We start from the raw sequence: 144,179 nt of genomic DNA, 5'->3' as shown, positions 1-144,179 counted from the left end.
CCTGAATGATCCAGTGATTAAATAGGATCAGTTGAATATGGCATTTTACTTGTCATTTCTAATAAAGAAGTTGTAAGCTTCATCTGAGTTTTCAAAATTAAGAAAATTTTGAAGTGAAAACATATAATTGAATTTCTTTTTAAAAAATATTTCTGTTATGACATGCATATTTGAAAAGTTTTTCACAAAACAGCCACAGGGATCTCTTTAAATATCTGATTACTATGCTCCACACTTAAAACTTTCAATGGTTTTGCGCTGAACCTACAAGAAGATCTGAACTTCTCACCCCAGGGTAAAGGCCTTGCCTGTCCCATCCACATATAATTCACCAGTCTTATCTCACACCCTTTCTCCTCAGTCCTCACACTCAGCTGCATGAGCTTCTTTCTGCTAGACTTCCCTCTGCTGGGACCCTCTCCTGTGCTCTTCCCAAGCCTGCCATACTCTTCTCCATAGGCACTGCCATCTTGACCACACCTGTAACCACCTTCACACCTTTACCTGGGTTTCAGCATAAACGTTACCTCCTCACATTAATGCTTTGGTTTCCACAGGTTAGCAGTTCCATAGCATCTAACATTTTTCCTTCACAATTATTTCCATAATGTCTGTCATCCACGCTGAGCTGGACATTCTCTGAGAATGGGGATTGTGGCTAACCTTGGCACTAGTGTATCTTTAGCTCAAGCACCGTATGGTACCTAACAATGAGCGACATGATATTGTTGAATATGAAATATTAGAAATTACCAGGGTTCAAATGTAATACATTCATTTTTAATCTAGATCTAAATGGTGGACAAACACTAAATAATGTTTTCTACTGCCCAAAATTCCATGCCTGGAGCAATACTGGACTGGAAAGGGCTGAAGGCCTTCAGTTGTGAAGAAAACAAGCCAGAATAAAATTCTTCCTTTTCAAATATTTTATCCATTGTCCTCCTGCTGAGAACCCATAGAATTCACCATGGCTTTCTAGGTTTGTTTTTTTTTTTAAGGTTTATCATGAGTTTAGGCACCTTAAATATTTCAACATTTTAGGGATGAAAGAGAGAAGCAGGGAAGTAAGACACCTCAAAGAGAATGTTGAATCTGACTCACTTTTAACTGGAGACCTTTAGCTGAGGTCTGTTGGGGAACACTAGCCACTGGTCTCTCTGTTGGAGACAGCTTGACTCATAGCTCCTACAGAGAGGCAAGGAGCTGCCCACCAACGTGCGAACTCCTAGGGGTAGGAAGAGTCAGGGACTTTTGGTCTTTACATCCAAGTGCCTGCACAGCAAGCACACTGGAAATGTTTGGGGAACATTTTTACTATATTTACTGTATATCAGTTTTTTCCATATAAAAAGTATATACATACATATGTATATACTTTATGTAAGTAGTAAAGTATATATAGCATACATATATATTTATGTAAGTGTGCGTACCTTATATAACTAGTAGCTTTGAAATATAATTCACATACTATACAATTCATTCATTTAATGTATTCAATTCAAAGAATATTAACATATTAACAGAGTTGTGCGACTTTCACCACTATCAATTTTTTTTTTTTTTTTTTTGAGACAGAGTCTCACTCTTGCCCAGGCTGGAGTGCAGTGGCATGATCTCGGCTCACTGCAGCCTCAACCTCCTGGGCTCGAGTGATCCTCATAACTCAGCCCCCTAAGTGACTGGGGCTACAGGGGCATACCACCATACCTGGCTAATTTTTGTATTTTTTTGTAGAGATGGGGTTTTGCCATGTTGTCCAGGCTGGTTTCAAACTTCTGGGCTGAAGCCATCCACCTGTCTCAGCCTCCCGAAGCGCTGGGATTACAAACATGAGCCTTTGCGCCCAACCACAATCAATTTTAGAACATTTTCATCACCCTATAAAGAAATTCTGTACAGATTACTGGTCACTTCCCATTAACCTCCAATCCCCCAGCACTAGCCAATTACTAATTGACTTTCTGTCTCTATAGATTTGTCTATTATGGACATTTTGTATCAATGGAATAATATAATATGTGGGCTGGGGTTTTTTTGGTGACTGGCTTCTTTTTTTATCTAATATTTCAAGATTTATCCATGTGGTAGCATCTCTCAGTACTTTATTTTTTGTAGCAAAATAATGCTACATTATGTTTATCTATTCATCAGTTTACAGATGTTTGATTGTCCCACTCCTTAACTATTATGAATAATGTCGCTGTGAAATTCATGTACAACTTCTTGTGTGGATATATTCTTTAATGTCTTGGATATACACCTAGGAGTGGAAATGCTGAGTGATACAGTGATTCAATGCTTAATCATTCCCTCCAGCAGTGAATCAGGGTTCAAATTTTCTAGATCCTCACCACCACTTGTTATTTCCTATGTAACCATCCTAGACAATGTGAAGTGGTATATCATTGTGATTTTGGTTACTTTTTTCCTGATGGCTAATGATATTGAGCATCCTTTGATGTGCCCACTGAACATTTGTATATCTTCTTAGGAGAAATGTCTATTAAGATTCATTGCTTTTTTTTAAATAGGGTAATCTTTCTGCTACTGACATGTATATATTCTGGATACAAGTTCCTTGTCAGCTTTATCATTTGCAAGTATTTTCGCCCATTCTTTTCCCTTTCTTGATGGTATTCTTTGAAATGCAAACGTTTTTGGTTTTGGTTTTTGTTGAGACAGGGTCTCACTCTGTCATCCAGGCTGGAGTACAGTGGTGCAAGCATGGCTCACTACAGCCCCAACCTCCCAGGCTTAAGTGATCCTCCCACCACAGCCTCCCAGGTAGTTGGAACTATGGACACACATCACCATGCCTGGCTAATTTTTTATTTTTATTTTTGTAGAGATGAATTTTTTTCTCACTATGTTGCCCAAGTTGGTCTCGAACTCCTGGGGTCAAGTGATCCTCACACTGGGATTACAGGTGTGAGCTACCATGCCTGACCAAGTTTTTAAATTTGATGAAGTCCATTTTACCTACTTTTTCTTTTGTCACTTGTGCTTTTAGTAATATCATATCTAAGAATACTTTGCCTGACCCAAGGTCACAAAGTTTTACCCCTAGATTTTATTCTAAGAGTTTTATTGTTCCACCCTTACATTTACTTATTTGACCCATTTGAGTTGATTTTTGTGTATGGTGTAAGGAAGGGGTACAATTTTATTATTATATATGTGGATATTCAGTTTTTTCAGTGTCATTTCTTGAAAAGTTTGTTTTTATCATTGAGTTGTCTTGGCATTTTGTTGAAAATGAACTGTCCGTAAATGTGAGATTTATTTCTGGTCTCTCAATTCTCGTCTATTGGTCTATGTCTTTCCTTATGCCAGTACCAAAGTGTCTTGATTACTGTAGCTTTACAGCATGTTTTGAAATCAGGAATTATGAGTCCTTCTATTTTGTTCTCCTCTTTCAAGATTGTTTTGGCTATTTTGAGTCCCTTGCATTTGCGTGTGAATTTTAGGATCAGCTTGTCAATTGCTGCAAGAAGTTTCTCCAGGATTTTAAGAGGAGTTATATTTAATCTGTAGATCAGTTAGGGAATATTTCTATCTTAACAACATTAAGTCTTCTGGTCTATGAACATGAAATGCCTTTCTATTTATTTAGACCTTCTTTAATTGCTTTCTACAATGTTTTGTAGTTTTCAGGATGTAAGTTGTATACTTCTTTTATTAAGTTTATTTCTAAGTATTTTATTCCTTTTGATGCTGTTGTAAAGGGGATAAATGAATCTCCTAAGCAAATTAGCAAATATTTATATTATATAATATAATTTGGATGACAGTAGGAATATGGAGCTCTTTCTTTGGGTATTAGAAATTATATTGTATTATTTAGGCAGTAGTCTACCTTGCCTTCTCCAAAGCATATTCTTTGTTTTTTTGTAAGTATGTTTCTATTATTATTGTTATACACATCAAATGTCTCAGTGCTTGAATGATTATTGCTTTCCAATAAATAATTGCTATTTTAATATTATTATCATCATTAATATTAATTCAAAATCCTCACATCCAAACAGCTCCAAAATCTTTTTTTTTTTTTAACACACAGGCAGTGATCTGACCTGAAGTCTTTTAACTTTTATTTTAAGTTCAAGGACACATGCGCAGGTTTGTTACATAATTAACTTCTGTCATGGGGATTTGTTGTACGGATTGTTTCATCACCCAGGTATTAAACCTAGTACACATTAGTTATTTTTCCTGATCTTCTCCCTCCTCCTACCCTCCACTCTCCCCTAGACCCCAGTGTGTGTTGTTCCCCTCTATGTGTCCGTGTGTTCTCATCATTTAGCTCCCACTTATAAGTGAGAACATGTGGTATTTGGTTTTCTGCTCCTGTGTTAGTTTGCTAAAAAATGATGACCTCCAGTTCCATCCATGTCCATGCAAAGGACATGACCTCATTCTTTTTATGGCTTTGTGGTATTCCATGGTGTATATGTACCATGTTTTGTTTGTCCTTTCCATCATCGATGGGCATTTATGTTGATTCCATGTCTTTGCTATTGTGAATAGTGCTGCGATGAATATCTGCGTGCATGTGACTTTACAACAGAACAATTTATATTCCTCTGGGTACATACCCTGTAATGAGATTGCTGCATCAAATGGTATTTGTGTACTTAGGTCTTTTGGTAGCAAAATCTTATCTGAACTGACTGAGAAGTTATTCATGTCTTTATTTACTGTGTAAATAACCGTATGTTTTGCTCTCTAAATATTAATGTATTTATAGTGAGAAAAGATATTTGGTTCAACTTCCTGAACTAGGTTTGCCTATTTCTTGGTCTGAACTCCAAAGGATATTCTGAATAGAAATACAGTCAGGTGTCAAGTTAGACACTACAGATATTTAAATGCTAAAATAGGCAATAAGGGAAGGAGATTATACATACAGACACACACAACTGTATATAAGGAATATATTACACACACATATACATATGTATATCACACAAAACACATAAGTATCTTCCATTATTCATGAAAATAATATTTATAGAGTGTCTACTATATGCCAGGCACTATTGCCAACCCCGAGGGTATAGCAGTAAGCAAAACAGAGATGTCTGGCCAAGCAAGATGGCTCATGCCTATAATCCCAAAACTTTGGGAGGCCAAGATAGCAGGATCTCTTGAAGCCAGGAGTTCAAGACAAAACAGAGATGTTCCATTTTCATGGGACTACTATGTTAGATTACTTTGTATTGGCCACAGCAACTGACACAATGAGAAGCACACAGGATATGCTTAAACTTGATTATCATGGGAACAATATCTGCGTCAGTCAGGGCTTGGTCAGAGGGGCACAGTTCCCTGAGAGTTATGGAAGAAGGGGCTTCTGTGTGAAATTGACCTCTGAGAGTTGCAGGAGAACCTGGGGAAAGATCTAGGGAAAGAGTCACTAACCTATCCATCTGAAAAACCAAGATATCCAGCCACAGCAGAGGGGCTTAGGGGAGGGTGATAGGAGCCACTGCTTTCATGCTGCTGTTGCCTCTAAAGGTCTTCAGTCAGTCTCTAGGGTAGGCTGGGGCAGCTGTTGGCCAACAGTTGAGAAGACAAGCTGGATTGGAAACAGAGGAGAGCAGGACCCACTGACACTGGCTGGGCATTTCTGCGTCTGTCCATCACTGCTCTGACTGTGCCAACCATCAGAGATTAATGGCCACTCCACCTACCATCCAATCTCATGCATGTTCTTCAGTGACAAGATTTTCCCAGCATAACCGGGTCGACACAGTACAAAACACCACACCTGCCATCAAGACAACAATATGTTGTATGGACAGACCCTAGGGTGGTCCTCATAATTCCTGTCTCCTGATGTCAGCATCTTTGATTAATTCCTTCCACTTGAGAGCAGGTGGGATCTGTGGCTTTCTTCTAATCAAAAAATGCAGCAAAGGTAATGGAAGCCATTCCTGTGATTATGTTGCATTATATAAGACATTCTTAGCAGATTGGGCAAGCAAGACTCTCCTGCTGGCTTAAAGAAGCAAACAACCATGTTGTGAACTGCTAGAAAGAAGGTCATAGACAGCTCTGTGATCTGTGAAGGAGCAGCATACTGAGAAACACAAATCAATCACAGAAATCCCACATTCTCACTTCCAGCTTCTAAATATACTATTTCTTTTTCCATCCTAGTACAGAGTTTCATTAACATTTTGGGCCAGATAATTTTTTGTAGGGAACTTTCTTGTGCATTGTAGGAGATGTAGCATCATCCCTGGTGTCTTCCCTCTAAATGCTCACCACCCTCCCTCCATTGTGACAACCAAAGATGTCTCCAGACATTGCCAAATGTACACTAAGAGGTAAAAACGCTCTGGTTGAAAACCACTATTCTCATATATAAGAGCTACTGCAGCACTATGTTCTTTGTAGCCAAAGGGAAATCTTTAAAAAGAGAAAGATAAGCCTTGGGTACAGTTAATTTGCACACTAGAAAATTTATTTTCTGGCCGGGCACGGTGGCTCACACCTGTAATCCCAGCACTTTGGGAGGCCAACGCGGGTTGATTACGAGGTCAGGAGTTCAAGACCAGCCTGGCCACATTGGTGAAACCCTGTCTCTACTAAAAATACAAAAAAAAAATTAGCCGGGCACGGTGGTGGGTGCCTGTAGTCCCAGCTACTCGGGAGGCTGAGGCAGGAGAATTGCTCGAACCCAGGAGGCGGAGGTTGCAGTGAGCTGAGACCGCGCCACTGCACTCCAGCCTGGCAACAGAGCTAGACTCTGTCTCAAAAAAAAAAAAAAGAAAATCTATTTTCTAACTCTACATCCCCAATTTCAAAGCTGGTGTTTGCAGCCCTAGGTCCAATGGTTTTTTTCACTTTGCTCACCAGTTGATAATGAACAAAGTGCTCAGGTGAACACAGTATAGGTAGTACAAATTGTTTGAAACAAAAAAAAAAAACCTGTATTTTTAACAATACATGTGGAAGAATTTGACTTAACCATTGAATAACACTGTGTAGATGTAAGCCCTGTTCAAACAGCTCCCGTTCTGTGGGAGAATGCATGAAAAGACAGACCTTGGGAGCTTCTGTACAAACAACTAAGTGTACAGAGGGTCTTTCTGAAATATTTGCCTGGGATTTCAGAATATTTTCTCATCATATTTCAGCATACGCTGCTGTGTTGTATAACGTGTTGTGACCCAGGTGATATTTTGGGATACTAATGCTGATATGAAATCCTATAAGTAGCACCAATTAGGCACAGAATTATTTTGAAACAGATGCCCTACATATAGTTCTGCTAGCAAAACCAGTCTTTTGGTAACAGAGATATTTTAAAATAAAATCAGTCAGGGTAAGAATTAATGTGTGGATACATTCATTTTTGCAACCAGTCTTTATTAAGAAATGACTGCACATCAGGCTCTCTTGTTGTCAGAGACACACTAGGTAAAGGCAAAGATTTAATGGCTAGGGCTATGAACATGACAGGCTCATTGTCTAATGGGAGAGACAAAAGAGTAAATGGATAAACAGGTGAAGTAAGTACTATGATAGACCACACACAAGGCACTGTAGGAGCTGATAGAGAAAGCACCTAACTCGGCATGGAGACCAGTAGCGCTTCCCATAAAAAGTGAAGGATTTGTTTGTTATCAGTCAAGTGAAGAAGGCGGAGAAGTTGTGTGCCAAACAGAAAGACTAATAGAAACCTGATTCAGGTAAGAATGAAGAAGAGACCAGGTGTATCCAAGTAGGAAGGAAATGAGGCTGGGTGGGCTGGAGGGGCCAAGAGATAATGATAATGCCTTTTATGACATTCTCAAAATGTTTAAGTGCATCCTGAAGGTGACGAGAACCACTCTGGATTTCATGCAGGGCTGTAACATGACTGAATTTGCATTTCTGGAAGAGCTGACCTCTATATGGAGGATGGACTGGGCCCAGGCAAATCCTGAGGCAGGAAGGCTGTTAGGAGAGTGAGGCTCAAGTAGCGCAGAAGACATTCATCAAAGCAGGAATGGAGAGGAGAGGACCAAAAGTTTCAGCAAGCTCTCACCTCCTCAGTGCTGGTCTGTAGAAGCAACAAAGAGGAATGAGTTCCTTTTCAGAGACCTTTTTTTTTGGGAAAAGAACGGGGTGGGTAAGTGCTTCACTGGCAGGACTCTGTGCCCCATAAAAAGAACAATTTAGATACGGACAAGCCACTGACACAGACCTTCAGAGCCTTCCTCTCTTGAAAACAGAAGAAAGGCAGAAAGAATTAACCTACTTGAATTCTGGAGGAAGGAAATACAACTTCCTAAATGTCTTATATAATTACTTTTATTATAGAGAAAAATACATTTACTCCCCCTGTAAGAAAACATGTTGTTTGGAACACATATTAATTAAAAAGGAATTATCATATTGTACTTTACAAAGTCAATCTATCTACTATTGTCAAATAATGCCCTTAGTATCTCTAAGGAAAATCACCAATATAGCTATGCATGTAAACCACATGTCTTTTTTCTCTCTTAGGCCTAGTCTGTAGACATCACCCAGTGTAGCAAATAATAAGTAATCTATTTTATACATTTGTGCTGAAGAAAAACTGCTGGATTCAATTATATTTCAAGTGGCAGAGCAATAACCCATAAACACGGAAAGTAGCAAGATGTTCAAACTAGGTACTTAAACAGTTTTGGGGCATGTATTTATTGTGGATGTCAAGATGCTTTTCTGCTGTAATAAGAATTTTTAGGTGTATCATATTGCTGACTTGGCACCTGTTTGTAATTTTAAGCAAAGACTTATTCTTCACCCATTCCAGACCCAACAAATGGGCTAATTTTAAAATGATGGGAAGCAGAGATAGAATGTGATAAACTTACTTATATAAATATAGCCCTGAAAGATTCAAGAATTTACAGTTGATTTGTCCAGAAACCACTAGACCTATACTTACCGTTGCCTACATCATTTAAAATGGAATGCACTCTAGATCAAACCTGGACTGGCAGAACTGTTCCAATTGTTTCTATTTTCAAGTTATCTAGGCTGATCTAAAGTTTAAATACATTTTGAAGCTTAATTAAATGAAACACTTAAATTATACAAGCATTTAATACTTAGTTGGAAATTGAAAAACAGATACCATGAAATCCCTAGGTAAAAAGAAAAATCCAGCAACATCTGCTAGTTCCCTTTCTCTATCACATGGGATGGATGTGTTTATAAAGACTCAAATCTTTAAATAACCAAATGCCTCTGAAATGATTAAAAAAAAAAAAAAGAAAGAAAGAAAACCTTTTTGCTCAGTAGTGCTGGTCGAAGGAAAGGCCTGGAGATCCTTACAGAGCTGTTCCCCGGGGATGTTTTAGAAGGCATCAGGATGAGACAGCACCCACCACAGGTGTCTGATCATCACTTCTTGAAACTTAGAAACTCTGGAAAAAGGAGGAAAGAACCTAACTCCTGGTCAAGGCTGTGCCAGAAATCAGAGTGCTTACAATTTTGGTATGGATTTTACAGTGATCCACTTATGGAGGTTTTTCTACCTGACATTTAGCAGTACTTTTTTATAGTGGTGAAAAGGGAAAGTGATTTAATAAGTTACGGTGCAATTACGGGACAGTGCCATACACATACTCAATAACTATTGCTTTAATGAGTTAATGAACAATCAGCAAGAGCACCACTTCTTACAAAATAAAGCATGAGAAACAATTTGAAAACTGTAAGAAGCTTTGGCATCTATCTTGGCATCTTGTGGCACCACACACATCCAATTTTAGAGATGCATAAACCAAGACCCAGGGAGGTTAATTTGCCCAAGATCCTGCAGTTAGTAGTGAGAACTAGACATGCAACACAAAGGAGAGGAAATTATTCATTTATTTGCTCACTCCCTAGTGAATCAGCTGACTTATTTACATGTAATAGGACCTCCCTTTAAAAGCCTGTAATGTGAGTGAAATTAATCATCTGGCATGTTATTTATTTACTCATTTACTCACTCATTTATTCACTCATTCATTCAGATCATCCGTATCTAAATACCTTGCCTTTGCCAGGTATCAATTATATCATCATTTGGATCTTTTTCGCCTTCCAAATAAAATATACTAAACCAAATACATATGTTCATTTCTTGAGCAAGAATTAAAATTCCTATTTGAAATCATGTCATTAGCCTGTCTAGTACTATACTCTGCCTCCAACACAATTCTCTAGCTGGGATCTTGTGGGAAAGTTGAATCTCCCCATCCCAAAGCCCACGTAGCCTATTATGCAATGCTTTGCATCACCACGGGGTCCTCAACTGAATGACTACCTCAGGCTGTCAGTTAATGCTCTGCTTCATGAGATTTGACTACCCTTCTTATGGTAGTTTACATAACGGCAAATGTTCCCTGGTAACTGCAAAAGAATTCAGCTCTTTCAAAATAGCTCTGTCAACCCCATGAACAACTCGCTGAATTCCATGGTAAGCATAATATAGAATGCTTCTGTTTGCCTTTATGTTGTTTATGGCATGTGTCCTTTAACTTTATTACTTTTTAAAAGTAATAATCTACCTTAACTTTTTAACCTGTAAGTTTTCAGCCCAGTCACGTTTTGACCTTTCAAAAATCAGATGAGCTGAGCTTAGCACAGTATCATACATATTCTTGCTTAATTGAACAGTTTTTATTTTAAACATTACTAAATATTTTTTGTCATTGTAACATTCCATACTACATCCTTGTGTGCTTACTATAAGCAAAAAGGTATTCTATTTCATCCTGGGTCATATGCATTATACAGATTAGCTTGCTGTGTCAAATATAATTTAACACATTCTGAAAAGAAATCTAGATCGGTCAAAATTACAATCACTACACTTTCATCTTCTATTAACCAGGAGTTCTCAAACTTAAATGTATATGAGGATCACCTGAAGGATTTGTTAAACCACAGATTGGCAGGTGGAAGCAATCCAATATCCACTGATGGGTGAATGGATAAACAAAATGTGGTGAATATAGACAACAGAACATTCATCAGCCTTAAAAATGAAGGAAATTTGGCCGGGTGTGATGGTTCATGCCTGTAATCCCAGTACTTTGGGAGGCCAAGACGGGTGGATCACCTGAGGTCAGGAGTTCGAGACTAGCCTGACCAACATGGAGAAACCCCGTCTCTACTAAAAATACAAAATTATCTGGGCGTGGTGATGCATGCCTGTAATCTCAGCTACTCTGGAGGCTGAGGCAACAGAAAGTGGCAGTGAGCTGAGATTGCGCCATTGCACTCCAGCCTGGGCAACAAGAGCGAAACTCCACCTGAAAAAAAAAAAAAAGAAGAAATTCACCATATGCTAAATGGATAAACCTTGAGTACATTATATTAAGTGAAATAAGCCAACCACAAAAAAATAAATGTTGTATGATTCCACTTATATGAGGTACCTTGAGCAGTCAAATTCATAGAAACAAAAAATAGAATGGTGGCTGCCAGGCACTGGGGGAAGTACAGAATGGGAAATTACTGTTTAATAAGTACAGTTTCAGTTTTGTAGGATGAGAAGAATTCTAGAGACTGGTTGTGCAGCAATGTGAATGTACCTAACACTACAGAACTGTACACCTAAAAACAGTTAAGATTCTCACCATAAAAAAAAAAAAAATTAAAAGTGGCTGGGTGCCATGGCTCATGCCTGTAATCCCAACACTTTGGGAGGTTAAGGCAGGTGGATCGCTTGGGTCCAGGAGTTTGAGAGCAACCTGGGCAACATGGTGAAACCCCATCTCTACAAAAATAGACAAAAACTAGCCAGGTGTGGTGGTGCGTGCCTGTAGTCCCAGCTACTGGCGAGGCTGAGGTGTGAGAATCGCTTGAGCTTGGGAGGCAGAGATTGCAGTGAGCCGAGATTGCGCCACTGCACTCCAGCTTGGGTGACAGAGTGAGAACCCATCTCAAACTGAAAAACAAAAAAAGTATGTGAAGTGAATGTGAGGTGATACCTATGTTCATCAGCTTGATTTAGCCATTCCACAATGCACATACTATTTCAAAACAACATGTTGTACATGATAAATATTTATAATTTTTACTTGCCCATTAAAAATAAATTTTAAAGTGATTAAGATGGAAAATGTTATGTTCTGTGTATTTTACCACAATTACATGCACACACTGATTGCCAGGTCCCACACCCGGAGTTATTGACATAGTAGGTCTGCGGTAGGGCCTGAGAATTTGCATTCTGGGCCCATAGTCTGAGAACCACTGTGATACGGTTTGGCTGATACAATCTTGAATTGCAGCTCCCATAATTCTCATGTGTTGTGAGAGGGAGCCAGTGGGAGATAATTGAATCATGGGGGCGGTTCCCCCATACTGTTCTCGTGGTAGTGAATACATCTCATGAGATCTGATGTTTTTATAAGGGGTTTCCCCTTTTGCTTGGCTCTCATTCTGTCTTGCCTGCTGCCATGTAAGACATGCTTTTTGCCCTCCACCATGATTGTGAGGCCTCCCCAGCCATGTGGAACTGTGAGTCCATTAAACCTCTTTTTATTTATAAATTTTTCAATCTCGGGTATGTCTTTATTAGCAGTGTGAGAACAGACTAATACATGCTGCAGTGAACAAAGTTAGTGATGACTCCAGAATTTCTGTTCTAAAGGAGTTTATGAGTAACAACCTGGTTGGAAGAAAGACGAGGGGATTTGCCTTGCCAGTTAGCATAGCAAGCACAGTGTCTTCAGAATGCATGTTTATTTGCAGAAGCTTTCATGGGAGAACTGAAGAAATGATGACCAGCTGCATGCACCCGCAAGTTGCTTCTTGGTGACACAGCTGTACCTTGCTAATTGCTCAAGGCATCTCATAAATCTTAAGTATAATGGAGAAAATATAAGAACTTGACATTTTTGCACTTAACAGATATATTCTCCTTTCTTTTATTTCACAATTTTTCTTTTAAACTGGAAGAAGAGTAAGTAGGCATTGGAAAAAGAAGATAGGAAAATATGAAACATTAATCGAATGAAGAGCTAAGTATCGAATACCAACTATAAACAGAAGAGATATTTATTCTTTTGTGAAAATCAAGCACGAAGCAATGTGATAACCCTATCAAATTAAAATTCCTTATGCTCCCTGGTGAGTGGTAGAACAGCAGTCTCATCAATGCTGCTGAGAGTGCATATTACTACAAGCGCCCTGGAAGGATTTGACCATATATGTGAAATATCCATATCCTCTCACTTAGTAATTCCACTTATAGAGATCGATCTTAAAGAAATAAAGTGTAGAATATAAGAATATTTAGATGATATAATGTATACTAGCAAAACATGGAAACACCCTAAATGTTAAGGCGGACACCAGAGAGAGGCTAGATTAATTTCAGTGTATCCGGACAACAGAATTTGCAGCTATAAAAGACATCTGTTGTTTTAGAGTAGCCCACAACCTTTTGGCTCAGAAGGTGGACCTCAGCTTCCTTTATTCTGCTTGTTTCAATCGAGAGAACTCCCTATCATCTTCTCTGACACAGAGGAGGTGTTCACAGTTCAGTGAAAGTCAGAGTCCTTTTGTAGGGACAGATGTGGATGCTTGACAAGAGAAGACCTCTTGCCTTGTGAGACTGCAAGCTGGAAAGGCAATGAAAACCTGGCTAACACTGAGGAAAGCAGAGGCCATAGATGGGGAGAAAGAAAGATTCCCATCAATATTGTTTGAGTCCCTGGATCTCCTCACACCTGACTAGCGAGGCTGCCTTTGACTTCCCAGTTATATGAATTAATGAATGCCTCACTTTTTCCCTCTTAAACTCACAAGTAAAACATTCTTAGCTAATAGATTGTTATTAAAAACCACATTTTATATGAATGCATATGAATACACATTACGTTACTAACTCAATTTTTATATATACACATCTTAAAATGTGTATATGTAAAATTTAAGGACCATTAAAATGCTTTACGAGGTTGTAGTTTTATCAATAATCAAATATTTTTACTTTTAAAGATTATTTACTTAGGCCAGGTGCAGTGGCTCATGCCTGTAATCCCAGCACTCTGGGAGGCCGAGGCAGGTGGATCACGAGGTCAGGAGTTCGAGAACAGCCTGACCAACATGGTGAAACCCCGTCTCTACTAAAAATACAAAAATTAGCCAAGCATGGTGGTGTGCACCTGTAATCCCAGCTACTCAGGAGGCTGAGGCAGAAGAATCGCTTGAACCTAGGAGGTGGAGGTTGCAGTGAGCCAAGATCACACCACTGCACTCCAGTCTGGGCAAAAGAGCAAGACTTTGTCTCAAAAAAAAGATTATTTGCTTAAAAAATTTGCCAGTGTCTTAATTCCCTGGCTATTGAGTATTCTAAGAGAAAAGGTTTATTACATAAAATATAACCACATATCTTACCGGTCACTTGTAGAAGTAAAAAATGGTACAATGCCTATGGAGGGAAATCTGGCAACACCTAACAAAATTATGCATTTGTCTTTGACCCAGCAATGCCAGTTCTAAGAATCTCCCCCAAAGATACAGCAGCAAAAATATGAAAAGATGTGTGCACAAGCCTATTAATTGCAGCAAATTTATAATAGCAAATGTTTGGAAACAACCTAAATTTTCATTGATAGGGAACTGATAGAATAAACTCAGGCACATCTATACAATTGAATACTATGTAGCTGTAGGAAAAAATAAGATCTTACTACACTGTATTATACAGATATCTCTTGGATATACTAAGTGAAAAAAAATCAGTGTGCATAACCGAAACAGTATATGGAGAGAGTTACCTTTTGTCTAATAAAAGGGCAAAACTAAATAGTAGAGGAATAAATCAAAAACTAGTATACATGCTTAGTATAAAGGAAAAACAAAACGGAAGCATGGTGAGATACCTACCAGAATGGCTAAAATTAATCAGACATAAATTATCAAGTGTTGTCAAATATGAGGAACAAATGGAACTCTTATACACTGCTGGAAGAAGTGTGCATTGGAACATTCACTTTTGGAAACTCTTTGGCAGTATCTACTAAAGCCTGAACATACATATAACCCATGACCCAGCAATTCTACTCCTGGGAGTATACCTACCAGAAATGTATATGTGTATCAGAAGACATGTACAAGAAGGTATTAAGAAGCACTATTGGTTAAGCCAAAAATTAGAAACTTATTTCTCCATCAACAGCAAAAGTCATAAACAAATTATGATATACTGTGTGTTCAATATGATAGATTATCGTAACAGGAATAAAAAAGAACATTTCTACTACATACAACATGGATGGATGTCATAAATATATTGTCAAGTGAAAGAAACCAAGCACAAAAGAACGCATACTGTATTATTCCACTTACAGTTCAACACCTGGCAAAGCTAATTCATAGTGTTTTAGGAGAGCAGTTGTCTCTGGGAAGAATGGGGAGCAGCAAGCAGGAAGGGCACAAGAGCAGTTTCTAGGTTGCTAGTAATATTCTGTTTCTGCACCTTGCTGGTGGATACACAGGTATGCTCAGTCTATGAGAATTCATCAAACTCCATATTTATGATATGATTCCATCAACTGTATGTATATTAAACTTTTAAGATGTTTAAAAACATGTAAGTAATTACATCTGAAGAGAAGGAGGGGAAAGGTGGAGGGGATGGGCTGGGAAACAAGACTTCTTTGATTCTGTCTTGTTATATAGTTTTGGTTTTAGAATCATGTGCATGTTTTACATATGCAAAGAAATAAATTATGTAAAAAGAAGAAAAATTTATAGATGCATATATTAAGTGGAGGTAATTAGAACTATGTTTGACCAGGTGTTAAATTCCAAAACGGGTGTGTGTGTGTGTGTGTGTATTTTTGGGTTTAAGTAAGTTTGAAAATGATTGAGGCCAAGTCATATGAAATTTAGAATGATAATTCTGGATTTGGCCTAACAGCTTGAAAATAAATCATGGATACTAAAAGCTCAAGCCCTAGGGAAACAAAGAAGGAAGGTAGAAAAACAAACAGCTGGAAAAGAGCTCATTATTATCCAAAACAAACAGATGTACTGTAGTTAGGCACGTACTAACCTAATGGCCTTTTTGGAACTGACAAAAATGTGTTTGAGAAGCCGTAACATCAAGCCAGGCAGCTCTATGAGCTGAGCATTAAACTCAATGCCCAGACAGAGCCCGCCCCCACTTGTTTGGCTTTGGGCTGAGTCGGTTATTCAGTAAGTTTAATAATACTGACTGCTGCAGAATGTGCAAAATGGAGAGTGAAAAAGATAGTCAAATGGTTCACAATTTTTTTTAACCAGGAACTCTAGCTTCTTCTGCCAACTACTTGATGCCCAAAGATTTCCCAAATGGTCCTAACTAATAGAGAGTGGAGGATAATGGGAAGAAGGCTAGAATTTTCATCTTTGGGAGAGTCAAGGAATGTAATTATACAGGTGTATCAGATGAGCAATTGGAATCTAATCTGTAGAGAATTCTGACCCCCAATGGATCCTATACCACAAATGGGGTCAGAAGTTTGAACAGCCTTCTAGTTTGGGGGTTCAGTTCAAATCTAACTCTGTAAATTCAAGTTTTGTGACTTTGGTCATGCATCTTAATCTCCTTGGGCCTCAGCTTTCATCATCTGTAAAATGATAAGGAACACTGTTGAGTTGTTCTAGGATTAGATCAATCAAGGCACAGGAAGAACTTAGTACTGTCTTAGTGTTTAAGACAGGCTAACACTATCCCTTTACCAAACTGTGTCTTATTTTTATGCGGTTACTAACTAGAAAAAGGTGAATGGAATGGATGAACATTTATTTACCACCATTATTCACCCATTATTATGTGCTGGGTGTTTTATTAAGAATTTAAATACTATAAATATTTATTTCCTTTACTCTTTACAGAATCCTTATAAGGTAACAAGTGAAGAGGTGACGCTCAATGTCACACAGCAGATAAGTGGCAGAGCAAGGATTTGAGCCCAGAAAAAAATATTTTTCTTTGTCTGTAAGACAGCAATCATCAGGAGGAAAGAAGAACCATATCAGGATGGTAGCCTGTGACTGCCAAAAAAGCATTCATTGGCCATTCATAAATTAGCCCCTACATGTATATCAAGAACTAAGCAAAAGGACTATCTCCTTCTAAGAGTGGACAGAGACAGTTCTATTTGGAAGATGGAGGCGGCTGGAATGAACAAAGTGTGGGTAAGTTGGAATTGGGCCTGGAGAACAGAGTGCCTGACACAATAAGCATCTGTTGAATGAACGAAGATATTTAATATAGAAAAAAAAGGGTCCCCAGTCACTATCAGTCCCTGGGTTAAGCTGAGGTCAGAATGTAGTGGACCAGGACAAAAAGAGGACTTAGGCCAAAAGAACATAAACTCTACACCAAAGCCAGGAATCATAGAATGTAAAATTAAAATTGCCCTGAAAAATCCAGGAAAGATGAATGGCTGCTGTAGTTATAACCAACAGGTGGGCTTATGTTGATGTTCGGAGCTCAAGTTTAGCCAGGGGTCATAAGTAGAGAAGAATATATGTATAAGGCATGAACCAATGCAGTTCAGGCTGGTCAGTAAAATAAACAGAAAGGGGAGAAAATATAGACTAAGCAGGAAGGCATAACCAGCTTTCATCTGTGGATCACAGGACATTGATGTTTGTCCACTGTTCTGGTCTTAGATAATAGTAATAAGAGGAAGTACTGTTTCATGAAACTTCCAAAGTGTGTTCTGGATCACACTGTAGAATGTATTTTATTTATTTATTTATTTTACTATGGACTGTGGCCAAAATATTTGGAAACCTTCTGTTGTAGGGACTATGCTACCTACTAGAAAATTACATCCTTGTCATTGGTAGTTAGGCAAATTAGCTACAGTAGTTGATTAGAAAAGAATTATGATCCAGATATGCCTCAAGGGGCAGCATTACTTTGATAAACTCACCATGTTCCAAGGTCTATTTTCACAGCTCCATGGGTAGGGAAATTTGACTATGCAGCCCATGAAGAGATGATCAGTATTCCAGGACTGACTCATTTATTAATTTCCAAAGAGAAATATGGATGCACAAAGCCATTTTGATAATTTGCTCCCTGTGGGAAAAATCTGCCTGAGATATCATATAAGAATGTGGCTTGGTGCACATTGAATCAGAGTAACAGGAATTAGTTTAATATTGTAAGTAGTGGTGACATTTGGGTAGGAAGCCTCTCTGTGGTAATAGTAGTAACAGCTAACATTTGCTGAGCGCTTACTGCAGGTCAGGCGTTGTACTCATTTTATACCTCATTTCATCCTCACCCTATGAGATTTTTCACTGCAGAGATATACCTGCCAAGCAGGTGACATATTGATGTCAATTAGTCAGCCCACCCCTCTTCTGAACACATGCTAACAAACTCTCTTTGACTCTATTTTCCCTAACTCTGTTAATCCTGCTTGCTAATGCTGTATTCCCACCCTCGCCTAAGCATACTCCTAAAGGTACCCAAGGAGTGCCAGCAGGCACACCAGCCACAGAATAGCACGGAAAATATTCAGAGAATCGATCTTACTTGATGTTAAACAATATAAAATATTTTTATATGAAATAAATTGGATTCGTTAGAAAGTATAATGCAAAATTTTCCAGGTGCAGTAGCTCACGTCTGTAATCTCAGCACTTTGGGTGACTGAGGCAAGTGGATCATCTGATGTCAGGAGTTCAAGACCAGCCTAGCCAACATGGTGAAACCTCATCTCTACTAAAAATACAAAAATTGGCTGGGCGTGGTGCCACACACCTGTTATCTCAACTACTTGGGAGGCTGAGGCAGGAGAATTGCTTGAACCCAGGAGGCGGAGGTTGCAGTGAGTCACGCCATTACACTCCAGCCTGGGTAACTGAGTGAGACTCTGTCTCAAAAACACCAAAAAAGCACAATGCAAAATTTGAATGAATGTTTAAGGATAAGTCTAGAAGAAATTTTACACTCGAAATTAAAATCTTGAGCTCTCTCTTTTTTGGTATTTAGTGCAAATTTTTGAAAATCCTGATACTACACACACGGGCAACACAAAACAGCTGAATAGGCTTAAGTTTCCTAAATTATAATCACGTATTTGTCAATCTCACTACAACACTGCCCAGTTCTCTTTGATTGAATGTGGTGTTTTAAATTTCATGAGTCCTATATTGACAATTAGCTCTTAGGTTCTATCTATAACTAGTTTTATCCATTAATATTTTTTGAAAATTAGAATTTATTATCTTTCTCTGACAAAAAAAAAAGGAGTACAAACTTATTGTGGAAAGTTTAGAAAATCTAGAGAAACATAAATTTAAAAATTGAAAATGTCTTAAATTCATCAATTAGAAATAAGATTATTAACCTGCTATGTGCCTGTGCTACACTATTAACTAGATAGTCAAAATCCTTGCCTTAAAGATATTCTTCTTCTTTATTCTTGTAGATATGAGTATTAACATAGACATAGATATACAAATACACACACATACATTTTTGTAAGATTGGGGTACTACTAAACGTATTCTTTTATTGGGTGAATTTATTTAATACTGTGTTATAACCATTATTGTGTTTTATTTTATTATATTTTTACCTACGCCATAGTTGTTAAAAACTGCATGGTAATTTATTTTGGAGACATGATATATTGTCTAATAAACCTCCAGCTTATTGTTCGTTGTTTTCAATTTTTTATTCTTATCAACATACAGTGAGTTTTTATAGACAAATTTTTCTGCATATCTATAATGATTCCCTTTGGATGAACTCATTTCAGAGCAACATGATCCTCTTTTGGAGTCAAAGATTAAGGATATTTTCAAGGCTTTTGACCCATTGCTAAGTTGTATCCCAGAAAGATTTATATCAGCTTATATTTCCAAATGCAGCTTATGATGTGTATTTTCCCTTACCCTCAACATTAGGTATTTATTAAAAATTTTAAACCAATTTGTAGGTGAAAATTGGTTTCTTGTTTTAATACGCTTTTTTGATCTCTTATGAGGTCAAACATTTATTGGCCTCTGTAGTTCATCTTTTGTGAATTACCTTTTCTTTTCTGTCCCCTGGCCATATTTCTGTTGGGGTGGTTAGCTTTTTCTTTTCTATTTGTATGGGGTTTTTTTTCTTAAGTATATAATGACTTTTTGCCTGACACTTATGATAAAGCTATTTTTCCTAGCTTTTAACTTGCTTTCTCATTTACTTACTGAGGGTTTTTTTCTTTGAATTTTTGAATTTTATGTAGACACATTTATCAATCATTTTATAACTTCAGTTTCATAGCTTAGAAATTCCTCTACCACCTCTGCATCTATTATCTTTTTATTTCTTTCTAACTGAAGAATAACATCACCAAATGTGTTGGACACATTTTGAGTATCTTCCAAGTTTGGGAGAAGCCACATGATCCTTCAGCTTTTAGAAGAAGGAATTAAGCGGTCTTGGGTAGGTGATGTGCAGGACTAGAGACAGAGATAGAGAGATAAATGTTAGATAGTGCTTTGAGGCATGCATATTTACTGGCTTTTCTTCCTAGAAAGGCACAAGGCTCTAATCCAGTGGTTTTAGATAGGGCCCAAGAACTTGTATTTCTAACAAGTTCTAAATTGGGGCTTGAAGTTTCTCTAGGTGAAAACACTGGAATTAATGTAACAACCAATTTGAATTCATTTATTTCATCATTTTCTAATCTAATGACTTTCTCTAATTTGATATATTAAAATAAGCTTACATAGCCTGAGCAAATATTTTCTGATCTCTGACCCCACTCAATAGTGACCACTCAAGGCTCATCCAAGCAAGAAAAACCTTGCGTAGACACTCAGTTTCCAGCAGGGCTCCATGGTTCCCTGAACACCTGTGATGCTCCTGAGTTGTCAGTGGCCTTGTCTGTTTCTGACTGAGTACTGGAAGAGGGTAATCTTACTTTGCTGCCTTAGCAATCATTGTGTAGATAACCTCTGTGGTGAATGTTGATTCACAGTTTCCTCTGAGCTAGAAAGTGGTTCTTTGCTTTTGAAGTAGCAAACCAAATTTCCACTTCTGAGACCTGTATTTCTTTTTTAAAAAATAGAAGATGATGGCAAGTCCAACCTCAAAGCCAGTTAATACCTCCCTGCCTCTCATCCCCATCCTCCGTGTCTAAAAGGCAAGCCCCTCAGCCTTAATCTTCATTTCATGCTGTTCTGGGTGTCCTCCTCAAAGACTGCTTTGCTTTGTTTGCACTGTGCCTTCTGAAATCCCTTGTTCTACTTCGCATGAGTCCCCCTATATTTTCTCCTACTTTCCTCTCATCTGAGAGTCATTCCAGACCCCTTCATCATTCCTCACATCCAGACACCAAATCTGGGAGACTATGTCATCTCAGTGTCTCTCAAACTGGTCCAGGCTTTGGTTCATCATCATTATTGCCTTAATTCCAGCCCTCATAGTCTGTCCCCTGGAAAGCCAGTATGGTGCAGAAATAAATACACACATGATTTGGTATCACAGAGACCTATGTTTGGATCTCACATCCATTGCTTATTAACTGTCTGATACTGGGAACAATAACTTGACTTTTTTGAGGTGGCTTCCTGTTTAAAATGGAAGTCATATCTATTTCATGAGCATGCTGTGAGGGTTAATAAGATACCACGAGTAAAAGCATTTCACATACTGCCTCCATAGGGTGCATTTTCAACAAATATTGGTTTCCTTCCCCCACCCATTTGTTTGTTCTTTGGTTTCCATCAATGTTTCCTAACAGGTCCTCTCATCTCCAAACAAAAATCCACATGACCACCAGAGCAGCCTTTCCAAATCAGATATCTAATTTTTTGAAAAAGTAATTTGATCTTACCATTGCTCATAGGACAAAGCCACTCCACAAGGTGCTCCCTCTACTCACTGTCTTTCATCTGCATTTCATCTTCTATGCCTCCCTACTAGGTTCTTCCCAAACTGTACACATCAAGTTGTTTCATACCTTCCTGATTTCCCAGTTCTCACCACTATCTCAAATATCTTTCCCTTTTCCCAACCTTATCCAACAACTCCTTGCTACTCATTCCTTAAGTACCACCTTGGCTGGGCACAGTGGGTCACACCTGTAATCCCAGCACTTTGGGAGGCCAAGGCAGAAGGATTGCTTGAGGCCAGGAGTTCTAGACCAGCGTGAGCAACATGGTGACTCCCTGTCTCTACGAAAAATTTAAAAACTAGCGGGGTTTGGTGTGTGATGGTGCATGAACCTGGTTGGGGGCAGGTAGGTGTTGCGAGGAGATCACTTGAGTCCAGGAGTTTGAGGTTACAGTGAGCTATGATCATGCCACTGTACCTAGCCTGGGTGACAGAGCAAGGCCCTATCTGTTTGGGAAAAAAAAAAAAAAAGTCCCACCTTAAGCATCTCCAACTCTAAGAAATTTTCTCTGAATTATTTACATAACTCATCTTACCTCCTTTTTTGTTTCTATTATACTTTGTATAAAACATAAGTACATCCTTTAAAACACTGTAGTGTAACAATTATTTGTGTGTCCATTTATCTATCGGACTGCATTACTTGAAGATTAAGAGGACATGTTAAATAGCCTTAAATAGCCAATACCTAAAAAAGAGGAACATTTTAACTCTGACCCATCTAGACTGCATCACAGTTTATACAAAATTAAAATGAACTCACATTTCACAAGTAATATAACTCTTGCTATATTTTGAAAAAATTTTATAATTGTGCTTTGAAAATTATTTAGCTGCAAGCAACCGGTTTAATTCTAAGGGCTATGATTTCAAGGCAGTTATTAAGCAGACCCAAAATTATTGTTAAATATAATGAAATAGTAATTTAACAATAACATTTTTGTAGATATTTGACAAAATACTTCTTCTCTTAAAGTTGCCATTTTTCTAAAATTTGTTTTAGAATCAATAAAAAGGTTTTTCAAGTCTCGAATATTTTCATACCCTTGAAAAGCATGCCTGTAATCCCAGCACTTTGGGAGGCTGAGGTGGGTAGATCACCTGAGGTCGGGAGATCGAGACCAGCCTGACCAACATGGAGAAACCCCATCTCTACTAAAAATACAAAATTAGCCGGGCGTGGTGGCACATGCCTATAATCCCAGCTACTACGGAGGCTGAGGCAGGAGAATTGCTTGAACCTGGGAGGCAGAGGTTGCAGTGAGCCGAGATCGTGCCATTGCACTCCAGCCTGGGCAACAAGAGTGAAACTCTGTCTCAAAAAAAAAAAAAAAAGAAAAGCTCATGGACCATAGGACTGTTCTTATGGTGTACAATTGGCCACAACAGTCATTCTACTGATACATACTAGGTACTAAATAAATAAGTGTTTTCATGAATTAACAAATAGCTATGGCTCTTTTATATTTTTAATATTTTGTTACCATTTATTTTGCCTCTGCCAGGTGCCTTGTACTGTACTAATCAGTTTTTATATGTTTTAACTTAATGCTCACTATTATCTCCATCTTTACAGATGGAAAAACTGGATGCTCAGGAATATCAGGAAACTTGTTCACTCAGTTAATTGATGGCAGGGCCAAAATTCACCAGGCTGCCTGACTCTCAGGCCAGGTCTTAACCACATAAAATCTTTAGTAGGCCCATCAAACAATCTGACTTACAGCTTCCTCACTTATAAACTGGAAATAATTACATATTTCTCAAAATATGTATATTTTGAACAAGAAGTGAAAGGAGTCTAGCATAGTACATGGAACATAGTTGGTATTCAATAAATAATTGTAGTTTGTTAGGGGTTGAAAATAATTCCCCTGTGCAGGGACAGTGAGTGAGTTTGGCACTCCTATTATCTGCTCCCACAGCAGCCTGAACTTTCCCTATTACAGCACCAGTATGGAATCTAATACACTTGTTTGTTTCATTGTATTCCCATCTAGACCATGAGCTCTGTGAGGACAAGAATTATGTCTGTCTCTGTCATCTTTGTAACCTAGTTCCCAGCCCATTATCTCCCATAGGTATTAGATGCTTGAAATCAATATTAGTTGAATTGTTAATTTAGAAAGCACTTACCTAGTGGTATGATTCCTTTCCTTTCGAAGAAAGGAATCAAAGTCAAGTCTTACGCTCATAAGTAGCCCACACTTTAGTTGGGATGAAAAAGTCATAGGATGGTATTTCTAAAGCAACACATAGTCAAATCAGTTATACAATAACATCTCACAAAACCTTACCAGTTTTTCTCTCTGTAGAATCTCATTAAGAATACGATATGAAAAAAATTGCCGTAATTTTACTAATGTTCTTTAAGCATACTAAGATATGCTTAAGATGTAAGAAGAAAATGAAAAACATCAAACCCATAATGATATGTAAATGATATTGATCTAATCAGTCATGTTTGCTGTCATAAAGAAGTCCACATGATTACAAAATATTTCACATATTGTGTGAGCATTATTATAGTGTACATCATCATCATTAAACATTCATCTGTGTAAGGCACCCTGGTAAGTACCAAGAAAAAGACTTTAATTAAAACAAGTTAAATCCCTACACTTTAGGAATCAAATTTACTCAAATAATCCTCTCTGCTCAAAAAAAGAAGTTCCCTAATACTTTAAGTTTTACATTTAAAGAAGAATAATTTGAGCAGCTGGATCCTATCCTATTGACACTTTCATTAACCTTCATAAATCATCGAGTGTAAAAAGATGAATCCTAAAGAACACTGATTCAACCAAGCTTACATTTGTCATTTATTAATTTAAACTGGATTTAGTTACTTATGTTTATACTAACTTTTAGATATTCTTTGTATACGAAGACTCTGAACACTTTGCCATGACTCAACTTTGTTTCTAAACTTATTTCATTTTCAATTTTAATTATAGTATATTTTTTCCAAAAAAAATCATCTAGTCACAGTTTTTAGTCTTTTAATTATAGTTTCTATCTTGGTATAATGGTGTATTTTCTCTTTTAGATTTAAATCTTTAGTTCATCTGGAATTTATTTTCTGAATGGTAACTTTAACATGTTTTGCTAATTATCTTCACACTATTTATTAAGTGATCCAAACTTTTTCTACCAATTAAAAATATTCACTTTTGCATTCCTAAATTTCCATATACACATGGATCTATTTCATGACTACTTCATTTCATTAATCTATCTATTCTTTCTCTAGTACTGTATGTTTAAATTGCTTTGGCCTTATATTCCAATTTCTGGTATGGTGCATTTTTGTTTCAATTGTGAATGGGATATTTTCTTTTTCAGTCTAGTTTTCTATCTAGCTATCATATATACAAAAAACCAATTGCATTTCATAAATTTTGATTAGATCTACCAAATCTTTCTTTTTATTATTTAGCTCTTTTACTTGATTATCTTGGATCATCTAGAGAGACAATTTCATCATCAGTAAATAATGATAACTTTATCTCTCCCTTCCAATATTAACACCATATCTCTTATTTATCTCTTTTCTTTCTTATCTTATTGCACTGGCTAGAACTTCCAGATCAAGGCTTAGCAATAGTAGATAAAATGGAAACTTTGTACTTTTTGGGATGAAAGATAATTTAATTAAGAGCATTCTTAGCTTATAATTATGCACCAAAGTAAATTAGCAAATGACTATTTGCTGTCCTACAACCACACTTTTGTGAAAATAATAATAGTAATTATACTTTTATCTGAAAAAGCAACTATATCAGGCATTTGATAGGTTTAATTAATAATTCTTAAAACACCCTGCAAGGTAGGTCTATTATACTTATTTTGCATTTGAGAAAAGAAAGATTCTTATACACTGAAAAACATTCCTAAGGTTACTCAGTTCATAAGTGGTAAATCTAGAAGTAGAACCTAGAGTTCTCTGATTCTAAACTCTTCTTTTGTACCATATTAACTGCACTATATAAATACTATTAGGATTTAATTCTGATATGTACAAATGGATCTGTCTCATTGGTCAATTGATATAGGGTTGCAATGATATACTTAATATATCTTAGGTATTCAACTTGTGAGAATTATAATACTGACTTTGAATGACAGAAATTATAATTATTACTCTTAATTTAAAAAATAGAATTAATCAAATAAATGTTAGGTACCTACAATATGTCAGTGTCTTCATAATTATTTACCTAACTACATCATTTAATAACATACAGGTTAAGCATCTCTAATCTGAAAATCTGAAACTTCCTCAATGCCAACATGATGCTACAAGTGAAAAATTCCACATATAAGTACTCAACACAAACATTATTTTATGCATTAAATTATTTTAAATATTATATAAAATTACCTCAGACTATGCATATAAGGTATATGTGAAACATAAATAAATTTCATGTTTAGACTTGGGTCCCATCCCCAAGATACCTCATTATGTATTTGCAAATATTCTCAAATCCCAAAAAATCTGAAATCTGAAACACTTTTGGTCCCAAGCATTTCAGATAACGGATTGTCAACTTGTATCGATCAGACTGTGACTTAGCATTTCATAAAGGTATAGCTTCTGCAACAAATAAATCCTCTGTAAGTCAGAACTCTATTGGTGACAAGTGATGGAAACTCAACTCAAATTATCTTGAATTTAAAAAGGTCTCATGAATTTATGTAACCAGAAAAGTCCAGAAGTAAGGCTGGCCTCAGGCATGACTAAATCTTCCCTTTTTTGAGATTTTCAAAGTGTTGATTTGAAAAGAGGAAAAAAAACAAATTATCTTTCTTCCTACTGCAGTACAGAAAAATCCAAAATTTTCTTTATTTAGGTAACATGTCTACTTCTTGCACTAATTCCTGTGGCTGAAGGGATGGGGCGCTCTGGCCAGGCCTGGGTCACATGGCCACTCTTGTAATTTAAGAGTATGGGGAGGATATGGTGATTTGTAGTCCTACCAGAATCTAATGCAAAATAGATAGCCTTTCCACAAATTCTACATTGTTAAAATACATACAGTAAGTCTGCAGATTGTGGTGGTGAATCTGAGTTAAATAACATGCTACAGAGAACCTCTAATTGTGGTGACTCGTACTATAATTCATTCCAGTTGAATTGACCTGAGAGTTGCAAAGCACTCTGTGTATGAAGTGTGGGAATGAGCAGGAGCTTTGCAGAAGAGCTTCTTTAAACACTTCCTGATTCTGGAGCCTGAGCCGTTAACTCCCCTTCACTTGTTTTCTCATTTGTAAAATGGGACTAATAGTAATGATCCCCATGGGATGCTCCATATGAAGGGTATACACCAGTGTCTGCCACACAGGTATGAGCTCAATAGACAGTTGTTATGCACTATTATTACCAAAGCAGGATTTTTTTTAAAAAAGGCCTGGTCTTTCATATTTATAAATAGCTGATATTTTAAGGAAAAATGAAATGCCCTGTATTTCCTAGCATGAAGATGGCATCACTTTAAAATGGGTCATTAACTTCCCAGAGTGTTAACAGCCAAAACAGCTTGCCATGGCTGCCCCAACTCATACACATACACCCCAACTTCCATCATTGTTTCCAGGTCCCTTATTCCTATCCATCTTTCATTCATTTATTTACCAAAAATGTCTTAAGAGCCTATTATGCATCTTCATGACTTGATTTTACCCTCATGACTTCTCCTCAGTCCTTTGGAGGAGCATCAGCCCCACAGTTTGACTTTTTGCTTTTATGTTCAATCACCATTGACATCCTTTTTGTTTGTCATGCCAGAAGACTCTTCCAGAAGACCTCCACTGCCCTCCAGGACTTCGTGTCTCTCTGTGTTTTCAATGGGGAAAGGTATACACTATATATGTTAACAATTTTTTAAAAAGTTTTTCCTGTTTTCCTATTTCTTTTACATCTTCTTTTTGATACTTGAGTAGGATTTTTTTTTCAGTTCATATATAATGGGAGAGGTAGAATTTAGAAGCCAATTTTAAATGAGGATCTAAAAGGGTTAATTACATATAGATGCTGGCTCCTGGTGAGATAAAGTCAAGCTGCTCAATTAAGGTCCCCGCTTGAAATCTGACTGTCTTTCTAAGAGCTCTTCATCTGTAACTTGCATATTCTGGAACAAGTGTTCAGCTGTAATCAGCAACATTTTTCACTTAATTTTCTTTAATTTTAGAAGTCTACCAACTAACAGGTTTATCTGTTTCAATAAATGAGCAGGTACTATGCCAAGTGCTACAGGCATTCCTGTACACAGCACCCTGGATTTTACCTGCAAGCAAGAAGGGGATGGGACTGAGTGGTCGTAAAAAGAATGCAAAGATAAATAATTGAAAACATAAATGATGCTTTTATGAAGCAGAATAGGAAAGGAGCTATAAGATGCAATTAAAGTGCTACAGGAGTTCAAAGGAGAGCAATTACAGTAGTCCCTTCTTATCCAAGGGTGCGACCATTCCAAGCCCCCCAGTGAATACCTGAAGCCATGGCTAGTACTGCACTATACATATTATTTATGTATATAGTGTGTGTGTATATATATATATAGTACTATGGGTTTTTGGTAGACATAAATACCTATGATAAAGTTTTTAACTTATACATTAGGCACATTAAGAGATTAACAATAATAACTAAAAATAAAATAATTATAACAATATACTGTCATAAAAGTTATGTGAACATAGTGTCTCTCTCAAAATATCTTATTGTACTGAACTGAGGAAAACTGAAACCTTGAAAAGTGCAACCATGAATAAGGGAGGATTGGGGGACTACTGTATCTCTGTTTGAGGTGAGGCAGAAAGGGTTTCATGGAAAAGGAGGGTGTGAGATGAGCACACATGCTTGGATTTTAGCTAGCAGAGATGGCAGAAGGCAAAAACAGGGGTGGAAACATAAAGATACAAGATATGACTAACTAGAATATCCAAACAGGGAAGCTTTGACTGTCACTGTGAATGACCTAGTGAATGGAGTCCCATAGGCAGGGAGGAGACAGGGATAAAATGACTGGCACCTGGCAGTCAGGTGCAGATGAGATTAGGGCAAGGAGGCCCTGAGGCAGGGAGATGAGTTAGGAGACTCTGTAGGACTAAAGGAAATAAGAGAATCCATTCCTATAATTTTGAGAAGGTGGGCTGCAAGGGATTTGAATATGTATTTGTTCAGGAGACAGTAAAAGGAGGTAAAGGAAAGGAAGATGCCAGAAAAACCAGCAGGAGCAACCCACAAGTAGCTTATCTAGATGGAGATTTTCAACAGTGAGTTGAAAATATGCCTCAAGGGAGAATAGATACAGATGTGGAAGCCTTGGTGCTAGAGTCCTAAGGATCCCTGGGATTCTCAAGATAAACAGTGCTATCTGCTCTTTTTACAGTTTCTCCTCAAACATTTATTTCATTCTTAGCGGAATATTTTTCTTTAGGAAGTAGGAGGAGATAATGCAACAAGGTAAGGGTCAGAGATGGAACAGTCAGAGAGATCAAAAGAGCTCCCAGGTGGTATGGTATCAGGGAAGTTAAAGGAAAGGAGAGGTTTAGAGAGTGACAGATTAACCTCCTCAAATACTGCAGAGAAGTTCAATGGCATGAACACTAAGCAAAGACTCTCCCCACTAATTCTGTCATATACTATTAAGACACCTGGCATAGCACTTATTATGTAATATTTTGCTTATTATTCTTCACCATTAGGTAGGGACTACTTGATATTGCTAATTTTTTTTATTTTCAGTATGCTTCACTAGTAAATGAGTGAATGACTGAATGAACACATGAATGAAAATGTTCATTGTGATGGAAACAGTAGTTTCAGTGGAGAAGTGGGTGTGGAAACCCAATTCCAATGCCTAAAATAAACAAATAATGGTAAGAAAAGTCAAGGTGATATGCTGAGATGTATAGTTTTCTTTTTTAAGGAAAAGCCAAACAACCCCAAAACTCAAGTTCTTACAATGCTTGGCTGTGACTGTGATGATTTAAAAAAAAAAAAAAAGAACTGCCATTGTATCAGGAAATGTTTTTTCAGACAGCTAGTTTAGAGGAGAAAGTTTTGCTAAGACATTTCTGTTTGAGATAGTTGACCCAGTGGGACTTTTGGAAAGATTTAGATGATTATAAGAAAAGCTGCTGACAGATATCTGTGAAAGTAAGATTAAAACAATAATGCACACAATCAACTGAGGTCCAAGGGTTTGTAAACCAGTGCCAGTCAGGATGCTCAGAGCTGGGAACGGTGATCTTCAGGCAGCCAGGTGAGACTAATCTGGAGAAGCTTTAGGAAGGAGATAAATTTAAGCTGTTTTGAAAGGGGACTATTCTAGTCAATTGGCAAAGAGTCTTAAAGCACGGGATTAGGAATTTTAATTTGATTACTTGAGGTAATTTGGAGCTACCCCAGTGTTTTGAGAAGACTTGGTATAAATGTTGTTTGGAAGATGATTCATTTCCGTAGTTCTTAACCCTGTCTGCATATTAGAGTTACCTGGAGAGCTCTGAAAACTCCTGGCGCCCAGGCTGTGCTCCAGAGTAATTAAGTCTGGGGTGGTACCAAAGCATCAGTGCTTTGTTTTGTTTCTTAAAGTTCTCTGGGTGATTTCAATAAAGAGCCAAAAATTAAGAAGCACTGCTCTGAGTATGGGATAAATAGCAAGGAAGCAAGAGAAAGGCTAGAATTAGAAAGGTTAGCCAGGAGGCTGGAAATTGGAATCTGACCTAGCTTTGTGAGCAGAGATAAAAGGGGTGAAGCTAAATAAAGTATTCCGAAGGAAAACTTTGTTGAACTTTGTGATGCATGCCAGTTGCATTTTTAAATAAAGCTATCCTCCAGGAGCGTCACTGCTTTTACTATAATAGATTAGTTGAAAAACAAGCACACAGGATTTGCTTTTGCTAAACTTTGGGGCTATTAGCAAAATTCTCAATTTCTGTAGGAGCAAAGCAGGTCAGCAGAGAAAAGAAAATGTAATCACATTAAAAGTACATGTTGTTTATATTTGAAGGGTGAAACAAAATTGAGTGATGGATGCTCCTGAATTAAGAATCCAAATTCAGATTTTAAATTGAATTACCACTGGGAGATACCGGGCTGTGGTAAAATTACGATCCCTTTAGAGTAACTTTGAAGGAAATGAAAAGTCAGACTATTAAGGAACTGAAGAGAAAGATCCACCATCATTCTCAATCATATTATTCCCCTTTCTTGGAATGAAGAATTTGTAACGGGTATGGGAAATAGATGGTGGTGTCTCAGTTTGATGACCTCTCAGAAAGCTGAGTTAGGAAGCAATGATGGGAGTTCCAATGTTTAATTGAGAACACTTTAAATTTATCCTGGCATGTCCCACCTTTAAAGTTTAGAGGAAGGGCAGAATGTTATAAACTGGGACTATTATTTGTAAAAGGAAATAGTGTTCCTTATTTAACTGTGTATGAGTATTTGATGAAATAGAGACACTGAGAGAGGAACTTCACCAGCAAGAGCTTCCTGAGGGAAGCAATCGAAGATAGTTATTGGAGCAAAATCATTTTTCTGACTCTAAGAATGAAGCTGAGTCTTACAGCTGTGATAAGCCTCCATCTGATAGCTGCTGTCATAACTTAGAGCACAGACTTGGAACTGTAAATGTAAGATAATTGTTCCTGTATTCCTGCTCCCAAATGGTGGGTCTCTGGTAGACGCAGAGATAAAGCAGTTGGCCAGGTGTGGTCTTTAAGTCAGGTAGGTCTGCATGTAATTTGAGGGGCAGAACCTCCCCTAACCCTCCCTCCCTAAAACTTCCTCAGTTAACATCATTCTACTTGCAGGGAGCAGGGGTAGAGTAGGTTAGGACATTGTTTCCAGAAGACCCTTGAGGAAATAAAAGTGCAGTATTAAGGATCAGTAACACATCTGGAAATGACATTCATACCCCGACTCCCACCCCAACCCCAGAGGAGCTTAGGGCAAGTAACTAAATAGCTGGGTCCAAGGGGATGTGTTAAGGTAAGGATCAGAAGGGAAGAGTTCACAAGCCTGGGTAGGGTACAACAGGGAGGACCCATGGGTGTCCTGTGGGAAGCAAGTGGGCCTGGGGCAGCAAGAAGGACCTGAAAGGTCTTGCTGACACCTGAGAGGACAAACCCCATCCTTCCACTTTGTCGCTGCCTTGGGCTCCGAGCCCACTCCACTTCATTTCATCCAGCCAGCCTGACTACAGGAGGCCCAAAGCTACTCTGTGCCCTGGGCACGTTTGAGTCTCCTTAAATGCTTCCAATTACCTTTGCCTGGGTTTGTGGTTCCAGGAAAGAAGGTTCTAAATTAACACTGTACAAGGCCCCCCTGCATGTTGGTTTGCAAAATTAATGATCCTAATGGAAAAGCAAATTAATCTTTGATGCTTGGTTGAGGATAAACACAAAAATCTCTGTTTTGGACACTGGACCTTCTTAATACATCTCATCAATAGTATTTTCTCTCCCCCTTCCATGCCTGCCACAAAGAGAGGAGACAATACAACTTATAACTCCATCTCTGAATCCAAAGGGCTACGATGCACGCATTTATTCTGCAAACATTTATCAATGGTCCGGTTTGTGCAAGTTGCCCAAAAGAAGCCAGGAAAGGCTGCACAGAGGAGGCCACCTGATGACATCCCTCACACGTAAAGTTTGACTTGCACTTTCTACATTCATGGTTTGAAAAGACTGCGGTAAGCATTTTGTAAAATGTAAATTACATTCTTCAATTTTAGGAAGAGCACAATAGTTTTTCCAAAAGCCGCCTGTCACAGTTCTGAGGGTTCACAGAGCTCTTTTAAGAGGATCGGAAGTTCTCTGGCTGCCTTGCTGTGTTTTTCTAGCCAGAAGTCTCTGCTGCAGTACATTGCTCGGTTCCTTTCAACTGAAAAATTAAATCTGCACTCCTGTCAAAATGTGTCATCTACACACCCGGACACTCATCACAGTTCACCAGGCTCTACACAGAGTCCAGGCTGAAAGGATGGCATGCCCTCCCCAACCCCACCCTTTTGAGGTCTGGGAAGCCCAGGTGCTGGGGAGGAGCTGAACAACTGTGTCCAGGGAGTGTCTGGCAAAGCTGGCCCAGGGAGTTCCACGGGAGCCTCGGTGCTATGAAAAGAGCCAGTGTCCATCCATTTCCTCGGTTGTGAATCACACTGCCCGATCGGGCCTTTGGGAGAAAATTAATGAAGGACACAGTCAGCACCGTAGAACCTGCCAAATACACATCAGATCCAGGGGAGTCTGTGAAGGGGGAGGGGGAGATTTTTCCAGAGGCTTTTCTTCCCGTTCCATTTCTCTTTTGTACCCCACGACCGGGTTCTTGAATGTAAAACTCTCAGAAAGGTCAGGGCGGAGCCTCTTTTATGCCCCGCAGAGTATCTTGCCCACCGGTAAACGCTGAGTGACAGCGGCGATTTCGGCCCAGGAGACCCGGCGGGGACTAGGTCCAACCAGCCCCCTCTCGCGGGCGCGGCAGCGGCCCCAGGGCGTGCGCAGGGCCGGGGCCCCTGAAGCTAGGCAGCCGGACGCGGAGCGCAGTCAGCCCAGGAGCTCCGAGACTGGGAAGGGGCTCCACCTGGGCGCCGCGCCGCGGCTGGAGAGGCGGGGCCGGGCTTCCCGGAGGCGGTGGCGCCTCCTCGCGCACGAGCGCGCGCTCCCTGGCGTCCGGCGCACGCGCGAGGCCGGCTGGAAGCGCGCCCCGGCGGCGGCGGCGGCGGCGGCGGCGACGACGGGAGGAGGCGGAGGAGGAGGAGGAGGAGGAGGGCGGCTGAGGGGAGGCTGGTCGCGCGCGCGGAGGCAGCGGCGGGGGCGACCGGCGCTGGGGCAGAGTGGGGAGCGAGGGAGGGGGAGGAGAGGGAGGGAGGCGGAGGGCAGTGAGAGACGCATTTCCAATTCCCAACTACGAGCCACGAGTTTGCAGATGGGGTTGCTCGGCGGCGCCTGTGGCTGAGGGAGAGCAGCCGCGGCGGGGAGCGACTGGGAGCGGCGGCAGCGGCGGCGCGGAGGCGGCTGAGGTGCGAGCCGGTGAGTTGTCGGGGCCCCCACGCCGCTCGGGTAACGGTCGCGCCGCGCGCCGGGCCGGCCGGGGGCGCCCTGTTGCTCGCCGCGGCGCGCCACGCGGGGACCCTGGCCCGCCCCGCCCCTCGGCACCTGGGCTTCGGCGGGCGCGGGGAAGAGGGGCCGGGGAGGCGGAGGCGGCGGCGGCGGCGGCGCGGGCGGGGAAGCTGCTGGCCGCCCCCAACCCGGCCCGCGCGGAAGGGGTGCTCTGCCGGGCTCCTGGCTCTCTGGCTGCGGGCGAGCGTCCGGCCGGGCCCGAGCTCGGCAACGTGTCTGGCCCATGCTGCTGGCCGTCGTTCCCCACGCGCTCCCCGGCGCGGCCCCGGCTGGGGCTAGGGCCGCAGACGCGCGGGGCCCCATCGGGCGCGGAACTCGGGTGCCGACACCTCTGCGGCGGGAGTCGTGGTGGAGCCTGGATGCAGAGCTGGCCCGGGGGCGGCCTTGCTGTGACTGACACCTCCGGGGTCTGTCCCAAGAGGGGGCGATTCTCCTGGCTCCTGGTTCTCTCCCGAGCTCTGAGTTCCTGGGGGAGGAGGCTTTCTGCAACTACCGCCGTTACTTCCGAGGTACGAGACTCCAGTTGTTTGGCCAAAGTGGCTTTGGGCCGAGCACACGCTGCCCTGGGGCCGTTCGCTGCTGAGATCGTGCTCGCGGATGCTGGGTACGTTTGTCGGAAACCAGATAGGTGCCGGGGCTTTTTTTATTTTGGCTGGGTGGAGGGTCAGTAGGGGAGTCAATTGAGGTATCCGATCGTGTGGTGACAGGATGTGGATTGGTTGGTAGATATTTTTTGCAGAAGGAGTTTTTAATACTTTTTTGGGAGTTTATTCTCAATCCTACCAGTTTCTGGGATTGCAGCTCGAGATTACATTTGTTAAACTTCCATCAGTTGGGTGTGCATCTGTGTAGGGAGAGGGGGTGAAGCGAGGAAGAGAATTGAAAACTGACGGGGAAGCTCAGAAAATTCTCCGCATTACTTACAAACAGCCGGGTAAGGTCAGGCTAGCCACGTTTTTTTCTTTCCTACACCTTTGGAGAGTGTTGGAATTTTACTTTGTGCTTCAAGTATATTACAAGTGGTCTTGTAGCTGAGAACGTTTGGGGTGCATTAAAATGCTCTTCAGTTGGGGTATGATTTAGCAGCCATTTCTTCCCGTGAAATCTTGCAAATCATTTGTAAACTTATGTTGGTCGGATATACCAGGCGAAGTAACATTGTTAGTAATGCGGTATATAGTTTCCGTGTATAGGTATAGCAACGAACCTCAAGTAATATTGCTTATTGTAGTCTTCTACTGTGCAATGATGATAGGGTAGTCGGCCTGGTTATAGTTATGTCTTCTGAGGCCTTATTAACAGTAAACAAAGAACTTTTGTGGGTTATGTCATTTTGAGGTCATCTGTACCTTAAGTCTGTCGTATATTTGAATAGGTGTTTAAATGCGTGTTCGCACGATGTGTTACTCTTTAAGGTCCATGTTTCTTTTATTCTAGACTACGGTTACATAATACACAAATGGTAACACTTTTAATTGCTCAATTTCGTCCTATGGAGACTGCACACCATCTTTATGAAAGAGGTGTGTATGTGTCCTTACTGATGCCACTGAATTCTTTTCCATCTGAAATGTCAAAATGAATTATTTTACATTCTAGGTTAAATCAACACTGGAAAAATTAAGGTGCTTAAGCAGTCTAGTAGCTCTATATAAGACAATCTTTTTTTTCCTTTAGGCCAACTGCTGAATTTTTTTAAATGAATCGTATTTTTAAACATTTGAGGGAGCAGTTTGCTTCTGAGTCTCATTTTAGGCTGAAATTGTTCCAGAACACTACATAGCCTGCTTCTCTCTTTCTCTCCCGACTCCCCCTCTTTTTAGCTTGAGATAACCGAGAAGACATAATTGTGACTCTGTTATCTTTTTTAAAAGTTGTTTTAAAATTGAAGTTGCTTGTTTGAATATTTACTATCCCTTTACATGCTTTACTACTTAATAATGGATTAGCAGAAGACAACAGATGTTTTAATTAAATGCTTTTCATATTTTTGACATCTGAACTTTGTTAAAATTGAGTAGCATCATATTATTGCTGAGAGAGTTACAAATAATACAGGGTTAGTGCTAGTCAAAGGCTAATTGTAAAAAAACAGCAAGAAAATAAAATTAGAAGAGGTAAGAGGACCAATTTATACTTTTGACATCACTTACTCTAATATAAATTATCTATTGCTAGGTGGTTTTTGAAAAAGAGTATCTTATAAAATTCACATTAGGCATATAATAGTTAATAATTTTTCTTTCCAGAGTGATTCATTTGATGAGTGATTAGATTTTTTTTTTTTTTTTTTAATCAGAACTCTACTGCAGGTAAGTTAACCATGTAAGTGATGTGCTGTTTATTTCAGGAAGAATGAACACTTACCCGTTTGATAAATACTGAACTATTTGGAAATATGTCAATTATTCCTTAAAACTTATGCGGAGAAAAATTATGCTACTTTTGTTTTAACTGTAGGTTCTTTCTTTAGAAAAGTAGTCTTCACATTTATGAATATAAGAGCAGATAAGCACAAGAGATCTCTTCCCTGATATGGTGCTAGTATTGAATTAAAGATTTTATTTTTTGTTGTAGGAACCAGTTTTGCTTAGTCTTCCTGTTCAGTCTCACAGAAGCTGCAATGATTTTCCTCCTTTTCTGTTACTTGTATCTGACCACTGGGGGGAGACTTTACAATTGGGCTTGACCATATTCCTCCTTTACATACATTGGCTGCTAATCATCCTGGGCACTTTGCCAAACTGCTCCTAAGTGTGCTGAGGAGGGTGCACTCAGAAGCAAGTCTCAAGGTGTTTAATGACTTTTCTTTCTTTAACTCACACCATACTTACAAAGTATCATTCTTTATATACTGTATTATTAACAGTCTACTGTTAAGTGGTCTAAGTATGCCTCTAACATAATGAAAGATAAGATTCCTGAATACATTATAGCTTTCAAAGATCCCATTTTACTTGCATTAATCTTAGAGGCAGTGTAGGTTTAATTACTTGCTTAGTGTACACAGATATTAGTTGTCTGGAAGGATCTGGAAAGATCGTCACTCTTCTGTGAAGTATATCTATATCCAAACCTCTTTAAACAAATTGGTCTCCTCTTATAAAAAGCTTTTGGAGGAGAAGGTATTGAAGCTAAATTTTAGTGTTCATTTCACCACAGAGGGGAAGTTCTTCCATTATCATAATCATAGAGATAAGATTAAAGCCCAAAACTTTGTTGACCATTAAGCTGTGACCATTATTACCAGGTGTAATAAGTCAAAAGCCTGGTTTCTACTTTTTCTTTTCTAACAGTATTTAACCTTGTTAATGTCCAATTCAATAATAATGAATTCAGTAAACAGAGGCTGCTACATTTACGGTAGTTTAGAAAGAACTTAAGTTTTATGATCTTCCTTAATTATGATAGACTAATTCAAAGACCTTTCTATAATCTTTATCATAGTAAATATATTCACAGAGTAACGAACAGAACAAAATTAGTTTCTATTGTTCTTTAATCCTAGGTTATTTTCCTTCTTTCCTTTAAGATGACTTTACTCTCGGCCGGGCCTGGTGGCTCAAGCCTGTAATCCCAGCAGTTTGGGAGGCCGAGACGGGTGGATCACGAGGTCAGGAGATCAAGACCATCCTGGCTGACACGGTGAAACCCCGTCTCTACTAAAAAATACAAAAATCTAGCCGGGCAAGGTGGCGGGCGCCCGTAGTCCCAGCTGCTCGGGAGGCTGAGGCAGGAGAATGGCGTAAACCCGGGAGGCGGAGCTTGCAGTGAGCTGACATCCGGCCACTGCACTCCAGCCTGGGCGACAGAGCGAGACTCCGTCTCAAAAAAAAAAAGATGACTTTACTTTCATCCAAAAATTCTTTTTTCCCTCTTTACTTTTTTAAATGTAGTGTACTAGAAGAGATACTTTCTGCTTAGGAATATATTCATTTCTGGCTAACTTTAGGATTGTGTTAAGTACTTGGGAGTGTAAGTTTCTAAAAGCCTGTCAGAGTTATCTCTGATTCAAGGCAAAATGAGAATTAAAGACAATGTAATGAGTATTTCATAAAGCTCAAGTTATTTTCAAATCCTTTCTACTGCTTGCTAGTTTTGTACATGGTTTAATCCCTCCTTCACCAGTTTACATCTTTTCCTCTTAAATCCATCATTTCTTTTCTCTACCTTCTTTCTCCACTTTTTGCTATATTTCATCTTCATTGCCCTTCATTTTGTTCCTCACCAATGCTGTGACTTGCTCCTAACTTAGGGCTTTTACACTCTGTTCACTCTGTTGGGAACTCTTTTCCTAAATCATTACATGAGTGACTACTTTTCATCATTTCATGTTGTAGTTCAAATATTACCTTTTCAGACAAGCGTTGCTACCTAACCATCCTTCCAGAATGACACTAGCCTCATCCCCCTCTCTTTACCTTTTTTACTTAAAAATTTCTGCAAACTATTATCACTATCTGAAATTATATTTTTGTATTATTTTATAATCTCTGTACTCACTAGAATATAAGCCCCATGATATCAATGATCTTGTCTCTCTTTGTTTTTCTTTTTGAGATAGAATCTCACTCTGTCACCCAGGCTGGAGTGCAGTGGTGTGATCATGGCTCACTGTAGCCTGGAACTCCTAGTCTCAAGTGATCCTCCCACCTCCGCCTCCTGGTAGCTAGGACTACAGGCAACAACCACCATGCCCAGCTAATTGAAAAAAAAAAAAAATTGTAGAGAGAGAATCTTGCTGTGTGTGTTGCCCAGGCTGCTCTCAAACTCCTGACCTCAAGGGATTCTCTCTCCTTAGTGCCTCAAATACTGGGATCATAAGCATGAACCACCATACCCTGTTGATCTTGTCTCTTTTGATTAACACTATGTTTCAAGGACTTAGACCTGTTCCTGGCACATAGGTGTCATTAAATAAATCATCCTTTAAAAAAATCTGAGGTCATGTTCTGCCTGAGGTTTCGGTGTTAAAATGCTCCTTTATAAAGTGATAGTACTATAGTAAACAGGCCTCTTTTGGCCATAAGTAATAGAAATCCATTCTAGTTATTATAAAGGGGATTTATCGTTAAGATGCAGCCAATATCCAATGGAATGCAAGGACTGGGACTCCAGTGCCTGCGGGGCACATTATATCTTTTCTCTGTTCTCTGTGCATTTGCTTCATTCCTTCTCTTGCTGCAGGGGACCACTTCTAGTCCTCTTAGTGGAAAATATGACCACCAGCAGCTTCTGAGTTTTCATAGTACCAGCCCAGAAAACTGGAGAAAGGTTCATCTAGTTCTTCCCTGTTCAATAAACTAGATCTCATTATTAGAACTTGGTTGTACTTGCTGTAACCACATGTAATGGGATTAAACAGACAATCCAAGTAGGTGCCCCTGTGATAATTAATGTTCATACTTGTTCGTCTGCTGCAAAACATTCATCTCTCCTCTTCTTAAATTTGATCTTGAAATCTGAAGTATCTGAAAAGCACTCTCCTGGCGATAGAGAAAAGAAATGTGATATCTTTCATGGGGGTGATTTGCGGTTTGATTGAGGAAGATAAAATATATACAGAAAGGAAATAAAATAAAAATAGCATGATGATAATGGAGGAACTGGTAGAAATATTTGCAATTTGTATGATAAACAAGAGTCTAACTTCCTTAATATTTAAAGTACCTACTAACCAATTAGGAAAAGACCAACCATCAAGTGTGCAAAGATCATGAGTTGAGTAATTCTTGGAAAAGGAAATGCAAGTGTTTTGTAAGCATCTGAAAAGGTATTCAACCTCACACATAGTACAAATATTATAAATAAAAACTATGAGATACTGTTTCACCTACTGACAGATGGAAAATTATAATACTTTTGAAGAGGATAGAGGTTAACAGGGGCTTTCACGTTGGTGGTGGAAGCACAAATCAATAAAATCTGATGTGGTTGAAATTTCTGAAGAGCATTAAGGTAAATAGAAAAGGCTGGAAATATGCATTAATTGATATAGATGTTTGTGAGAGGGTAAAACGTTAATACACAACTTATTTGAACACTAACTTGCATTGCTTTGTTTTTGGCTAAAGTCATAAACAAACTGAAACAGCAGGCCTCCTCCCCCAAAAAGAGAGATCTTTGGGTGGCATTTAGTTACCCCTTTCCATCTTCTCCATTCCCCTTTCTTCTATCCCAGTACTGGTAAAGTTGTTTATAAATCTCTTGAGATTTTCAGATACTTTGTATCCTTCACACAGCCCAGCACTTTGTTCACTACTTAGTAGCACTAAGTAAAGATTTAATTGAAGGAGCTTAGCTTACTACATTTTTATAGACCCAGTTCATAATTTTTATGCTTTTGAAAGAAATCTTTTATAAAAAGTGATTTTGAATTTCATTTGATAAATATACTTAGAATATTTATTAGAATAGGCAATAGAGCAATTTTTTATAAATCTTGGTTTATCGTATAGCATATTAATAGAACTTTACTTTTTCATAGTTCCTTTGTTCTGTAGGATATTATTAGATATTAGTTGGGTATGATTAATGTTTTTAAAAGGTAGAATAGGGCAGCTGGACATATGTGGGACTTTTAAAGAAAAGTTTATGAGAAAGTGTGGGGAAAGTGATTCTCTGAGCAGACTGGGGGTCATATGCTCAGGAAAGGAAAAGTGAAGGGTGAGGGATTCGTTTACAGAAATTCTGTGGTGGAACTCAGAGGGGTACATCTTGGGAGAAGTTTTAACTTAGGAAAATACTAAGCTGATTTACTTAAATGCATGCTTCAAGGATAAATATATACTTTATGTTTTGTTCTGTAGGTCATTTTTACCATGAAGTGACTCTGGCAGGGATTCTTCACCTAAATGGGCATCAAAATCCTTTGGAGCTATCCTACACTAAAGGATTCTAATTTAGTAGGTCTGGTATGGGGCAGGAGCATGTTTATATTGTTAAAATCCCCAAGAGCCAGTATTTGAGTGTAAAATAGTACTTCCTGTGGAATATTCCGTTTTAATAATGAAATCATTCAACAAAGCTTTTGAGGTTGTATATCATTTAGGTAACTCTAATGCTGGAACTTGGTCTCACCAGGTCAATACGTTTGCAAATATCTCGTTGATCCCCATTGCTTTACTCTCTTGCATACTCTTCCCTCCTCTGCCTTCTTGTTTCTTTTCTACTAATGAATATTCAGGCATGGTTCTCCAAGGAAGCCATCATTAGATGGCCTCATCCATAATTTATCTTTTCAGTACAGAACAAAGTATAACACAGCGCTTATACAATGGGCAAATACACTCATCACGTGAGAAGATGATTTGTGTGTTTTCATTCATACCCAGTTTTACTATTTGAGCTTCCTTGTTTTTATCTTCTTGCTATCAAGAGGTTGGCATTTAGTCATAGTTAACGCTGATGTAAGCATTTGGTAATATTATTGATACCACCATGTTTCAAGGTCTGTGTTAAGTGCTCTCCACACATTATCTCATTTGCTTGTTGCAGATTTAAAAATTATATTTTTAAGTCACTAAAATATTTTTATGATTGTATTAGTTTTTTGTGACTGTTGTGACAAATTGCCACACACTTAGTGACTTATAAATAAATTTATTCTCTTACAATTCTGAAGGCCAGACATCTGAAATCAGTATAATTGGGCCAAAATGAAGGTGTCAACAGGGACAATTTTCCTCCAAAGAATCTAAGGGAGAACTTACTTGTCACCTTTTCCAGTTTCTGGTGGCTTCTGGCATTCCTTGGCTTGTGGCTACACACTGCAGTCTTCAAGGCCAGCATTTCAAATCTCTCTCAACTCTGTGTTTTTCATTTCCCCACGTGTGTGTGTGTGTGTGTGTGTCTCAGAGTGTGTCAGAGAGAGAAATCTCCCTCTGCGAAGGACACTTGTGAGGGCATTTAGTGCTCTCTGGAATAACCTCCCATCACAGGATCTTTAATCACACCTGTGAAACTTTCCAAATACGGTGACATTCACAGGTGTCAGGAATTAAGACATAGCTAGCTTGTGGAGGGGGAGACTATTATTCAGCCTACCATAATGGTAATTTCAGTGGTTCAGAAAAGGGAGGAGGAGCTGATAAGTCTTTTTGTCCCATCTTCATCACTTTCTAAGTCAGTATTTCTCAACAGGGATGATTTTGCTGAACCCTCTTCAGGAATATTTGGCTGTCACAACTGAGAAGGTGTTGCTACTACTGTGTATAAGGTATAGGTCAGGAATGCTGCAAACAGTGCACAGGGCAGCTCGCCTCAACAAGGAATCATCCAGCCCAAAATGTCAGAAGTGATGAAGCTGAGAAACGTTATTCTAAAGGCAGCTATTGCCAATAGCTTTTTTGGAGTATCCAGAAAAAATTTTGATGCCTCTATTATGAGTAAAAGCCTTTAATCTGATTTGATCAGAACTGGTGGTAGTTTTGGCTGATTGAAAGTGATTTAAGTGAAGAGTCATAAAAAACGATTCACACATATCTTAAATAATATATTACTTAAAAATCTACATTCATGTGTCAGTCTTGTCTTTGAGTATGTGTCTTTTGCCAGAAGCTCTGGGTCATCATTCTTATATAAGCCAATGCATTATCACTGGTTACCAGCTTTCGAGTGAGAACTTAAAAGTTTGTGAAGCAGTCTGCATATAAGATCTAGATTTCTAATGTTTTATGACTCCTCAATTGTTTATACTTGTTTTACCCTTAATTTTACAACAGTTTATCATTTTGTTTTGTTGTTTTGTCACTTGCTTTTTTGGGGGGGCGGGGGAGGGTCTTTCCAAAGCCTCAGCTGATTTTCATATAAACAGTATAACTCCCATAATCGTGTATCGGATACAACATGTGATGCATATAAAGAAAATGAAATCCTATTTTGTAACAATTGCTTACTAAGGAATTGGAAGTACTAATTCTAGTCGCAGTTCATTTGAACAGCATCCAATCTGGTGATATAGTGAGGGCTATAGTTGTTTACAAATTCTTGAATGTTTCAGAACGTTCTGTTCTAGTTCTGTAATGGCAGAGTTTATAAATAATCTATAGAATATTACTATAAATACTTTATTGGTATTACCAGCTTAGTGCTTGAGTTACTTTTCTAAAAGAAACATCGATTTTTTTCATTAACTATAATAAATATTATTTGAAGTTTGAATGTGGCTATCTTCGAGTGGATTTGTCTTTTTATTTACTAGAATATGTATGTCTATATGCACATAATAAATTGTTATATGGAAAATCTAACTTTAGTTACATAAATAAAAAATTATTTGCCTTTAATTCCTCTTAATAATATCCTTCTAGCTCTGAGCTAGAAGGTATAAGAAACTCAGATAATTGGGTTTCTTATAGAGAGCTTTGATATAAGAAACTCAGATAATTGAGCAAAGAAGTTTATTAAAGTTGCTTATTTTTGAAATGATAATCATGCTTTTTTTTTTTTTTTTGAGACGGAGTCTTGCTCTGTTGCCCAGGCTGCTGGAGTGTAGTGGCGCGATCTCAGCTCCCTGCAACCTCCGCCTCCCGGGTTCAAATGATTTTCCTGCCTCAGCCTCCTGAGTAGCTGGGATTACAGATGTGTGCCACCACGCCCAGCTAATTTTTGTATTTTTAGTAGAGACGGGGTTTCACCGTGTTGGCCAGGATGGTCCTGAACTCCTGACCTCGTGATCTGCCTTCCTTGGCCTCCCAAAGTGCTGAGATTACAAGCGTGAGCCACGATGCCCGGAAATCATGCATATTTTTATACAAATCAATTTAAATGTTTTTTATTTTTTAACTAGTAATCTTTTGGAATGGAGCTTCATAAAAAAACTGTAAGCCCCATTTTTAAAGGGTTGGAATATCTTGTGAGACAAAGTAGTCTCGGTTTGCCAACACCAACCCTTAGCATTAAGCTCTTGAAAACCAGTAGGTGGAGAAATTTTCCGTGAAGGAATTTAATAATCTTTATAAAGTTTTACTATTCACCCAATTAAAATGTTAGATTATCATTTTATGCTACTCAATTTGGAAATACCAGATACTATACAATTAGTTTCCATTCACCATTACTTTTTTGAAAGAAACTTTTCAGGACTTCCAGTAAGGCCCCCTGCCCCCAAATAAAGTGCTTATAAATCCTGGGAGGCATTTTTGAGGGCATTTTATTCAGATCCTTTCTTATGTTCACTTAAAAGTTATTGATTCCAACTTCTGTCCTAGAGATAGCATAACTTGGATGTTTGAGATTAAAAAGAAATAAGCTTTTAGTAACCTTTATTTAACTCGCTCAGCTTGCTATAGCCAAGTCGGTATTTATAGTTTGTTTCCACCCTTGATAATTTCATGCCAGTACTCATCAGAATGTAACCATGGAACACTGACTTGGCTCTGTCTGTCCTTATGAATATCTCCATCCCCTCCTTCCCAACACACTGCAATTCTAGGCTGCAAATTTATTTTATCTCTGCCTCTGTTATCTCTTCTAAGAGTGTGCACTGCTAATATCTTCTACTCCTACTCTGCCATCAATCTAGTTCCCTTCTCTTTTATCATCCAAACCTGGAGTTCCTTCTTTCGCAAATTATCTCCAAAAAGAGCAACTTAGAATTTGTTACTCTCCAGTAGAAATTTTCACTAAAAGCGAATCTGTTTATATATGTATATACTGGTATTACACAAATAAAAAGATTATATGGTTTATTTGAGGGAAGAAGCAGTTTCTTTGTATTCCCCCAGTCAGGCATCATCCATAAACATAGGCTTTGCTATTTTTGTTATTTTTAATTGAAGATGTTAGGTGAAAACACAGTTTAGTCATATAAGTAGTGTTTTTGTGTGGCAGACTGTAAGTTCTGAAAGAATTCAGAAGAAATGTTCACCTTTGGGGAGAGACTTGCTACTTGATTGAGTTAATTTTGAGATGAGTTCAGGGACTCATTTTAGCTCTAAAATTTTATTCTACAAAAGCAAGAGATAGGTCATAAGCTGGGTAAGTGTGGAATAACCAAGGAAAAAAAGTAGTCCTTAGATGGAATGAGTAACAAAAGTGAAGGCATTAGGTGAGAATTAGATATGTGGTTGTGCATATAGGAAGTAAAATGATCATTGTGGTTAGAACAGAGAGTTTATATTAAGGAATAAGAGTGCATTAGGTTGAATAGACGGAAGGCTAGATATTAAGAAGAGAAAGTTAAACATCCCCAGAAGATCATGTTTTTCTAATGCAATCTGGTCATTAAAATGATTTTTTAAGATGTTTGGTATGATAGTCTTACATCGAGTGGATTACAGTGAAGAAGAGAATGGTAGGAAGAGGCTTGTGGTGGTAATTTAAAGGTGAATTAAGGAGAGCCTGAAAGACATTGGTGGCAGAGGGAAGGGAGAGTAAAAGATAAATATAAGGACGTTGCAAATTCACCATGACAAGCCAAATGACATAGGGTATCTTGAGGTTTTCAAGGAATTCCTAGGTGAAGGCAGTCTCTGGATTTTCAGGGTTTGGAAATTCCCCGCACCCACCCCCCAAGATTCTACTGTTTTCCCCAGAATAAACCCTGGTCTTGTTTTAAAGGTTTTTGTTTTTGTTTTGGGGGTTTGTGTGTGTGTGTGTGTGTGTGGTTATTTTATTTTTAAATAAGTTGTTATGGCCCCTAGATTTGAGCAGGTTGTTCTCATATTTGACTCATTTATTACTAAAGGATGGAAAAGTTCTTTAGAGACTACCTACCTGGGTGTTAATTAGTTGGTCAAATATCTTTTATCCCCGCATTATATACTGTTAAAAACAATGGAAGGACGTTAACTGGAATGACGATGGATGAGTGTGGGTACTGTCATATGGGGAGGGAAAGAGCAGAGGAACTTTTAAATTATTAAATTATTATTATTAAATTAGAAGAACTGAGAAGGATACTGATAGGAATATATAATTATTTATTTTATTTTATTTTATTTTATTTTTGAGACAGTCTCGCTCTGTCGCCCAGGCTGGGGTGCAGTGGCGCATTCTCAGCTCACTGCAAGCTCCGCCTCCCGGGTTCACCCCATTCTTCTGCCTCAGCCTCCCAAGTAGCTGGGACTACAAGCACCCACCACCACGCCCGGCTAATTTTCTGTATTTTTAGTTAGAGACAAGGTTTCACTGTAATAGCCAGGATGGTCTCTATCTCCTCACCTTGTGATCTGTCCCCTAAAGTGCTGGGATTACAGGCGTGAGCCACCGCGCCCAGGTATTTTTCACTTTTTTAAGACAGCGTCTCCCTCTGTCACCCAGTTGAGTGCAGTGGCCTGATTGTAGCTCACTGCAACCTTGAATTTCTGGGCCCTAATGATCCCTCCCAAGTAACTGGGACTAGAGGTCCACACCACTATGTGCAGCTATTTTTTTTTTTTTTTTTTTTTTTATTTTTGTGGGGCCCAGGTCTCACTGTGTTGTTGCCTATCCTGGTCTCAGAACTACTGGTCTCAAGCCATCCTCCCTTCTTGGCCTCGCTTAGTACTGGGATTACAGGCATGAGCCCACCATGCTAAGTTTTGTGGAGAAGTGTGGAAAGTATGTGGCTTGATTCTTATCAGAAAGTTTCACTTTACTTTTGGTCTGAGCCTTCCTCTTTGACATCTTCTTTTCAATTTCGTAGAAGAACACTATAGCAAATACATCTTAGAACCATGACCATACTGTCTCTAGAAAGCCAGAACATTATGAAACATTTAGTAGGTGAGCAAGAAAAGTGGAGTGATCCTGATGCCAGAAGTAGCACAGAGCTAATACAGTTAGATCTATTTGTTATTTAGAATATACCAGTGATTCTCTAAGGGGGCAGTTTTGCCCCCAAGGGACATTTGGTAATATTTGAAGCTATCTTTGGTTGTCACACCTAAGGGTGGGATGTAACTGACATCTAGCGGGTAGAGGCCAGGGTTGTTACTGAGCAATTCATTGGGACAGACCCCACAACAAAGAATTAATCTGGTCCCAAATGACAGCAGCGCGAAGATTGAAAAAACATGGAATATAGAGTAGGCAGGTTCTTCCCTGGAAACGTTTGGAGACATAGGTCAATTTTTTTACTTCCTTTTCTTCTAGGCTTGACCAGATATCCTGCCAACAGCTTACAATACCATATAGATTCTTACTCTTTGTTTCATTGTGTTCTTATCTTAAGGGTGTATCTTAGACACTTCAATTAAACAAATATTTCTCAATATTTCTACCCATCTTCATTTAGGGTTGCTTTTTTCTGCTAAGTTTATTTTTCTGTTTTATCAATTTATCTCTTGAGGGATCACTCTAGTTTTAAATAATTGAGGGCCTCGTGATGATGTCTTTAGGTATTTTCTTTTACGTTTTCATGTACTTCAAGTCCCAGGTCTGGGTTGAGCTAGTTCTCGAGTCCAGATTTTTCTCATTATAGTGTTTGAACCTGTTCTGATTTTTTAGTATATAAAAAGTTTAAACAACAAGGCCCTTAAGGGAAAAACTATCTTGGAGTTCTTTTAGAATAATTTTATTCTTGCTTACAGATAAAGATTGCCATACATTTAACAGCTACGTACAGAAAGGCTGTATAATGGTTTATAGCACTGAATGGAAAACACTGAAATTCTAGAATGAAACAAGGTTTGCAAGAACTTCTGTTTGGCTTTATTGTTTTTGTTAAGCAGAGCAAAATAATTCATAGTATGAAGATAAAAGTTGAATGAATGTATCATAATTGAGAAAGGGGTATGTTTTTAGAAAAAGTTTATTTTGTCCTTATCCCTCCTCCATTTAATGTTGATGGAAACATATTGGCCATTTAATATAAAATATAATTCCACTCTGCCTATGTATAACAACTACACTATACAGTAAAAAGAGATGGAAAGCAAAAGTATTTCTATACTGTAGTGGTCAGGATGTGATTTGTAGATCCAAATTTTGTGTGTGTGTGTGTGTGTGTGTATTTGGAAAATTTGGGAGGCAAAGTTCTTGAGTAAGTACAGATCTTCTTTTAGTAGACACTTCCTGTCTGCTTCGTATACACATCAATTACATCGTCATCTTCCATTTTCACCTGTACAGGTGTTTCATTAATTGGCCTCCCATCACATCTAAAACCAAGTTGCCTCATTGATAGATCAGTTGTTAACAATAGGCTCTCATTAGTTTGCTACGTGATACACTCTTGAGCTGTACCACTGAGCCATTCCACCCCACCACTACAACTCTGTATGGTTATTTTTTTGAGTCTTGACTCCTTTCTTGGGCTTTTTGTCAGCCATGGAAAGCATTACTGTTGCAGTTGCTGCCTCTCAAAAGAAGTTTCAGGTACCTCATGCATGTGCACACAACCAGCATTAGTGAGTAAGCCTGTTTTAATTCTGGAGATATTTTAACTAAGAAATATTTAAGTGTATGAAGAGACTACTTTTCTGAGCATAGAAATTTCAGGGCAGTCACATGCTTTTCTGTATTCTTCATGCTCTGAACAAGCTAGTATACCTGGAGGGAGGAATTTATGTTGGTTAATGAGTGACGTAGTTCTCCCATCCCATTACTTATGATCAATTTATTTTTAATTAAGCTTTTAAAATTATTAGTGCTACATGATATGCAAAGTTAAATCAGCATGGAAGAATGAATGTACCATGAAAGTTAAAGGTTTCTATCCCTACTCTTACCTCATGGAGTTAATCATGGTTAGTAGTTTCAGATTTAGTTATATTAGTAAAGTAGTTCTCAATTCATGACTGGCATTTTTGGCAATACTATACTTTGCAATGCAGGATTGTCCTGACCTGAACACTACTCAGTGTTTAGTGTCCCTTAATATTTAGTTTTCTACCATAGTTACTGAGACAATCAAAAATGGCATAGTACATTTCCAAATGCTCACTAGGGAGAGGTGGTATGGTAATTTTTAAAAATATACATCTTAGCATATGTTTATGTTTTCAATTTTACACAGTAACTATTGACTCTAGTATGAGTCATTTTAAGTGTGCACAGACTTCTTGAGGGAGGTGCAGAGAAAGTCCACTTGGGAGGAACTGTGCTTACTTCTAAAGTCTTAGATTATAAGATTTTTCAATCTTACCTGCTTTCTTTCCTGCTAGTATTACTTTCTTGTGTTTTCAGCTACCTGTTTTTTTGTGTTTTATGATTTTTGAATTGTGTGCTCTTGCTTCGCTTGGTTTTATTGAAGGAAATTCTGTGCAGCCCAGTTAGAGGACACATTCTTTCCAAGGCTTGCCAAGGCTTTTCTTCGGCATCTTTGGAAGCCACTGACCCAAGACCACTTTGTAGTTTCTCTCCTTGGGGTGTTCTGAACTAGGTAGGTATATTTGGAACCCTGAATCCTTGAGAGTAGGCTGTGATTACTAATTCTCAGATATTCTTTCTGCTAATATGGAGTCCAATCTGAGACAGGCCGACTTCCTTATTGTCTTCCTTGGCCAACAGGCATGTTTTTATTAGACTACTCTTACAAAGTAGGGGTTAGTCCTGTGAGGTCTTAGCTTCATGTGGGGAGGTCTAAGTTGCATTCTTCGTCTTGAACAGGACAGGGCCTAAATAGCAGCTTCTGAACTCCTGAATACTGAAATCCTAAACACCCCAGGGCAGTCGTAACTTCAATACCTACTTACTAGTTTGTTTTCTCCCCTTCTTGTTGGTCCACAGGGATATTCTTGGGGACTTTTTTTTTTTTTTTTTTTAGAGGATGTTTTCAGTGTTTTATTTAGCATTTTTAAATGTTTTGTGAGAGAATTATCTTCAATTTTTCAAGTGTACCTTTGCCAAAACAGCAAACTTTTCTTATCTGTTTTCTAACTTCTAAATAGTTCCTAAAACTCCTGGTTTGCTAATCTCTTTCTCTTTTATTTCTGTCTCACCTCCCCTCCAGTATTATTGCTGTTTTATTCTTTTTTAAAATTATATACCTGTTTTGTCATTTTAGTAGGTCCTCAGGAGGGAGGGAACGTAGGCATATGTGTTCAGTCTTCCACTTTAACTGGAAGTGTGTCTAATTGTTTTGAGGTCTACTATGCCTATTAGGGCCAACTGACCTGAGGAAAAGTCAATGTAAATACCTTTCGATTTAACTGTCATTTTAAGTTTGAACTTAAAAAGCATAGTCTTTGGCTATAAAAGAGGGACAGGGTCGAGAATGGAGGATGACATTCAGACCATTATGCAATTGAGCAAGGCCTCACTGAGATGGGGGGCAGTGTGCAGCTTGACCTACGTGGGCTCTTACCATAAAGTATAACTATATAGAGCAAATCACATTACAATGATGAGAAACCAGAATTGTAAAATTTCATTCAATTAGTATTTATTACATGTGGTGTGTCTGGAGTAATACTAAGAATTAGAGTACAAAAATAAATAAAATGCCATATCCTCAGTGAGCCCACTAATTTTCTGTAGGAGATAGACATGTAAATTAAAATACAGTTAGTTATCATTATTCAAGATAGTTATGGTGTATAAAGTCTCTGCAACTGCAGAATTATCAAATACTGAGCTGTTGCTTCTAGGGAAAATGCGGGGTTAGGTTCCTGCAAATCTTTAGTCACAATATTTCATCAACTGGTCAATATATAGCCTTTTTAATGTGTATTTCTCTATAAAGATACTTTATTATATATTATTGATTCATTAACATTGTACTCATAGCCAAGCTCACTTTAACTCATGCCTCAATGAAGCTTGTCTAATATGTACATTTTTCTGTAAGGCACACCAGAGCCTTCTCATGACGAACACTAGATAGCATTTCAGTGCTATGATTGGGGACCATTTTGTGAAATCAAACAACAGAAAAATGCAAAAAAAAAAAAAAAAAAGTGGCACAAAATAAACTATGAAAAGGATACTTGCTTTTAGTATGAGAGCCGAAACAAAAAAGCAGAGTGTTGCTTTGTTCCACCTCAGCTGGGACTGTGCAATGTTGGGTGATTCAAATTTTTTACCACTCCGTGCATATTCACTAATGACCACAAAAGCTCTATAAGTATCGATTATTGGATTATAAGTAAATTGTAGCAAGTAGGCAAATTCGCAAACACAGAATAATGAAGATCAACTGTACTGTATAATGTGGTAAGTGCTCTATATTGTAAATCTGCTAGGACGGGTCAGGGAAGTCTTCATTTGAGACAATTAAGATGAAGTTACAGCAGTATGAAGCAATGAATCTATGGAATGGCAAATGGTCCAGTGTGGTTGGAATAAAAGGGCCCCTGTAAGGAGAGGCAAGTGGGGATGTTTGGAGTGGTCAGCTAGCAGAGGAGAATGTGAAGGCCCTTATGCTATATTAAGGAATTTTGATTCTGTAGGTGATGGGAAACTATTGAATGATTTTAGCCAGGGGAGAAACACGGTCATATTTGTATTTCAGAAAGCACACGCTGCTAGTGGTATTGCGTATAGATGAAGTAAGGAAAATAAATACAGGCATACCTCAGAGATACTGTGGGTTCAGTTCTGGACCGCTACAATAAAACAAATATCACAATGAAGCAAATCACACAAATTTTTTTGTTTCCCAGTGCATGTAAAAGTATGATTACACTATACTGTAGATTATTAAGTGTATAATAGCATTATGACTAAAAAATATACATATCTTGATTTAAAAATACTTTAAAGCTTAAAAATGCTAACAATCATCAGAGCCTTCAGAGAGTTGAAATCTTTTGCTGGTGGAGGGTCTTGCCTTGATGCTGATGGCTACTGACTGATCAGGGTGGTGGTTGTTGAAGGTTGGAGTGGCTGTGGTAGTTTCTTAAAATAAGACAAAAATAAAGTTTGCCACATTGATAGACTCTTTTTTCATGAAAGATTTGTGGGTAATATGTGCTGCTGTTTGAGAACATTTTATCTACAGTAGAACTTCATTAAAAATTGGAGTCAATCCTCTCAAACCCTGCTGCTTTACCAGCTAAACTTATGTAATATTTTAAATTCTTTGTTGTCATTTCAACAATATTTACAGCATCTTCACCAGGAGTAGATTCCATCTCAAGAAACCACTTTTTTTGCCCACTTGTGAAGACCAGCTCCTCTTCTGTTAACGTTTTATCATGAGATTGTAGCAATTCAGCCTACATCTTCAGGCTCCACTTCTAATTCTCATTCCCTTACTTTTTCCACCACATCCGCAGTGACTTATCCACTAAAGTCTTGAATCCCTCAAAGTCATTGATGAAAGTTGGACTCAACTTCTTCCAGACTCCTGTGAATCAACATTTTGAAGGATGTTTTGACCTTCTCCCATGAATCACAAGTGTTCTTAATGACATAAATGGTGAATCCTTTCAAAAAGGTTTTCAATTTGCCCACATCCATCAGAGGAATCATTATCTATGGCAGTATTGTCTTATGAGATGTATTTCTTAAATAAGATTTGAAAGTCAGAATTACTCCTTAATCCATGGGCTGCAAAACAGATGTTTTGTTAGCAAGCATGAAAATAACATTCATCTCCTGTACATGTCTGTCAGAGCTCTTGGGTGACAAGGTAAGTTGTCAGTGAGCAGTAATATTTTGAAAGGAATCTTTTTTTCTGAACAGAAGGTCTCAACAGTGGACTTAATAAATTCAGTAAATCTTGTTGTAAACCGATGTGCTGTCATCAAGGTTTTGCTCCATTTATAGTGCACAGTTATAGTAGTTTAGCATAGTTTTTATGTGACATAGGATTTTTCAGAATAGTAAATGAGGATTGGCTTCAGCTTAAAGTCACTACCTGTATTTGCCTCTAACTAGAGTCAAACTGTCCTTGCAAGGTTTGAGGCCGAGCGTTGATTTCACTAGCTGTGAAATCCTATATAGTTAATACAAAGCTATTTTGTCTGCACTGAAAATCTATCTGTTGTGTAGCATAGTCACCACCTTCATCAATGATCTTAGCTAGATCTTTTGGGTAACTTGTTGCAGCCTCTACATCGGCACTTGCTGCTTCACCTTACACTTTTATGTTATGAGATGACGTCTTTTCGTAAACCTCATAAACAACCTGTGCTAGCTTCAGACTTTTTCCCAGTAGCTCTTCGCCTCTCTCAGCCTTCGTAGAATTGAAGGGAGTTAGGGCCTTACTCTGGATTAGACTTTGGTTTAAGAGAATGCTGTGACTGGTTTGATCTCTGGACCACTCAAACTTTCCCCATATCATCAATAATGCTGTTTTGCTTTCTTATTCCTGTGTTCACTGGAGTAGCACTTTTAATTTCCTTCAAGAACTTTTCCTTTGCATTCACAACTTGGCTGTTTAGCTCAAGAGGCCTTTCAGCTTCTTTGCTTTCAACTTCCCTTCCTTATTAAATGTAATCATTTCTAGCTTTTGATTTAAAGTGAGAGACTTGCTACTCTTCCTTTCACTTGAACTCTTAGAGATAATTGTAGAATTATTAATTAGCCTCATTTCAATATCGTTATGTCTCAGGGATTAAGGAGGTCTGAGGAGAGGGAGACGAGGAATGGCCGGTTGGTAGACCAGTCAGAACACACACATTTATCAGCTGCCTTATATGGGGATGATTCATGGTGCCCAAAACAGTTAAAGTAGTAACATCAGAGAGCACTGATGTGATGGATATGGTAATTACCTTGACCTGATCACCATACGTTATATGTATTGAAATATTACCCCATGAATATGTGCATTTATTGTCAATTTTAACAAGATTACTGATCATAGATCATCATAACTGGCATAATAATAATGAAAAAGTTTGAAATATTGTGAAAATTACAAAAATGTGACACAAAGACATGAAGTGAGCACATGCTGTTGGAAAAATGGCTTCAGTAGACTTGATCAGTGCGGGGTTGCCACATTCAGTTTTTTAAAAACCACAATATCTGTGAAGCACAATCAAATGAAGTGCAGTAAAATGAAGTATGCCTGTAGAAGGTTTTAGATATTCAGGTGAGAGATGATGAGAGAGTGAACTAAGGCAGTGACAGTGGAGATAGAGAAAACGGGATATTATTTGAGAAATATGCAAGATTTAAATTAAAAGTTCTTCATGACAGGTTAGATAGAATAAAGGAGATCAAACAGCTATTCATGGTTGCTATGAAGATAAGCAATACAGGAGGAAGACCAAATTTAGGAAGTAACATGATAATTTCTGGATATACTCATGTTTGTGGTGCCCATGGGAGATTTTCTGTGGAGATGTAGGCAAGGAAATATGAATCTGAAGCTTGGGTGATACAGCTTTGAGAGACATCAGCTGTATGTCTACTGTGTGTCAAGCACTGTCGTAGTGCCAGAGGAGACGGAACAATGAGTGAATTTTTAGTGAGGGGAAACATAAGCAAAAAATAATTTCAGATGAGTACTGTGATGAAAATGAAACTAATAGGATGGCGAGTGACTGTATGTAAGGGTGGTAGCATAGTTTAGAATGGATGTTTGGGTTTACTTTCTGGGGAGGTAACAGTTACACTGTGACAAAATGAAGAGAATATTGGTATGTGTGCGGATCTCTGGGAGGAGCATTTCAAGGAGAGAGAACAGAAGATGGTAAAGATGGGAAATGAGAGATGGGAGATGAACTGGTCTAGTTTGAAAACAGAAAGGAGCCCAGTGTGACTAGAGACAGCAGACAAAGGGAAAGAGTTGGAGAAGTTGAACACAGAGAGGTAAAATGGGTGCCAAATCATGAAGGCTCTAAGCGGCCATGGTCAAGAGTGTGGCTAGTTTTCTAAGTACAGTGGGGAAGCCTTTGAATAGTTTTAACAGGAGAGTAACAAAATCTGTTTTATGTTTCGAAATGATGGCTCTAGCCACTCTAGGAAGAATATTGTTGAGAACTAGAGTGAAAGTAAGGGAACTGGTCAAGTGACTACTACGGCAGACAGGCAAGAGATGATGGTAGCTTAGAGTAGAGAGATAGCAGTGAATGGGCAAGGGAGTCAGATGACTTTTCTTCAGTCACCTCCTTTGTGACTGAATTGAAGAACCAATTTATCATTGGATCTGTTATGAATTCTAGGTATTTTTGTAAGTACATATATGAAGTATTATTTTGAAAACAGACCCTATCAGTGAAATTTATTCTAAAATTACATAGTTTTGAGATTCAAATTAGAATACTTAATAAACTATCTCAGTGATTCTATAATCATATTTCACATTTATGAATGTTTATTAGGTGTGTACAACATTTTCAAACAATTTTGATTCATTATACTACATATTTTCTTGTAAAATAATGAAGTTTTGACTTGCTTTGTTAATTGGTAGTTGGGTAAATAAAAATTTATTCAAAGCAGGACTACTACATTATGAGAGTAAACTGGCAACGGTGCTATTTATTTGAGTTCTACAAAGAAAAAAAAGGACTCTCCGTGTATCTAGCTTTCTCCTATGTGAGCACTACACTTTAACAAGGATATTTCCGGACATAGTAGGAAGCTTGGACTATGGTAGGGAGAGATTGGGGATTAGTAAACCAGTTAAGAGACTTTTAGAGTAGTCTAGGCAAGAGAAGATTAGAAACTCTAAACCAGACAGTGAAATTTTTAGAGTGAAATTGTGATGATTAGAAACTCTAAACCAGACAGTGAAATGTTTAGAGTAAAATTGTGATGAAGGTTACTTTGAGATTTTTATGAAGTAGAATGAAAATATTTGAAGAAGAATTAGATGTCTGTGGGTTAGGGAGAAGAAAAAAAATTGGGTGATTCTGAGATTATAAGCATCAGAGAATGGGTAGTTGGTGATGTCATAATATAAATGAGAGGTAGAATCTATAGTTGTGGTAGACTTGGATAGAGTCAATGAGTAGTTTTGAAATGGTAAATTAAAGGCACCATCTTTGGGACTCCCGGGGAAAAACGTGAAGAAGGCAGTTGAGGAAAGGTGAGTGCTGTAACTAATACTTGGAAATTATCATCATATGGAAACTAGATGAAGCCTCAGAAATAAATGAGATCCCTCAAGAAAAGAATGAAAACCTGAGAGAGAGCATCAGCAGTGATAGTCTGTCCTTAAGTAGAATGAAGACAGAGTGTGTGATTGGTTTGTCAGTTGTCATTCCTGATCTTTTCCAAGAAGTTTAAGGAGAGCTGTGGCTGAGATGGCACGGGTGGAGAACTAGAAAGATAATGCACAGCACAGACTACTCTTTGAAAAGTGTGGTGGGGAAAAGGAGAGAGATAAGGCTGTGACTTAAAAGAGAAGTGAGGTTCCATATAGGGATTTTTTAAAGTTATTATTTAAGGATGGAGAAGATGTCAGCATATTTGTAGATGCAGAAATATCAAATGAAAAAAATATTGAAGTTTTAGAGGAATAACCCATGGATCATGGTCCCACAGTGGGTAGGAGGAGTTGATTGATGGACAGGTAGTAGCCTTGTAGAGGAGGCAGGGCATACCTTCTCCTGAGATACAAGGAATAAAGAATGGTGGTAATGTGTTTGATTCTGCTTGTGAAAGGGAATTTCAATAAATCGTAGGTGATAGACTTTTTTTCCTTTTTCTTCTGACAGAATAATCTTTTAACAATTTAGTGTGGTAAATGTTTGAAATAGAGAATATGAGAGAATTTGAGAAGGGGCAAGTAATAGAATTGTGCAGCAGTATTTGGGAGATTCTTTTTGTAGGACCAGGGCAATTTGAGGATATTGCAATATTTGGGGATAAGAATAGGAAGGCAGGCCCTGGAATGGAGGAAAGAGCTGTGGAAAACAAGAGGTGAGGGGAGATGATTACTTCATGATTTGCCTAGGGCTACCTATATTAAAATATGTGCGGGCAAGCTATTGCTAGGCCACTGGGCAGATCTTTTCACTGAGTCCAAATGTGAACTACATCATTAATGCCGTTTTATCAAACCAAAGTATATAAAGGAAGTTCTGTTAAAGCAGAAAATTATCATTATGGAAAAGGACTTGTGAAAATTCTACAACATTTGAGACAGGTATTTTCATGTAAATTAAATTTACGAAGGACAAGTTATTGTCTTTTTAGTTCATATTTTTAGTTCATTTTGTTACCAGTATTTTCAAAATGTACCCAACTCAATCTTTAATTGTTAGAAGTGAAGGGCTAGCAAGGATATCCAGTTGTCTATAGTGTTGATGCTTGCCATAGAGAAATTTGCAGTGAGAAAAATATATTAAAATAGTACTATTGTTCAGTTGTAATTTCATCTATTTAAAGTGTTCTTTCACTGTATTGAACAAATTATCAGATTCCCTAAGTTTCTTATAACCAGAAGTCTTTCATGTAAGAAATGTGAGGTTAAAACTTAAAATAACCTGTTCATTATAGATTGTATAATCTGCTGTTTCACTGAGTTAGGACCTCTTTGGACTTTGCAAATTTCTGAAACTGTGCTAAATAAATAAGGCTATTATGAGCAAGGTTTTATCTGGACACACAGAATCAAAGTTTTCTAGTATTTGAACTGTGTTTTTATATTCCATCCTAGGATTCTGTGTATGGTGTGTCTGTGTTTCACTGTCTTGTTAATGTGAGCATTCATGTCCAGAAGGGATGACTGGGAGGCATTATACCTTTGAAGAAGATAATTTGTTTCCAACTTATTTTTACTGTCAAAAATATTTTTTGTGCTTATTTTTAATGCAGTGCTTTGTATATACTTTTGTGAAATATTTCACCCAGTACTTTAAAGGGTGATATAAGCAAAAGTAAAAAACACACTGAGTGTTGAATGAGGCAGGAATAAAATACAGTCGTGCATCACTTAACAAAGGAATACATTCTGAGAAATGCATCATTGGGTGATTTCATGATAGTGCAAACATAGAGGGTACTAACACAAATATAGATTGTACTACCACACACATAGATGGTATAGTCTGTTTTACATGTAGGCTGTTTGGCCTGTCGTTCATAGGCTACAAACCTGTATAACATTTTACACCTGTGGCTTACCATGAATGGAGCTTGCAGAACTGGAAGTTGCTCTGGGTGAGTCTACTATATGTAGGCTATTATGGCCTGTTGTTCCTAGGCTACAAACTGTACTCTGTGACATATTACACTTGTGGCTTACCATGAATGGAGCTTGCAGAACTGGCAGTTGCTCTTGGTGACTGAGTGGTGAGTGAATGTGAAGGCCTAGGATATTATTGTATGCTACTTTAGACTATAAGTAATTTATTTTTAAAAATTTTTTCTTCAGTATTAAATTAACCTTATCTTACTATAACTTTTTTACTTTATTAACTCCAACTCTTGTGTAATAACACTTAAAATACAAATGCATTGTACAACTGTACAAAAATATTTTCTTTTTTAATGTCTTTATTCTGTAAGCTTTTTTTTTTTTTTTTTTTTAAAGATGGAGTCTTGCTCTGTCACCCAGGCTGGAGTAGAGTGGTTCAAGTGATTCTCCTGTCTCAGACTCCCAAGTAGCTGGGATTATAGGTGTGCACCACCACACCTGGCTATTTTTTGTATTTTTAGTAGTCGAGGTTTCACCATATTGGCCAGGCTGGTTTTGAACTCCTGACCTCAAGTGGTCCATCTGCCTCAGCCTCCCAAAGTGCTGGGATTATGGTCATGAGCCACTGCACCCAGTCCTATAAGCTTTTTTCTATTAATTTTGTTTTAACCTTTTAATCTTTTTTGTTAACGAAGATGCAAACACATTAGCCTTGGCCTACACAGGGTCAGGATCATCAATATCAGTGTCTTCTACCTTCACATCCTGTCCCACTGGAAGGTCTTCAGGGGCAATAACACCCATGGAGCTATCATTTCCTATGATAACAGTGCCTTCTTTTGGAATCTCCTGAAGAACCTGCCTGAGGATCTTCTTTAAGGGGGTATCACTCTTTTCAGAAATCTGTTCATGGTGGTTCCCTTGGTTTGTTTCTTTTTTCCATCATAGATTTGCTTATAAGGAGATCTATGAACATTCCTGTCTAGTAATGAAAACCTTTCATTGTCGGGGTTCATGTTTTCAAACTTTTTAAGGAGCTTGTTGAAGTCAGCAAAAACTTCTGCTAAACCCTTCACTGTACATTTTCTTGAGATAATTTTTCAACTGCATTATAATTTTTTGGAACCACTGTTGTATATGTGGTCTGTGGTCGACTGAAATAATGTTATGTGGCACATGACTGTATCCAAATTGATGAGGTAATTCTAGTAGCTTATAAAATGTCTTACGTATCAAGATCCATGTCATTTCCCCCTGAATCAAGGATGAAGAAGAAAAAAGATCTGTTATTTTAAGTATAACATATTCAAATATAAATTATGTTTGATTATACGTCAATAATTTTTGAGCCCCAGTTTCTTATGAGAATGGAATTGGTAGTGTGCCAGTTAAGGAAAATTTAGGGTGACACTAGATAAACATGGCAGTAAGTAGGAGCAGTTCATTTTGTATAAGTTAAACCATTACATTTATAAATGTAAAGAATAGCCGTTTAACTATTTTTATAGGTTTTTAATTATAGTTTTTATATCTTAGGTTGTAGTTGAATGTTTTATTGAAATATATTTCATGTCATAGTATATAGAAAAAAGAATTTAACAAACCATGTCATCTAAGGATAACTTTGTCTTCTCCAGGTTTCTGTCCTCAAGCGAAAAAATCTTGCCTGTTTTTAACTCTAGAAAAGTGGTTATAATTATTTGATTTTTCAGCATGCAAACTAGTAACTATTTACACATTTTATATATACATATATATTTTTTAGGTTTTTATATTTTATTAAAACTACTAATGCACATATGGATGAAAGACCAGAGGTGCTCCCCAATTCTATTTCTGTTTCTTCCTTCCAGGAGGCTACTACATTGAACATTTTTAGCTGATTCTTTTGGTATGTCAGTAAATGGTGTGCTAATGTTGCTGATTCTTGATTTTTTTGGTTTTAACCATTATGGAGGATGAGGATTTAGCTCTTTTCATTTTTCCTCACCACATATACATATCATATACTCTTCCAAGCCCTCAGTTCTTTCACCTAATTATATTCGTAATTTTGATTAGATTAGTATTTGTTCGCAGATCCATTAGTAAATTGTAGTTGGTATTCTCTATTCCTGTATTTTCATTTTCTCAGACTTAATTTATTTGCTTCGTTTTTTTGTATATACTACTTGGCTATAATTCAACCCCCAAATCTGTGCTTGTTTTCAAAATCAACTCTCAGTGTGTTGATTCAGATTTGTCAACTTCATTTTCTTGAAGATGTCACTCCTGGAGCCTTCTAAGCTGAATACAGATTCATTTTCTGTAGCTGGTGTACACATGTCATCAATCTTCTCGGAAATCATCTTTGCCTTTTTCATGAATTGGGCCTTCTAGATCCTGTATTCTCTATCTCCCTCTTTATGTTTTGCTTGTTTCATGCTTAGAGAGCAGCATGTCTTTTGTTTTTGTTTTTGTTTTTAATCTTTCTGAGGAATAGTGTTTGTGGTAGGTTAATTTTGTGAAACCTTGTGAGCAAGACTGAAAATTATTCTTAACCATCCTCACACTTGATTGATAGTTTGGCAGGGTAAAGAATTCCTGGGGGGAAATGTTTTTAAAGGCATCATTGCATCATCTTCTGTCTTTAGATGTCATCACTGAGCAGTTCAAAATCATTCCTGATTCTTGACATGTTATTTTTTTCTTTTTTCTCAGTATTCTGATATTTCACAACAAAATATCTTAATATGAGTCTGTTTTCATCTGTTTTGCTGGGTGCTCGGTGTACCATTTATTCCAGCAACTTACATCTTTCATTTCTGGAAAATGTTAAATATTTCATTATTGTTTTTCTCCCCTCCATTTTCTCTCTCCTTTCTTTCCAAAACCCATCTGGTTTTGATGCCCTCTAATCCGGGTTCTCTAATTTTCTATTTTTCTACTCCTGTGCTTTTCTACATTTTTTGGTATTTCCCCGTATTTACCTTCCATGATTTCCGTTGAATTTTTTCTTTCTGCTTTTGTATTTTTATTTTCTAAGAGCTCTTTTGTTTCCTCTATAACTATCTTATTCTAGTTTCATGAGTACAATATTCTTCCTTTTTCTTTGATAATTTTTATGACTTGCTTTTTTCAACCTGAGTAATTTTTACCTATTTATTTTAATCTCTTTCATTTACTAGACTTTTCTCAGCTGTCCAGTATCCCAAGATTCTTAGCTCATTAAGAGTCAGGGGCTAAAAACTTGATGCTCTGATTTCATGTTGAATGTCACTGTAGCTAGTTTGTAGCTGGGTTATTTGGAGGTAATACCTGATCTTCATGTCTGTGTCTTTCTTGTTGACTGGTCATATTCTGTAGAGTAAGAAGAAGACTTCACATCTGCCTTGTAGGTAAAGACCAAGCTGAAGGCTTCAGATAGTCAAGAGGGAGAATCAGGTGGAGGGGTTTGCATCAGCATTTAATAATCCTGTCTTCCATATTATTTCATTGTCTTTGGTTGAGAGGTACTTCTTATCTTAATCTCTCCAGAAAATAAGCCCCTGGTTTTCAGTCCTGTGTAGTGGAGGAAGGTAGGTGATATAGTTTGGCTTTGTGTCCCACTTATATCTCATCTTGAATTGTAATCCCATAATCCCTACATGACGTGGGAGGGACCTGGTGGGAGGTAGTTGAATCATGAGGGTGGTTTCCTGTTCTCGTGATAGTAGGTGAGTTCTCACAAGATCTGATGGTTATATAAGCATCTGGTATTTTCACTGCTGGCACTCATTCTCTCTCCTGCTGCCCTGTGAAGAGATGTCTTCCACCACGATTGTAAATTTCCTGAGGCTGGGGAGCCATGTGGAACGGTGAGTCAATTAAACCTCTTTTCTTCATGAATTACCCCGTCTTGGGTCATAGCAGCATGAGAACAGACTAATACAGTAAGAAGGCATCCCTCTGCAAACTAGGAAGTGAGCCAGCACCTTGATCTTGGACTTCCCAGCCTTCAGACCTGTGAGAAATAAATTTCTGTCATTTAAGCTACCCAGGCTATGATATTTTTGTCATAGCAGCCCGAATTAACTGAGACAGTGAGATTAGGACTAGCTGAGAAAACCAGCAGCTTTGCTGCCCAAGAGTTGTGGAGTGACTTGATTCAGGCTAGGAAGGAAAGAGAAGACACACAAACTAAACCTGTGACTTTGCTGGTGAAAAGTGGTGGATTTGGTTGGAAACAAATAGAGAAAACCTGCTGCTGTGCTAATTTGACGTTGTGGCCCAGCAGACATTTAGTAGGGAAATCCTAGAAATGAGAGAGCCATTTGGAAGGGTTAAGATGAGCTCTCCACGTAGGGAGACCTAAGAGAACCTGGAAAAAAGTGAAAGCTAATGGGGACTTGAGAACTGGTTGCAACTTTGAATGCATTTATTTCCCAGTCCATCACAGCTCAACTCACTGAGAGTGAAGTCTTATAAACTTGAGGTTTTTGAACATAGCCTTTGCTGATTTGGCCACAACATTGACTCAAATTGCTGTTGGAGTACAAGATTAGTCCATCGTTAAGCTTTACAGACATAGGTACAACCCCAGGAGAGAGAGACTAAAATGTAAAGATAAGAATTAAAATGTTAAACCGATTCTGCAGTTTAAGTCCAAAACAATTATTTAAAAACTCAGTAACTCTGAAAAAAAATAAATAAATCTAGAGTTACTGTTAAGGGTTCCATATTCAACCCCAAACTGCTAGACATGGCAAAGAAAAGAAATACCGGGAAAACATGACTCATTATCAGGAAAAATAGTCAATAAAACTGACTCTGACTGGGCTCAGTGTTGGATTTATTTAAGACTTCAAATTGGCTATTTAAAATATGTTGAAAGAATTAAAGGAAAATATAGTCTGGACATGGTGACATGTGCCTGTAGTCCTAGCTACACAGGAGGCTGAGGCGGGAGGATTACTTGAGCCCAGTAATTCAAGGCTGTGATCACACCTGTGAATAGCCACATCAGTCTAGCCTGGGCAGTAAAGATCCTGTTTCTTTCAAAAAAAAAAAAAAAGGAAAAGGAAAAAAGAAAAATACGTGAACAAGATGCTAACAGGACACAATAAATAGAGAACCTCAGTAAAGAAGCAAACTCGAAAAGAACCAAGTAGAGATTTTAGATTTGAAAAGCACAGTGTTTGAAATGAAAATTTCATTGGATAGGCTCAACAGATTTAAGATGGAAGAGAAAATATGAAGATCAATAAAAAGTATTTGTTCCAACAAGAGAAAGAAAAGAGATTTGTAAGAATAGGGAACAAAGCCTTGGAGACCTGTGGGACAATGTCAAACATTCCAACATACATGTAATGGGAGTTTCAGACAGAAAGGAGAGAGAGAGAAAAAAATATTTGAAGTAATAGTGGTCCCAAACCATCTCACAGTTTTGCTAAATTTTGGTTGAAAATAAAACCTAAAAAGAATTTCAGTAAGATGAAGTAAGCACACTATACCCTAACATGGTGGAGAGAGTGAGCTCTGGTCCTTTAAGCTTCTGATAAGGGCATTCCTGCCAAGATGGGGGCTCCACCCTCATGACCTTTTCTAACCCTAATCACCTCCCCCAAAGACTCCACCTCCAAATACCATCCCACCGGGAATCAGGGTTTTAGCATATGAATTTGGGAGGGACACAAATGCCTAGGCCATAGCATTGATAAAGCTTCAGTTACCACCAACTGAGCTGGGACCCTGGGGAGGTACATGGGGACAGCCCTAGGCAAGAAGGCCACAGAGTCACACTCTTACCTCAAGCCCTAGCAGTTTTGCAAGAATAAATGTGCCTCATTTTTCTAATGGTCTTTGGGCAATTTTCAGCACCCTTAAAAGGCTGTCTTTGATGATGATGTCCAGTTTTATATTTGCTTTTTGCAGAGGGGAACTGTCGATCTCTTTATGCCAGTATTATCAGAATTTGAGTAATGTTTTTAATAAAAGATTATCAATGTTTTAATATTACTAAACTTTCATAGTCACAACTTAATTATCAAGTGAAAGAAATCATTGTGATATGGGCAATATTGTTTCTAATGCAATTCATTAGGATGTTCACTGCAGCATTTCTTGAAGACATGGGAAAAATAGAAACAACTGCCATGTTTCTCAGAAGCTAAATAAACTACACTCATCCTATGAATCTGCAACAGCTAAAAGAATAACATGGTTTCATATGTACTAACCTGAAAAGTTCTCCAAAATACATTTTTCTGTGGGAAAATAAGCAAGTTTCATATATCACTAATATAGTAAGATATTACTTGTATAAATATAGTAGCATATTATGTTTTAGATATATTTAAGTATTTATAGAAATGAAGCATACATAACAAGACTTCATATTTTCTACAGGTACAAATATGTAAATATATAGGAATAGGTCTGTAGAGACATAAAAACAAAGTGTAACAGGCATTATCCCTAGGGAAAGAGCAGAGATGGAAAGCTGGCTGAGTTAAAAAGACTCTTGTCTCTATCCAGTAATACCTGAAATTTTTTACAAAATTAATTTATGTATACCTGTGTAATGAAACAATAATTTAACAAATGGATTGCCCAAGATATTAGATATGTATATGGAAAGTCGATATCATGAGGATTTCTAGAAGTTTCTATACAAATTCAAAGGGAATAAAGAAAACCATTTTACCAAATACAATTAAGCACCCTTATATAAAAGATTTTATTAGGCAAAACATGCTTGACATCATTTCTGAAGTCATGGATTTGTCAACCCAAAGATAATCTCCTTATATAGAACATTTCATCTTTTAAAATCCCATGCCTTATGTATTAGTTTGTACTTTTTATCATGGATTTCTTTCCTAGTAAGCCATTTCAGTCTGTGTCACATTAAACAATATCTTTTTATAAGCTTAACATGTACATTTCTTTTTTTTTTTTTGAGATGGAGTCTGGCTCTGTCGCCCAGGCTGGAGTGCAGTGGCCGGATCTCAGCTCACTGCAAGCTCCGCCTCCCGGGTTTACACTATTCTCCTGCCTCAGCCTCTGGAGTAGCTGGGACTACAGGCGCCCGCCACCTCGCCCGGCTAGTTTTTTATATTTTTAGTAGAGACGGGGTTTCACCATGTTAGCCAGGATGGTCTTGATCTCCTGACCTCGTGATCCGCCCGTCTCGGCCTCCCAAAGTGCTGGGATTACAGGCTTGAGCCACCGCGCCCAGCCAACACGTACATTTCAAGTTACAAGATTTCTTTAATGGGTACAGTTAAGAATTACTATGAATGAAACTTATTAGCAAATTACTCTTAATTCTTTAAATCATCTTATGAATCAAATATTTTCTGCTAGAAATACTTTAATTACAACCTTCATAGATTTTAAAAGGAAACAAACTCCAAGACACTGTGGCAATAAATGGAAATAATTTATCTTCCACAGTTCTTTTAAGAACAGAAGGATTTTATAGGTGATAGGAGAGGCCTTGAGATACTATGTCAAAGTGAATTTAAGTACTATCTTCATATTTTGAGCTCTGGTTTTTCATATTCTAGCATTTGTTGTTGAGATTAGTTTTTCATTGACACTTTGAAAAATTAGTATAGTCACAAAGAGATGGTTGATGAGTTGCAGAATATAGATAAAACAGAATAGCATTTATGTTTTTTGTAAAGTAGCCATTTAATTAGGTTTTTTGTTTTGTTTTGTTTTTTGAGATGGGGTCTTGCTCTGTTGCCCAGACTGGTCTTGAATTTGGGCTTAAGCAGTCCTCCTGCCTCAGCCTCCCAAAGTTCTGGGATTATAGAAATGAGCCACTGCTCCTGGCCTATTTACTTTAATTATACAGGTTGAATATCCCTATCTGAAATGCTTGAGACCAGAAGTGTTTCAGATTTGGGATTTTTCTGGATTTTGGAATATTTGCAAATACATAATAAGTTGTCCGGGGAGAGTACCCAAGTCTAAACAAAATTCATTTATGCTTCATGTACACCTTATGTACATAGCATGAAAGTACTTTGATATCGTATTTTTAATTTTGTGTATGAAACAAAGTTTTGACTATGGTCTGTCACATGAGGTCAGGTGTGGAATTTTCCACTTGTGGCATCATGTTGGTGTTCAAGAAATTTTGGAGTTTGGAGCATTTCAGATTTTTGGATTAGAGATGTTCAACCTGTATAACCTTATGAGTTCTATCAATGTCGTTTATATTTTTCAAGTAAGGAGATAAATGTGTGGTTAGATTTTTAAAAAATACTACATTGGGGAAAATGAGATTAGAATTCAGAATTTAGTTTTTACTCTGTTTTAATCACTCCTTTTGCCACACATGTCCTCAGCATTTATACTGGAGTGTTTTATGAGGCAATTCATTATTATTATTTTAACATGTAATGAAATGAAGCCCTCTTAATGAAAATGTCATTGCTACAACCTGTTTAAAGGACAGTATGACAATATCTGACAATTGAAAAATCATGTATCCTTTGATCTAGCAATTCTACTTTTAGCTCTTAGTGTTTACTTGCTAATGTGTGTGTGTGTGTGTGTATATATATATGTTCAGAGAGAAATAAATCTTGTGTGTGTATATGTATTTGTTTTTGGATGCTGATTGCCACACTAATTACAACTGCAAAAATGGAAGCAGCCTGTATGTCTTTCAGTAGAGGACAGACTAGATAAATTTTTATGCATGCATACAATGAAGTACTAGGTGTCTCTAAAAGAATGAGCTTCAATATGGAAAAATCACTAAGATTTTATTAAATAAAACAATTGCATTCATGTAAATAAAGATTGATGTATTCAATTTTGTCTGAAAATCTTGTGTAAATTTGTCTAAAACGCTAGAAAGAGACTTCTTTAGGGGAGAAGATCGTTTTTGTTTTTTGATTTTTAAATATTTCAGTATAATCAGACTACATCTTTTATCACATACATGTGTGTTTATATACACATACATACACATGTTTATATACATATGTGTGAACCTATAATGGATTTTTTAAAATGTTATATGTAAAGATTTTTTTACTCGCTTTTCATCAGAACTTTGGCGTCTACTCCATTATCTCCTGGTATTCAGTACTATCAGTAATAAATGTCATGCAGGTTTGATTATTGTTCCTTTAACATTAACACCTTTTTTTCTGGAAATCCCCACTTTTTGTGTTTTAAATATTCTGCAGTTTCACTTAGTGTTTCTAGATTTGGGTCATTTTCATTCCATCTGCTCTGCACATGGTAGACCCCTTCATTCCAAAGTTTCTTATGTCATTTAAACTCAAATACATTTTCTTCTGTTACTTCTTCAACTATTTCCTCACACTTACTCTATTCTTGTCTTAAGAAACTCTTAATAGGTAGTGTTGGATTTGCTTCTGGGTTCTAACTTCACTCTCATATTTTTCATCTTTGTTCTACATTTGGAAGATTAACTTGACTTGATTTTCTGGATTAGCAGTTTCAACTTTATTCCATCATTTAGTCTGCTATTACATTTTAATTTTAATTTTTTGTTTGTTTGTTTTTTGTTTTAGGAACCCAGTAGCACAATCACAGCTCACTATAACCTTGAACTCTTCAGTTCAAGTGATTCTGCTGTCTCAGCCTCCCAAGTATCTGGGACTACAGGCACGTGCCACCATGCCCAGCTAATTAATTTATTTATATTTTCTTTTTGTAGAGACGAGATCTTGCTCTGTTGCCCAGGCTGGTCTCAAATTCCTGGCCTTAAGCCGTCCTCCCACCTCAGCCTCCTGAAGTGCTGACATTACAGGTGTGAGGCAGCATGGCCAACCTTAGATTTAAATTTGACAATAATGTTTTTAAGTGCCAGGAACTTTCTTATTTTTTGGTTGCTCCTTTGCTGCCTTTTAGTGACTTTTTCTTTTATGAATGCAGTAGCGTCTCACATGTCTCTCAGAATGCTAACAAAAATAAAATGTTAAAATTCTCTTCTATTCTCAGTACCATCTGTTTTTCCCCCAGTTTAGTTTGTTTAGTTTTACCCACTATCACTGATGTTTTCTTCAAATGCCTGGTGATACAATTGCTAGGTTTTATTTATAAATGAAGGACTAGGGTGACGATTCAGAATATGTATCTGATGAGGATTTCCTCTGTATTTGTGGAGGCTGCTCCTCCCCTCCTCCCACCAGCCTTCTACCTGGAATGGGAGGCCATGGTCAGGCACTGAGTAAGTGGTGGCTTTGTCCTCAGGCAGACTGCTGCTTCAGATTTATAGGCAGAGAGCAGGTGGGAGCCCTGAAAATAACTAAATTAAGAAGGAAGAATACTCTGGATATTGGACTTATTAGGGTAAGGCTATAATGGGAGAACAGAAGAGAAGAAAGTGGCACCACCCCTAGAGTTATTGGGAAATGTAGTAAGGGGAACGTTTGGTTGTTATAACACCTGTGGAAGACAACAGGCATTTGATGAATAAAGGAATTTTTTTTCTCCCTAAATGCCTGTGGTTTCCTGTTTGAAAAACCCTGCTTTAGTGCATTCACTCCTAGGCAATCTCCCTTCCTCCATCCCGTCTCCTCTAGTATCCTTTACAGAGAACCAGATCTACCTCAGCCTCTATTCTCTTTTTTTTTCAGGTTCCCTCATCCCCATTCAGAGCCCTCCCCAAAGGGAATAAACCCCCACTGTCTTTGGAAAGAAGTTTGTGGTATTTAGTCAGGCCAAAATGTGTGCTCTTCTATATGGGATTCCTTCATGGCCCGGAATGACTGCCCCTCCACTGTGCCTGCAGTTTGTGGTTGTTGACTCCAAGCTCGGATTTTCTCTAGGAATGCTTTAGGAAATTCAGCTCTACATTTGTTTTAAGGCTTTAAATACTGTCATAAATTCAGTGTTTTTAAGATGAATTCGGTTTGCTTTTTTCCACTAAGATACTTCCAGTGGTGTCTCCCCATGTGTCTCATCTTAACACTCTGCCAAACCCATCAAATAAAGAGTTAACTGCTTTCCTGTATTTCCACAATACTAATAATGCAGTAGTATTGTTCTAGGAGTTTTCCATGTATTATTTAGCAATAACAACCCTGTAAGTTAGATACCATTGTCATTCCCCCATTTAACAGGTGAAAGAAACCCGCTTTAAGAGGGTAAATAATTTACTCAGGTTTTCAGGACTAGGTAAGTGATAGAATGCAGGTTCTTTACCACTGTGCTGTATCACCTTTTTCTGTGATTACTTCATGATGATCTTATCACCAGTTTCATAACATGGGTTTATACATTTTGGTCTACTCTAATAAATTGAGTTTTTGGAGAACAAATAGTTTGTCCATATATTTTCTTCAACATCTAACAACACGTCTGCCTAGAGTCTACCTCTGAGTAAATACCTATGGAATTAGCTGTGCACAGAGTCCTACTTTTCTTCTTTGATTCAATATAATACTACTAAATTACAGTTTCAAGATAGTAGTTTGAGAGGGAAGGTTTGGACAGCATATTGTCATTTTATAGAAAAGTACTTTAATTGATTTAACTAATGTTTTAAATGAACTCTGGTTATGGTCAAATCAGTATGTGAAAATAGTTGCATCAAAATTTAATCTTAAGAAAATGAAATTTCAATCAGTTCTTTTTCTATATCATCTCTTGGAAATGTACTTTACAAAAGAATGTTGCTGCTCTATTGCAAAAACATTAGAAATAGTGCAGATGACTTTTAAGTGCTTCCTTTAAGAATATGCTTAAATCTTTCCAAATAATGTATAGAATGAGATTTTGTTTTTCATTTCATGGATACTGTAAGTTATGTAACATGGATCTGGTAAAATAATTATTTTATCTGTAGAATGTAAGAGCAGAAGTAATTTTTAACGTCTTATGAATGCTTAATTTAGCTGTCATATTTTCAATGGAAATTCAGTTTGTTGAATTAATTGGGTGTGAACCTATCACCTAATGTGGTTACAAAAGGATTTTTAATATTAAAATAGGCACGCCCTAGTATATTAAGAATAGCTCATTTACTTACAGTTCTAAACCTGGGTAGAAATGCTTTTGTAAACCAGTTGTTACAGAAAAATTCTGGGACAGAATATAGGCAAATAAATACCACTTTTATTACAATTGCTTTACATAATGGACTGTATTGTAAAGAGCTAGAAATACATTTATAGGCAGGAATTATTACCATAAAAGTTTGCCATTTTAGTAGACTAAAGATACCACTTCTATCTTTATGCCTTGTTACGCAATTCATGGGAAGTTGATAGCTTTAAGAGTACTACTCTGTAAACAATATCACCTTTTACTGCTTCCAAGTATTACACAATTTTATTTATAAATAGTAATATATACATTTAAAACTATTCTTGATTTTGGTAACAGAAAAATGTAACATTTTTGTGACTGTGAAACTATGCCACCAAGAAGTAATGATGTCCCAGATGTGGCCTAGTTGTTGGGGATGTAAAGATGATTTCTGCACTCACAAGACTTAGAGTTTAGAAAGGAAGTTGTGCATTAAATACCAAAAAATTTATATAGGTTTGTCAGAATTATGAAGTATAGAGTACTATGAAAGTATGTATTAGAAGTTACCCTAATTAGGACAGTTAGGGACATTGATATTTTGCCCTTAAAGGATGAGTGTGAATTAGGTATGCAAATGTGGTTGTGTATAGATGGTGTTAAGTGCAGGGAGGATTTTGCATCAGGGCTGGGATAATACTGGTATGTCTGACGCTGTGGGGGTGGTGCAAATTGAATCTAGCAGTATATTAAAATGCTTATAAGCCATAAAATCAAATTTTAATTAATTCCTCATGGGTTATATGTAGATACCAGGCAGTTGGTGTAGTCTGGGTACGATATGATAATGGCAAGGACTCATTAGGGGGTGATGGAAAGAAACTGATAGATTCTAGATTCTAGAAATATTTACGAGGTAGAATTTACTGCTTCCTTTGCTGTGTTTGTTTCTACCCCTACCATTTTTAAGCTTTGAAATACTTTTGAATATTTTTGTCCAGTGTTTCTCTTTAGCTATTCCCTTTGTTCATGTGGTTTTTTGCCTTCATTAATACTTTGCTGCTGTTTTAATATAGATTGTGAAGAGAAAGAATATAAACTCAGGTAGTCAATCTAACATATTTTACTGAACCCTAGCCCACTGATTTGCAATGTCACCTTTATTGTATATTGTTTCATTTGACTACTCTGAAGATTTGTCTGTTCCTAGGACAATACTGCACTATGTGAATATACAGTGTTTTTACAATTGATAGCAGGTACCTCCTTTACATTTATGCTTTCCTAAAAACCATGTTGGCTAGTTTTACATACTTTCCCTTTCAGGTAAATTTTAGGATAAATTTACCCAAAATACTTTTGGGATTTCTATTAGGATTTATTCATTTTTTTTAAAGAATAATTTGGAGAGAATTGGCATTTTTACAGTATTGAATCTTATTACCTCAGAATGTGGTTCTCTCCATTTAATTAATTTAATTTAAATGTCTCAGCATAATTTTAATGACTTTCATACCTGTCTGAACATTTTAGCCTTATTTGGTTATTACTGTTATTTAGGAAAACTGTTGATTTTTTCTGTGTTGCTCTTATGTGTAGTCAGCCAAACTCTCATAAATAACTTCACTAATTTTTTCACTGATTTCTTCAGACCTTTCTGCAATTCCTTGAGAATGCACTTATATCATCTGCATTTCTTAAAATGCTATGTCTTACTACATTACTTAAAACTTAAAACTAAAAGTTTGAAAACTAGTCATTGTAGTGGGCATTCTTGTCTAGTCCCTGACTTCAGTAGTAAAGCTTCTGACATTTCTCCATTAAATGTGATGCTTCCTATAGAACCTGTTATAAAATGACTCTTACTTCCTTCTATTTTTACTAAGGTGAGATTTTTCCATCGGAATTGGGATTTGAATTCTATCTGATATATCTTAAGCATTGAGATGAGTTTGGGTTTTTTCCTTATTCTATGATATTATATTAAATCACATTACAATTTTTTAACTGAGTTTTGAAGTCTGTAGAAATTGGAAAGCTTTCAGTCTTTTCTGTTTTGTTTTAAAAATGTGAATTATCTCTATCTTAAAGCTTTGATAGAATTTATTCTTAAATCTATCCAGATCTCATGCCTTTTTTTAAAGAGAGGACCCTTGGAAACCTTTCAGTTTCTTCTATTTGATCTATTTTCCTTTTTTACTTCTTTCTTTGATGATTGACTTTTTTTAAGAAAATCATCTACTTGACTAGATTTTTAAAATAAAGTGTTCATTATATTCTTAAAAGAGATTTAAAAATCTCTATACCTACAGTTATTTTCTCATCTCATTTCTAGTGTTACTTGTGTCTTGCCTTTTTTTAATTGACACATAATAATTGTACATATTTATCAGGTACTTAGTGATGTTTCAGTACTTAAACTGTTTAGTGATCAGATTAGGATAATTAGCATATCCACTATCTCAAACATTTTTCATTTATTTGTGTTGGGAGCATTTGAACATCCTCTCTTCAGCCATTTGAAAACGTAAATTTATTGTCAACTACAGTCGCCTTATGGTGCTATAAAACACTAGAACTTATTCCTCATATCTAGCTGTAATTTTGTGTCCTTTATCACATCTTTCTACCCCTCCTTTCCCCCATTCTTCCCTGCCTCTAGTAACCTCTGTTCTACTTTCTACTTCTGTAAGATCATCTTTTTTAGCTTCCACATAAGAGTGTGAACATGTGATGTTTAACTTTATGTTCCTGATTTATTTCACTTAATGTCCTTCCATCCAGGTGGCTGCACATGACAGGATTTTATTCCTTTTTATGGCTGAATAGTATTCCATTATGTATATATACCACATTTGCTTTATCCATTTATCTGTTATTGGACACTTTGATTCTGTATGTTGGCTATTATGAGTAGTGCTGCAGTAAACATGGGGGTGGTACAGATATCATTAATATACTGATTTCCTGTACTTTGAATAAATGCCCAGTAGTGGCATTACTGGATCATGTGGTAGTTCTGTTTGTGGATTTTAAGGGATCTCCCTACTGTCCTCCTTTGTGACTATACTAGTTTACATTTCCACCAATAGTATAAAAGAGTTCCCTTATCTCCATATCCTTGGTTGGATTTATTCTTAGGGTTTTTTTTTTTTTTTTTTTTTTTAGTTATTATAAATATAATAGCTTTCTTGATTTTTAATATGTGGTGTTTGTGTAAAATACTAATGATTTTTGTATGTTGATTTTGTATTCTGAAAACTTACTGAATTTATCAGTTCTAAGAGTCTTTTTGGTAGAGTCTTTTAGGCTTTTCTATATTGTAAGATCATGTCATGTGTAAACAGTAACAATTTGACTTCTCCCTTTCCAATTTGGATGCCCTTTATTTCTTTCTCTTTTCTGTCACTCTTGCTGGAATTACCAGTACTGTGTTGAATAAGACTGGTGAGAGTGGATACTCTTGTCTGTTCCAGTCCTTAGAGGGAAAGCTGAAAGCCTTTCAGCTTTCAATGGCATATTATTAGCTGTGGATTTGCCATATATGGCCATTATTTTGTTAAGGTACATTTCTTCTCTATCTAATTTATTGAGTTTTTATCAGGAAGGAATGTTGAATTTTATGAAATGCTTTTCTGCATCTATTGAGATGATTATGTGGTTTTTATTTTTCATTGTGTTTGTGTGTCACATTTACTGATTTGTGTATATTGAACCATCGTTGCATCCCTGTAATCCCACTTGATCATGTTGTTTGATCTTTTTGACGTGTTGTTGGATTTGGTTTGATGATAATGTTGAAGATTTTTGCATTTATGTTCAGTAGGGATACTGGTCTGTAGTTTTTTTTGTGTGTGATGTCCTTGTCTCGTATTGGTATCAGGGTTATTTTGGCCTTGTAGAATGAGTTTAGAAGAATTCCCTCCCCTTCAATTTTTGGAATAGTTTGAAAAGATAATTTAGTGGTGAAGTCATCCAGTCCTGGACTTTCCTTTGTTGGGAGAATTTTTTTGTTAGTGATTCAGTTGTATTATACATTGTTGATCTGTTCAGGTTTTCTGTTTCTTCTTGACTCAATCTTGATAGGTTTTATATGTCCAGGAATTTATTATCTATTTTTTCTAGATTTTCAAATGTATTGGCATATAGTTGTTCATAATAGTCTTCAATGATCCTTTGTATTTCTGTAATATCAGTTGTGACATGTTTTGTTTCTGATTTTATTTGGATTTGCTCTCTTTTTTCTTGTTGATTTTATTTTTTCAAAAAACCAACTTGTTTTGTGTTTGGATTTGTTTTTATTTGGATTTGCTCTCTTTTTTCTTGTTGTTTTTATTTTTTCAAAAAACCAACTTTTGTATTATTTTGTATTCTATTGTATTATTTTAGTCTTTAATTTCTGCTCTGATCCTTATTTTCTTCCTTTTACTACCTTTGAGGTTGGTTGGTTCTTTGTTTTTCTAGTTTCTTCAGATGCATCATTAGGTTATTTGAAATCTTTCTCCTTTTTTTTTCAGAGTCTTGCTCTGTCACCCAGGCTGGAGCGCAGTGGCGCGATCTCTGCTCACTGCAAGCTCCACCGCCTCCCGGGTTCACGCCATTCTCCTGCCTCAGCCTCGCGAGAAGCTGGGACTACAGGCGCCCGCCACCACGCCCGGCTAACTTTTTTGTATTTTTTAGTAGAGACGGGGTTTCACCGCGTTTGCCAGGATGGTCTCGATTTCCTGACCTCGTGATCCGCCTGCCTCGGCCTCCCAAAGTGCTGGGATTACAGACGTGAGCCACCGCGCCTGGCCAATCTTTCTCCGTTTTTGATGCAGCAATTTACTGCTATAAACTAGTCTCTTACTACTGCTTTTGCTGTATCTCACAGGTTTTGGTATATTGTGTTTCTATTTTTATTTGTTTCAAGGAATTTTTTAAATTTCCTTTTAAATTATTTACTCATTGGTCATTCAGGATCATGTGGTTGAAATTCCATGTTTTCTTATAGTTTTATATGTTTCTCTTGTTATTGGTTTCTAGTTTTATTTCATTGTGGTCAGATAAGATACTTGATATTATTTTGATTAAAAAAGAATTTTGTGACTTTTGTGCCCTATCATATGGTCATAAATGTGGTTCGCAGTACTTCTCGTTACTTATTTTTCTTTCCTTTGACATTGTACATTTGTCTTTATTTTTCCTAGAAAATGTTTCATGTGCTGATGAAAAAAATGTGTATTCTGCAGCTGTTGGGTGAAATGTTCAGTAAATGTCTGTTAGGTCTGTTTGGCCTATGGTGCAGTTTAAATCTGATACCTTGTTGATTTTCTGACTAGGTGATCTGTCCAATGCAGAGAGTGGGATGCTGAGGTTTCCAGCTGTTATTGTATTAGGGTCTATCTCTCATTTTAGATGTAATAATATCTGCTTTATATATCTGGTGCTCCAGGGTTGTGTGCATTTATAATTGTTTTAGCCTGTTGCTTAATTTACACTTTTACTACAATGTCCTTATTTGTCTCTTTTCACAGCTTTTAAAGTCTTGTTTTATCTGAAATGAAATAAGTGTAGCTATTTGCATGGAGTATCTTTTTTCATCTCTTTGCTTTCCCTCTGTGTGTCTTCATAGTTGAAGTGAGTTTCTTGTAGGCAACATGTAGTTGACTCTTGTTTTTTTAAATCCATTCAGCCAGTTTATATTTTTTAATTGAGGAATCCAGTCCATTTACAGCCAAGGGTGGTGTTGATGCGTGAGGACTTACTCCTGTCATTTTGTTATTTTCTTTTCTCTTTAAAAAATATCCCTTGTTTCTTACATTCTCTTATTGTTTATTTTTGTGGATGAGTGGTTCTCTGTAGTGATGTTTTGATTTCCTCGTCTATGACTTGATACTTTTCTGTTGCTGTTTTTAGAACTCTTTGTCTTTGACTTTTGACAGTTTGAGTATAATGTGCCCCAGAGAGGACTGTTTGTATTTTATCAATTCGAGGACTTTTGTGCTTCCTGGATCTGGATGTCCATTATCTCCCAAGACTTGGGAAGTTTTTTACAACTAGCTCATTAAATACTTCCTATGATGTTTCCCTTCTCTTCTTCTTCTGGAACTCTCATAATGTGAATATTTGTTCACTTAGTGGTGTTCCTTAAATTATTCTTTTTTTCTTTTTGTCTGCCTTAGTTATTTCAACAGACCTATCCTAAGTTCAGAAATTAATTCTTCTGCCTGGTCCAGTCTTTTGTTGATGCTCTTCGTTGTATTTTCTTTTAATTTCATTCATTGAATTCTTCAGTTCTAAGATTTCTGTTTGTTTTCTAATATCTCTCTCTTTGTTGAATTTCTCATTCAAATAATGAATCATTTTTCCTAATTTTGTTGAATCATGTATCTGTATTTTGTTTCTCACTGAGTTTCCTTAAGATTATTATTTTGAATTCTTTTTTGATATTTTGTGTATTTCCTAATAATTGGGATCTGTTATTGGAGAATTACTGTATTCCTTTGGAAGTGTCACGTTTCTTTGTATTTGCATGTTCTATGTAGCTCTACATTGATTTATTTCTACACATATGGTAGAAAAGTTGCCTTTTCCAGTTTTATGGAGGTGTTGAAAACACTTGGAGTCTTGGTTGCTGGGGTGAATTCACTTTGTTTTTAGGTAGACCCAGTAGTGCAGTCTCTGCAGATTCTTCAGCAGTAATCAATTTTAGTATGTTTGTAAGTTTCAGTGGCCTAGGCTGCAAGAGTTTGTGGCGGCGATGGTGCAGCTCTGCCAGGGGTGGCCTCACTGGGCTGTTTCTCAGGTCAGGGGTGCATGAGTGAATAATGTGATGAGGCAACCAACTTGGTGTCTGGCTTGCTGGGATTATGGCCATGGGGCTGTTACTCTGGCTGGTGGCATGGGCACATGCCTGCTTGGCTGGCTTGGAGACACAACACCTGGGTTGGAGCCACTGGGCTATTTCTCAAGTTCTGAGGGATGGTGTGCAGCCACTTGGCCAGTCTAGGGGCATGTCTGCCAGAGGAGAACCCACTAGTCTGTTGTTTAGGTTCTGGATTGGGTGCACAACTGCTCAGCCAGTCTGTGGGCATGTTTGTTGAGTTCAGGCCTCCTGGAGTATCTTAGGGCCTATGTGCCAATATGCAGCCAGTCCAAGGACATCTTCACCAGAGGCTAGCCTGCCAGGCTATTTTTCAGGCTCAGGACATGGATATGCAACCATCCAGCCACCATGGGGACATGTCAGCTGCTCAGTTGCTCAGGGACCTCTGCTGCTCAGGGGAGGGCATACAACGGTGTGACTGGCTCAAGGGTGGGTTCTCCCTGGGTGTGTCCACCAGATTGTTTGGCTGAAAGTGCTGGCAGCAGGGATTGGTTTCCTTGCTCTGCAGGACCAGAGTCACAGCAGATCCTGGGCTCAGGCTCTATGCAGCTGGGGTTGTGGCATTCAGACACCTGCGTGGACGTAGTGGAATGAAAACAACTCCTAGGCTGGAAAAGTGGATGGTGTACTTCAGAAATGGTTCTGGTCTCAAGATGATGGGTGACATGCTGCAGCAGCTTGGCTCACAGGGAGTAAGTGGTGAGTGAGGAGTGCAGATCTTGTGCTCCCAGTCTGGGGGAATACAACTGTGTAAATTCACAGCAGCTCCCCAAACTGGGCTCAGGGCTTGCAAGGACTGTGGATTCTCCTTCAGTAAGGATTGCGTGTGTTTGCCATGGGAGTGGAGGCTGCTGAGGTTCCTCTGATTACCTTCCTCCCCTTACCCAAGCCCCCAACCCCGCAAGAAGTCCCTCCTGACTCTGGGCCATTCCAGGTTTGGGGGATGGGATGGCAGAGGCAGGATGCCTCCGCACTGGCCTTGTGGGCTTCCAATCATCACAGGTATCTCTCCACTTCCCTACTGTACTTCAGCACTCTCCCTTAAACACTACAGTCAAATCCTAGCTGTTTATTTATTGCCTTGGTCCTTTCTTGAAGCGGAGGAATGTGCACCAGACACTTATAGTCAGCCATCTTACTGACGTCACTCTTCGTGTTTTGTCTTTTCTTGATTAAACTAGCCTAGTATTTGTCTATTTTAATTGGTCATTCGAAAAAGTCAGCTATTTATTGACTTACTGATTGAATATATCTCTTTTGATTGAATGACTTTTGCTTTTCCTTTTATTAATTCATTTCTGGATTTGATTACCTTGTAAATTTTGGTCTTTCATGATCCATAACAGTTTACTCATACTTTCCCGCTCTTCGCCCTTTTTTAGTGGGAGTATTCTTCAGCTTGATCTTTCTGCGTATCACAATTTAATCTTGTTTTTGTTTTTCCCTGTCTTTTTGTTTCCTGGTAATTCTGTTTCTCTGGAGGTTCATGCTTTTGTTTGTTGAATTTGGTTAGTCTAATGCATGCTGCTAGTTTTCATAAGTGATTGGTGATTCATGGTTGTATTCATATTTGTAACTAAAGAGTCTAGATTAAATCTGTTAATTTTTCTCTAGCCCATGTGAGAATCCCATTTATGGCCGGGTGCTGGCTCACGCCCATAATCCCAGCACTTTGGGAGGCTGAGGCGAGCGGATCAGGAGGTCAGGAGATGGAGACCATGCTGGCTAACACGGTGAAACCCCGTCTCTACTAAAAATAGAAAAAAAAAAAAGCCGATGTGGTGGCGGGCACCTGTAGTCCAGGACAATGGCGTGAACCCAGGAGGTGGAGCTTGCAGTGAGCCGAGATCGCACCACTCCACTCCAGCCTGGGCGACAGAGCGAGACTCTCTCTCAACAAAAAAAAAGAATCCCATTTATGTGTTATTGAATCTAGGGTCCGATTAAAATATTTATCTCCGGCCGGGCACGGTGGCTCACGCCTGTAATCCCAGCACTTTGGGAGGCCGAGGTGGGCGGATCACGAGGTCAGGAGATCGAGACCATCCTGGCGAACATGGTGAAACCCCGTCTCTACTAAAAATACAAAAAAATTAGCTGGGCGTGGTGGCGGGCACCTGTAGCCCCAGCTCCTGGGGAGGCTGAGGCAGGAGAATGACGTGAACCCGGGAGGTGGAGCTTCCAGTGAGCCGAGATGGCGCCACTGCACTCCAGCCTGGGCGACAGAGCGAGACTCCGTCTCAAAAAAAAAAATTTATCTCCTCCAGAGATTATTAAGAAGGAGTGGAACTTGTAGGTGACTTACCTGTTGAGTTTAGAGTCTCCTTTCTTCCTGCAATTTCTAAGTAAATGGGAAAAACTTCCCTGTTTTTCTGGCTCCTGTCTTAACTTTGTAAGCCTCCCATTGCAGAGAGCCTCTTATTTTATATATTAAGTATTTACATATGCTAGAGTTGTCTAGTGTTTATCGATATCTGAATAATCATTATAGATTTATGTTTTAATATTTTATAGGACTAAATCATTTTGCTACTTTAAAAAAAATCATGAAGGTACATTATTTGAAGTTTGGGGAAGAAAGGACTTTGGTAACTTTCTATTACCAAATAGAAAGCTATTTTAAGCAGAGAAACAGCAGGAGAGATTTCTGTAAGAAGGTACCAGCTCAGATTCCACTGTTCATAATTTTGGTGAGGGACTCTGCAGAATCAAGTTTACTAAGTTGGGATTAGGTCCATCTCTCATTGTTTGTTATAATTTTCTCACATGATTTTTCTTTATTGTTTCATATGCTTTTAGGATAATGTAGTTAAAAAGAACTATGTATTGTATTTTGACTATAAATCTACCAAATATACAAACTAATTTGAGAATGATTGACAGCATTATAATATTGGAGATTTCCAGGACAAAGGATGTTGTCAAGTTTATCCATTTCTAGATTAAATTCCATATGATTAAGAATCAGTAACAACTTAGGGAGATCTTTAAAATAACCAAAGATCTATTTCACAATTTCTATCACTTTTCTACTGACTTAAACACCAATTAAAAAAAAAAGAAAGGCAAGCACCTCAAGAATCAATATAGAAGGTACATTTAAAAAACATCTTCAGTACAACTGGAGTTATGAACACTGACTAAACATTTGATAACACTAAGGAATTACTGTTAATTTGTTAGGTATTGCTAATTTGATACTATTGCTAACAGTATTTAGGTTATGTTTAAAAAGAGTGCTGATCTTTGAGACATATACATTGAAATAGGATTTCTGGAATTTGCTTCAAAGTTATATAAGGTAGAAAGTATATAGGAGTATGAAATAAGATTGACCATGATTTGCTAATTGTTGGAGCTGATCATTGTGTGGTTTATTATATTATTCTGTTTTCTTCATAGATGTTTGAAGTTTTTCATAATAAAAGTTAAAAATAAAGACAAATGTGCAATATCAAAAGAAAGAAAAATAAGTAATGAGAAGTACTGCTAACCACATTTATAGCCACAAGACAAAAGTACTTTTAAAATTTGATTCTATTGTTCCCTGCCCACTTAAAGGTAACCTGTTGACCTTAAGCAAAATTACAAAGTAGGTGTAGTTTATATTCTTTATTTCTTATGTCATCTTTCTTCATCTTAGTCCAATACTTGTTTTCCTTCTCCTTTGTCAAGTGCACGTTGTCCTCTTGTTCGCCTCTTTACCTTCAAAAATTGTCAGTAATCCATGAAACCCCCATAGATGAACCTGTCCAAGTTAACATACAAGAGAAGAATGCTTTGTGTGGGAGATCAGGGATAGAAGACAGGAAATAGGTCTGATAGAGTATTAGAAAAAGATTTGAACATTTAGAAAAATACTGGTAAAAATGTGAGAAGCTTGTTGGAACATTTGGAAAAAACAAGAGTTCCATATGAAAAACACTATTGATTTTGTTTTTAAAAATTGAGAATCTGAAGATAGAGAAGATAAAAGCTGAAACCTCTAGTATTCTAACAGAAAATAGATAATGTCCAAAATGAGTCGATCACAAAGTAGCAGTATTAGCATATTATTCAGAAAGAGAAACTACGAACAGATCTGATTAGAAGAAACAATTAAGTTCCTAGTAATTACTTCTGGGAGTAGGATAAGTTGGGAGAAGGGTAAGTAGCATGGAACAGAAAACTGTATTTGTAAGCCATTTAGTAGTACAATCTGACTTTTAACAGTGTTTGTATTTTATTTTAATAAAAATAAAAGTTAATATTAAAAACGACTTCTGTATTTATTGTTGATTTATTCTAAGAAACATCAAAAAGAGATAAAACTAATAAAATTAAGATTATAATAGGAGGGGTCTAGCATCACTCTCTTACGTGTATATATGTTGTCCCAGCATCAGTTGTTGAAAAGACTTTTTTCTTTATTGCATTGTCTTGGCACATTGTCAGAATCAATTGACCATAAATTTATGGATTTGTTTCTAGCCTCTTGTTTAGTTGTGTGTCTGTCTATATGCTAGTTCCACACAGTCTTGATTACTGTAGCATTTTAGTAAGTTTTGAAATTGAGAAGTGTGGGGTCTCCAACTTTGTTGTTCTTTTTGAAGACTCTTTTGGGTATTCTGGGTTTTTTCGAGTTTCCATATGAATGGAATGAGCTTGTCAATTTCTACAAAAAAAAGAAAAGGCAGTTGAGATTTTGATAGGGAGTATATTAAACCTGTAGGTTAATTTGGGAACTGTTGCCATTTTAATAATAAGTCCTCTGATCCATGAACATGGGATGTCATTCCCTTTATTTAGGTCTTCTTTCAATGATGTTTTATAGTTTCATTGTACAAATTTTGTACTGCTTCTGTTACATCTATTTCTCAGTATTTTATTGTTTTTGATGCTACTATAAAAGGAATGGTTTTCTTAATTTCATTTTTGGATGGTTTGTCACTAGTGTATAGAAATACACTATATGTAACAACATATTGATTGTTTTGTATTAATCTTGTATACTGAAACCTTGGTGAACACACTTATTAATGATAATAAATTTTTGTATATTAGGATTTTCCTTATACAAAATAATATGATCTGCAAATATAAATTGTTTTACTTATTGCTTTCCAGTCTAAATGCCTTTTCTTTATTTTCTTTTTCTTTTCTTTTTTTGCTTAACAGCCCTGTCTGGAACCTCCAATACAAAGTTGAATAAAAATGCCAAAAGTGTACAGCCTTATTTTATTCCTTATTAGGAGTAAAAGCACCATTAAGTATGATGCTAGCTGTGAGTTTTTCATAGAGAAGCCTTTTATCAGAGTGAAGAATTTCCCTTCTATTTTTAGTTTGGTGAATGTTTTTATTATGAAAGGATTTTGGGTTTTGTCTAATGATTTTCTTTGTCTGAAATGTCATTTGGTTTTGTTCTTTGTTCTATTAATAGAGTATATTGATTGAGTTTTTATATGTTGAACCACTCTTGCATTTCTGGGATAAAATGAACTTGGCCATTATATACAGTTGTTTGTATATGTCACTGGATTCAGTTTGCCAGTATTTTGTTTAAGATTTTTGCATTTGTATTTCTAGGAGAGATTGGCGGTAATTTTTTTGTGTGTGATGTTGTTGGGTTTAGTATCAGGGTAACTGGTCTCATAGAATGAGTTGAAAGGTGTTTCTTTTTCTTCTCTTTTTTTTTTTTTTTTTTTTTTTTTGAAGGAGTTTGTGAAGTATTGGTTTTAATTCTTTTTTAATTAATTGATAGAATTCAGCGAAGGCTGGTTCTGAGCTTGCAGGAAGTTTCTGATTCCTAAATTAGACTTTTTCCTTCTTATAAGTCTATTTGAATTTTCTATTTTTTTCTCGAGTAATGTTTTTAAATTTGAAAAATATAAAGCAAGTGCAAAGTTGTAGGTGTGTATAAGGTAGTCTGATAAAGTCCAAATTGCATATAAAAATCTATCCTGCTTTTAATTCCTGGGAAGTCAATTTGAAACTCATACTGTTTAACAATTTCATTTTTTAAAATATTATTTTTCAAAAGAGTATTCTTAATGTCTGTTTGCATTATTAAAATAATTTTACTTCACAATGGCTTGAAATTTACATTTTCTGTTGTTTTTTATGTTACTTTTATCTCAACAGCAATGCAGCAAGTCTTGGAAAACCTTACAGAGCTGCCCTCATCTACTGGAGCAGAAGAAATAGACCTAATTTTCCTCAAGGGAATTATGGAGAATCCTATTGTAAAATCACTTGCTAAGGTATATAGATTTATTCATAAGATTACTGAATTATTTTGGACATAGTTTTTACAGAGATATTTTCAGATATTACTGTTTTAGAAGTTGGTTGATATACATTAGGTTTAGTTAGCAAATAAAAACACTTAGCACATAATGAATTCTTAGTATATGCAAAAATTAGGCCATTTTTCTCTTTTCTATTCTGACTTTAAATACAGGATGAAATGACTCTTAGTTTTGGCATAATGCCTTTAAGGTTTAGAGAAATCATACCTGCACAGTTGTGTTTTAACAGGACCTGTGAAAAAGATCCTGATCCTATTTCCATTTTCAACAATGGCAAGGTACTGATTTTCTTTTTTTACATTACACCGTGTACCTACTTTTCATGTAAGTTATTGACTTCCTTTATCTAGTGCTTTTTTGAAATTTTGTTATTTGTTGCATAAGTCTGATATTTTAAGCCTGTTTCCCTAGTCAGCTGTGGAGTAATCTCTTTAACTCATTGATAAATATACTTTACAACCATTTTTATTAAATAATTATTATATACTAAAGCTTAATGTATTACCTATTTTACAAACCTGCTATACACTTCTTTAGAGTTCCCCCAAATGACTCTTGCTTTCAAGAATCTATGCCACGTGCCTTCTTTGACCTTTTCTTCGTAGAGCCATCTTGTTCCTTTTAGTTTTTGCACTACAAGAATGTTGATTTCACTCTCTTCTGTGATTTTTTCTTAGCCACAGTTTATTACTTGTTTTCTTCCAAGATCTCTGAAAAATACCTTTTACCAGGTTTTCTACTAGTGAGAGTGAGTTAATGATGCAGATTCTTTTTTTTTTTTTTTTGAGAGGAAGTCTCACTTTGTCGCCCAGGCTGGAGTGCACTGGCACAGTCTCGGCTTACTGCAACCTCTGCCTTCTGAGTTCAAGTGATTCTTCTGCCTCAGCCTCCCAAGTAGCTGGGACTACAGGCGTGTGCCACCACTCCTGGCTATTTTTGTATTTTTAGCAGAGGAGGGGTTTCACCCTGTTGGCCAGGCTGGTCTCGAACTCCTGACCTCAAATGAGCCAGCCACCAGGCCTGGACAATGATACAGATTCTTCATTTTATTTAATTTACTCATGCTAAAATCACATGGTATAAAGGTCCTTAAGCAGAAACGAATCCTCTTGCAGATCATCCAACTGGAATTTTTATTTTAGTCATTTTTTACTATAGCTTTTCCAGTGTTCATTAGATATTTTTATATTTTAATAATAATATACAGGGTATTATTTCAGATTCAAACTTGTCGTAAACATTAATTCCTGCTGTGTTAAAGTAATAGCTCCAGGGTCTGTTGAAATTAGTAGGAACTGTTTAAGTTTATGTTAAGTAGTTTGCCTGGGTTCTTATTGTACTTTTAAAATAGTTTTTTACTCTTTTCTTGATGTTATTCTGTTGATTGTCAGTTTATTGTCCATGTGTCTGTTACACTGTTATGTCCATGTTTGTTTGATTTATAGCTTTTGATCTATAAATTTAAAAACTATATAATAAGTCACTTATAACATGCCTACAGTTTACAAAGGTCTTTAAAATACACTGTTTTGTCTTAACAACTTTATGAATTTAAAATATACTGTTTTATCTTTCAACAGCTTTTGAATTGAAAAGTAAGACTCAGAGTAAATAAGTGTTGTATCTAAGGTCTCTCTGCTAGCAAATGACAGATGAGGTTTTAGGCCATGTGTTCTATCGTCAAATTCTGTGTCCTAACTACTACAACACAGGGTAATGGGGTATGTGTATGTATGTGTATACTTATCTTAAAAACTGGTGTGAGTAAAAATTTGCTGGTTTTGTGCCATTAATGTTGGCATTTCAGAGGATCATCTTGTTCATTATTCTTAACAGTTGCAATGGTTGGATGACTTTTGAGCAGGTAAGGTGCTACTGTACTCTCTTGAGGATAAAAATGAAATAAAGCAAAGAATTACCCAATAATATGCAACATCCAAGCAGACTCTTAATAAGGAAAAACAATGGTAGTTCAATATTCCTATAATATAGGTTAAAAAGAATCCCAGAAATAGGGGAGGAATTCCGCTTCCAAGAAAGAAATAGTAAGTCACAGCAGGTTAGCACTCTCAGTTAACAAGTAAAGGGATAAAAGAGGCACACATTGCTAGATATACAGAGAGGCAGGAATATCTGGCCACTAATCATGAGAAAAACAACAGAGCCAGTCCCAAAAATGGTTCTTTTATTAGCATTTATACACAAGGATTTGAAAATAACTTATTAATGTATTTTTAATAGAAGAAAAGGGAGAAAAGACATGTAAAATAGTATTAGAAAATCAATAAAAAATAATCAAATGAACAATTTAGGATCAAGAATACAGTATCTGAAATTAGTTCACTGATAGAAGACTAGACACAACAGAAGAGGGAATAAGTGAGTTTAAAGATAGGTTATTAGAAGATATTCAAACAAAAGCTAATAGAAAAGAAAGAATGAAAAAAAGGTAACAGAATATGTGAAATATACTGAAAATGTTTAATATATATGTAGTTTGTAATTCCAGAAAGAAAGGAGAGAGGGAAGAAGAAATATAGGCAAACCCTATACTTTTGCATTTTACTTTATTCCCCTGTGGAGATACTGCCTTTTTAATAAATAATCAGCTAATGGGCAAAATAACCAGCTAGCATTATGACGGGATCAAATTTACACATAACAATATTAACCTTAGATGTAAATGGCTAAATATCCCAATTAAAAGACATAGACCAGCAAATTGGATAAAGAATCAAGACCCACCAGCCTGCTGTATTCAGGAGACACATCTCATGTGCAATGACACACACAGGCTCAAAATAAAGGGATGGAGGAAGATTTACCATACAAATGTAAAGCAAAAAAAAGCAGGTATTGCAATCCTAATCTCTGATAAAACAGACGTTAAATCAACAAAGATCAAAAAAGGCAAAGAAGGGCATTACATAATGGTAAAGGGATCAATGCAACAAGAAGAGCTAACTATCCTAAATATATATGCAGCCAATACAGGAGTACCCAGATTCATAAAGCAAGTTCTTAGAGACCTACAGAAACTTAGACTCCCACACAATAATAATGGGAGACTTTTACACTCCACCATCAATATTAGACCGATCAACAAGACAGAAAATTAACAAGGATATTCAGGACTTGAACTCAGCTTTGGACCAAGTAGACCTAATAGACATCTATAGAACTCTCCACCCCAAATCAACAGAATATACGTTCTTCTCGGCATTGCATAGCACTTATTCTAAAATCAACCACATAATTGGAAGTAAAACACTCCTCAGCAAATGCAAAAGAACGGAAATCATAACAAAGAGTCTCTCAGACCACGGTGCAATCAAATTAGAACTCAGGATTAAGAAACTCAAAACCATACAACTACATGGAAATTGAACAGCCTACTCCTAAATGACTACTGAGTAAATAAGAAAATTAAGGCAGAAATAAATAAGTTCTTTGAAACCAATGAGAACAAAGACACAATGTACAAGAATCTCTGGGACACAGCTAAGGCAGTGTTTGGAGGGAAGTTTATAGCACTAAATACCCACAGGAGAAAGCAGGAAAGATGTAAAATCAACACCCTCCAATTTTGCAAGAAGTTTTGCTTGGATAAAATGCTCTCAAACAACATTACATGCTATGGAGAAATCTTTCATGAAAGGAGAGTCCATCAATGTGGCAAACCTTATTATTGTCTTATTTTAAGAAGTTGCCACAGCCACCCAAGCCTTCAGCAACCACCACCTTGATCGGTCGGCAGCCGTAAGCATCAAGGCACGACCTTACGCTAGTAAAAAGATTTTGACTTTCTGAAGGCTCTGATCATTAGCATTTTAACCGTTCAAGTATTTTTTTTTTTTTTTTTTTTTTTTTTTTTTTGTGACGGAGTCTCGCTCTGTCGCCCAGGCTGGAGTGCAGTGGCCGGATCTCAGCTCACTGCAAGCTCCGCCTCCCAGGTTTATGCCATTCTCCTGCCTCAGCCTCCCGAGTAGCTGGGACTACAGGCACCCGCCACCTCGCCCGGCTAGTTTTTTGTATTTTTAGTAGAGACGGGGTTTCACTGTGTTAGCCAGGATGGTCTCAATCTCCTGACCTCGTGATCCGCCTGTCGGCCTCCCAAAGTGCTGGGATTAAGTATTTTTAAATTAAGATATGTACATCGTCTTTTACACATATTGCAGTTGCACACTTAATAGACCACCTTGTCATGTAAACATAACTTTTATATGCACAGGGAAACAAAGAAAAGTTGTGTGACTTACTTTGTTGCAGTATTTGCTTTATTGTGGTTATCTGAAACAGAACCTGCAGTATCTCTGAGCTATGCCTATACTGCTAGTAGAATGTTGAAACCTTCAACTGTAATAGTAGATTAACCTATCTCTTTTTGCAGTTCTGTCATTTTACCTCCCATATTTTAATGCTCTTTTGTTAAACACACATTCACTAAGATTGTTATATCATCTCAGAAAGTTAACTCTTATCATTATGTAATTCCTCTCTTTGTTCCCAATAATTTTTCTTGCTCTGAAGTCTGCCCTGTCTGAAATTAATATAGCTACTCCAGTTTTCTTTTGGTTAATGTTAGCATGATATGTCTTTCTCCATACCTTTAGTTTTAATCTCTCTGTATCTTTGTATTTAAAGTTAGTTTCTGGTAGAAAACATATAATTCCATCTTTTTTTATTCACTCTGACAGTCTGTTTTTGTTTTGTTTTGTTTTGTTTTTTTAGACGGAGTCTCACTCTGTTGCCAGACTTGAGAATGCAGTGGCGCCATCTTGGCTCACTGCAACCTCAGACTCCCTGGTTCGAGCAATTCTCCTGCCTCAGCCTCCCAAGTAGCTGGCATTACAGGCACGCCTAGCTAATTTTTGTATTTTTAGTAGTGATGGGTTTCACCACGTTGGCCAGAGTGGTCTCGATATCTTGCCCTTGTGATCCGCCCACCTCAGCCTCCCGAAATGCTGGGATTAAGGCGCGAGCCACCGCACCCAGCTGACAGTCTCTTTTAAGTGCTTTAGATCATTGATGTTTACATGTTTATTGATATAATTTGATTAATATCTTTCATACTATTACTGTTTTGTATTTGTTGCCTGCTTGCCTGCCTGCCTTCCTTTTTTCCTTGTGTCTCTCACTCATTTTGTGTTTTCTGTTTTAACTAAACATTGTATGTGATTTCAACTTTTTCTCCTCTCTTAGCATATTAATTAGACTTTTAAAAAAACTTTTTAGCAGTTCTTGATTTCGCAGACGTTTGCAGTCTAATGTACTTTCAAATAACACCATACCACTTCATGGGTAGTGCAACTACCTTATAAATAACAGTGTTTCCAGTTTCTCTCTCCTGTCCCATATAATATTGCTATCATTCATTTCATTTACTCATAAGCTATAATAATCAAATACCTTGTTGTGAATAAAACTATTATCTATTAAATCAATTAGGAATAAGAAAAGTAAAAGATTTTATTTTACCTTTTTTTCCTCTCTCTCTAGCAGTCTTCTTTATATAGACCCAAGTTTTGCACTTACATCATTTTCCTTCTTTCTGATGAATGTCTTTTAACATTTCTTGCAAGACAGGTGTACTAGTAACAAATATTCTCAATTTGTGTTTGAAAACGTCCTTTTTGTTCTGTCTTGTTTTGTTTTTTACTTTTGAATGATAACTTTACTGGATAGATAATTCCAGGTTGGTGGAGTTTTTTTTTTTTTTTTTTTTTTTTAATCTTTCAACATTTTAAATATTTAACTCTATTCTCTGCATGTTTCCTGAAGAGTTCAATATAATTCTTATGCTTGCTTCTCTACAGGTAAGGTTCCCCCCAACATCTGTTCTTTCAATGTTTTTAATTTTCTGCAGTTTGAATATAATACACCTACACTTAGTATTCTGGGTTTTTATCTTGCACAATGTTCTGTGAGCCTCCTGGATCTGTGGTTTGGTGTCCATCATTAATTTAGGAAAATTCTCAGTTTCAGATTTTGTAACATTTTGGAATTTAGATTTTTGGATTAGGGATACTCAACCTATATTATGAATAGTGCTGCCATAAATATTCTTGGACACACTTTTATGTAGACATAGTTTTTATTTCTCCTGGGTTTATAACTAGGTAACTCTGTCTCATTGAGGAACTGCCAGACTGTTATCCATAGTAGCTGTACCATTTTTTATTCCCACCAGGAGTGTACAAGAATTCTAATATCTCTGTATCATCTTCAACACTTGTTATTTGATTTTTTGGTTCTTAATTGTCCTAGTGGGTATGAAGTGGTATTTTATTAGGTTTTGATATATGTTTCCCTGGAGACTTAATAATGTTGAGCATCTTTTCATGTGCTTATTGACCATTTGTACATATTTTTTGGAGAAATATCTATTTAGATTCTTTGCCCATTTTTAAATTGAGTCATATTTATTATTATGAAGTTATAAGAGTCTTTTATGTATTCTAGGTACAAGTCTTTTATCAGAAAAATGATTTGCAAATATTTCTCCCATTATATAGATTGTCTTTTTACTTTTCTTCATAGTGCCTTTTGAAGCACAGAAGTTTTTTTTTTTTTTTTTTTTTTTTTCTTTGAGATGAAGTCTCGCTCTGTCGCCCAGGCTGTAGTGTAGTAGCACGATATCGGCCCACTGCAAACTCTGCCTCCCAGGTTCATGCCATTCTCCTGCCTCAGCCTCCTGAGTAGCTGGGACTACAGGCACCCACCACCATGCCCTGCTAATTTTTTGTATTTTTAGTAGAGATAGGGTTTCACCATGTTAGCCAGGATGGTCTCGATCTCCTGACCTCATGATCCATCCACCTCGGCCTTCCAAAATGCTGGGATTACAGTTGTGAGCCACCATGTCTGGCCAAAGCACAGAAGCTTTTAATTTGATGAAGTCCAAGTTGTCTTTTTGTCTTTTGTTGCCTTGTGATTTTGTTCTCATATGTAAGAATCCTTTGCTAAATCCATGGTCATGAAGATTTACCCATGTTTCGCAAGAGTTTTATAGTTTTAGCTCTTACATTTAGGTGTTGGATCTATTTTAAGTTAGTTTTTTGTATATGATATGTTAGGCACCAACTTCTGTCTTTTACATGTGCATCTCTAGTCCATTTGTTGGAGAGACTATCCTTTCAAATGGTGTTTCAGCACCATTTGTTGAAAGGAATATTTTTCCCCATTGAGTGGTTTTGGGCACGTTTGTCTAACATGCAACAGTTGGCCACTGACATGTTGTTGTTGTTTTTTACTTCCAGTTCTATTCCATTGATCTATTGATCTTTCCTTGTGTCAACATCATGTTTTGATAACTCTTGTGTAGTATACGTTTTGAAATCAGGAAATGTAAGTACTCCTACTTTGTTCTTTTTCAGGATTGTTTTCACTGTTCTGGATCCCTTTGCAATTCTGTAAGAATTTTAGAATCAGTTTGTCCATTTCTATAAACATGTCACTGAGGATTCCAATAGGTCCTGCATTGAATCCGTAGTTCATTCTGGGGAGTATTGCCATCTTAACAGTGATAAGTCTTCTAATCCATGAACATTTATTGAAATCTTTAATTTCTTTCAACAATGTTTTGTAATTTTCAGAGTGTAAGTCTTGCACTTATTTTGTTAATTATACTCCTAGCTATTTATTCTTTTGAATGCTGTTATGAATGGACTTGTTTTTTAAATTTCATTTTCAGATTTTTCATTGCTAGTGTATAGAAATATAATTGTTTTGTAATTTGATCTTATATATCTTGCAACCTTGCTGAACTTAATTTTTTATTCAAATAGTCTTTTAGTGAATTCCTTCGGATTTTCTAAATACAAGGTCATATCATCTGAATATAGACAGTTTTATTTCTTTTCAACCTGAATGACTCTTTTATTTTTCTTGCCTAATTGTCCTGGCTGTAACCTCCAGTACAGATGTTAAATAGAAGTGATGAGAGTGGACATCTTTGTCTTGTTTCTGCTCTTAAGGGGAAGTATCTAATCTTTCACTAGTAAATATAATGGAAGCTGTGGGTTTATACTGCTATCCTAAACCTTGACTTTTTGCATAAAATTTTATATCAGTACCTGTGTAACAACTTTATTTGTAAATGTGACATAGTATTTTATTGTATGGATATGTCAGGTCTTTTGAGTCAGCCTTCTGATATTTAGATGGCCTTTTTCTTACAAGTTATGCTGTAATGTGTAATCTTACTACATGTTATTTTGTACACACACACACCCCTTTTAATGATAGATCTGAAAAGAATCAGTGTAAGGCTGGGCATGGTGGCTCACGCCTGTAATCCTAGCACTTTGGTAGGCTGAGGTGGGTGGATCACCTGAGGTCGGGAGTTCGAGTCCAGGCTGACCAACATGGAGAAACCCCATCTCTACTAAAGATACAAAAATTAGCCAAGCGTGGTGGCGCATGCCTGTAATCCCAGCTACTCGGGAGGCTGAGGCAGGAGAATCGCTTGAACCCAGGAGGCAAAGATTGCAGTGAGCCGAGATTGTGCCATTGCACTCCAGCCTGGGCAACAAGAGCAGAACTCCATCTCAAAAAAAAAAAAAAAAAAAGAATCACTGTAATTTTGGTGGATATGGTCAATTTGCTTACCAGTGTATGTTCCCACTAGAAAAAATATGTCAAAATGTCTGTCTTCTCCCACATTCTCACTAATCAGAATTTTTATCTCTGCCAATCTGATAAAGAGAAAAGGTATTTCATTATAGTTTTAGTTTGCACTTCTCTTATGAGTGAAGTTGTGTGTCTTTTCATATGTTTGAGATATTTGATACACAGTAGGTGACTATTACAAATAACAGTGTAATACATATTTCAAGATAGCTAGAAGAGAAGATTTTGAATGTTGTCATCCCCAAAAAAATAAATATTTAAAATAATGGATATGGTAATTACCCCATTTGATCATTATACTGTGTATAGACATGTATTGAAACATCACATTGTTCGCCATAAATATGTACAATATGTGTCAATTAGAAATATAAAATTAAATTTTTAAAGACAGGTTCCTGAATTTTTCTTTCTGTGAATTTTTTGCTCAAACTCTTCACCCAGTTCTCTTAATGAGTCATTGATCTTTTTCTTACTGATTTGTAGAAGTCCTTCATAAGTAGGGACATTAGCTTTCTGTCTTGAATATGATTTGTGTTTTGACATTAGTTTGTCATTTGTATTTTGACTTTGTCGATTTTTGATGAGAAATTTATGATGTTCATGAAGTTAATTTTTATTGGGCCTTTTTTGAAATAATGTATGTATCTTTCAGATTTTGTGTTATAGTTAGATCTTTCCCAATCAGAGGTTATAAAAAGGTTATTTTGTATTTCCTCTGAATACTATTAAAGCCAAGCTTTTAAAATGTTCTTTTTTCTTTTAAAAATTTAACAGATTCCCTTTTCTAGTTGTTTGACATCTGTGTGGTTCTCCTAATTCTACAGGTGTATCTAAGAGAAACTCAACAGTGCTATTTAGAAGTTTCCTGAGTACCTTGATATGTAACTTATCTAATCTCTGAGTTTGTATTTTGGTTAACTAGGTGATGTCTGGTATATTCTTGACTCACTAGAGAATTCCATTCTGATTTACTTATACTTACTCTTTTTTTTTTTCCAGAGCAACAGAGCTCATTCTTTTTGATATAGCGTATGCAGAAACAGAATAGAAATTGAGTTCTCCATTCTCTCTGTCTCATTTCTACTCTCTGCTCAAAAATTCTTCTTTATTTTTGAATATTTGTGGACCTATGTTGATCTTGAGTTTTAGGTCTCTAGAATAAAAGAAGAGGGTGGCGCTTGATCACAGCCAAACTTATTTCCCATTTACTTAGCTTTTTCAAGATATAATAAGTAACTACTACATACATAGCTCTTTTCTCAAAATATAGAAACAAAATTTATGATATTGCCCTTGTGTTTTAGAAAGACCAGTTTTCTACACATAAGAATAATAATATGATTATATTTCAAAATGGTATTTGTCACTTTAGATATAGCCCACAACTTTTGTTTGCAAGCATGGTTGGATTGTCCTTGAGTGAAATACCCAGAAGTTCTGAAAGAACATTTGCTTCTCTGAAGTTCATTTCTCAAAGGTGCGATGGTGAATAAAATCCTCAGAACAGGATATTTAAGAAGGCTAGGCCATATTTGTATCAGCTGCAAATATTCAATGCCAGTCATAGAATGTTCTTCCAACCACTTGTGGCAAGTGAAATATATTTTTATTGAGTTAAGCTAGTGTTGCAATAGTGGTCTTTAATTTAAAAAAAAAAAAGGAAACAAGATTTATTTATTTAAATAGCATATGGCTCACTTGCTCCTCTGATTTTTTGTGTGTGTTTTCTTTGTCTTTTTTAGTTTAATTAGTTAAAGTTGGTACTTGCCTCTTGACAGCTAATAAAAAAAAATCTGACCTTAAAGTGAATTAGAGGTTCCAAGTTTCTGACAACATCTCAGAGCTTAAAAAGCTATATGTTAATGAATGTGGACCTGCATTTGCTTTCTTAGAAAAAGTAAAATTGATCCCAGTTGAACCCAAGTATGTTGGTTTTCCATGTTAATATATTTATACCTGCAGTTTCAAAAAAAACTTTTTTCTCCCTTCAAGTTTTATATTTTCTAGTGAGATTCTCTTCTTCCATAGAACCAAACTGTGAGGCTGATATGAAGAAATCTTCAGATATTTTGGGGTTCTCTTCTAACATGATTCTGCCCTCTCACATGACTCTCCCGCCCGACCCCCAACCTCTTACCATCAGTCTTTCCACATTCCTACTTCTCCTCACCCAATTTGGGAGCATCAGGTTAATACACATACTAAGTAATGGAGTTTTCAAGTCATTGATCATTTCTGTTCCTTAACTTGTCCCAAAGTCCTGAATTAAACCAAGGACTGCTGATGTCTAAAGTACTATTGCTGATCATATAACATTTTCCTGAAGAAATAAATGGTCTTTATAGCTCTTACTTAGAGCAAAGGAGTGAAAGTCTAAGGGACGAGTAGTATTCTGAACCATAGAAGTATAAAATAGCCGCATGTTCTCACTCATAGGTGGGAACTGAACAATGAGATCACTTGGACTCGGGAAGGGGAACATCACACACCGGGGCCTATCATGGGGAGGGGGGGAGGGGGGAGGGATTGCATTGGGAGTTATACCTGATATAAATGATGAATTGATGGGTGCCTACGAGTTGATGGGTGCAGCACACCAAGATGGCACAAGTACACATATGTAACAAACCTGCATGCTATGCACATGTACCCTAGAACTTAAAGTATAATAAAAATAAATAAATAAAATAAAAAATAAAATAAAATAACTATGAGGATAGATACGGTGTAATGGAATTAACACATCTAGACTGGAAGAGCCATGCTAATAAGCAACAACTAAATTAAACTGAGATATGTGTCATACATTTAAGTGAATGAGAATAATGCATCATTTATTGGATTGAATAATTAACTGCAATTTAATGTTAGAGTGGCTCTCTATATAAAGATGAAGTCAAGTAAGCTTTAGTAGATAGGAGTTCAAGTCTTGGTATTAGACTGACCAACTCTGCCATTCACCAGTAATGTGAACTCATACAAATCACTTCACCTTTTTTTGCATCAGTTTCTTCATCCATAGTGTGAGTATAATATACCTACCTTTGCTGAATACACACACGCACACACACACTACTTAGAATATAGTATCCAACACAGAAAAAAAGTCCTTCAGTAGATGTTAAGGTTCTTTCCTTCCTTTTTTTTCTTTCTTCGAAGCTTTCGTTTTATACTACGTTAAAATAATTCGAGTATCACAAGGTTAAAGATGCTAAATCAGGTAGTGGCTGTTTATTCCAGCAAATATTTCTATCTGAATAATTGGCAATTCTAGCTTATTTCATAAGTGTTAACTAATTCTGTAGATTATTTTCTGTTTTTTTCCAATGGTGATAATCTTTTTATGATAAATATTGAGTGTCCTCATCTTCTCATCCTTATCTGGCTTGTATTATATGTTCAGAAAATTGCAGATTTACCCATTTTCATTTTTTGTGGCATTTTCTAGTCTAATTTTTTTTTTTTTTTTTTTTTTTTTGAGACAGAGTCTCTGTCGCCCAGGCTGTTGTGCAGTGGCATGATCTCGGCTCACTGCAACCTCTGCCTCCTGGGTTCAAGCAGTTCTCCTGCCTCAGCCTCCTGAGTAGCTGGGTAGCTGGGATTATAGGTGCCCGCCACCGTGCCTGGCTAATTTTTGTATTCTTAGTAGAGATGGGATTTCACCATGTTGGCCAGGCTGATCTTGAACTTCTGAGCTCAAGTGATCCTCCCGTCTTGGTCTCCCAAAGTGCTGGGATTACAGGCATGAGCCACCATAGTTTAATTTGTTTTAACCTAAATCTCATAAAACTTCTTCCTCTATTTAAATTACATTTGGTCTTTTGATACTTTTCTTTCTGTTTAGTAAGAGTTTTTTCTTCTTTCTCAGTATTTCATATGACTTTTAGAATTTCTTGTTTTAAGGTCTTTCTTTAAAATCTTGCTTAATATGTAGCTCTCTTTTCCACTTAAGAACTTATTTTACTCCTGTGAATTACCTAGAAAAAAATAGATTTAAACAAGAAAAATTGTCTTTTAAAAATTAGAATGTTTTATTTGGACTCTGAAGGATCTACTCTGTATGAAAAAAAAAAAAACATCTGAAGTATTATAGTTTAGATATCTGAAAAAGTTTAGTTGATACTGTTACCATTTGAAATGTGGATTTTTCTTTAGCAATCCTGGAAATGAATCCTAAGATACAAGATATGCCATCCATATGGTTTTATTTATGAATTAAATTTTAATGATTATGCTTTTCCTGTCTTCAAAATTACATAGCAACCATTTATCAGAAAAGCAAGGAATGCTTAAAAGATGGAGCCTGCTTAGTGTTCATTCTCAGTTTGAACTTAAAACTCGGCTTTACTCCTACTATGAAAGGATGATTAGAATTACTTACTTTCTGTAACAGTGTGGTTCGTGGTCTATTTTCTGTGAAAAAAGATTGTGAGATTAAGAAAAAAACAACTTTACTTGTAAAGACAGGAGAGGATCATTTCCCTAATTATGTAGTCTTTCAAAATCCAATTTAAGGACCACCTGCTCTAAACTGACTTTTTTTCCCCCGCTGATTTTCAACATTGGAAGATACGAGCTTCTGGATTCTGGGGTTTCCAAAATTATTTTTATCATTTAAAAAAAATATTAGCATATATAATTATCACATTCCTATTCCTTGTTTTTATTATGCATTCTCTTGGTGGTAAGGGACTGTAATAGGTTTTGTAAATAGTCAGCTGACCTGTCCAGTTTTTTCATGGTTTAGTTATAAAAATGAGTTTTTCATGACTTTCAGGATAGAACTAGAGGCCAAGATTTATTATATTTATTGATATACTTACTGTAAAATCTATATATTGCCTCTGGTTGAAATATTAAATTTGGTTTACATGAATTAAACCTCCAAGTAATATATTTTAAAACTTTATGGAAAAGAAATAAACCATGGTCTGGTGCAAAACAAATAAGTATTATTACTTTAATACACTGTTATTTTTTCAGGCTCATGAGAGGCTAGAAGATTCCAAACTAGAAGCTGTCAGTGACAATAACTTGGAATTAGTCAATGAAATTCTTGAAGACATCACTCCTCTAATAAATGTGGATGAAAATGTGGCAGAACTGGTTGGTATACTCAAAGAGCCTCACTTCCAGGTGACTTTCCCTATCACTCAACTCTCAAGTTCCCTATATTCCCAAAGTATTCTCCTTTACTTTCCACTTTAAGGTGATGTTTTCTTCAAAGATTATTTAGGGCTATAATAGGTAAGTATGTAAATTCCAACCTTGGTATTTTAATGTCCTGATATACTGAGGATATATAATCAGATGTATATAACTACAATGCTACATAAATGTACACTGTTGCAGAAATACATCACAATGGATTTTCCTTTGTGCCATTAAAGAAAACAACCTTAATTCACCATCAGACCACATGCTGGAGCCATTTTCCTCACTATGATAATGGATTTTTTTCTTCCTCACTACCATTCTGTTTCTTAGTCAATACTTTTTAGTATATTGCTTCTCAAGATTGTTGTGCAGTCAGTGACCATGGAACATAAGAGAGCTGTGACAGTATAGAAACCATTATATAACATAATCTCCACAGGTACAGAAATAAGTATGATTTTTGCAATGGCCTGTACCAGTGACGAGTTCATCAGTTTTACAAAGAAGAATGCATTTCGGAAGAGAAAAGGCAGGCAAGATTTCTTGTAACATATAATAATTAAGACAGTGTGGTATTGGGGAAGGTGTTAGAAAAATTAACTCATTAAAAAGAAGGGAAATCCCCGATAAATACATCCCAGCCATATATGGTAACTTGATTTATGACTGGGACATTGCATTTTAGTGGAAAAAGAATGGTGCTGGGATAGAATAAAGTAAATGTCACCTGCTCTCTGCAAATCTTGGCACTGAAAATCAAATGGTAACAGCCTTTTGCTCTTTCTCAGCCAGAGATTTTATGTGACTCTTCAACAATGTTACTGCAAAATATGAAGGTTTATAGTGAGATGGTTCTGACATAAATTAGTATCTTAGGTACAAAAGAAATATGGACACATATCTCAGAAACATCTCCTGTGCAGGTCCCAGTTGACTGAGTCCTTATGAAGACTGAGTTATTTGGACTTTATCCTAAGGACAATGGGAAACTTTAGGTATGGGTTGGATATTAACCAGGGAAAGGTCAGGTTTGTGAAATGAGATGGTTAAGTTCCAAAGCAAGAAATTACGATGGCAGTACATATAGATAGTAAGAAATTTAAACATTTTCAAGCTTTAATCAGTAAAATCAACAGGATTTAGTGATTGATTGCATATGACAGTTGTGGAAGAGAGATGGGAAGTTGATAACACTATTTATGACTTAAACAATTGATGGCTGTTCAATGAGATAAGGAACACTAGAAGAGAATGTTTTGGACATATTTATGTTAAGGAAACTGACCATCTTAGGTTTGTGATACATTGGAAGGATCTAGGTTTTCAGGAATGCCGCATATTAGTAATAAATATTTATAATTTAATAAATATATAAGCACATACATTATATGAAGTGTAACATATAAAAATTTTAGAATACCAGCAAATAAAAATACAAAAATGAAGACATCGCCTTTCTTCTACCCAGATCACTACTCTACTGTCTTAGTGCATATTTGTCCATATTTTTCTATGCACAAATGTACGTATATAATTTTTTTACTAATTTGAGATCATTTTGCACAAACGTGTTTTACTCTTTTTTTAGTTATTTCTAATTTTCTATTTCAGTGAACTTCCATCTCATATAATACACATACCACATTTAGACTTCTCCATTTGATACCACAATATTATTTACAGGTGCCCATTCAGTATAATGTTGGCTGTGGGTTTATCATAGATGGCTCTTATTATTTTGAGGTATGTTCCTTTAATACTTAGTTAATTGATAATTTTTAACATGAAGGGTTGTTGAATTTTATTGAAAGCCTTTTCTACTCTATTGAGGTAATTATGTAGTTTTTGTCTTTAGTTCTGTTTATGTGATGACATTTATTGATTTGCAAATGTTGAACAGACCTTGCATTCTGGGGATGAAGCCTACTTGATCATGGTGGATTAGCTTTTTGATGTGCTGATTGATTTGGTTTGCAGGTATTTGTTGAGGATTTTGGCATTAATGTTTGTCAAGGATATTGGCCTAAAGTTTTCTTTTTTTGTTGTGTCTCTGCCAGGTTTTGATATAAAGATGAGGCTGGCCTCATAGAATTAGTTGGGGAGGAGTTCTTCCTCAGTGTTTTGGAATAGCTTTTCTGTAGGAATGGTACCAGCTCTTATTTGTACATCTGGTAGAATTCAGCTGTGAATCCATTAGGTCCCAGGCTTTTTTTGGTTGAGAGACTATTTATTACTGATTCAATTTCGGAGGTTGTTATTGGTCTGTTCAGGGAATCAGTTTATTCCAGGCTCAGTCTTTGGAGGTTGTATATGTCTAGGAATTTATCTACCTCTTCTAGGTTTTCTGGTTTGTGTGCATGGAGGTGTTCATAGTAGTTTCTCATGGTGGTTTTTATTTATGTGGGTTCATTAGTAACATTCCCTTCATCATTTCTAATTATGTTTATTTGGCTCTCCTCTCTTCTTTATTAGTCTAGCTAGTGACTTGTCTATTAATTTTTTCAAAAAACCAACTCCTGGATTTGTTGATTTTTTTTAAAAAAATTTATTTATGTATTTATTTATTTTTTGAGATAGAGTCACTGTGTTACCTAGGCTGGAACACAGTGGCACGATCTCGGTTCTCTGCAACCTCCACCTCCCAGGTTCAAGCGATTCTTCTGCCTCAGCCTCCTGAGTAGCTGGGACTACAGGCACGTGCCACGATGCCCAGCTAATTTTTGTATTTTTAGTAGAGATGGTGTTTCACTCTGTTGGCCAGGCTGGTCTCGAACTCCTGACCTCAGGTGATCTGCCCGCCTCGGCCTCCCAAAGTGCTGGGATTACAGGTGTGAGCCATCATGCCCAGCCTCGTTGATCTTTTGAAAGGTTTTTTGTGTCTCAGTTTTCTTCAGCTCAGCTCTAATTTTTGTTATTTCTCATCTTCTTCTAGCTTTTGGGTTGTAAATCAGCATTTTCATCAGAGGTTGCAAAATGATGTTTTTCTATTCTACATTATTTGCTAGTATTCTTCCATAATGTTGAGCTTCTCATCAACTGGGCTGCTTAGTGCATTTCCTACTGAAGAGGCAGGAATGTACTTGATCCTTCCTTTTACTAAGTTTCAAAGTGAAAGGCTGTTTAAAATTGCGGTTTCAAGTGGTAACAAATGAGTTTTTTCAGTCTTTTTTTTAAAATAGAATTGTGGATCTATGGATTTTTTATTCAACGTTTTAATCTTTTACAGTCCCTTTTTTTAATTTTCAAATTGCCATGACTTTGACGAGTTGTGGGCAAATTTTTACTATAAAAATCTGAAGCACATGAGAGTTCTGAACTAGAGATAGAAATTTAAGAGTTGTCAATGCATAAGTAGTGGCTCAAGTCATGGGAGAAAATAATACTGCCTAAGGAGGATATAGGGTGGAAAACTAAGCAGCCCAGGTTAGCAATTTCCAGCATTTATAGGAAGAATCCTTACATATGTATTTGTGAGTTGTTTTTATTGAATTTTTTTCTCCAGTGTTTTGCAAATTGTTTTATGAAATGACCAGAAATTACCAATTATCCTGATTGCTTTTATCGCGAACCTGTTAATGTTTTCTGCTTTTATTTTGATTTATTGTTTTTGAACTTGAATTCTATTCAGCCCCTCAAGAATGTTTAAACTTAGTTTTATGTTGAATATGCACAGTTGCAGTAAAAATTATTCTTTTTTTTTTTTTTTTTTTTTTTTGAGACAGAGTTTCAGTCTTGTTGCCCAGGCTGTAGTATAATGGTGCAATCTCAGCTCACTGCAACCTCCGCCTCCCAGGTTCAAGCAATTCTGCCTCAGCCTTCAGAGTAGCTGGGATTACAGACACGTGCCACCATGCCCAGCTAATTTTTTGTGTTTTTAGTAGAGACAAAGTTTCGCCATGTTGGCCAGGCTGGTCTTGAACTCCTGACCTCACATGATCCACCTGCCTCGGCCTCCCAAACTGCTGGGATTACGCCTGGCCTAAAAAGTATTCTTTTAGGAAAAGAAATGAAAAAAAATTAACATTTTAGTATTAATTAAGAAATTCCTTGGGAGGCCAAGGTAGGTGGATCGCGAGGTCAGGAGATCGAAACCATTCTGGCTAACGCCGTGAAACCCCATCTCTACTAAAAATACAAAAATTAGCTGGGCATGGTAGCACACACCTGTAGTCACAGCTACTTGGGAGGCTGAGGCAGGAGAATCACTTGAACCTGGGAAGTGGGGATTGCAGTGAGCCAAGATCATATCACTGCACTCCAGCCTAGGTGACAGAGTGAGACTCTGTCTCAAAAAAAAAAAAAAAAAAAAAGCAATTCCTAGAAAGCTGGATCAAAACTACCCATACTGATAGCACATGCATAGTAAATTTGGGAGTTAAAAAAATACATTATATTCAGGACTATTACTGACTTGTTTTTTCCTCAAAAAATATTATTTTTATAAACTAAAACCTTTATTGGTAATATAACATTTTCTGTCACTGATATAAGATGCTAATATTTATCAATTTTCTATTGAACATCTTTTAACAGACATTTTGTACATGTAAAAAGTATATCATATTACTAGCATAGCAATGTTAGGTAAAAATGTCATTTGAATTTGAATTTTTATGATATTTTAATAAATACGATTGATGGTAAATATTGAATGATATGATGACAATGGTGGCAATGAAATCCAGTACCTTCCTTACACCAGACTGGAAACCTAGGTTCAGGTTCCAGTGAACTTGCCAGTTTTTAAAAAGCATCACTAAACTCTGTCAGTGTCTTCACATCTCAAAGAAGGAATATGATACTGTTTGATGATAATAAAACTGGATATTTTTATATTTCTTAAAAATTATATATTTATTTGATCAACCTGATATTTGGAAATTTAATACTATGTGCCTTGGAAATTTTTAGTAAGCCCTTGGAATAATGAACTAACAAAGTACTTTTAGTAACATATTTCATCAACATATTGTAAATAACCACAGGCTATTTTGACTCCTCATAGTCACTGTTGGAGGCCCATGATATTGTGGCATCAAAGTGTTATGATTCACCTCCATCAAGCCCAGAAATGAATAATTCTTCTATCAATAATCAGTTATTACCAGTAGATGCCATTCGTATTCTTGGTATTCACAAAAGAGCTGGGGAACCTTTGGTGAGTATAGATAAATCAGTGCCCTATTAAATCTGAAATATGACATAATTTGTGGTTCAGTCACTACTCTATTTCATTTTTTTTCCTTTTCATAATGTTATGAAAGCTGTATTCTTATTTGGCCTGTGTATAAAGACACAGCTGATGCTCTCTCAATTTGGTTTAGTCTGCAAAATTAAACCAAAATGAAAAGTTAAACTGAGCTAGAAGTAGAAATATGGCAAGGGGTAGCAAAAAATTTCAGAAGATGACTACTATGTTTCTTCCTACCCTTTGAAGGCATGAACTGCCCTTGGAAGAAATGCTGACAGTATCAAAATATAGAAGGAAGTTGTTATTAAAAATTTAAAAATCGAAGCCGTACTAGGACTCTCTAAGTAGTGAAGTTTACTATTCCTTGGTAAAATTATTACTTCTGGATCTGACTATAAGAACAGTGAGTGCAAAAAAGGAAAAGCCAGGAATAAGTCCATCAGAATGCACAAAATACCTTTTTTTGCTCTGAGTTTCCATTTAGCCTGTAAGATACATCCTATCCACTAGTGTAGTAAACTATACTAGTACACAGTTTAATGGGAGTGAAATATTGAAACAGGAGAGAACATAGGAAAAGTAAGAATGATTCGTTTTACCTAGTTTTAGAATTATTTTCTTATATTTGTTCATGAATATTTAAGCATTTCTCCCTAATAAATGAGAAATCTCTTTCTTATTTCTCATAGGGTGTGACATTTAGGGTTGAGAATAATGATCTGGTAATCGCCCGAATCCTCCATGGGGGAATGATAGATCGACAAGGTCTACTTCATGTGGGAGATATAATTAAAGAAGTCAATGGCCATGAGGTTGGAAACAATCCAAAGGAATTACAAGAATTACTGAAAAATATTAGTGGAAGTGTCACCCTAAAAATTTTGCCAAGTTATAGAGATACCATTACTCCTCAACAGGTAAGTAATAAAATTTTTGGTAGTATTAAAAATATTTTCATGTTTTTAATCACAGTGTTGGAAATAGCTATCAGTTGCTACTATTTTGCTAAAGAAAAGAGAAAAGCAATCGATTTGAGTGTTCTGAAATGCCTTATTTTGTCATGGGTGAATTTTTGAATGTGTAAACAATGCTATTTTACTATTATAAAGGAAGTAGTAAGATTTCTTTGTGAACACGAGGAACCCTGGCATAACAGTAACCTACAGCCAGGTATCAGAAGAACCATAAAGTCTTTGAATTATTAATGTAGCAAACATTTCTGACAGCTGTTATGTTCAGGCATTGTATTAGGCCCTGGGAGAGGATAAAAATGCAGTCCAGATCACCTCCAGCTTAGTGTTTGTGTGATGGATGAAATGACTGATGAGGCCAGAAAAGAAAATGGGTATAAAGAAAATCTTGGACCTCTGGTTTGCACACATTTGATCTGTATTTTAAAACTAATTTTAGGTAAACTAGATAATTGAATGGGAAAATGTTTTAGTTATAGAGATTGTCTAGGCTCAGTATGTTAAGTGAATTCAAAAAGACGAGAAATGAGATTATGTAACCAGGTGGCAGATATTTGAAGGTGTGAGGTGATTTGTGAACAATAGCTCTAATGAATGGTTAAAATGACCACTTAGGTTGAAATATCATTGCTGCCAATTATCAGCTTACCTTCTCTGTGCTTCATTTTTCTCATCTATATAGTAGGGAAAAATTTTTCTCAGAAGTTTGTTATGAGGATTAAATGAGTTAATTCATGGAGTGCTGTCACAGCAACACCTGGCACATAGTGAGTGCTCAAGAAGTGGCTGCACTTCTGTGGTGATGAGGCAGTAGTGGTAAAATGGAACCGTAAAGAAAGAGTAAGAAAGTAATTGCAGAGGAAGAATTGAAAAGTATGATAGTGTTGGAACCAAAGAGAGGGTTTTCAAGCCTAAGTAATGTAGAAGTAGATACCTCTGATGTTCAGGTTTATTCCAGAAATGTATTGTTTGATGTATGAATGAAATTATAAGTTTTCTTACATAAGATACTGCCAGTGTATCTTATTTCATATTGTTAAAATGAGAGCTTAAAAGTCTAGTTCTTACATTTCCATACAGTTATTTGAAATAACATTTCATTGAATGTCTATTTTAAACTGTTCTTTCAAAGATAAGGATAGATTATTTAGTCATGAATATTAGCATGTAAATTGAACTTCTGAAAATAGATAGGCTTGTAATTAAGTTCGGTTGAAATGAAGGTAGTTTCGTGGTCCTCAAGGAAAAGAATTGTGAAAAATAAATGATATTAGTACTTAGACATTTCGTATCAGTAGTACCTTTCAGACTACCTTTATTCCTCTGTTGGCAAATTTTGGTTTGTGACACCTGAGGCCTTATCTTGGACTTGCGTAGGTTGAAAGAGTAAAATCTAGAATTTACGTATTTTATTTATTATTATGTGTTAGTTGTAGTAGGAAGATTTTATTTTCCTTCTGTAGTCCAAACTCCAGAATTCCTCTAGCTCACCATGGCTGTAATAGACTTTTATAGGCAAAATAAAATTTTATAGTATTAATAACTAGGGCTTTGGCCCAAATTCCTACATAGATTTTGCATCCGGTAAACTAACTGAATACGATGAAATGCAAGGATATTTAGCCTTGGTTTAAACGTAAGTTTTCCCCATTTCATACCCTCTCAAACTCTGCTTTTCACTTAGCATTTAGAGCTGGGGGAATGAATTCACGTAGGAGAGGAGGAGTCTTACAAGCCTGAGGCAACCTGAGGCCTGTCTTGCCATAAAGAAGAAGAGAAACTATAACATGAAGGCTTCCAAAAGAACATCCAAATTGAGACTTTTTTTTTTTTTTTTTTACATGAAAAAGGGAACATTACTCATACGCTGGAATCATAGACATAAACCAGGGCATCTGCAAACCATGGGCATCCTATTAAGATGCTATAGGGAAGCAAGGGCATTTTGCCTCTTCAACTCTTTCACTAAAATCTCCACCATGTAGTGCTGTGGAGATTGTCTCAGGTCTGGATTGCTGCAAGAGCAAATGAAAGCCAAGAACTCTTCCGTACCACGGTAATGTTTTTCAAAAGCATAGTTAGTAGATTATCTCTATCAGAATCATTTCAGGTGCTTGGTAAAAGTCCAGAATCTGCTATGGGACATAAGTATCTATATTTAAATTTTGAGGACCAGAGTGAGTTAGAAGTAGCCAATTCTGAAGTTCTTCAACTTATATATAGCTTAGATTCCCAGAGGCTATTCATAATTCCATTTGTTTTATTAAGGCCAACTGATAGGAATTCTTTCTTATTCTTTGGAACCAACATGACCTGGACAACTAGAAACAATATAACAAAATATATCACAGGACCCTTTCACTCAAGGATATTCATTAAAAATTCTCAACAAAGTATTAGCAAATGAGATTTGATTGTGTATATAACAAGGGTAATACAACATATCCAAGTTAGATTTATTATCCCAGGTATGCTAGGAGAGTTTCATATTAGAAAATCCATGTGTAACTAAGCACATTAACAGACGAAAAGAGAATAACCTCAATGGAGAATTTGATAAAATTCAATGATTTTAAAAAATGATTAGTAAATTAGAAATAGAAGAGAAAAGCCTTAATTTTATTACAAAAGAAAAAAAACTGGAACAAACGTTATTGTGAATTAACTAATGTTAGAAGCTTTCCCTTTAAAGTCAGAAACTGGCCTTTCATCTGGTCTGCCTGAGACCTCTAGTGCCAACCCCAATACCGCATGAAGTTTTATTTCCACTCACGAAATTCCACTTTCGTTTTCATTATAAAATGAAAACGCCTTCACAAACCGAGAAAAACTTGCCAAATTTCAAGCACAATTGTACATTGGTAAAAAGGAACTGCCCTCAGATGATACAGCAGACATTATCTATTGCAACAGATGATTAAAAAAATCTTTAGTTCTCCTGAAAGAAAGTAGAAATAAGCAATATCTCTGATACTAAAGAGGTATGTTTACAAACCAAGGAATGGTGATCTGCACTAACAATCGCAATGTTCAGACATCTCTAGCAGCAAACACTTTGACCATTATACCAGCCATACTGAGACAAAGCAGCTAACAGAAATGCCACCCAGTGTCTTAAACCAGCTTGGTGTCAACAAGCTTAACGAAACTGGCAGAAGCTGGATGGGAAAGTACCACTTACTTTTGGGGAAGTGGTGATCTTGTTCAGAATTTTGATGAAGCTTCCAACAATGAGGCAAACTGAATTGATTCAACTTCTAAAAAATAATAAAATTTCAAGAATTTTAACTGCTTTTAAAATGTTTTATATACGATAAAATGTAAACCTATGGTATTTTAAATTCCAAGGCCCTTGGACACTGGGATAATGCTACTTTTTAATTATTGATTATACACAGTTATTTATTTGCAATTAGCCAGAAAATAGTTTAAAACAAAGATAAAGGCTTTGCCTAGTTAAAAAAAGAAAGAAAAAGAAAGAAAGAAACTAGAGAAGGGTGCTCACTAGCACCACTTCTATTTAATATTTTCTTGAAGGATCCATAAGTACAGTCTGACATAAATTATAGAAGCAAAATGTTTGGAAAGGAGGCAATAAAACTTTTTATTTACAAATACGAGTTTTTGCATAGAAACCCCTCAAAACTACAACTTATTAGAAATAATAAAGTTTACCAAGGTACCTGAAAATAAGATTAAGACACAAAACTCAATTGCATTTCTGTATGTCATCAGCAAACGTCTAGAAATGTAACTATGACATTTATAGTAGAGTCAGAGAATGTCACATTTATGTCTGGGAATAAATCTAACCTAAAAAATTCAGGACCTCTACACAAAGGAATTATGAAGAGGATCTAAATAAGCAGGTATATCACATCATGGACAGGAAGGCAGTATTGTGAAGATGTTGATTTTTCACGCATTGACTTGCAGATTTAATGGAATTCCAGTCAAAACAGGGTTTTCCATGGAATTTGATAAGATGAATAGCCAAGACACTTTAGAACCGGAAAAGCAGGAATGGGGTCTGATTATTAATGTTTAGGAATTAAGATACTGTGATGTTGGCATAGGAAGAGACAGCATGATCAGTGGACTTTTAGGGAGCTCAGAAAGAGACTTACACATACATATTACTTTGATATGTGACAGAGATAATGTCTTTCAATGTGGAAAGGAGAGATGATTCAATGAATGGGAAACTGGTTATTCTAGGGATACTGTTTGAAATTGTGTTTCATTCTGCATAGAAAAATCAAGTAAAAGGGGACATATGTTCAGTAAACATGTAAAGATTTGTTAAAAATCATAATGTGATATACCATTAAGTTGGTAAAAATTGTAGCTGTGAATCAACAGCATCTTTTCTACATTGTTGGTGGCAGTGTGTATTGTTATAAACACATTAGGAAGAAAAGTTTAATAATGTCTCTTAGAGTTCAATATTCACGTATATCCAGCTGCAATAATTCCCTAGAGCAATTCTTATGTATGTACAGCTGGAAACATGTTAATAAGCATGTAAACCCCAGAAGATTACATGCATATAGCATGATACTTTTTTTAAGTTTAAAATAACTAAATATATAATTTTAAAGAGTACATATAGATGCAATAGAACTATATACAAAATGAAAAGTAAGGAGTTTGTGAACCCAAGATTCAGGGTGAAGTGTGCCTTGGTTGGGGAAATCAGAATGATGGGATGGGATGGAATGAGGGCAGGAGAATCAAGTAGGATTTTAATGTTAGTTTTAGTGGCAAGTGCGTAGCTGTCTGTTATATTATTAAAACTAATTAAATCAACAAAAGCAGTCCTTGCATGAACCAATGATATAAGCATAAGAATTGTGATTAGTATAATTTTGGCCTAGGTTAGTAATTAGTAGATTTTTTTTTTTTTTTTTTTTTTTTTTTTTTTTTTGACAGAATCTAGCTCTGTCACCCAGGCTGGAGTGCAGTGGCGTGATCTTGGCTCACTGCATTCTCCACTGCCCGGGTTCAAGCAATTTTCCTGCCTCAGCCTCCCAAGTAGCTGGGACTACAGGTGTGTGCCATCATGCCCAGCTAATTTTTGTATGATTTTTAAAATAAAATTTTCTATATGGCTGAGGCTTGAATTTGTGGCCCTCAGGTATTTATCAGAGAGGAACATGGATTGCCCTTCAAAACTTTTTTAACCAAACGTATATTCTTGTTACCTTACTGTTCTCAAAAATGTGTGTGTACATCTGTATGTAACCAAGTAGACCAAGTTCATACACTGAAAATTTGTAGAAAAAGCATCCTTCCTTGATCATCTCAGCTAGTGTTGTGGAAAATCTCTTAGCAATGATAATCACTTTGTTCACCATCTTGTTACTCACTCTGAAGTGCAGAGTCAGATGGACCTGGAACTATGATTTAAGAACTAGGTTCTATAAGCAATGTGTGCACCATGTTTAGCCAACACATTCCCAATTGAATTACTAGCCACCTTCTGATTTAACATCAGGGTCAAGGTGGAACTGGTTTTCTAGCCATTTCATCCATTTAATTTTTTTCCCACTAATTATTGTCATTTGCATAAGCATAGTATATTCCTGTGCCATATTTTCTCAATACTTCTACTGTTTTTATCTTTACTTTTAAAAATATCCTTGAGATAAAGTTTATATAAATAAAGTGTACAATTTGATACATGTGGACATACATAATGTACCCGTGAAATCAACACAATTGAGATGGTGAACACTCCCAGAAATGTATTTGTGTCCATTTCTTTTTCTTTCTTCCTTTTTTGAGACAGGGCCTCACTCCTTCACCCAGGCTGAGGTGCAGTGACGTGATCACAGCTCACTGCAGCCTCAGCCTCCCAGGGCTCAAATAATCCTTCCACCTCAGCCTTCTGAGGAGCTGGGACCACAGACATGCACCACCACACCTGGCTAATTTTTTTTTTTTTTTTTTTTGTAGACACAGGGTTTCGCCACGTTGTCCAGGCTGTCTTGAACTCCTGTGCTCAAGCGATCTGCCCGCCTCAGCCTCCTAAAGTGCTAGGATTACCGGCATGAGTCATTGCTCCTGGCCTCCCAGCTTCTTTGTGTCCACTTCTCATCCTTCCCTCCTGCTCCCTTTTTCTCTCCCACCCCTGACACCAGGCAGCTACTGCTCTGCTTTTTGTCACTTTAAATTATTTTGCATTTTCCATATTTTTATATAAATGGAATACATGTATTCTTTTTTGGATATTGTTTGATTCATTTGTTTAGCTTCCTTCAGCATAGTTGTTTGGGGATTCATTCATGTTATGTGTATTGATAGTTCATTTATTTTTATTGACAAGTAATATTCCATTGCATGGCTGTACCACAGTTTGTTTATCCATTACCTGGCTGATGAATATTTTTTTGTTGCCAGTTTGGGGCTTTTACAAATAAAGCTGCTATGGACATTTACATATAAGTCTCTTGAGTGTATACCAGGAGTTGAAGGAGTGAGTCATACGGTAGGTATATGTTGAACTTCTGAAGAAGTTAGTATACCAACTTAAATTTCCACCAACATTGTATGAAAGTTCCAATTACTCTGCAGTTTGGACAACATGTGGTATGGCCAGTCTTTAAAGTTTTAGCCATTCTAATAGTGTGTAGTGGTATCTCATTGTGATTTTAATTTGCATTTTCCTAATAACTAATAATATTGAACATATTTTTATGTGTTTATTTGCCATACTTATGTGCACTTTGGTGAAGTGTCTTCAAATCTTTTGTCCATTTTTTGTTGAATCGTTTTTCTTAGTTTTGAGTATTCTTTATGTATTCATGATACAAGTGCTTCATCAGAATTGGGATTTGCCAAGACTTTCTTCCAGTCTCTATCTTGTCTTTTCATTCTCTTAACAATGTCATTCAAAGAGCAGAAGTTCTGAATTTTTATGAAATCCAATTTATCATTTTTTTTCTTTGAGTCATCCTTTTGTGGCTTTATTTAAGAAGTCTTTGTATAACCTAAGGTCATGAAGATTTTCTCCAATTTTTTTTCCTACAAGTTTTACAGTTCTATCTATGCTATACATCTGAGTCTATGATACATGTACTGTATGTTAATTTTTATATAGGATGTGAGGAAAGGATCAAAGTTTATAGTTTGTATATGAATATTCAATTTTTCCAGCTCAGTTTTTTGAAAAGACTATTTCTTTCATCAAATTTGGAAAAACTTTGACAGTAGTTTCTTCAGACATTTTTTCTATTTTTCTGTTTCTCCTGTCCTCTGGTGACTTTAGTTACACGAATATTAAGCCTCTTGAAGTTGTCCCGTGGCTCACTGATTAGTTCATTTATTTCAGCCTTTTTTCTCTGTATTTTTCATGTTGGATATTTTCTATTGTTTTGTCTTCAAGTTAACTGATCTTTTTTTTTGCAACTTCTAATCTGCTATTAATCACATCTAGTGGGTATTTTTCATCTCAGATATTTTGGCTTTCATTTCTAGAAGTTCAGATTGCCTCTTTTTTATATCTGCATGTGTTTAATAGACTTAATGCTTCCTATAGTTTCTTGAACCATGAATATAATATGTAAAGTTAAAACAATTACTGTAACGTCCTTGTCTAGTAATTCTAGCATATTTGTCATTTCTGGGTCACTTGATTTTTCTCCTTGCTGTAGGTTATATTTTCCTCCCTCTTTGCATGCTTGGTCATTTTTGATTGGCTGCCAGGCATGAATTTCACCTTGTTGGGTACTGGATATTTTTATATTCGTAAATACTCTTTTTTTTTCTTCCAACTCTTTTTTTTTTTTTTGGAGTCTCACTCTGTCACCAGGCTGGAGTACAGTGGCGCAATCTTGGCTCACTGCAACCTCTACCTCCTGGGTACAAGCGATTCTCCTGCCTCAGCCTCCCAAGTAGCTGGGACTACAGGCATGTGCCACCAGGCCCAGCTAATTTTTTTATTTTTAGTAGAGACAGGGTTTCATCATGTTGGCCAGGATGGTCTCAATCTCTTGACCTCGTGATCCATCTGCCTCAGCCTCCCAAAGTGCTGGGATTACAGGCATGAGCCACTGCTCCCGGCCCTCCCAACTTTTAGGCTCAAGAGGTGTGTGTACAGGTCTGTTCATGGATAAATTGCATGTTTCTGGAGTGTAGTGTACAAATGATTTTGTCACCCAGGTAGTGAGCATGATACCTGATAGGTAGTTTTTCAGTCCTCACCCTCCTCTTATCATCTGCCTTCAAGTAAGCCTCAGAGTCTGTTGTTCCCCTCTTTGTGTCGATATGTACTCAATGTTTAGCACCCACTTACAAGTGAGAACATGTAGTAATCCGGTTTTCTGTTCCTGCATTAATTGGCTTAAGATAATGGCCTCCAGCTATGTACATGATGCTCAAAGGACATGGTTTTATTCTGTTTATGGCTGCATAGTATTCCATGATGTATATGTGCCAAAATTTCTTTATCCAGTCCACCATTATTGGGCATCTAGGTTGATTCTATATCTTTGCTGTTGTGAAAAGTGCTATGTTGAACATATGTGTACATGTGTCTTTATGGTAGAATGATATATATTCCTTTGGGTATATACCCGCTAATGGGATTGCTGGGTCAAATTCTGTTCTGTTCTGGTTTTTTTTGTTGTTTTTTTTTTTTTTTTGAGACGGAGTCTTGCTCTGTCGCCCGGGCTGGAGTGCAGTGGCCGGATCTCAGCTCACTGCAAGCTCCGCCTCCCGGGTTTACGCCATTCTCCTGCCTCAGCCTCCCGAGTAGCTGGGACTACAGGCGCCCGCCACCTCGCCTGGCTAGTTTTTTGTATTTTTAGTAGAGACGGGGTTTCACCGGGTTAGCAGCCAGGATGGTCTCGATCTCCTGACCTCGTGATCCGCCCGTCTCGGCCTCCCAAAGTGCTGGGATGACAGGCTTGAACCACCACGCCCGGCCGAGTTCTGTTTTAAGTTCTTTGAGAAATCTCCAAAATGCTTTCCACAGTGGCTGAACTAATTTACATTTCCACTAGCAGTTCCCTTTTCTCTGCAACTTTGCCAACATCTGTTATTTTTTGACATTTTAGTAATAACCATTCTTAACCTTTGTTCTAGGATACAGATGATTCTTTTAAATCTTGCTTTTTAAGATTTATTAGATATGATTGCAGAATGTAGTTTAGCTCATAACCCTTGTAAGTATTCACGGCCTGTGAATTATGAAGGTTTTTCCACCTGGCCTGGTGAGAACAGAAACTTCTTGACCGTATACAACTTCCCTATATTGTTCCCTGTAATGCTTTCAAATGATTCTTTACCATCATTGAGGAAAGAGTTACACAGAGAGAGGGTGCAGGTAGCTTCCTCATACACATGCATTGATTAAGTACTCAGCTGAAAACAGAAGGAGTCCCTAACAATTCTCTCTGCAGTCTTTCCTCACTGATACTGTGTTCCATGCACTGTAACCACCTTGATCTCCCAGGTCTCCCAGTGCATCTCATGAACTTGGAGACCATCAGGCCTCACCTTTCTCTCTTTCTGAGTTGCAGCCTGGAAACACTCTGTCCTGTTAGCTGGGGCAATTGTGTAGCTCATCTTGTTTCTTCCCCTCTTTTGGGATCACTGTCTTCATTGCCTGATCTCTGACATCTTGAAAGACATTGTTTCACATATTTTATCAACGTAGTTTTTAGTTATTTCAAGTTGGAGGGTCCTTGTTACTTCATCTGAATCCAAATGGGAGTCATTTATCTTTATTACCTTAAAAATTTAATTTTTGTATAGGTGAATCATTCCCATGGTTCAAAAATCAAAAAGTGTAAATATGTATTCAGTTGAGATCTCCCTCTGAATCCTTCCCACTACCAACCTAGTCCTCATCCCCCCACCAGTACAAACTATGCTATTAGTTTATCTTTCCAGACTTTCTTTGTTCATATGCGAGTAAATAAAAATTACATCTCCTTTTTCACCTTCCACCTCCTTTTTCATAGAAAGGTTGCATAGTATACATGCTATCATGAACCTTATTTTTTTTACTTAACCATCTATCTTGAGGATATTTCCTTATTGCTGCATACACTTCCTGTTGACACACACCACCTACACACACACACTTTTTTAATGACTAAATATAGTGCCACATCATGTAGACATACCGTCATTTGTTTAACCAGTTCCTTTTTGTTAAACAGTTAGGTTGCTTCCAATCTTTTGCTGTTAGGAATAATGTAGCCTTATGCATAAGTCATTTTGGATGTGTCTACATAACATAGCTGTTGAATACATTCCCAGACATGGATTACTAGGTCAGAGGGTTTATGCATTTGTAATCTTGATAGCTATTGCCAAATTGGCCTCCCAAGAGGTTGAACCATTCTTCCACAAGCCTTTTAGAAAGAAAATGCCTATTAACCCACAGTTCTTTTATAGAATGTTATAAAATACAAGGATTTCTGCTAATCTAATAGGAAAAAAGTGTTATAAGGTAGTTTTAATTTGTATTTCTACTCTGAATGAGGTTGTTGAACATCTGTTATGCTTAAAAGCCATTTGTACTTCCTTTTCCTTGTACTTGAAATTGTTTTGGTCATGCAGTTGTTTTTAGTAATAAGAATATGAAATAGAAATATTTTAGTAGGTGGTGTTTAGTCATTTCTTAATGATGAATGAGCAGTTAACATCCATAGCCTATAAGTGCAACACTTTAAATTGCATTTAATAAAATATAATTATACTAAGTCTAGTCATATCTTTAATGGTTTTAGAGTCATTACAAAATGGTTAGATCAAAGGTTGGGTTAATTGATTTTTCAGAAAAATTTTCAAAGTTCAAAGTAAAATCAGGTTAATCTGAGTTTTTGACCGTAAGAGTAATGTTCTAAAACTACTTTAATAAATGAAAAAAAAAAAAATAGAAATTGTTCTAGAAATCTTTTACCTTTGAGAGATGTGGTTTGTATTCCACAAATAATGGCATGTCCATAACAATTCCATGGATGTTGAAGGAATGAATATTTGAAATTTGGACTATCTTGTAAAGTCTGAGCTTTATGGTTACAATATATATTCTGTTCCACACATAAGAATGGTAATCACATTCATGGTTAGATGACAGGATTCTCTTGCTATTCTTCAATCATTGCATCTTTCTTGAGAAGTAAGGAGTATGCAGGTATTTTTATAACTTTGCATACCAATCCTTTCTTTCTGCTTGATCTCAAATACCTTTAACTTTTTGTTCTATCATTTATAACTTGCAGGTATTGTACTTTGTGGACAATTAATTAGGGAGGTAGTTGCCTTACCAAATGAGTGAAGTAATAAAATGGTCTAGTAGTTTGTTTATATTTTCTTAATTTATTATAAATTAAAAGTCTGGCTTTATTTATGCAATTACAAATATATTTTTAGAGTTGCATCAATATGGAGAGGCATCCAGCACACATCCATCAGGTATGCTGTCATTCCAGAACATTCTCTGGTACTTCATTTTTCTGTCTTATCAGCCAACTAAATTTTCTTTGATTAAATTTAATTATTTTGGTTTTTTCCCATTGTCAAAACATGGAGCTGCATGACATTATCAAGTTAGCCAATTGTCACACTTTAGCAATCTTAATGTTTGTATGCTTGCTTTTTAGATCTAAAATTATATATCAGGAAAAAAAATTATTGACTTACTGATTTAAGGATTAATATTTAGCTTTTCTAGAGTAGTTGGAAATGTTCTGAATGCTTTCTGTGAAAATCATCTAATTATAAATAACTAAGATTTTATTACATGTTCCCAGATCTAGTTATTTTAAAATTATTTTGTATGCATTGATCACAATACTTTTACCACACTAATAATATAATATGTCTACTTGTGTTATTTGAATTTTGTTTGATTACAGAAGTATGATAAACAAATAGAAAAAGAACATTGTTATTTTGACTAATTGTGTGCTTTCTTGCTTATTAAAGTTTACATGCTGATTAATGCTAAGGCAATTCTTTAGAAGATAACATTTGAATTTCTATAAATATGTATAAAACAAGTCTGTTTTAAGAAAGCAATTGGGCTGGGCACAGTGGCTTATGCCTGTAATCCCCATACTTTGGGAGGCCGAGGAGGGCAGATCGCTTGAGATCAGGAGTTTGAGACCATCCTGGCCAACATGGTGAAATCTGATCTCTACTAAAAATACAAAAATTAGCCAGGCGTGGTAGCACATGCCTGTAATTTCAGCTATTTGGGAGGCTGAGGCAGGAGAATCACTTGAACCTGGGAGGCAGAGGTTGCAGTGAGCAGAGATCACACCACTGCACTCCAGCCTGGGTAAAAGAGTGAGACTCCATCTGAAAAAAAAAAAGAAAGCAATTGGTCTGAACTTTCCATCAAATACCAAAAATGCATAATTTAATTAGAATTTAAATTAAAGCAAATAAGCCAAATAGTCCCCATTTTGGAAATCATAACTAACAGTGTTAACTGACATACTTTTATTAATAAAGCAAATGTGAAAGAAATATATATACACAAATGAATTTAAAATGGAAAATAGTTTCAAGACTTTTTCAGTATTTGTCTTACAATGAATTTAATGTTGATCATTTAAATTTAAGATGAGCATATAAATCAGAGCAAGGTGATTCGAGAAAAGACTACCAAATATATTTCATATCTGACTTTGACATGAACTTTTATTAATTTTGGTTTCAGGGCCTTTTCACAAAGTTCTAATACATCTGAAATATATACCTTAAATCAACTACCTATATTATTTCAGGATGTTAATTGGATCATAGCATTTGCTTGCTTTAAAAATTATGCAGTGCTGGTTGGAAAATCAAGTGAAAAGATTGAAGGAAAGTGGAAGAATGGTGGGATAGAATGATTATCAAACTCTTATTGATTTAAAGTTAGATATTAGAGATGAAGTTTTATTATCTTTGATACCAAAATCTGTTAATATTCTAATAACTTGATTTCCATTTATGAGAGACAAGTTCATTATCTGAAGTACTAAATACATTTTCAGTTACAATCAGTGGTTTGACAAGGATTTTTTCAGTGGAGGTGATACAACTATAGTATTTTTAATTGTGCTGTGTGTTTTAGGTATTTGTGAAGTGTCATTTTGATTATAATCCATACAATGATAACCTAATACCTTGCAAAGAAGCAGGATTGAAGTTTTCCAAAGGAGAAATTCTTCAGATTGTAAATAGAGAAGATCCAAATTGGTGGCAGGTTGGTATGCTTCTCAGAAGTTCCTCAACTACTTTTCTAATTTTAATCTTAGATCTGGTTAACGTCTGAATATTCAGGAAGAATATTAGCATTTGTTACAATGATTTTTCCCACATGAACAGCTCCTGCTTCATGGCTACTAATTTTGTGGACATAAGATCAAATTGGGAGGAAATTTGCAAGTAGCTCTTAATAAGTGCAGAATTAACCAGCCTGTGGCAGTAACCACCAGTTGGTTTAGGGAATAGACCAATTGGGTTTTTTTCACATGGGTAATTGCATTAAAATATGCTATTGACCAAGAAGAACTCACTTGGGTTATCCCTTTTAAAAAGATATTTGGGTTTTGTTTATTTTAAGTAGGAGTCTTTTACTATGAAGTAAGTCTTTCTCTTGTCTCCTCTCCCTCATGTTCGTTCATAGCAAGTAAAGCATAATTTCTTAAGGTCTTAATGTCTATTTGCTCACCTCTTCTCAGATACTGGGAAATGGAGGCTCACTCTATCAGTTTTGTTTGGTTTTGGATTAAAATCTGTGTATATAGAAAGAGATGTGTATTATCACTGCATTTTTCCCTCCTTTTTTCAGAAGATCTGTTTAATGGTATTCTTTCTTCTTCTCCTAATGTAGCTTTCAGAAACCCCTAGCAGCAGTAATAAGTCTGTTTTTGTAATTATTTATATTAGCTAACAACCACAGTATTCAGAACTGGAGAAACTGACAAGTCAGGAAGTCTGAAATGCCTTAAACTCAAAGCAAATGAGAGTTTTACTAAAGAACAAGGAGTAAGAGGAAAGGATCCAGGACTTAGCACCAAATTCTAAAATTAACTGAGATATTGGTAACTCACATTAGCTCTAAAATATAGATCTACTTCTAAGGAGAAACAAATCACAGAATGACAGCAATCTTACTAACGTGTCCTTAAATTTAAATTAAGACATTATTACATATAGGTGCACTGTGTGTTGAGACAGCTAAGAAATGGGTAAATTAAACAGAATCCATGATTTCAAGAGGTTTCCCCTGAACTTTTTAGATCCCTCATTTAAAAAATCTCTCTGTGGCTGTGTCCTTTATTGAATTATTCTAGTTTTCCTTCTTTTTTTTTTTTCCTATGAATGTGATCTCTTAGTTTTCTCTTCTAACCTCAGTTCTTCTCTCAGTTTCTCCCTGCATTTTGATGGTTGGTTACTTTAATTCTGTTTTTCAGGATTTTAATTGCTAAAAGTTATACCAGATTTTCTATGCTAGTTGTAAGGTTAGAAATACTAACTTTGTGAGATAAATCACTAACAGCCAGTTCTCCAGCCACTATTTTAAAATATTTCGCTTTGAAGCTTATTTTAATAGTTAGCTATTTTACATTAGGTAAAGTTTTGCCTAGTTTAAATTTACAAGCTCTTGGGATATTCATACTCCTGGTAGCATAAATTAAAATCTACACTTTATATTCCAAATAGTATCTCCTTTTCATTTGATTTGGCCTGAAATACCAGCATAGTAGGATTAAGGTTGACAGTAAATGTCTTTTAAAGGGTGCTAGATAAAATGTCGTGTTGATACATCTTATTATAGAATGGTGTTTATTTTCCTTTTCCAACTTAGTATTATAAATAAGAAGTTTGAGCAATTTAACTTGTATTTTGGTCCCCAAATTTCACTACCAGATATCAGATATGAAGAATTTTAGGTGCCAATTGATTCCTCAGTGCTGAATTGTTTAAATATCTTAACTGACAATGCTATGGATGTAAATCTCAAGGTTGTTTTTAAGAGCAAATATGACTTTTTTTTTTAACTGACCACTGCTTGTCCTACTTAATAGAATATGGTCTCAAATTTTGGTCACTGAGATATACAATTCGTTAATTTGATTCTAGGCTAGCCATGTAAAAGAGGGAGGAAGCGCTGGTCTCATTCCAAGCCAGTTCCTGGAAGAGAAGAGAAAGGCATTTGTTAGAAGAGACTGGGACAATTCAGGTGATGAGCTCGACACAATAAGTAATAAGGAGTCCTTTGTGACCACCTTTCTTTGTCTCTTTTGTCTAAATAAGCAAATGCATTTATTTAAAATATGTCTAGAATGAATCCCTCCCTCTGCTTTGGCGCTCATAAGTAATCTTTTTGATCCCGTTCTGCCACCTGCTGGTAGAGTATCAAAATTCAGTGGCTTAACTCACCCCCACCCTCTTTTGCTTCCTAGGATGCAACATTGGGAAGATAATTCTCCCACCCCTATAAAATATTACAGGGCAATTTTTTCATGTTCTGACATACTGCTTAAGTTATATTTGTTTTATCATCCTTCAGGACCTTTTTGTGGAACTATAAGTAGTAAAAAAAAGAAGAAGATGATGTATCTCACGACCAGAAATGCAGGTAGGTTTTAAATACTTTTTGAGAAGTCCAAGTGAAGTAGCTATATGTCATTTAGCGTGGCATAAACTCTGAATATACAGCTTTAAGTGAATGTAATTCAGATTAGTACCTAGTTGCAAGGGGCTGGCATATGAACATATGGTGCAATATGATATAAATTATTTAAATCCTGATACATACTACCATGTGCTTTATTTTGTGAGTATAGTTTACAACAAAACAAATTGGTTAGGATTTTTACTTGTCTTAATGAAGAAGCAGTATTATAATTGAAACTATTTGTCCAGAGAATTTTGAAGTAGTAATTTATGTGCCATTTCTAAAGGGTAGAATGCCTTTGTCAAGATGTTAAAAGAGTTATGTTTAAGGGCAACTGTATCCTGCTATAACACTGACCATGGTACTTTTAGAAAAATAGCACTGGATCAAATAAATCTTGGTCTGATATAACAGAATTCCTTCTTAAATCTTTCAGTCATGCAGAAAGAAATACTTTTAAAAAGAAAGGTATGGTAACTGTGTGAGATGATGGATATGTTTAATAGCTTGATTGAAGTGATCATTCACAGTGTACACATTCATGAAAACATCAAGTTGTACACTTCATATACAATTCCTATTTGTCAGTTATACCTCAGTAAAGCTGAAAGGATTTTTAAAAACAATTTAGAATAAAACCCCAGACCTGTATTGGCTACTCATTTGATGTTAAAAATAAATAAATAAAAAGGAAAGAAGGGAAAGAATGGAAACTACTATATTTATTCTTCCCAGTTGCAGAGGATGACAGGAGTAAAAAGCAGCTCTATGAATCAGAAATTTCTGGAGGCTTAATCAAAGCAGTTGGCAATTTTAAAAGTACTTTCTTGACTTCAGAGCTACCTCTATACTGGTAATAAACTAAACAGCACACCCTAAAAGAAAATAATATAGAAGACAGAAGTAGGCTTGTTTTCTCTTAATATTGGTTTAATCTACTGTGGAGAAATTGTGCAAAGAAAGAATTGCTATTAGGATAATAAACTAAGGAAGGAGTGTTATTACTACCGATTGAGAGTTACAATAACAGCAGGTAATATAATATTTCAAATCATCACTTTGGCCCTATTATTCATAAAATATAAGCCCATAAGGCTTTTTTGCAAAATAGAAAATTTGTAATTTTCCCACTAAGATTATACTTTTGGATTATGTTTCTAGTGAAAACAGTGGATCTAAAATTTGTTTTATATGTAAATTTCAAAATCTTAATATTTAAATGTATGTTGTCAGTAAAGGTCAGTATGTTGAATTTTCTAATCAAACTGATAATTATAGATTTGCCATACAATATTCATTTATATAATTGGAAGGTCACTCGTTCCATGGAACTTAAGCAACCACACTAGGTTTGCTCCTGTCCTCTGTATTTGATACATACTTTCTATATAAACTGGTCTGTAATTTGATTATTTATATTATAGGATGTCTACTGACAAATTGATAATAGATTTCAGTGGATAGAATCTCTGATAAATAAGGATAAAACATAGAATTTTTCTAGCTTGATTAATCAGACTAATTTTTTCCTTTTTTTTTTTGAGACGGAGTCTCGCTCTGTCACCAGGCTGGAGTGCAGTGGCACAATCTCGGCTTGTTGCAGTCTCCGCTTCCTGGATTCAAGTGATTCTCCTACCTCAGTCTCCTGAGTAGCTGGGACTACAGGCGCGCACCACCATGCCTGGCTAGTTTTTTGTATTTTTTTAGTAGAGACGGGGTTTCACCATGTTGGCCAGGATGGTCTCGATCTCTTAACTTCATGATTCCCCCCACCTTGACCTCCAAAAGTGCTGGTATTAGACATGAGCCACCATGCCCGGCCCGATTAGACAAATTTTTAAGGGCAAATGGATGGACCAGATGTTTAAAGCAAGATATAAAATAATTTACTGGGCCAGGCACAGTGGCTCATGCCTATAATCCCAGCACTTTGAGAGGCTGAGGCAGGAGGATCACTTGAGGCCAGTAGTTTGAGACCAGCCTGGGCAAGTCTCAAGATGGGATAGCAAGATCCCATCTCTACAAAAATAATTAAAAATTAGCTGGGTATGGTGGCCCATGCCTATGGTTTCATCTACTTGGGAGACTTCCTTGAGCCCAGGAGTTCAAGGGTACGGTGAGCTAAGATTGCAACACTATACCCTGGGTGACAGTGAGCCCTGGTCTTAAAAACAATAATAAAATAATTATTGTTTATTGTACTTTACCAAATTTGTAAAAACAAATCTATGCTAAGTAGGTACAAGTCAAGTGATATTTAACTATCAAGACAGCTAAGCCATTACTAGACAGAATTGCAGAGATTTCTTTCATGTATATAAAAGATGACTAAATAAATATTCCTATTTTCTTTTTCATTTAGAATTTGATCGTCACGAAATCCAGATATATGAGGAGGTAGCCAAAATGCCTCCCTTCCAGAGAAAAACATTAGTATTGATAGGAGCTCAAGGTGTAGGCCGAAGAAGCTTGAAAAACAGGTTTATAGTATTGAATCCCACTAGATTTGGAACTACGGTGCCATGTAAGTTTTCTGTTTTCTTTGCTATGCATTTGGCAGGAAAGAGTATGGGCATATGGAGGAGAGGGGGATTATTATCATTAATTATTGCTATTCCCAAATAAGTTTTCTTTATTGCAGTGAAAATGAACAAGTAAAAGACATTGAAAAATTTAGTAATTCTATAGCTGTTATGAAATAGTGCTGCAGTGCTCTTGGCTTGCTGTCTGGTGGCAAGTGCTTCTCTAAACTATTCAGTTCAGAAATCTTAGAATTAAATGCCTATATTTAAGAATTGTGGCAAGGTAGGCATTTAGGATTTTCTTGTACTGATGTGTATCTAAAAAGTTGGATTTTTCAACCATTTTAGTGTAAAGAAAAGGGGAAAGTTTCTGACCCTCAGACATAGCCAGTGTGGCAACAGCTGTATGAATTTACGTGGCCTGGCTTGTAGCTCTCAGTCGTGCAAGGTCGTAAACCTGATTTTTGATAGCACATCAAGAGTGATTTACCTTTTACTGCAGGCAGCGTTAATTAAGGTTACAAAGTCTGATGTATAGAATAATATTGATGAGAAGTATAACCATTAATTAATGCAAAGACCACTCATTTTATGGTCTTTGCATTCATTTCTCTATTTGCATATTTACATAGAAAGTTTAATAATCATGTCAGAAGTATGCTTGATGAGAATGGAGTTAGGTCAAGGAATTGGATGATGTTAGCGACTTAACTGTAGTGACTAATACACGTTTGTCTATAACTGTGGGGACTATTATACATTTGTCTTTGTTTTTCAAATACATAAATCTTTACTTGTGAACTTAAATGTTCTGTCCCTTGAAGAAAGCAGGAGATACGCTAACGTTGCTTTCTTAATTTCCTTTGCTATGCGTCTATTTCTGACCAAGCCCCCTTTTAATACGGCATTCCTTTAGGTATATTAATGCCTTCAAGCTATTTTGAGTCAAATCCTAGCCTAACTTTAACTTCATCTCTTTTAATTGAATTTTAGAGTTTCTCTGGTTTTGTCCAGTATATTTTGGGTTTAATTCTCAGTGAGTACTCTTATTGCTAAAATTCTTAAAAGTTAGGGAAATAGCCTTGTCATTGCCCCCATGTGCTGCTTGTACCCTTCACAGTAAGTCTTCTGATTCTACGGTAGGCATTGTAAAACACTAAATTTAGACAAATCCTAGTAAAGTGATTAACAAAACAAAAACTTCACTGTAATCAAAGTATGTTAAAGCTGCAATTGTGAAATAAAGAAAAAGTTTTTCACTTTTATCAAATTAATATGTGCCCAATGTTTTCGGCAAGTAGTTCTTAAAGACATATAATGAGGGAAAAAATAACCCCTTCTCTTCCCCTGCCGCACCACTGGTTCACTTATGAAAAACAGTCACTTTTCATTGTTTTTGCTATTTCTTTTGGTACTGTTCCATATTTCTTAATAATGTTTTTAGTCTGTTGTTTCCTGCTTTATCCAGTTTAGGCCTTATCTGTTCACTTCCTGACTGTCCTTCCAATATAAAGATAGCTGTATGTTCAGTTAGTTCAATTTTACTTTCTTGAATAGGGCTTTCCCCTTCTGTGACCCAGGAATCTCTGGAGTTCTGTTTTTCCTTATACTACCTGATTTTATGTGTATGTGTATACAATTTTTTGTTGTTTTTTAAACTAAACACTTGTTTATCCAGTAAGTTGTTTTTTTTTTTTTTTTTTCCTGGAGACCTCTGTCTCAGAACCCTCTGTCTTTCTGCTTCAATGAGGACTACATGCTGTCTCTCTGGCTGCCCACCTGTTAACACTGGAGTAGTTCCCTTTGTTGTTATCCTGGGTTGAAGCTGTTGTTCCTCCATCCCATTCTTTCTCTTTCTTGGTTTATCACCTTGTTTTGCTGGGGTACATCCTCTTGTATATGGAATGTAATGTCTGCATCTTTGTGTTATAAAATGTGTATTTTCTGCCCTTTATTTGACTAATTAGCAGAGAATAGAATTCTGGATTGTAAAATTCAAAAGCTATTACAATGTCTTCATCATCACCAAAAGAATCTCTGTACCCATTTCCCACCAACCTCCTCACCCCCTGCTGCCACAAGCAATCATGAATCTTTCTGTAAAAATAGATTTGCTTATTTTGGACATTTTATATACTGGAGTTATACAATATGTGGTATTTTGTGACTGGCTTCTTAACATGTCAGATCTCATCTGTGTTGTAGCATGTGTTAGTACTTACTTTCTTTCCCTTGCTAAGTGATTGTTACATGGCTGTACCACATTTTATCAATATATTCATCAGTTGATGGACATTTGGATTATTTTATTTTTAGCTGTTGTGAATAATGCCGCAGTCAGCATTTGTATACAGGTATTTGTGTGGACATATGCCTATTTCTCTTGGGTATATACCTAGGAATGGAATTTGTAGGTTATATGGTGACTATGTGTTGAGCCTTTAGAAGAACTTCCACACTGTTTTCCACAGCAGCTGTATATGTACCCTTTCACAATCCCAGCAGCGTATGAAGTTTCCAGTTTCTCTACATCCTCACCAACATTTGTCATCTGACTTTTTGATTATAGTCATCCTAGTGGGTGTGAAGTTGTATCTTATTTTGGTTCTCATTTGCATTTCCTTAATGGCTGATAATGTCAAACAACTTTTCATGTACATATTTGCCATTTATGCATTTTCTTTGGAGGAATGTCTGTTTAAACTGGTTGCCCATTTTTCAGTTAGGTTATTTGTCTTTTTCTTAAGCTGTAAGAGGAGGTCATATTATATTCTGGATACAAGTTCCTTATTAGATATATGATTTGCACATATGAATATTTTCTCTCATTCTTTGGTGACTTCTCATGTTTTTGATGATGTCCTTTGATATACAAAAGTTTTTCATTTTGATGAAATCCAATTTTGTATATCTTTTATTGCTCATCATGCTTTTCATATCTTACCAAATATGATACCATATCAAGGCTTTCCCTAACCTGAGGCCACAAAATTTTACTCCTGTATTTAAGAGTTTATACTACTAACTCTTATATGCAGATTATATGATCCATTTTGTCTTCATTTTTGTGTTGAGTGTGAGGAAGGGATTCAACTTTATTCTTTTGCTTGCACTTTTCCAGTTGTCACAGCACAATTTGTCAAAAAGAGTAGTTCTTTCCTCCAATGAATTGTCTTGCCACCCTTTTTGAAAATTGACTATAAATGTGAAGATGGATTTATAAACCCTCAGTTCTATTCCATTAACCTAGATGTCTGTCCGTATGCCAGTCCCACATTGTCTCAGTTACTGTGTATTTGTATTAAATTTCAAAACCAGGAATTGTGAACCTTCCCAACTTGTTCTTTCTTTTGAAGTTTGTTTTGGCTCTTCTGAGTTCCTGACATTTCTATATAAATTATAAGATAAGCTTCTAGTTTCTGCAGAAAAGGTAGCTAGAATTTTAAGAGGGATTATATTGAATTCTAGCTACCTTTACTGCAGCAAATGGAAGTTTATCTTATAATTTGTATAGAAATGTCAGTAAGTTGACTTGAGGACTACTGCCATCTTGTTTTGTTTTGTTTTGTTTTGTTTTGTTTTGTTTGAGATAGAGTCTTGCTCTGTCGCACAGGCTGGAGTGCAGTGGTGTGGTCTTGGCTCACTGCAGCCTCCGCCTCTTGGATTCAAGCCATTCTCCTGCCGCAGCCTCCTGAGTATCTGGGATTACATGCACCCACCATCCTGCCTGGCTAATTTTTTTTGTATATTTAGTAGAGACTTACTTTCACCATGCTGGCCAGGCTGGTTTCGAACTCCTGACCTCAGGTGATCCACCCGCCTCAGACTCCCAAAGTGCTGGGATTACAGGTGCTATCTTAACAGTATTAATTCTTCCAGTCTGTGAGCATAGATGTCTTTCCATTTATTTAGGTCTTCATTTTAATGCTGTTTATGGTTTTCATTGTACAAATGTTATGCTTTTGTCACATTTATTCCTGAGTATTTTGTTCTTTTTTATTCTATAGCAAAAAGTATTTTCTTAATTTCCTTTTTGGATTGTTCCTTGCTAGTGTATAGAAATAAACTGATTTTTGTGTGTTGGCTTTGTCTTTTAGCCTTGCTGACCTCATTGATTCTAATGATGATTTTTTTTGTGTGGGTTCCTCAGGGTTTTCTATATACAAAATCATGTCATTTGCAAATAGAGATCGTTTTACTTGTTTCTTTCCAGTCTGGGTGCTATTTATGTCTTTGTCTTGTCCAATTGCCTCAACTAGAACCTGCAGTGTAATGTGTAATAGTGTAATAGAAGTGGCAAAAGTGAACATCCTTGTCTTGTTCATGATCTTAAGGAGAAAGGAGAAAGCATTCCATCTTTCCATTTTAGCTGTGGGTTTTTCACAGATGCCTTTCATCAGATTGGAGAAGTTCCCTTGTGTTCCTACTTTGTTGGCTTTTTACCAAGAAAGGGTACTGGATCTTGCCAAATTCTTTTTCTTTGTTGATGGTTCATATGATTTTTGTTTTTTATTGTCTTCTATTGATATGATGTATTACATTCCTTGATTTTTATATATTGAACCAACCTTGTCTTTTTGTGGTAAATTCCATTTGGTTATGATGTGCCGTCTTTTTTATATACTTCTAGATTCGGTTGCTTGTAATTTGTAAGGATTTTTGTATCTATATTTATAAGGGATATTGGTCTGTAGTTTTCATTCTTACGATGTCATTGTCTAGCTTTGATATGGTAATACAGGACTTATAGAATGAGTTGTGAAGTATTCTTTCCTCTTTCATTGTTTGGGAAGAGTATGTAAAGGATTAATTATAATTTGTTCCATGTTTGATGAAATTCACCCATGAAGCCATTTGACCCTGGGCTTTACTTTGTGGGAAATTTTGATTATTAATTCAGTCTCTTTACTTGTTATAGGTCAACTGGATTTTTTTTTTTAATCAGTTTCAGGATTTCTGCAGGGTTCATAGTAATATTTTTTCTTTCGTTTCTGATTTTAGATATTTGAGTCTTTCCTGTTTTATTCTTAGTCTATGTAAAGATTTGTCAATTTTGTTGATCTTTTCAGACAATCAAATTTTGCCTTTGCTGATTTTCTGTATTTTTTCTACTTTCTAATTTTTGCTATAATCTTTATTATTTTCTTTCTTACTTGTACTTTGGGTTTATTTTACTCTCTTTCTGTTTTTTTAGATAGAAAATTAGATTATTGATTTGAGATCTTTTTTAACATAGGCTTTCACAGCTATAGATTTCCCTCTAAGCACTTAGTTGCATCTTAAAGTTTTTGGTATGCTGCGTTTTTGTTTTCATTCATCTCAAAATACTTTTGTTTTGAGTGGGCGATATATATGTGTGTGTATATATATATATGTTCAATGATACTTGTCTCTGTAGATGGCTACAGAGACTTTAAAACCATAATCCTGAATATACAACTATGCAACACAGACCAGTTAGTCAGATCTAATATAATAAACTGGCTTCTTATGACAACTATTCTGTTCCAACCCTTCTTTCATCCACAATGACCCTAAATCTTACATGAATACAGTTACTCTGGCAGAACAGAAACCCATCTTTGTGACCGAAAGTAAAAACCAAAGAAGAAATAGCAATTCATCCGTTGGTTGGTGAAAGCAAGAAACGTAGTGCCCTTCACTGTGCTGCTTAGTCTTAATTCATTTTGTCCCTGTTATTCAGCCCATCCGTTTAGCTCTTAATATGTTTGAATTAGCCATATGATTCAGCTCTTTAGTGCTCATCACAGTGCTGATCTTTTTCCCATCAGTAGCTTTTAAGACAATTATCAAGGGCTTAAAGCCCTCCACAGAACCTTTTCTTAGCATGAATGGGTTTAGTTCAACCATCATACATCTTCAACGTAATGAACATGCTGCTGGACAACTGGCACTCTGGAAGCGCCTGATCAGCTCTATCTGTAACTGTGCTCTTCAACAGCACCATCTCCTCTCAGAGTATTTTCTTTCACTTGTGATTGCTTATTTGATCCATTGGTTATTTGGGAGTATATTGCTTATTTTCCATATATGTTTGAATTTCTAAAATTTTCTCTGTTATAAAATTAAGGTGATTTAACTTTCTTTATATATTACAAAATGATCCTAAAATAAAATAGAAAAACATTGTAATTTTAGGGAGATATAGGCTATGTTATGAATCCTGTTTTCTCTTTAACATTGACATCCTGAGCTTAGTTAACAAATTAAGTATTACTTTGTTGATTGTTTCTTCATTATTTGAATAGCAGCTAAAATTAATAGTTTTGCCTGTCATAAAAAATTACTTCTAAAAAATCACATTATGTAGTTGCTCAGTATAGAAGTCTAAGGAATCAGTTGTAGTCAAACAGTGTTCTAATTTCTCTGTTCTAGACATGGAAAGCAGTTTAAATATGTGACAACGTAGATTGTTTTTTGGAGTGTTAGTAGAGAATAGGATTGTAGTTAAAGTTCACTTGTAAACTGAAGAACATTTCTCTAAGAATTAAGATTCCCTCAGCATGGAGGTGGGGATAGTACATGTACATATACGTATTTATTTCAAGCAATGCATTCCCTTGTATGGTTTCACTGTAGTACTTCACAAAAAAAAAAAAAAAAAAAAAAAAACTACTTTTAAAATTAATGTTCACAATGTTGAAGCAAGTCCTATTATGCATTTATTTGGAGCATTAAAAGTTGCCTTTGAAGTTTTATTATACACCTTTGGTGACTAATTCCAGAAACCTTAAAGATCACACAATTTCAAATATGAGAAGCCATCATAGCATCTTGAAGATTCTTGAAGATACTTTATAAACACTCTTTACACTAGTCTAAGATGACCACTCCCAAGGTTGAGCCAGAAAACAAGGGAAAAACGGGAGTCCTATTATACATAATGATCTCATTTGACTCTTATGTTTGAGCATGAGTTTGAAGTTAATTTTGTTCTTATAAAAATTTTCTATGTCTTATGCTTGCTAGAATTAGTCAAAACACTGTCATCTTTTTATTTGGATTGCTTTCTTAGTTTAGTTTGGTGTACTTAATAATTCCATCAGTTATTCTGCAACTACTTAGCTAATAGAAACAGAATACTTCTTGTCTCTGATCCAGCAAAGCCCAGAGTAAGGCTAAGCTTGAAATAACACACTCAAAAATTACTTTTCTTCTTCAAAGTTATTGTTAACAAAGTTGTCAGAGAGTACACATTTGCAACAGTTTAGAAAGTGGTAATAACCGTTCCTAGCACAGACCAACTTGCAAAGGATTGTATGTCTCTGAAAGTATTCAAAGCTATAAAATATCAGACAAAAGGATCTCCTAAATTTTGACTTGAGCTATTCAATCTCATTTTCCCAGAAATAATATGTTGGGTCAGAGGAGAGGAGTTTAATAGACCATAATAATAATAATGAGGTGGCTAGCTCTACCACTGAAGTGTAAAATAGAACAATTAACATTTGGGAGTATCAATAAACAGGAAGCTAAAAGAAAGGGTTGGTTTTGAGGTAAGATAAAGGATAGATAATTTGTGGGGAAAACTGCACTTTACAAAATTGGTATTACAACTAAGAATAGGTGAACTTTGCTTACTCACCTTTTGGGACACTTAGGAAGTGTTAATGTGGAAAGGAAGGACGTGATGGATTCCTAAGGAGAAGGAGAGTGCTCGTCAGTTGAAAAGACTCACTCACAACATGCCTCACACTTATTAACACTTTACCATAATTAAGAACATCATTGAAGGCTCTGCTGCTAGGTAAAATTTTGAGTTTCAAAGTGATTTTAAGAAGCCTGTTTTTGGATGCGAATTTTGTTTAGGGGACTACCTCTGAAAATATTCCTCTAAGGTATCAAGAAACTTTTTCTATTAAAGGGCCACATGGTAAAGTTTTAGGCTTTGCAGTCCATACAGTCTGTCACAATTACTACCACCGTTTTAATGGGAAAGAAACCATGTATGATACATAAACAAATGAGTATGACTGTAGTCCAATAAAACTTAAAGAAGCAGATCAGATTTGGTCATAGGCTGTAGTTTGCTGCACCAAGTGGAAAAATGTTAAGCCACCCTATGTATTTTAGTCTATTTTTTATGCCCTACAATTTCTTTGTACAAAAATCTCAACACTATTTTATTTAGTTACTTCACGGAAACCAAGGGAAGATGAAAAAGATGGCCAGGCATATAAGTTTGTGTCACGATCTGAGATGGAAGCAGATATTAAAGCTGGAAAGTATTTGGAACATGGGGAATATGAAGGAAATCTCTATGGAACCAAAATTGATTCTATTCTTGAGGTTGTCCAGACTGGACGGACTTGCATTCTGGATGTCAACCCACAAGTAAGCTGCTTGGATTCCAAAGCTGTTTTTTATATTTTATTTTCTGTGGAGTTTTTTTCATGTATGTTGGGAATGTTGGGTTGGGGTTGTTCGTTTTGTCAGGGTAGAAAGGTGACTCCCTCCATTACCTTTGGGTGATAGAGAATGTTATTATGTATACATAGCTAGTTAAATAAATCTCTGAACAATTAGCCAACAGCAGCTTGGGTAGCAATAGAAACTGTGTGATTAGATCTATGGTAGAAGTTTAGTATATATTTACCTGTTCAAGTAATGCATAAATGCATATGTTAAAAAATGTGAAGTTTAAAACTCAAGTCTGCAATATAAAGAATAAAAAGTTAAAGTCACTCCCCCTCCTACGTGACACACATGCACACCTCTTATTCTCACTCTGTGTTTCTCTCTCACCTACCCCTTCCCGCTCCACTACACTTAGCCCAACCTCACCTCCCTCCTCAGAGATGAGTTGTTAATAGTTTCTTATGTCTCTTCTGGTCATTTCACTGTGCCTTAAATACAAATATATATAAGGTAATGGGTTTTCTGTTTTTGTTGTTTCTTTTTACAAAAATGGAAAAATTCTACATAGAATTTTCAGGGGTTTTATGAAATAGTACTGTTTCTTGAAGATCTTTTTATGGTTAGTTACTGTAGAGCTTTTTTTTCTTTGTAATTGCTATATAGTACTTTATAGTATGAATATATATTCGTTTAACCACTCTCCAATAAATCAACATTGAGGTTATTTCTACTTTTTTGGTATTAACAGAATTCTACAATTAACATAAAAAGAGTTTACATCACTCTTCATGATTTTTTGATCATTGTTTTATACTTTCGTTTCTTCAAGAGGAACAGACTGAATTTAGAACAAAATAAATGGATCAGTATTTTAAGAAAGTACTATATGGAATGAGAATGACAAAACGGAGATAGGTATTAAATTATGTCCTTTACTCCACAGAACAAGTGCAAACAGCCTTTGATTTATACTAAAGGGTAGCAGAATTCTAGTTCTAATATTGTATAAATTGGCTTATAATTATTCTTTTACGTAGGCATTGAAAGTATTGAGGACGTCAGAATTTATGCCCTATGTGGTATTTATTGCGGCTCCAGAGCTAGAGACATTGCGTGCCATGCACAAGGCTGTGGTGGATGCAGGAATCACTACCAAGCTTCTGACCGTGAGCTAACCATATGATTTTCCTTCTAAAATCTTTCCTTTTCTTTTGAGCATGTTTATTTAACTCTTATCTAATTTATTTTTATTTATTTATTTTTGAGGCAGAGTCTTGCCTTCTTGTCCAGGCTGGAATGCGTTGACACGATCTAAGCTCACTGCAACCTCACCCTCCCAGGTTCAAGCGATTCTCCTGCCTCAGCCTCCCAAGTAGCTGGGATTACAGGCGTGCACCACCAGGCCCAGCTAATTTTTGTATTTTTAGTAGAGACGGGGTTTCCCCATGTTGGCCAGACTGGTCTCGAACTCCTGACCTTGAACTCCTGATCTGCCCACCTTGGCCTCCCAAAGTGCTGGGATTACAGGCGGGAGCCACCACGCCTGGCCAACTCTTAGCTAATTATGCTATGAAACAAACATGCTATATAAGGTGACAGAATAAAAATTAATTAGATGTAGTTAGGATCTGGAACAGTATTCTTTTACTTGAAAATCATTATACACGTTATTTTAAATCAAAAATTTAGTTCCCCTTTGTAAAATGAAATGGACCAATATTAAAATATGCATATTAATTGAATACCTTCATTTTACTAGTGGGGTGACTGGGCTCCAAGATCATTAACAGACATGTTTATTATATGGTTTATCATTGGTAAAGTCAGGTGTTCTGATGTTTACTTTCTATTACATGTTTTTTCCTTTTTTTCCTCTCTCCTTTTTCACTTATGGAAATTCAAAAATATATGCAAAAGAGGGGAAAAATGAGCCCTTATGCCCATCGCCTAGCTTCAATAATCATGGCAATGTCTTGTTTTAATTAGACCCCTACCCACTTCCTCCTCTCCTTGAATTATTTTGAAGCAAATCTTTGATATCATGTCATCCATAAATATCTCAATATTTATATCTAAAAGATAAAGACATTTAAAACATACCATTAATACGACAAAAAATAATAAGCAGTATCTTACTGTCATCTACATGCAGTCTATATGTAGTTTCTCCAAGGTTTGTTTTTTTGTTGTTGTTGTTCAAATCAGTATTCGAACAAGATCAACACATTGAATTTACTTGTTGTCACCTAAATCTTTTTCCCAGCTTAATTGAGGTATAATTGATACACAGTAAGCTGTGCATACCTTACGTGTCCCACTTGATCAATTTGGCCATATATTTGTACTCATGAAAGCCATTACAACCAAAATAATGAACATGTCCATCGTCTCCACACATTTCCCTGTGCTCCTTTGTAACCTGCTCCCTGCACCCTTCCTCCCACCACTCTCACCGTTTCCCCCCACTGTACTTGGTTATATGCCATGAAATCAGGTAGTAGTAGTTTTCTTTGCTCTTTTTCAAGTTGATCCATGTCTCTGCTTTCTGAATGTATGAAACATAGTAAGTGTTTAATGTCTTTGCAAATTCTAACATGTGAGTCAGTTCTGGATTGGTTTTGATTGAATGATTTTTCTCTTTATTATGGGTATATCTTCCTGCTTCTTTGCAATCCTGGTAACTTTTTTGGATGCCAGACATTGTGAGCTTTGTTCTAGGATGCAGTTATTTGGAAATAGTTTGTTTTTTTCAGGTCTCACTTTTTAAATTTGTTAGGTAAGACCCAAGCATTTCTTATTTTAGGGCCAGTTATTCCCCCACAAATAAGGTAAGACCTATTTGATACTCCTACCACGGCCTGTGAGTCATGAGGTTTTCTATTCTGGCTAAGGGGGAATAGGTGCCATCCCTGGGTACCTCTAATCCTTTCTGGTGGTTCTTTCTCAGCTTCAGGTCATACTTGTGTGCGGGTTGGTACTCAGCTGAATGCTGGACAAGGACCTTCTGCATATCTCCAAAGTCTGTCTCTGCTGCTCTTCCCCCGCAGCGTTCCGTCCTGCAAACTCTTGCCACCTGGGTCTCCCTGGGCTCAGCTCTGTCTTCAACTCAGAGTGCTGTAGGATCCTCTGGGCTCACTCTCTCTATCCTACTACCCATAAATTCTTTCAAGCCAGTAAACTGGAGTAATCGTAGGACTCACTTCATTTGTTTTCTATCTTTCTGTGATCTGTTTTTAATATCTTGATGTATAGTATCTTAAAAACTATTTCATACGTTTTGTCCATAAATTAATTGTTAGGTGGGAGAGGTAGTCTGGTGCCTGTTATTCCACCTTGGCTAGAAGCAGACGTCCCTTTAGTACCTTTTAATCTGTAAATTCTCACTACCACCCTCCCTCCCCTCTCTTTTCACATTGTTTTAGTTGTTTAAAAAAAAAAGTAGATCATTTATCCTACAGCATGTTCCATAATCTGGATTTTACCCATTCTGCCCCCATTGTATCATATTCCTCTATCCCTTCTATTTCCTGTAAACTGATAGGTCGATCTAGAGGGTTGGTCAGACACAGATTCAGGTTAATCAGGGTTTTGTTTGGTGGTTGGTTGGTTTTTGCAAGAATAATTCACAGGTGGTACGTGTTTTATTACATCATGAGGCATACGTCAGGCTTTTTGTCATAAGATTAATCAGTGGGGTCAGAAGTTGTTAGTCTGATCTATAAAGTTCCTCAGTAACTCTTTACCTAATGGTTTTAGCAAACTTTATTGATCTTTGCCTTGGATAAGTATTTTTTTTAGGGATGGCAAAGTGGTAGTATTCTAAGTTTGTCATTCCTTCTACGTTTATAAAATAGAATTCTTAAAAAGAACTTTTCCTCATCAAGTAGTTGATTATTCTGAGGTACAGTTGATACAGGAAAGGCAGGATACATCTTTGATACTGTCCTTTGTAGGTCAGCTTTCAGAATAATGAGTTTATTCCCCAAGAGCCTCTAGAGGTTACAGGTGACCTGCTGAGATTGGCTTTGTTTTTTCAATTTCTTGAGCACATGTGTTCAAACTCATTTGATGTGCTTTATTCTGTTGCAGTGATTATTCTTATTGGTGCTAAGATTGTCCCATCATTGACCAGTAGGAGCTTATTCTAGTTGGCCCTTGAGACCTTTTTTTTTTCATGACCCTGATAGTCTTGGATAGCTTCCTTGCTATCTGGGAGAACAAATGTTCCAGGCTCATCTTGTACATTTTCTGTTCTGGGCCAGGAACCAGCCATTTTTCCAAGATACTCTGATTTCTTTTAGGGTAAATGGTGTTTTAAGACCATAATACTAACAGTGCCCATTGTCACAGAGTTGATCACTGCTTCTTGCTGACCTTTTTATGTGGACAGTGCTAGCATATATGCTTTTCTGTTTGTATGTTTGAAGGAAAATATATCATGAATTTATTCTGATATTTTCCAATCAAATTCAAGATCACAGGATTTTTATTTAACTTATTTTATCTTATATGCCTAATTCCTTTCTCTTATGCTGAATATCCCAGTTCTCGTAAACACTGGAAATGTTAGAATTAGAATATCACATAATTGCTCATTTGCTTTATTCCACAGTACAAATACAACATTCTGGGAATAAGTATATCAACACAACCACCACTAGTATCATTACTGCGAACAGTCCCCCCAGCTCCCCACCTAGTTCTTTCTGTCTTTAGAGTATATCCCACTAAGTATATACAGTCAGATCACTATGGGTTTTGTTTTTTTGTTTTTTTCTGTCACCAGGCTGGAGTGCAGTGGTGCAATCTCGGCTCACTGCAACTTCTGCCTCCCGAGTTCAAGCGATTCTCCTGCCTCAGCCTCCCGGGTAGCTGGGACTACAGGCACGTGCCACCACACCCAGCTAACTTTTGTATTTTTAGTAGAGATGGGGTTTCACCCTGTTGACCAGGAAGATCACTATGTTTTAAAGTCACTTGAAGTACCTTCTCTCTGTGTATTTAGGTCGGTTATTCTTTTTAATGTTTAAATTATTGTGTCTTCAGCTAGTAGGAACCTATTCAACTTGGCTTCTAAGTCTTTTTAACACGATTCTAGTAGTGTTTGATAATTCCTTGCTTTCTGATATGACAAGATGCTCCAGATTATTCTACATTTCCTGGCCCAGACCTGGAACCAGCCATCCAGAAGCCCTTGTTTCGTTTAGTGGGAGATAGCATTTAAAGATAATTCAGACAGTAAGAGTATACATTAAACTCAGTTGGACATTGTTTTTAGACCTTTTGAGTAACCAGAGGTAGGAAATAAATTTTTTGTTTTTAGAAAACATACATCGTTCGTTCAATTTGAAAGTTTCAAATGAAATTTTACATTATTCTTCTTTAGCTTTATATTTGCCTTTTTTCCCTCTTATCCTGAAAACCTTGGTTTGTGATTATATTAACATCATTTCTTTTCTTACATGTATATAAATATAATTTAAGTACATGCACATATGTAATTTCTGAGTAATATCTGTATTAACAATATGATTAGTGAAAATATTTAAGTTTCAGTCTTTTATTAATTGTTCTTAGGATATATCCCACTAGATTTTTTTTTTTCCTTCAACTTTTGTTTTGAGTTCCAGGGTACACGTACAGGATGTGCAGGTTTGTTACATAGGTGAACGTGTGCCATGGTGGTTGGCTGCACAGATCAACCCATCACCTACATATTAAGCCCAGCATCCATTGGCTATTCTTCCTGATGCTCTCTCTCCCCTGTGCTCCTACCCTGACAGGCCCCAGTGTGTGTTATTCCCACCATGTGTCCATGTGTTCTCATTGTACACCTCCCACTTACAACCCACTAGATATTATCTTCTTTTAAAGCCACTGAAATTATTCCTTGAGGCGTGGTTAAACCACCAACTTGGAACACAGGTTTATTTGTTTTATTTTGCTTCTGATTTTTAAGAATGGCTTTTATTTGAATTTAAATTTTGTTGTGTAATTCTGTACAACATTTTCATTGCTCCAACATAAATCTTAAAACAAATCTAGCTTTTCTGTGCCCTCTCCGTTTGTTTCCTCCCACCCACATTGGCTACCATTATTGCTAGCCATTTTACCATATTAATTTCCAATATAAGCAAGTGTGCCTGTGTATCCTCCCCCCCCCATTTTATACATAAATCGTACCTTATGTACAAAATGTACCTGCATTTTCCCCATATCATTATATTCTGGAGACCACTCGGTAGCCAGAGAGAGAATCTTTATTTCCTGTTCCATCTGTATGGCATACTCCATTATTGTTAACAGGTTTTTTTTTTTTTTTTAAACAAATCAAATTGCTAATGGCTGTAATAGGCAAGAATTGCTTTCAAGTTGAATTGTGGCCTGTTTACATATCTATGATCAGAGGTATTTTTGTTGTTTCAAACTCATTTAGAAATCTCAGTGTTAGCTGAAATGTAAGTATTAGGGTCCTTCAGGCCTGGCAGTGAATCCACTTCTCTCTCTACACTTTCTACACAAATGACATTGTTGGGTGCTTCCATCAACATCATTTATATTCGTGCCATTGTTATGCTAATGATTTATGTACAGCTAGCTCAGACCTCAGAGCTCTGATTTGCATAACCAGTAGCCTGCTCTACATCTCCACTTGGATGTCTCACAAACATCTTAAGCTTACCATATTACAAAGTAGCACACTTCGTTTCCCCCAGAAATTGTGCTCTCCCCACCCCTCCACTCTGTATCTCCCACAGCCACCCATTTACCTTAGTTAGAAACCTAAGAGCAATTCATGACTCATTCATTTTCCTCCCTTTTCAAATCCTAGATGATGTAAAAAACTAATCCTGATTATTTTATCACCAAAATAAATTTCCAGTCTCGTGTCATTTTCATCTCCTCTGTCACCATCATAATCTAGGCAACCCTTTTCTCTGACCTGGATTCCTGCCATCAGTCTCCCTGCTTCTACTCATGTCATGCCACATTTTCACTTGAGGCCCACAGAGGTCTTTCGATCACATAGGGGTCCTCCATGACCTACCTGGTTCCCGAGCCCTTCACCCATTCCGGTCTTCTTTCAGTATCTTGAACGTGCCAGGATCGTTTCCTTCCTCTGGGTTTTGCCCTGCTGTTTCCTCTGCCTGGATGCTGACCTCCTTATTTTCATTTAGTTCTCAGCTTAACTGTCATTTACTACTCAGTCTCTTTCCAATCACTTTATCTAAAGTAGATCTCTTAAAATTCTTTGTGCCTGTTTTGTTTCTTTCATGGTAGTTATCACAACTTGGAATTTTTAATATTTATTTCTTCTTTATCTCCTCCACTAAAGGATAGGAACCCTCTCTGTTATTCATTGTTATACCCACTGATTCTTAAACATAGTAGACACCTTAATAGGAACTCAATAAATATTTGTAGAATATATAGAAGTATAGTGAAATTCAAAACACCATCTTACAAAAAGCTTTACTTATGTGGAACCCATTGCTTATGTACTCCCACATCATTCCACAATGACTAAAACTACTCTATGAAATATGAACAGTGCATGGACAAAAACACAAATAAATGTATGTGAGTATGTGTTTTGGTGGAGGATGGGCAGCATGTAAGGTTAATCTTCAAAAAACAGTTCTAAGATTCTCTGATCTTATCTTAGAGAAAGGTAGCAAATTTGGCTTTGAGCTTAACAGCCACTACAAATTGGGTTCCATGATGTACATAGGCCATAAGATAAAAATCTTTTGAAAAGGATGATATAGTGGAGCTAGAAACCAGTCACCTACAGTAATTCTTTTGTTACTGTAGATTCACTGCAGTATTATTCACTCCAAGATTATTGTCAGCAGTCTTTTAATTAGGAATTTTATCTTAATATCAGTCAAACAGAAGATGCAGAATACTCATAAATGTAAACATGAGTATTGTTGGAAAGAATAAGACATGAACAGATGGCAGCGTTGTCTTTAACACTATATGGATTAGACTTTGAGGATTAATACCAGAATTACCAGGAATATATCTAACCTATTTATTATATTCACTTCTAGTTGGAGTTTGAGCAAGTAAATAGGCATTATAATACAAACATTTCCTTTTAAAACTCTTCAACAGGACTCTGACTTGAAGAAAACAGTGGATGAAAGTGCACGGATTCAGAGAGCGTACAACCACTATTTTGATTTGATCATCGTAAATGACAATCTAGACAAAGCCTTTGAAAAACTACAAACTGCCATAGAGAAACTGAGAATGGAACCGCAGTGGGTTCCAATCAGCTGGGTTTACTGATGATTCCGTAAGGTTAACAATGAAAATTAAACTTTTAAAAAGTGACTGCAACAATTAAACCTTCTACTGAGAAAATACATCACAGTTAGAAGATCATCTGCCAAGTCGGGGCGTTTTTATGGTGTAGATTGAAATAACAGTACACTGTTCTGAATTTTTATATAAATTGTGGTTGGGAAGGTGTACTAATATATAATTTATCTTAATTTTTCTAACTTTGTATGGATAATCTTTCTATTCATATCACATAAAGAAATGCGTTGAAGCATTTTGTATATGTTTTGATTTAGTACCCTTGCCTTTTTCATCAAAGGAGTTTTCAAATCATTCACTCTTAACATTGGTCTCATATTTTCACTGTGATAATGAATATTACTTGAAATAGTTTTGTAAAGCTATCATTAGTTCAGTATTGAAATAGTGAAGGGTTAATCTTAATAGAAGAAAATACAGTTATTGACCTTCCTTCTTATAAATTTCTTACAAAAGCAGAATTTTAATGTCAGTGTTACAGCTAGTCTACTACCATCTAAATCTGACATCAAAAGTCTGATCAGTTTACGTATTTTCATTATTTCAGAGATGTATGGCTATCCATTCTAATTTATACAGTTGTTTTAGTTTTGTCTCTTCATTTCTATCTTTACTGAAAAATTGAAGAGCAATACCTTGCACTCTCTTACGAGGTTATTCTTTTTATTTGTTGCAATGTTATGATACTAATTTAATGTGTACACAGTAAGCTCTGAGGCTGGAAGCAAGGTCATGCAGACTGAGAGAGTGCCTTATCCTATAAAACCTTACAGCAAAATGACACTTGAAGAAAGCTTATTTTCACATGTAAAATTTTAACTAACAAAAGGAACCTACTACTTTAAACAATGTTTTTATTAGAACATGGTCAGCAAATGTATCATGCCTCTGCAAATTTTAGTGATGTTTAAAGATGCCTCTAAGTTTGCAGTTGTAGGTTTTTGTGAATAATCAATGTGCTATTGGAAATGTGATGTGATACTTAGGGTGCCTGTTCTGTCTGTTGTGTTGAGAACCAAATCCATTGAACAACTTAAAAAATTGGGAAATAATTGTCAGCTGTTTTGTATACATACACACAAAATATATACATTATATAATATGTATATTATGTATTATATAATATATATTAAATAATGTTTTGTATATTTTTTACATATCTGTTAAGAAATGTACTTTGTTTTTTGTTTGTTTGTTTGTTTGTTTGTTTTGAGATGGAGTCTGTCTCTGTCGCCCATGCTGGAGTACAGTGGCACGATCTCAGCTCGCTGCAACCTCTGCCTCCTGAGTTCATGTGATTCTCGTGCCTCAGCCTCCCAAGTAGCTGGGATTACAGGTGCATGCCACCATGCCCGGCTAATTTTTGTATTTTTAGTAGAGACGAAGTTTCACCATGTTGGCCAGGCTGGTCTCGAACTCCTGACCTCAAGTGATCTGCCCACCTTGGCCCCCCAAAATGCTGGGAGTACAGGCATGAGCCACCGCACCTAACCAAAAAATGTACTTTTTGTTTAATGATTACCGAAAGAAGTTGTCCTTTAGATGCATTGACTTATACAAATTCCCACATTCACCTCAGTTAATATCTTCGTTTAGGATTCTTGGATAATAGAAATTCTTCCTAAAACATATTCAGAGATGCAACTCATTATTAAATTAAGGTAACCACATTCTGTATTGTTGCCAGCTTTTCATATAAACATTATTCACACTTTAAAGGATTAGGTGCTTAAATATTGATGGTCATCTTTGTCTAGTGTTAGGTGCCAGACACCTGGCTGCTGAATTTGTTTTTTCTCTCACCAAGGTTGTCATATGGAATGCCAGCTGGGAGAACTTGGAGGGATCTTTTTCACAATAAAACAAAACACCCAAGTTGTCATATTGCTAAAGCTGGAAATCTATAGGTTTTTCTTTTTTTCTTTTTTTTTGATTCTAGCTTTCATTGCCAGAACACAAATTCACGTTTCTTGTCCCAGGACAGGGAATTGGTGACAAAATGGATTATACTATTTTAATAACTGTGGAAACTTTCAAACTACATGTATTTACACCAAATTCTTGGCTTCTCAAAGCAACATGAATTAAAGCACAGTATCAAGGTGATGCCCTATGACTTAATGTTTTAACACACACTTGAAATTTTAAGAGAAATTTCAGTTCTGCACTCAGGAAATGTGCTGTATTCTCTAATGTACTTTCATGCTGCAGCATGGAGCCTCTTTAAACAGCTTTGGGATAATTATAGCAGCACAAGAAGTTTATCTGCCAAATATTTCAATCATCTTGGTACAATAGATGACTTTTACATCATGTATATTGTTAGCCTTATGTGATATAAAATGTATTACTTAGAAAATATACTTAAAGGAATTATTTCTTATAAATGGTATTCATGATTGACTAATTAATGCATATTAGATTTCTCCTAATATAAAATGATGCAGTTTAGTTCATTTCAGTCTAGATGCCAGTGCTAACAAGAATACATTTAGATAAGTTCATTTTATCTCAATGAAGAATCATTGAACTTGAAACCCAAGTCCCATATGAATCTGCAGGAATGAGCAGTGCTCTGCTGGGGCAAGAAGCCCAGGGGTCCCAGGGTTCTTCCTAGGTAATGAGAGTATAGCTGTGATCAAGGAAATGTGAACTTCTCATTTGGGAAGATCTGTGATAATTAGCTTTATGGAAGAGAAAATGGTTTAGAGTGATGTTGAGCAGTTGTTAAGGGTTGAAATAGACATACACATGCATGTGCTTTTGGGAAACATGGTGTGCCAGCACATTAATGTGCCTGAGGGCTCCTTGTGGATAGGTGAGTGTCCACATTTCAGCACTCAGGGCATGATTGTACACAACTGAAGACTATATATGTATATTTTTTCATTTTCAATTGTACAAATACCCATAGAGGTGATATCCCTGGATAAGTCATTTAACCGTAACTTAGTGAAATAAATGTGATGGCCCTACAAAGTAGAATTTTCACCTTCATTACAGCCTTGCCTTTATTATGCAGTCTCCATTTCTGTGTGGTATTTGGTAATATCACATGTCAGATACATCAGGACTTTGTTTATTTTGGCTAACTCTAACTATACAATTGCTGAACATAGCTTTCTGAAATGGAAATTATATCAGAAACCCAGTATGCCTACAGCAGTAGTAGCCTAAACCCTAGATTCTAGAATCCAATAAATTTATAGTAGTTTTTAAGAAGTTTCCTTTAAAGCAACAAATAGATTATTAAGGCAAATTTAGATAATAACCCAAGTTAGCGATAAAACCATGTGACATTACAGATTATATCCAGATACTAACTGCTTTGACCATATCCCAATGACAATAAAAAATGATCCTTGCTTTAAAAATTATTTAATGGTACTTATTTTTCTGTATAACAAGTGTCATGATCCCAGTGATTGGAGTTGATTTTCAAGGTGGATAGCCATAGAGTTAGGTAAAATTATTTTGAATTGGCAAACTAAAGATAACAATTTTGAAAACTGCTCAAAATAATAATCTCCTTACATTTTACTTTTGTAACTTCTGAAACAGTACTCCATTATCCAGAAATCACAGGCTAGAGAGCCAATAATTTTATAGTAATTAACCTTAACTAAACATGAAAAAGGCAATCCTGAAGTTTTATGTACATAGTTCAATTTTTAAATGTTTGAGTTGCCATATATTATGTGTGTGTGTATATATATATATACAGCTATGTGTATAATATGTAAAATTCTCCCAAAATATATGAATATAAAACTGAATGCATTCATGTAATTATAACTAGCATTCTAAAATTTTTAATTACTCCCATTTCTTTGACATTCTGAAACTTTTTTTAGATTGTTTTTAAAGGCTCTGGTTCCACCTTGAAGCTGAGAATCTTTCTGAAAAATATATGAGAAACTCAGAAAGTAGTCATTATTATAATAAATTTAATTTTCTTAGGGAAAAAGGACAGGGTTCTGGATAGAAACCCCTTGGGAAATTCTTATTTAAACTTTTGAATGAATCTATAATATGATTCAGGTTGAGATTATGGTACCTGCCCTTGTCTTACTTCAAGAGATTTGCTGTGAGAATTCATGTGATAACATCTGTCATGTATTTGGAATTCTTGGGAGAAATTCATTCTTTTAAATAATGGGATTATTGTATATAGTACAAATGAATACTCACAAAATTTAAGAATACATTTGACTAATAATTGAGCATCTTGTCAGTTTTTATGCCAGTATATATTGTATACCTGAGGAAGATGACAGTTCTGTAATTTTTTTAAGGTAAGGTTATTTTTAAATTGCATTTTTGTTCTAGCGTTTTGCAGTTTATATTCTTTTTAAAATATTTCCCATAATTCATCATGCTACCTTCTGTGTTCTTGGAATGGTTTTTGAAAAATGCACAGATTCAAACATGAGTCCTTAATACACCAAACAGCGAAAGAATGATGATATATCATTTCTAAAGTAAACATGGTTCAGACCACTTTGGCAAGACACTGCAGTACTTTTTAAAAAATATTCTCTACTGATAAAAGTAAAGACAGGGTAGATCCTAATTCTGACTTCTGACTGTGTGATCTTCGATGAAATTTATACTTCCCTTTATCATTACTATTCTACTTGTTAAGTAAGGCTAAGTTAATATTTGTCTTCGCCTTAAATTCTAATTTGTAATTTGTAACTGTGATGTGGTAACTGATATGCTGAACTGAAAAATCCTTATTTAGTTATTTTAAAGTGTACCTCTTTCTGAAGTAATATAGTGGATGGTGAATACTTTTCAGGAATTCTTCTTCCAGTTTTAAAATAGCCCCAAAGATAAAGTTTCAGCTGGAAGAAGGTCTGTTCTCTTAGTCCTAATCAGAAAGTCCCTTTTAGCTTATAAACCCGTACTAAATCCAAACCCTTAACAAATCCTTGCTGCCAGTCAGACCACTCACAAGTCAAAAAAATGTAAGCAAACATTCCAGTACTTGGTTATACCAGAAGACTGTGATCTTTGCCCCTCAAAACTGTCCTACTTTATCCTTATACCTGAAATCACTGTAGCCCTGTTGTTTTACCCATGCCATTAATTTAAAAAGGCGTCTATTTCTTTGTAGAAAGAAACATTCACAGTGAGGTCTTAGTTTGTGAACCTCAAAATCCAGATATTAATCCACTTTAGTTATTACTTTCTAATTGCTTCTCAGTTATTGGCTGATAATGCAGTGTGTGATAAATCTGACTTATCTCCACATACAAAAGTCGATCAGAAGGGATAGTTCTCTTCCTTTTTTCCCCTCCTACTGGCTCTTACTGTTTTCTAATCTTCAATGTAAACGGAATGAACACATCTATAGTTAAGGTAAATGCCACCAATAAAATCAGAAGATTGAGTGATTTACTGCTTGTAAAACAACTGTCTTTGAATCTTATGAAATAGGTGATGGTGCTACCACAGAAGCCAAAAAGGTCTTAAAATTGGAAATAGATGTCTTTATTGTACTTCAGCCAACAGCAAGCCGGGAGAAGAAACATCAGTATGGCAGGCCATATATGAAATTTGGCTTTCCTCCTATCAAAGTAGCCTGGGAGCTTGGAGGAAGCCTAATTAACTTAAACAGGAAAAAAGTATACTCATCTGATGTATGTAAAAACTCATCAGCTGTAAATTATCAACATTAAACCAGAAGTCATTACCATTTAAAATGTGTGGTTTTCATCTTCTTCTTAAATAGGAGAGGTGGACAGTAGTGTAAGTAACATTGCTTTAAAGACATAAAACTTGTCCTGGTAAACATGGTCCAAATGAGAAATGCCTCCATCTTTTCAGGTAGAACCAGATTTCAGGCGTAGCTTAGCTAATCTGTATTTGAAATACAATATAAATAGTTCTTATGTCTCTGTATCCTCTTAAAAAGAATTGCTGACTGGCTCCTGTCTCTTCAGTAACATTGATTTTTTTTTTTTTTAAAGAAGTGATATATTGGACTCTGTTGTAGAAGAATGAGCACTAGTATTCAGCAACAAGTTCAATTTCTCCATGTAATGTTGAGCTCTGTTAGAGCTTATGGTGAGTATTTGATGTGAAAACCTTGCTGTGGGAATTTTTTATTCTTCCTTTTCCCCCCATGCCAGTTCGTTTTGGTAAACCTTTTCTTTGAACACAGACGCATGCTTTTTTAAACCTCTAGTTTTTGAAGTAACTGTAGAAGAGAATCTTTAAAAAAAAATGGAGGGCAGAATGCTTGTTAGCAATCTGAAAATCAAAGCTGAACAAGCTGCT

The 144,179-nt window shown here is 36.4% G+C and overlaps 1 protein-coding gene across 3 annotated transcripts; it reads left to right on the top strand.

The window, feature by feature from the left end:
• The first annotated feature begins 33,734 nt into the window (after positions 1–33,734).
• On the top strand, positions 33,735–138,129 carry MPP6 (membrane palmitoylated protein 6). 3 transcript variants are annotated; one of them, XM_023225936.1, is made up of 13 exons: positions 33,735–33,940; positions 82,909–83,027; positions 96,693–96,845; positions 101,872–102,024; positions 102,747–102,974; positions 114,417–114,458; positions 116,110–116,241; positions 118,125–118,224; positions 118,555–118,623; positions 121,025–121,186; positions 129,337–129,539; positions 130,601–130,729; positions 137,685–138,126. In XM_023225936.1, exons 2-13 carry the CDS (start codon positions 82,911–82,913, stop codon positions 137,859–137,861), a joined length of 1,665 nt encoding a protein of 554 aa, XP_023081704.1. In that variant the 5' UTR covers positions 33,735–33,940; positions 82,909–82,910; the 3' UTR covers positions 137,862–138,126. The 3 variants fall into 3 exon arrangements, with proteins under 3 accessions (XP_023081704.1, XP_023081706.1, XP_023081705.1); XM_023225937.2 differs by having other exon boundaries at positions 33,806–33,930; XM_023225938.1 differs by lacking the exon at positions 114,417–114,458 and having other exon boundaries at positions 137,685–138,129.
• The last annotated feature ends 6,050 nt before the right edge of the window (positions 138,130–144,179 follow it).

The sequence above is a fragment of the Piliocolobus tephrosceles genome, chromosome 8, assembly GCF_002776525.5.
Source record: "Piliocolobus tephrosceles isolate RC106 chromosome 8, ASM277652v3, whole genome shotgun sequence".
Taxonomy (NCBI): Eukaryota; Metazoa; Chordata; class Mammalia; order Primates; family Cercopithecidae; genus Piliocolobus; species Piliocolobus tephrosceles.
Note: the sequence above shows the minus strand (reverse complement) of the source record. Positions and strands in the feature narration are given on the sequence as shown.

Excerpts from the sequence above, each read along its gene's own strand:
- MPP6 (XM_023225936.1), top strand. The coding sequence starts at position 82,911 with ATGCAGCAAGTCTTGGAAAACCTTACAGAGCTGCCCTCATCTACTGGA. Across the intron at positions 96,846-101,871 it reads TCAAAGAGCCTCACTTCCAG|TCACTGTTGGAGGCCCATGA; the intron begins GTGACTTTCCCT and ends GACTCCTCATAG. Across the intron at positions 118,225-118,554 it reads AAGAGACTGGGACAATTCAG|GACCTTTTTGTGGAACTATA; the intron begins GTGATGAGCTCG and ends ATCATCCTTCAG.